This window comes from Onthophagus taurus, chromosome 1, assembly GCF_036711975.1.
Source record: "Onthophagus taurus isolate NC chromosome 1, IU_Otau_3.0, whole genome shotgun sequence".
Lineage (NCBI taxonomy): Eukaryota > Metazoa > Arthropoda > Insecta > Coleoptera > Scarabaeidae > Onthophagus > Onthophagus taurus.
Genome location: NC_091966.1, coordinates 32,826,760 through 32,970,938, shown reverse-complemented (window position 1 = coordinate 32,970,938; position 144,179 = coordinate 32,826,760). Strand labels below are relative to the sequence as shown.

The following is a 144,179-nucleotide window of genomic DNA, read 5'->3' as shown; positions in this document are numbered from 1 at the left end:
ATGGTGACAGAGGGAGGAGCGGGTAGATTCCAGAATCCTTGAGGATACACGGAGGAAGCGAACGTTGCGGTGTCGTCTAAAACCGAAACGTCTCTATCTATCTGTTGCCTGCGGCTCGCTTTATAATATAATATATGGCGTGTGCTAGACGGGTTTATTATACAGCAATTTACGTTAGGTTACGTCCAACTCAAAGTACTTAGATCTCCCCCCCTCAGCCCTTTGAAGGGCCATCCTTCGACTATTTGCTCTATGTTAAGGGTGTTTATGATGTTATTTTGCATTTACTAATGGCTCTGCAAGAGGGTATTTAACATTATAACGTAATTGAAATATAAGAGAAATATCAAAAAGAATTTGATTTCGTAAAAAGAATTAGAAGTAATGTGTGTGCAGTAGGGTGTGATGGGACCAGTAACATTTTCCATTTCCACGCTGTAGCTGTCGCCCCCCGGCATTATCGGTCGTTGGTGGTAGTGTCGGGCGTCGTTTCCAGCACCAACCCAATTCATTTGCATCGGAAATCCGAAGTGGCACGGAATCTGCGAACAACGGCGGCTTATTAGACGGCCGCTGGCGGAAAGATGGCGCTACAATCCAAGGACACCGCAAAATTAGTTTTTCCCGACCGTCTACCGAGAAAATGAGCTTAGATAATCTATTTAGCGGCGAAAGGCCGCGCACGCAAAAAGCGTTATTAAATTACGGAAGTTGTATTAAACGTGGTGTCGGTTCTTCCGTCGCTGGACGCGACGGACTGGCCCCCAGCTTTTTGTTGGTCTCGCAATGTCGTCGTCTTATTAAAGTCTCTCCCTTCAACAGTATTAGTTGGATACGTCTTCCGATGATGGCAAAAACTTTACTTTCCAGACATTTCTTTTGTTAATTTTCGGTTGTTTTGATTCTGATCAGTAAATGTTGAAATTTTTGTTTGGTATGTGGTGGTGTCGCAGACAATAGAGGGACGATTGTTTTATTTATTAACTAGAAACAATGAGCGGCTGCGATATTCGCGATCGGCGCCCGCCGCTCATTGTCTAACGTTCAAAAAGTAAACAAAAGCTACCCCGTGGGTATTGTTTTCGTTAACGGACTGCTTGCAGCAACCCTTTCGGTCACCTCATGATTTCAACGATTTCGACCGGACAGCTTCCGCCCTCTGTTCTCGCTTTCTCTCTTTATACTATATTTTGTACACCCGCTGAGAAGGTCAATTAATTAAAATTGACGTCTCCTTTTCAACTTCCGAATCGATTAGATCTGATTAATTCTCGGATAACTTACGTTGTCAATTATTAGAACAAGTTGGGTAAAAAATGTAATGGGTGGTTATAGGAGCGTAACAAAGGGCTTTGTTTTCTTCGTGGTTGAGGCTTTTGTGCTGAGTAATGTTGTAAAATATTTGGCGAGACTCGGTGGTGTATAATAAAGTTTGACGTCAAAGTGTGTTTTGTGACGGGGAACAATTACGATCGCATTATAAGAGAATAATTAAAAAGTGGCGTTTCATGTTGTAAAGAAAGAAAGAAAAATCTTCTTTTTCTGCTATTGTATTAAAATTCCTTTGGAAATTTAAATTTATCTTAACGTTTTCATTGTTTAAAGTTTTTGGCGGAGGTGCCGGTATCTAAAGAGATCTATTTGTATTATAATGAAGTACTAGAAGTTAATCTTAGTAGTTTCCATTTGAGATCGGGTTGACTTTTTGGAAGAAAGGGTGGGTTTGAGTTCGAACCGCACGTTGGACTTCGATTAAGTTTCGTGCAACAACTTTAGTGTCGGAAGTTTGGTTGTACTGTGGGGTCCAACCTTCGACATCCGCCCAATGCCGGACATGGTTTGGGGTGCAGATCCGGATTGCGAGGTTTTGCAGACAATAGTGTCCGCACCAAGACACTGGCGACCGAGTCGTATTCCCCAAAAAAACAGGTCTGAATAAATCAATGCGATCCTCGGCGAAGTTTCAATTTAACGGCTACTGCACTCTGGGTTTCCAAATCCTTCTTTTCTCAATACCCCAGAATGCTATCGATGTGGATCTCGGTGTGAAATACTCAAAGGAAACTGTACAAAAAAAAACCTAGAACAAAATGAAGATGAAGAAGTTATTTAGAAGGGACGAGAAAAAGGAGTCAAAAAAATGAGGTGTAAGTAAGCAGAAGGTTCTTTCATTAGACGCCGTCTCCATGCAGCCGGCGCCTCTGAGAAAAGAAGTTATTTTCCTAATGGGCGAAATTTTTAATGATAGTAAGTAGACTTTTCCATGACTTAGGGCCATTAGGGCGGCGCACTGAAACCACTGTAACGGCGCATAAAATTCCAATAATTACAGGGAGGTCGAATGAGGGCCGTTTACATGCGTGGTTACGTCACGGTCGCCATTATGTAAATAGTTCGTCGCTATGTGTAAGCGGTATTTAACGGTTGCACGGACGCTGAAGATCCGCCAGCTCCGGTGCATCGATCGTAGGATTACACCTACGCCAGCGCCTCGAATTTATTGGGTATTAACTTGCATTACATGCACCATTAGTCCGACATACTATCGGCTTGGAAAAATTACCACTAAAACGATATCCTATTTCATACTTATACAGGGTGTTAGGTAAATGTTTATGCAAACTTTAATTGTGTGTCTAGTTTAGAATAAAAAGTTCTTTATCATTTTGGGATTAGACACAAATCTATTTTGATACAATCCGAACGAAAGTTTGGACATGCTCCCAAAGTTTTAGGACTGTTGATTAAATTAACTTAATTCGATTAAATTCGATTTGCAATTTACTCTGTAGTGCTCAAGCATTAGAGTAATTTAAACTGATTCTTATTGTAATTGAAAACGATTACATTGTTATATTTTGTATGAATATGTGTTTAACGTTTGACCTAAAACATAATTTCTTTGTTAGATTATATCGTGTAATGTAGTGTCATTTAATATGAAAGCATGATTTAATAAATGTTACGTGACTATCAACTTTTTCCATTACTTCCAGAGTATTATAATTAGCCCATCCCAGGCTTTTCCAGCTCTATTTATAACATTTCTAAATAGAATACGCACTTAACTTATTTAGAAAAGCTTACTGTGCTGAAAAGATACCTTCAAGATTGCACAAAATCTTCCTTATTAATTCTCTATCAAGTCTTGAAGATTTGATGTAAACTTTAACTACGCCAAATCTTCATTATGTCTCTAATTTCATAAATGTATTATATAGTTTGGCTACTATCAAGTTTAAATCCAGACAATTCCTTGTAAAATTGGATCAAATCATCACTGTGTTTTTACCAAGGAATGTTCGTAAAGAGTTGTTTATTGGGTCTGCATCTAAAATAGTTTTAAGACTCTTTCGCGTTTCCATAAAATTTCCATACATCCTTATCGAAACTGCACCATGTCTTTGAAGTCTCCATCAAATCTCCGCCATGTCAACTTTAAATCTCACTATTCCTGCATTAAGCTTATATCAAGTCTACATTGAAAGAATAGTATAAAGAATAATATAAAGATTCCATCAAGGTTACAGAAATCTCCCTATATCCATATTAAATCTGTATCTAGTTTAGAAGTTTACACTAAATTTAGATGCCTCTGACTTGATAGATACATTAAGTCTTGATCAACCTTAACATTTTTTTCACCTCATATCTAAAGGCACAGGTTTCTATCAAGTCAAAACTTCATCAAGACTGCAGCCACGAGAGAATTAAGACTCTTTCATGTCTACATAAAACCATATACCTTTATTATTAATTCTGCACCATATTCACCATTATGCCTAATGACTTGGTAAATATGATAAGCCTGCATCATAAATACTTTAAAACTCTATTATATCTGCGTTAAGTCGCGCATAAGTCTGCATAAAATTTTCCTGCAATCGCAAGAAACTCCATATAAAGTACATTATCTCTGTGATACATCTCTAACTTGATTGACATGTTATATATAGGATATGCAACAATGCCGCATCTAATGGACGTCTTTTTTAAGATTGTATAATATTCCATTACACTTTTTAGTAAAACTGCATCAAATCTTTGATGTCTGCATCAAATTTCCATTATATATGCTGATAAATGTAGTAAGCTTCCATCAAATTTACTCTAAATGCCTGTGTCAAGTCTGGATTTAGACAAATTTCTATAAATTGTCGAAGAAGTCTGCATTGGGCCAACTGCATAGAGTACATGATGCAGGTGTTCCTGGTTGCACATTGATGTTTTGGTTTCCACCGTACAATAGTAGGCGTTGTAGATTTTGTAGACCTTTAAGTTGAGTAATTTTTTTCTGATATTTTTTCTATTTGAAGCTGAGCCTTCAGCTTCAAATAGAAAATTATGACCAACTGTTTCCAAAAAGGAAATTAGATTTCATAGAATCTGTAAATAAACAACATCCTATGAATTTATTTTGTAATAAAAAGTATCCAATGAGGCAATAAAGCCATATCGATTGAAAGAACTTTCTGCATAACATCCAATTGATAAGAACACGCCCATTGAATATGGTCAGGATACATTGATAAGCTATTAATTGCCGCTTATCACATTTCCCAATTAATTTCACCATTAACCAAATGGTGGTGAAAGGTATATACATAGTTATTGGAGTAACATAATAATTATCTTGTAATTAATACAATTGAAGCTTTTTTGTATCAAGTCAAGTTTCTTTCTGCAGAGCTAAGTCTTCAAGATCTCATCAAGACTGGATTGAGACTGCGTTATAGCTTCCTATGGTCCGCATCAGTACCCCGTCTAGAAAAGAATTATGACTCTTTCAAAGTTACATAACATTTTGACGAGTTGCAGCGATTTTTTCTGGAATCGTTCATAATGTTCATTATAGATGCTGATAAATGTAGTAAGCTTCCATCAAATTTACTCTAAATGTCTGTGTCAAGTCTGGATTTAGACAAATTTCTATAAATTGTCGAAGAAGTCTGCATTGGGCCAACTGCATAGAGTACATGATGCAGATGTTCCTGGTTGCACATTGATGTTCTAGTTTCTACCGTACAATAGTAGGCGTTGCAGATTTTGTAGTGTGGTAGGAACTATGTTTAATACTATTACACTTTTCTTTTCATAAACAAAAAAGCTTGCAAAAGAATTTGTGATAATATCAATTGCCACAATAATAAAATTAGGGCATCTTAACTAATGTATATATTGAAGGTTTGATGTGTAATACAATAGAGCAGTTAGAAATACATTTCCGTATGAATTGTTTCTTTCAAGTGCACCATAGAGTAAGGTGTTTACGAAGTGAAGGATGTTCTGACGAAGTCAAGAGTTGAAATTTTTATTGAAACTAATACTTGGGGTAAACTGAACAGTAATATATCGGTCGGGGCTGGTTGCTTTGAAATTTTGAGAACGTTGATTGTATTAGTATTGGAAAATCTAAATCAGCGAAGCGTTGTAAGTCAGCAGCCGCAACAGGATCGATGCCTATTACGCGTGCGGACCTGAACAGACTATAGAAGAGTGATTACAAATTGAGCATGTGTCAAATATTAATTCCAATTATCTTTAGATTGATGGTTATCCGTATGTAATAGAGATTTCAGTCGAGAAACGTTGCAGAGTATATTAATTAAAAAAAGAGGATGATGAGTTTAAGAATATTACGATGATAATGAATATTTATTTCACACAATTTGAGAATTTTTTAACGTTACAAGTGATGTTTCATTACCTGATAGGTTACTTTTTGTAACACGTTCCAAAGATTCACAACATTTCGATGTATTGGATGGACTGCCTTGTGCGACATCCTTAATTACCTTCGAAGTAGGTAACGAAATTTACTTCGACGTTATATTCTTCTAGAATCTTTGTGCTCGTTCGGTTTGTTCGATCGCTCAAATCATTCCAACTTGACGAAGGAACCTTTTGTTATATGCCTTATTGTGCTATTCAGGGAGGTATTTCTAGGCTTACTTTAAATTGTGATGGTACGTTAAGCCATACGAATTTACCAAGAGCAAATGTCTAAGAATATTCATTTTATCTTACTTTTTTCCTTTTCTAAACTTAAATAGTAATGAAATTTTATATATTTGCGATAAAATGGATAAATGTTACGATTTTTTAGCAATTTTATAGCGTTAACTTTTTTAGAGCAATTAAACATAATCGTAGCTCCATCTTTAATTGATCACAATAGGAGAATATATTTTTAGTATTTATTAGTAGAAAGCAACTGAAAAATTCTTTTTCTTTCCAGTTGATGCAAGATACTTTGTCTTCATAAATTACCCAATTTAAATCCCCTCGATTAATTTCCTTGGCACCATTGCACATTTACCTAATTCTGTCACGTACAGATTTCAAAAGTTACTCTTACATATTACTCTTTGTCGACCCCTTCCCACTACTTTGACCCTTTCAATTCAACCCTTGAATTGCACAGTGCTTTCATCAACTGACACTTCTTTTGATGGATGATAACATTGCTTTTCTTCAGTATTTCGATATATGGTGTCATTGTATCTCTAGATATAGAAAAAGTCGAATAGTTTCATCAAACATCACCCTAGAAAAAATCGATTAAGTTTGTGATATCAAGTGGTTTTTTTGATCTCTGTAAAGTAAGTTGAAAATTCCTAACCTTCAGAGTAATCTCGTTTTCTCAAGTTTCTAGAGCAGTAATTTGTCTTCTGCATTGCGTGAATTGATCTCGAACTATAAATCATTGTCACATAAAATACACCAATTTGTTTTGGAGGTTCCATAACTTTAATGGTTTTCTTCAATTATTTTTTCCTTGATTTCTGATTTTCCATCAGAAGGAATTATACCATAGAACTAATATTTTTGTTCTAAATAAAGACTAAAGAAACGAATTTGTTCTAAATCAGGTGAAAAGGGCACGATATTATTTATAGATAATTTGCAATGCAAATTGAAATTCAGTTAATGCAGTATTTGCAAATGTCAGATGAATACATGGCACGAGTGTTAATAATAGAATAAGCGTTTTAAGTTAATATTTTCTTTCTATGGTACTATCATGCTTTAAAAGGTTAATGAGCAGCATGGATTGCTAACTTCAACAACACTCTAACTAAAACACGGTTCTATTCGTTAGGGAATACGCCATCCCTTATGGTAATACTAAATATATATCTTTCCTAAGATAGAATGCCAGGGCTTGACAGTTAAATTGAATTACTCTAATTGAACAGAATCCTACTTTCTCGAACTTCTGCATAAGCTTAATAGTGTCCGTCAAAGAAGGGAATGGTGTCTATTAAATCTGCAAAGCCTAATAGGAATGTAACTGTTGAATAATCACCGATAATAAATGTTAGTCAAAGAAGTCAACTCTATAATTAATGTGATTATAATAAAACGTATTAAAGAGTTGTACTTGTTGCAAATCACAATAAAAATTATAGTAAAATTTTAAAAAATAGATCGTTTTAGTTCTTAATTATGAGGACTTAATATTGCAGTAGGTCAATTATAACCATGAACGCTGACTATGTCAACAAGCTTATATTAATGCTGTTTAGATGATCCGGATAAAATTAATACACATTTAGTGAGTTGGTAGTTGAATTCGGAAATTATTTCAATAATTAACAGTCCAGAGAGTAACCTTTGATGTTAACGGAGTTTGATGATATTCAACCAAATTGAACCGAATCGTCTTATCAGAATGGATATGAACCGAATCAACTGAATTGATTTTCAGGTATAAAGTTTTGATCTAATGTGTAACGGGATGTGGAGATTGCTTACCACCCTTGCGGTCCCGGAAAGATTTAATACAGGAAAGCTTATGGCATTTTCAACTTACTGTTATTTATAATAAATGCGATCCGTTAGCAATTACGTGATTGCTTCGAACAACTTGGGCAAGAGCAGATCACACCAAGAACTAAATAGAATTACCTTATAATCTTTCTGTCAAGCTAACAAGCGGATTGTTACCATGGTCACAAGTGGTTAACAGTTCGATTTATCTGGTTGATAAATTTAACAAGAGTAGAAGTAAACATTAGAAGTATTTATAAATGAAACAGTTTATCATTTTTTTTTCACGTGCAACATAAAAAATAAAACTGTAATTGCATCAATAAAATATATCGTTGGGTTAGCGGTAAAATTGATCGAAACTAACTTTTCTAATTTTCGGTAAACACATGTTTAAAGTTTCTTGCAATAAATCAGCCAATAACGGAAATCTGCTACAAAATACGAGCAGTATTTCTCAAACTGATTGTTTATTACCCTATCAGTTTAATTTAATAATAGGAAAAATCAATTTCTTTCATTAATCCTTAATGATTATAAAATTCATCACTTTGCCGCTCTACAGAAGAACGAATGAGTAATGAAAAGATAAATAGAATTAAATCTACTACATCTTATTAACTAAATCTTATCATATAACAAAATTATTTTAGTAACGTATTTTTAATTTTATGAAATTAATCTTTATTATAATTGAGCAATTTGAGTAATTTGTTGATAATTGTGTCAAATTCTATTCACTATCTCATGTATGACAAAAATTCCCTTTTCACCATTTCTATTTTTTTAATTTTTTGAAACAACCAGTGTTTCGTACAAATAATGATGGTATTCTTCGGAAATTACTTTTTAATATTAACTTGTTTTTCAATAGGAACGGCCTTCCTCAACCACTTACTCTAAATTGTCTATATTTATTGCTTTTCAGTTACGAGAAAAGTATTGTTCCTCTTTTTGTATCGCTTACTTTAACTTGAATTAGCTTGTCTTACAATTCAAGAATTGAATATGTCTCAAATCCTTAAAATTAGAATATCTCATTTCCTATGATATGCATTTATTGTTTATCTCATTTCCATTTTGTTAAATCTGAACATATTATTATCCATATTATTACCTTAACACGAAATTTTTCAATGATGTATATGTCTATTTCTGTTCTGATACCGTCTAATAGTGCGCATAGCACTTCAATTCAGGCAAACTAAGAATCTTTTCTTAGTAATGTAAAAACTCGTTTTTAATTTTTTTTTCATAGTTTTAATTAATTTTTCCCTGTTTTCTTAACAGAGCCTCGATTGGGATACTAAACTCCCGCTTTCATACCACCTCTTCGGGGGACGTCCAGTAGATCTGGCCCCATTTGGTTTTCCTTCTCTGGCGATATTCATTAATCTGTATTCTGGCATTCTCCCGACATGGTCTCTCCATTTTTTTCTGTCTGCCCAGTGCCCATCTGAGTATGTTCTGCACCCCACATTTTGATGTCTTCGCTTCTTATGCGCTCTAGCAAAGAGTAGCCAGCAATGCTCCAAACTTGAAGGGCTTTTATCTTTGTGGTTCCAAGAAGCCTTTTTGTTTTCGTGCTTTCACCTCACTTACTACCCCCGTTCCTATAGTTATAGTTTGTGTTCAGACTTCTTTTTTTACAATTCCTACATACTCTATGCTTTCTCTAATACAGTTCAAAATTCTTATATACTTTGATTTTTATATTGTCCATCAGGAAAGAATGAGTTCGGATTACAATTAATCTAAAATGAGATTCATATAATTTTAATAATTAGAAAATGTTCATAATATGCATCATATTGGTTCAAAGTGAATGTTATAAAATCTAAATCGAAAGCCAAGCAACGCTTAATCGGATGTTAATTGAGTTATAGTTGCTGAATTAACGTCGCGATAAATCAGAAAAGATTTTTTTATACAACTTTAATTGATCGTTCTTTTACACCCAGTGTCACTTTAACTAAGGCTCAGTTTTATTAGCGTCACATTAACTTCAAGCGAACGCTAATCAATCGCAGTCGTCTAAAGTAGTTTAACGGCAAACTTAAACGATCACTCAACGGTTACAAAATTAACGTCGAGTTTAGAAATCGATTTTATCAAATCATGACGATATGTTAATCGATATTAAGCATGTTGTTAATGTAAATAATAAGCTTGTTAAATTATGGCTTAATCTAGCTTTTTTATGTTAAGTCAAAAATGGATTTAACCTTTTCGTGTTTTGTTAGGGGAAAAAACCAGAGAGACAGAAAAGTATCTTTAAAGAATGAGCTTTACAACTCATATTTTTTTATGTTTATATTCCATGGTGTTAAAAAGTTCTTATAAAAAATTCAAAGTGGTTGTGAATTTCATTACTTCTTAGAGGGCGCTAGGGAAACTTAAAGTTAAGGTGTTAACCAGTAGTAAATACATACAAATTTTCAAATTCTACGGTTTACTTATAGCCCAGATAAAAAATAAAATGTAAATTTTTGGCTTAACTTTGATCGCTCATTTGTCGAAAACAAAACAGTTGCGAGCCTATGTTTATATATTTACTCTAACGGAAGCAATACATTGAAAATTACCTGCTGTGTACTAATATAGTGTCTGTTATACAGATGTGTCTGTTCGCAGTGTATTTAAAATACTTAACGAATACACAAATATGTATAAACCTCAACCACCGAAAAGGTACCACCGCCAAAGTGTAATTTTGGATAATTCATTCTTTTTTTGAGAAAAAGGAACTACTTACGTTGAATAAAATTTTAGCACTGATACATGAACATGATGATACCTGATTTTAAGCGGACTCGTTTGTGGAAATTGATGAAAGAAATGATACGCTGGTGATACTGTCGATAAGGTATTTAAGGACACGTCAATCATAACGCCGAGTCAGGCTTTCATTGAAGGCTTAACGACAAGATTAAAAGATCCTTCAGGGAAAGATGGTCGTCTGATAGTTCTCCACATAGGATCAGAGCACAGTTTTGTAAAAAATCGTTCGCTTTGTTTTGAGTCAGAAAAGACTGGAAATTATCATGAAGACATGAATGCTGAAGTCTTTGAAAGATGGTTTGCCTAAATTCTAGGATATTTAGACAAGAATGCCGTGATCATAATGGATAAGACTTCTTATCATAGCCGAAAAACAAAGAAAGTACCCAATAAGTGCCACTAAGAAAGCCGATTCAAGCTTGGCTGACGAGTAATTTAATTGCTTACAAAGCTGATATGCTGAAATGTGAACTGCTGGATCTTGTGAAACGGGCAGCTGTTACATCAAGGTATGTGGTCAATGAAATGGTAAGACAACAGAATCGAACGGTATTGCGATTGCCCCCATATCATTGTTAATTAAACCCCATTGAACTAATATGGGAGCAAATAAAAGGAGAAGTTGCAAGAAATAATACAACATTTAAAATGAAAGATCTGCACCCATTATTTCAACAAGCTGTAAGGAATGTTTCTGCAGATAATTGGAGGAATGCTATTCGTCATGTCAAAGGCAAGGAAGAAAAATTGTGGCAGGTCGACAATTTAATTGAGGTCAGAATGGAGCAGCTAATAATTAACGTGAGGAATGATTCTTCCTCGGAAGACGAAACTTCCTCCGAAACTGATTCAAACTGAGTCAGATCACTCCAATTTACAAAATTTCTACTTTATACAACGAGGTGATCACAATATTATTTTGTGATACGATGCATAAAACAGCGTAAAATATTATTTAACAGTAAAGCTATACGTATAAGTTAGTGCGAATAATTCTACAATCTTCTATCTATTGTTAAAATTGTATACATAAATAAAAACTTGTTTGCATTATATTTTTCTATGTTTTTATATAACAAGTCCGAAATCATTTTGTATATTAAAACCATAAATAACTTTGACCGTTCACGCTTTTAATAGTTTCTTCACTTTTTATCGACCACTTATATTTCAATATGTAATTAAAAAAGGATAAGCAAAAAGAAGTTAATTTTTAGATTGTTTATTTTGTAGTTATAGCGTTTATTGCATGTATAATATAGTATACATAATCATATTAGCTTAATCCCAAAGAACATTAAGCTAATATAAAAACGTAAAATTATATTTTTCTATCGATCCCTGGGATTATTGACGACTGTTGATTTACATTATTAAATTCCCAAATAAACGTTGAAATGCATTTTTGACGCCTAATCTAACTGCTGGTAACCATTATTTTTATAAAAATATTCACACAAATAAGTAAATTTGAAATTACACATAGCCTGTGTCACTGAAATCATCCTGCATGCTTATATACCCTATTTTCTTTCTTTGTGTGTATGTATTTTTTTTTTGTATGCGCTCAGGTTCGATCAGGTTCACTGCATCTGTTCCGTGAACAGCGTATAGTAAAGTTTCTCGATTAAAATCTGAACAATCCTATTGTGAATAAAGTTAATGTTTTCTCATCAGTTTTAATAAATTGTTCTGCAGCTTGTGTAGGATTTGATAGAATCTATTTCTATCAATGTTTGCAAAGTTTATAAGAAATTTTCGTTTTTTTAGGTTCTTTGTCGATCTTGTGATACATGTTTATTATGAGCCTGATATCATTTGGATCATCAAGTGGATACCCTTAAGTTCGCGAGGTTGCGACAACCACAAACAATATGACCTACCGTCTCGTCTTCCATTTCACACCCTCTACAGAGGGATGTATTCCCAGCTTCATGTAGGCCATGTACTTACATAACATGCAGTGTCCAGTCAGGAAGTGGGTGAAGAGCTTCAAGTCACTTTTTGATATTCCTAGGAACTGAGTAAATCTCTTCTGGTCAGGGTAGAGCAAAGTTTTCTTTGCAAAGGCACCTACTACTGTCTCATCCCATCTATCGCAAGAAGCTCGATGGAGGATGGATTTGATCACCTTTTATGCTGTATTAAAAGCTAGCGGTACAAACGGTTCAGGGGAGACCGGTGACTTGTTAGCCGCTCGTCTCGCCAACCTGTCCGCATGATCGTGTCCCTTAATTCCGATACATATGTCCTTTTCGCCACTTTATCGTGACGTTGTTATATAGGTACGTTTGTCTCCTCAAGTGATTTTCCGGCAGGACTTCACTAACGATGATGTAGTTCGATGCGATTTGGAGGCTATGATCACTTGGCTGCTATGTTTATAGCAGTTATTTCGGCTTGAGCAGTCGTGCAGTGCGAACTGAGGTTGGTTTTCAGAGTCTTCAAGGTTGTTCAAGTTTCCAAGTTTACAAGGCCCACCAGCTTGGAGGAGAACATCGGAACTGGATAGGACAGGAAAAGGTTAAAAGGATGCAGCCTCTTTTAATAGTCTCTGTTATATTTTCAGATTATTGAACTTTAGAAGGTTTCTGCTTACAATATTGTTTCCTTTTAATGCGCAGAAGACTTGAGCCTGTATCATTAAAGTTTGTTGTAGTTATTAAAAATCTAGACAAAAAATGTCTAAAATCTTAAAACGGCTAAGGAAAGATTTTGTTTTTCTCATATCTTGCAATATAGTCACCAAGTAATAGTCAATACCAAGTTTTATTTGGTGTGTGCTTTCTTGGTGGGCATAACATTATCCCGACAATTGTGTAGGATTCGTTACCAACGTCTCTTTCAAAAACCATCTATCTGAACTCAAGAGCATGCTCTCTATGTAGCAAATTTTAGAACATCATTTTCATAGTATGTGTCTCATTGTTAAGAAAATGTACCAAATCTGAGTTAATAAACGGTTAAAACTACATGTTGTAGTTCAATATAGGGCTTAATTTATGTAAGCAGAATGAAAATCGGACAACGCTTCTTGTTGTTCTAGATTTGAGTTACATGTATACAGACCGTATTTACACACTGGATATAAACATAAACTTGTTTGTTGAATCTATGCTAATTTTGCTTTTCGTATTTTCTTTTTGGATTTGCCTTCGCATTTAATAACTTGAATAGAATTAATTATGTTATTCCAAAATTTGAATTAAACTTATGGTTAAACTCAAAATCATAAATATATACCTTAATTTTCTCGTTCATATTCCTCGTTTATAATAAATCTCTTTCAAAACTTTGATCTAAAAACTATATTTTTTAATAAAATGTCACTTCAATTTCTAACCCTAAATTGAGTCGGTATAATCAAGGAAATTTAATTTTCACGGTAAAAGTTGTACTAAAGCTAAACCAGAAATTGATTTTCATTCCCTCTTTTTTTGCTTCGATTTCTTTTGCCGACCTGAAAAAGGCCGTCATATATCACGTTTTAATGGAAAATGCGGCCTTTTAATCAACGGCGATGCTGAAATATGCACACGCGAGCCTGCATTAACTAATATATAATCCGATTACGTACCGCTGACAGCGCCAGTCAACGCACGTGCCTATCTCTGCCACTTCCTGCAGGCCATCGGTCTCCCCAAAAAAAAATCGTTATCTTTTTCCTGTTCACCAACCGTAAATAGTAATGAAACCGGCTATATTACATTTTGGATGCTGACGGAACGTCATAAACGATTATATACGTATGAGACCTTCGTTTTATTTAGGTTTTTTTAAATGGAAACAGTTTGGTACGATCTGATGGTGGATGAAACGCTATCGAAACTCGTTTGTGGTCGATTTAAATTCACGAGGGGTGGGCACTGCAGTCATCGCATCCGTGTCACCCTTTCAACGAGACTAATCCAATAACCTCGGATTACCGAATCCGTCAATGGGGCACAACTCTCGAAACGCACCTATCATATATTCGAGTAATTAGTCTATAATTTAAATGATATTATAAACAATTTACATATCGATTATTTTATTGTACGGTATGGTGCAGTTAAGACCGCTGTTTTTTCACGGCAACATACAAATGTCCACACGCAAATACCGTATTTAAACGCTACATTAAGCCGAATTGTTTTCTTAAACGACCTGCAATAAATGTAAGATATTAAAGGATTTTTTCACCGGTTTTTTTTTTAATCCGATTTATAAACGAGTTCGCATTTGATGGTGGTTGCGAAAATGGCAACTCTGTTAACGCGTATATTTTCCGTTATCGCATTATTGGCCAAACAAAGTTTGACGTCGATATTGCAATTGGCGCGCTGTCTTTCCACGGCACAATCGTGTTATTTACACCACGCGTGCCAATTACGCGCCATCGGGGTACGGCATGCACCGGAGACTGCGCCCCCCACGACCCATTATGTGGGACCCGTTAATTCGCTGTTTGTTGCCAACGGTAATGTGGCTTGCGATAAATGGAAAATTAATTGGATGTTGTTTCCGAGAAGTGACAGCTTAGTGTTAAAATATAAACACAGTAAAACTGCTAGAACGGACCAAATATTTTTAAGTCATACTATTAATATTATCTATTTAACACATCAATATCTTTAAATATAAATGTTAACGTTCATAGATAAAATTCAACTCGGGTTATATTCCCAAAGATCCTCTATTCTATGTTCATAGATAATCTCGTGGTATTCTCCGAGTTGTCTATACGATGTATAAATCAAGGATGGAAGTTCTAGTTTTAATTGTTGTTTAGCACTAGATTGTTATATATTGTTATTGAACTAAAAGTGGAACTAACACTAGATCTAGAACTAGAAACATTCGGGTTTAGCCGTACGTCTCTTAAGACGGCTAAATCCGAATGTTTCTAGTTCTAGTTTTAGTTGTTATTCAGCGTTAGATCGTTGTATATTTTTCATTGCACTAAAAGTAGAACTAACACTAGACCTAGAACTAGAAACATTCGGATTTAGCCCTTCGTCTCAGACGGCTAAACCCAAATATTTCTAGTTCTAGGTCTAATGAGAACCATTCGGGTTTAGCTGTCTTATGAGACGCACGGTCAGCGTTGTGAACCTATGCCGACCAAATGTCAGTAGAATCAATAGTAAAAAGATCGATAGGTATCTCAATAAGTTGATAGGTTTAAATATAAAGTCAGAAAGGGGCAGACGTTTCGTTAAGATCTCACCTGGCATCTTCAGTGCGTTGTAGTAGTCGCCTGTCGACAGACAGAGGTACAGCGGTGTTTGGGGCTCCTTTTATAATAGTCCGTCTAGGTCTAAAAAAAATCAAGCAGGTGTCTGAAATTCTATGGTCTGCCTAAAATCGACCAGCCGGATGTCCCACTACGTCTCATTATCAGCGCCTTCAACTTACCGCTACAAAGACTTGAAAAGTATTTAGTCAAGATCATGCAACCCATAACAGAACAAGCCAACTCCTACGTACGAAACTCTGATCATTTCAGGTAAATCTTGGACAACGTTCAACTTGGAAAGAGCGACATCATGGCGAGCTTCGACGTCAAATGTCTCTATCTCAGTATCATCCCTATCGAAGAGGCCCTCAAACAGATCAGAAAGAACGAAGATTTACCCAGCCACATCGTAGACCTTGCCAAACACTGCCTCAATAATGCTTATTTGCTATTCGACGACCAGATCTACAAGCAAGTACAAGGAGCAACCATTTGTTCCTCACTATCCCCAGTCATCGCCAACCTGTTCATGATCTAATTCGGTAGAAAAGCGTCATTTGGCCTTTTGGAAAAGAAAAACCCAACGACCCAACGTCGTACTACCCTACATTAGAGGTACGATTGGCCGCATAGGAGAAGACTTCTACATAAACATGACATCTCCACCACCTACAATCCTAACAAGACCATAGGAGCTTCTCTTAGGAATCTAAAGGACAAACTGAAACTGGAAAACCTAGGAATTTATTCCATCTCCTGCGGCTCGTTCATTTTTTTTTGTTAATAAAAATTATTTTGTGTAAAAATCGTTTATCACTTTTAGTTTTTCTAGAAAATGGGTCAAATTTGTATTTTTAAATGGAACATCCTATTTACAGGATGTTAATGGTAACACTCAGGATTCAAAGCATACAACAAAAAAAATGTTAGAGTAAAAGTTGTAGCAAATTTTATTCATAACAATATTGCTTCCTTGTACTTTAGCTCTCAGATGTATAGATATCGAGAAAAATACAAAAACATGAAAATTTGATGAATTTCGTTATTGTAATAGTTGTTAATATATTACTATAGTAACGCACGTGAAACGGAGCACCATGTATAAAACATGTTGATGTTCGTTTTATACATGATGATTTATTATGTTATTTATAGGAAAAAGTATATTTTTCTCAAGACGAAATGGAGATTGCAGTAAGCGGGTTGGTATATTAAATTCACTATTTAATTTTAAGTAAATCCGCCAAATTTCGGCTTTTCACTTTTATTAATAAATGAAATAAAAATTATTAAAGTTAAGCTTCTAATAACATGTCAACACAAATCTCTTTTTTTTGTTATCTTTTGCAATTTACTACATTAGTTCACCGTTTGCCACAGTACTCTTTTATTTGTTCTCTGGTACATCGTTGCTGACAACATTCATCATATAAACCTCTTCGTTGACGGTAATGAACCATAGAATTATATTTATTTGCTGAATGGTCACTATTCATGGCCTCTTCCACATTTTTTTTGTATCCTAAAATAGAAATAGTACACATTGTCAGACTTAGTAGGTGAATATTTTCAAAATAATATTGTACTTACTGTTATCATCAATAATTCTAACATTTTTATTCGGGACAACAGTGTTAGCCTCACTACAAACTGAGTTCAGTACTTCAGACAAACGTGGTCCACTACAAAGTTGATACGACTCCTGTGAGATCCCAACGGTAAATACAATAGAAAGTATTAAAAATAATTTTAATTCCATTATTATTTTATTTTTAATGTTAAATTATTGAATTAATATCTTCTCGGCAAACTAAATAGAATATGCTGACAAGTAGTAACAACATTTCCTTTTATACTGTACACAGAATAAAGTCAAAAGATAACCTCTACTGATATCAAAGTTGTGATCTATTTTAAGATGTAATTGTAATAACAAAGTATTTCACAAACAAGTTCGTTTACAGCATTCATCAAAACCTGGTATTCAAGTAATTTTTCTTTAATTTGAATCGCTAGTCAACCATTTTATCAATATGTTCCAAATAACAATTTTTAAAGGAAAATTTTGCATCTTATAAAGAACCTAAAATATTCTAATCATTTTGCGATTATTGACAAGAACTTAATATACAATATACAGCAATACCTCGACATTCCAAGAAAACGTAAAACTTTAACACTTGAGCCAAAACACAGTATTGTGAAGGATTTTGAAGAAGGCATGAAAACATGTGAATTGGCACACAAATTCAACCTTGCTTACACTACTGTTCATACAATAGTAAAAGATTAAACTAAAATTCTTGATGCTGTTAAAAATGCTCAGTCATGGTATGATAGCTGAAATGGAAATCTTGCTTAAAGTATGGTGTAAAAACCAAATGAATATCAAAAATTTTCCAGTACCCAGAATACCATATGTAATCAAGCCAGGCAGATTTTTGAAAAGTTAAAAGAACAAGCTGCAGATGATGCAAAAGATGAAACTTTTGTAACCAGCAATGGTTGATTTTGTCGTTTTAAAAAAAGTGTGAAAGCAGCAAATACCGATAAAGTCGCCGCATCTGTTTTTCCTGTCGCACACAGACCATATTTAATGTAGGCGAGACAAGCCTCATAGAACGTTCATTGCACGTCAAGAAAAAATATTTCCAGAATTCAAAGCATCGAAAGATCGATTAACAGTTATGCTTGGTAGACACTCGGCAGCTTACTTGTCCGTTAAAGATTTTTGGAATAACTTTAATGTTCGCGATGCTGTTAGAATCATAGGGGAATCGTGAAACGAAGGTTCTTCAAAAACAATGAAGGGAGTTTGGAAAAAGCTTTGTGCGGACTTCTTTACTGATTCACCTGAAACAGTACCAGAAAAGGATCCTATACTCGAAATAGTAGCAAATATTGTTACTTTAAGAAAGCAAGTCGATTTAGAGCATGATAGCAAAGATGTCATTGCGCTCTTAGAGTCACATGATGAAGCCCTTGACGAGCTGATTGAAATCTAGCAACAAAGTGAAAATGAAGAAAATAATGTTGAATAATGTTCCCGGTTGTGCTAGAACCGGGAAAAGTTCTAACCATTGCGAAATTTACAGAAACACTTAATTTCATACAGAATGGCATAGAAATTTTAGAGGAAATAGTTTAGAATGAATCGATTGAAGGTTGTCAAGAAATCCTAAGGCAGAAGAAAAAGAATTTATGTCGCCAAACTACCATTTCCGATTTATTAAAACCAACAAATTTAAATGACTAATTGATTTATTGTTTCATAGAGTTTAATGAATTCGTTTGAATAGATGTATTTTTTGTGTTAATATTAATTTTCGTTCAAGCCTTTAGATACTCGACTTACGTAATTTTTAATTTACGAAATATGCACCGGTTCCACCTATTACGTATCTTCGGGGTATTACTGTCTAGTTCTAAATAAATCTTTATTATCTGGTGTCTTCGCATTTACTAATCAGTAAAATGGAAATATTTGAATTTCTGCTGATATGTCAACTGAAATCGGGTATTTTGAGTTTTCTTTTGGAATTTATTTCTCAAAAATGAACGCAGACAGCAAGAAATAAATTGATGCATTAAATAAACCATACATTTTTGAATAAGTCTATATTATTTGGTATCTTTACGTTTATTGATTAATAATATAGATATTCTTCATATTAAGCTATGTCATATATTTATTTGTTGAACAGTTTGAACAGTCATTTGTAATACTATTGTCTGAGGGATATACGTTTTTCACATTTTCCATGTATTTTAAAATAAAATCCTACATATTTTCAGAATCAATTATCATCAATACTTCCCTTCTGTAAATGAATTCAATCAGTCTCCACAACCTTGAAACCGCCGTTCTGAGCTCCAAACGCTAATAACAATAGATTAATTATAAAAGTTTTAATCAAATTATTTGTATTTTTAACTTTATTGAATTAATATCTTTATCAGCAAACTAGTAAATTTTCTTAGTCAAAACACACAAATATTGAATTTAAAAGATAACCTCTGTTGACATAAAAGCATTAATCTATTAATTTCCATTTAATGATTATTTGTGTTTATGATTTTATAATCTAATTATAAACTAAGAAACGTACATCAATTAGGACGAAATTTTAATCAAAATGCAACAAAATAATAATTAATAACATTTCCTTAAATCCGTCAAAAATCGCAAGATAATAACAAAATAGTTTACAACATGCTATTTGCTTGTCAAATATTTAGTAATTAATTTGAATTGATTTTTAATGTTTTTGTCAATATCTTCTAAATAATCATTTTTAGAGGTAAATTTTGTTAAGTTGTCTTGTAAAGAATCTAAAATATTCAAATCATTTAGTGATTTAAGTACGAAAGCTTTCACGGTTGATGTTAATCAAAGCGATCTAACACCAGCATCATCACTAGAGATAGAAACTTTCAGCTTAAGCTGAACATCGCTTTTGAAAATGCATTAGACGAATTCGGATGCCATATTGTATTATATTTCTTAATTATAATTAAGAAAATTATATATGTATATAGAATAATACTAATACTTTGTTCGATAGCCTTTTTGCTTAAGAACAGCACTTAGATGTCTCGGCATCACTTTCACTAGTTTAGTGGCTAATTGAGTTGGTATTTTAGCACATTCTGTCTTCAACGCTACTTTTCAAGTCGACATAATATCGGAATGTGTCAATTTCTTCTTGAATATTGACCATAAATGCTCAATAGGATTGAAATAACGCGATCCTTTGTTCTTAGATGCATAGATATCGAGGAAAACACGAAAATATGTAAATTTTATGAATTTCGTTGTTTTACAAACTGTTAATAATAGCACTCGTGAATCGGACAAAAATACTTTTGGAATAAAAGTTGTAGCAAATTTTATTCTGAACAATCCTGCATTGTCGCCCCTTTGTTCTTAGATGCATAGATATCGAGGAAAATACGAAAATATGAACATTTTATGAATATCGTTGTTTTACAAGCTGTTAATGGTACCACTCGAGAATCGGTGTAAGTTACAAAAAAACTATGTAATTATTGCTCTGAGATGCATCAATATCGAGAAAAATAAGCAAATATGTAAATTTGATGAATTTGTTACTTTTTCAAGTTACTAATTTTATTGTAAAACTCAAGAATTAGAGCATTTTACAAATAAACTTTTAGAACAATAGGTGCAGCAAATTCTATTTTTAATATAATAATTTAAATATTACTTTGTTCCACCTTTGCTCTCAGATCCGTCAATATCAAAAAAGAATACGAAAATATGATAATTTGATGAATTTGTTGCTTTTTCAACTTTGTAATGGTAACACTTGGGAAACGGAGCATGTTATGAAAAAACTTTTGAAACAATATTTATTGCAAATTTTATTCTTAACAATATTGCTCTATTGCAATTTTACTTTTAGATGCGTCCATATCGAGAAAAATACGAAAATATTGAAATTGGGTAAATTTGTTGGTTTTTCAAGTTCTTCTATTGTAACACTCGGAAAGCGGAGCATGTTATAAAAAAACTTCTGAAATAATAATTATTGCAAATATTATTCTTAACAATATTGCTCTCTTGGGCTTTTGCTTTTACATGCGTCAATATCGAGAAAAATATGAAAATTGGATGAATTTGTTGTTTTTCAAGTTGTTAATGGTACCTAACACTCGGAAAACGGAGCATGTTATAAAAAACTTTTATCTACGACTGCTTGGATAAGTCATCATTACTGCACTCATTTGAAGTGATTTGAGTTACGTAATGAAGTTCATTTCCGCACTGGTTTCATTACGTAACGCATTTTTAGCTTAATCAAAACAGACTTAATTTATTGAAACGAGCAACAATACAAAAGAAAAAGTGCTATCTACTTACAGAGAAACAACACTATTTATTATAAACATTAATTGTTATGTTTTTACATTTCGAAACACTTATTCCAGATGAGTAAACATGTTGTTGAAACTGACAATTCAAAATTGTCAACAATCATTTCAAAATATTTTTATAAATGTCAAATAGGCTTTTTTAAAGAAATTGATTTTTTAGTAATTTTTAGCAGTCGTAGATAAAATGCTGTATATCACACGTGGGCAACTCGTGTGATTACACGATTCGGTCTACGACCTCGTCGTGCAATTCGCCACACTCGTACAGTAATTATGTTTCTAGCCCACTTGTAATATAAATAACTATTATTCTTAACAATATTAAAATTTTACACGTGTAATAAATTATTAAAAAAATTTCTTGTCTATTATTGAATGTAAAGATCTCCGTATTGTAAAGTTGAATTCAAATCGTTTGTAAGAGATACGATTCGACTAACTGGATTCGACAATGGACCATTTTCTGTTGGTATTTTGCATCACAAAGGAAAACTTGTACGGGGCAATACAAGTTCAAAAAGGTGAATCGAAGACTTATAGAACTATCTTGTATTTCGTGTTTTCGTATTGGGATAGTTGTTGTGTTTTTGTCGGACAACACTTCCATTGAACTTCCGGTGTTATTATCCGTGTAATTTCAAAACTTTATTCGAATCCATTGTGAGCTGCTAATTGGAAATGAGCAGTCGTTTCAATTATAATTCTATTCGCTGGAGAATAATCGAGTTCCGGATATATATCTGAGTTTGAATTCTGTAGTAATTATAATTAAACAAACAAATTCAAACGAAACATATTATTATAAAGTTTACGGTGTGATTGCAGAAATTCCAACTTATACAACTCGTAGTCCAAAATTTACATGAACGTCTCGTCGCCGAAGGAATATTCATGTGCCACTTAACATCCTCTAGTTGGCCATCAACACGCATTCATTCATTAAAGGACCCATGTTGTCTCCACGTTAGTTAATGCATATGGATGGATTGTTTTATTCCCTTATCCAAATGTTCGACATCATACAAACATAATTAATTCCTGAGGTTTACCATGAAATAATTGATTGTTTCTTTGATTGTTTCAGAGTAATTGTACTTCACGGGAACGAATGGAAGAAATTATAACAACGTAGTTTGAGAAGAGATCGTTTACCGAAACGAATTGTAATTTTTGGTGCAGAGGTAAGACTATTAAATTTTTCCATAACCGAAGTGGTCGAAATTTAAGGCTGGAATTATGCATTCATGAGCCCCGTTATGCACAGAAATACACCGGTCGGTGTAATCTCGGTAATTTCACGAAGATTGCATTACAATTGGTCGCGCCGCCTGCAAAGGTTAGAGTTCGTCCTCCTTAACGCAAAATCGATCTTTATTTCTAGGGAAGGGTGCGGTGATAGTTTCAAGTACGCTTGAAAATTTTAAAAGGTTTGAAATCTATATCTGAAATTATCTAAATTCTTGAATAACAACACACATTGAAATATTCAATTTAAAATTCCTTAACAGATAAAAATCCAATCTTAGTCTCACTTTCAGTACTATACTCGAGACGTCTCGGGGTGCAACCCCATTGTTGTATTTCGTCACGCCCTTTATATGCACAGATAGCGTCGATCAATCACCTTGTATCAGATAACGGGGCGTTGTTGCTTCACCACTCCACTTAACAAACATCTCGAAAACATCTGTAGCTACTATATTTGTGGGGAGGTGTTAGAAGGGAGGAACTTTTTCAGTTTAAAATGTTTTTTTTTTTTAAATCTTTTCACATCGTTTCTAGTTGACGTAGAAGGCGACTACGAGGCGCCACGATCGTGGGCACGTTCTGCGACAATGTTGTCGTTGCTTGGGGCCGCATAGGGAACTGTTTACTTATCTGGATCACGAAGACGTGTGACAGTGGGGGGAATAATATTATCGCCCGTGAATCTTCCTGGTAAACAGATGAAGATGCCTGCAATCCATACGTTCTGCTTTACTCTAAAATATGAAATTATACTTTTAAAAAAACTCTCGTTTGTTAACAGCTTAAACATCCGTTTGCAATAACCCATTATCATGTCAAATAATCGTAAATAAAGAGAAGCGATAATAAATAACGTTTTGCCGGCCTCGGCGTATCTCGCCCCCATTATATCACTCCATAAATACATTATGTCCAATTGTAAACAGCGACTACTACGATGCACCCCCATGCATACCGGGCAGAGGGGACGAGGGTGTACCACCTGTGTCGGGCAATCAATATTTAATCGGGGCACCGCCCCGATCCTGAAACTGAAACGTGCAAAATTTATCAACGGGGGCTCGATTGACGCTACTGGCTGGTCGGTACACGTCTCACGGGCTAATTGGCAGAAATGTTTTGACAAACGCGCCCCTGTTGATAATTGACAGGTACACGAGGTCGTCCGTGTTCGACCCTATACTTTGACATCGACGGAGAACCCATCTCGATTCGGCACAGTAATTAGTTTATCCACCCAGACATCTATTCTATAAAACAAAACCTATGATTGTTACATCGCAAACAATTTTGATCAATGTTACATAGCAACGAAGGCAGATATGCTTTTAATAATTTTACATAAAAGTGGATTTGTTAATAAAATATGTAACAAATAAATAAAAAGGTATAAGAATAAATATGAAATTAACCAAGTAGAAGATATTGCAAACTGTTATCACTCTTGTAGACTACATATTAATAATCTTTTCTTCTTAACTGACATTATATCACTTTCATCACTAGATACTTCTACTTGATACGATTGAATGTTGGATTTACTTAAAACAATGTCAGCTTGATCACTTCTACTTCCAAAATTAAATAGTGTATCTCAAATTTTATATGGTATGAAATATGATTATCTTCAACTATATCTGATGACATGATAAACATTGATGGTTATAAATCTTTCAGGAGGGATAGAGTTGGACGTGGAGGTGGCATGGCTATGTATATACGCCAGCATTGCAAAGTGATATCATTAATTGGGTATGGGTGTCTGTCAGGAACAAATTGGACATAAAGCGATTGGTTGTGTTTACAATCCCCCTGGTTCAAATCATGTTCTTATGACTATGTGTTGTGCCTTGGTGATCTAAACATAGATTTATTGAATTTGCATAGTGCGGACACCACTGCAAATTCGATCATGTTTTCGAATCACTGGACTTAGTACAATTGATTCAGAGTCCGACAAGGATCACTTCTACACCTTCTACGTTGCTGGATATAGTGGCTGTGTCTACTGCGCTCGTTGTTCTAGATCTAGATCATGGTGTTCTGGACAATGAAGCATCTAACCATGAAATTGTATATTGTCACATTGGGTGCACTCATCCACCGGTTAAGCCATTTTGTTATACATATAGAGATTATTCTTCTTTTTTCCCACCAAATTTTACAAATGATTTAAATAACGCTCCGATAGACTGTATTTTTAATATGGATGTTGAACATAAAGTAAGCTTTCTTAACCAAACACTCTTAGATTTGTTTAATTGACATGCACCGTTCAAGACGGCACTGATTACTAGGCCGAGGATTCCGTGGTTGACAGATAATATCAGATTGTAACAGAATTTGAGAAATAAACTGTAACTGATTCTAAAATTTTTCATAAAACTTCAAACCCTGAGATGTAAGATAATCCAGCACGAAATGCATCCCGTTAAACTGTCTACAAAACGAAACTGGCATTGCCATAATCCTCGACGTCAAATTACATATTAATGATAAGCATTTTTTGGCTCGCGGAAAGAGTTGCCTTCTTTTCAGCTGAAAAAGTTGATAGTAACTGATTCTCAAATTTTTCATAAAAGTTCAAAGCCTTATTTGTAAGTGCATTGTAATCCTCTTTTGAGTTGTGTCTTCTAAACATATTGTTATTTGGATTGAAATAACGTTGAAATAACCGCTACTATTACCAATCAAAAGGAATTAAAAAAAGGCTACAGATTCCTTTTTTTCTTTTATTTTCAAATGTAAACCATGTAAAAGTGAAATCGATGATCATCCACGTATTTTTGATCCTTCCATTTTTTTTTTGATTTTTGATGTATTCCAGTAACTTTTCATAATACTATGCGAACTTATTGGTATGGACAGAAACACTCTCTTAAGAAGTATTGACAAAGATTAAATGTTGTTCTTTTCTACCTTTTCCGTATCTTTTATATATTTTGCCAAGTTATTGATTTGGTACATCAATTAATTTCATACAGAGTGAAACAAAGGTCTGGAAATGTCATATATTTCCCTAAATAAGTAATTAGAATGCAACACCCTTTATAATGTTTTGTTATTAGAATTTACCATTCAATATCGATTCAATCATATATAACACTTAATGTTTGATGCAGTCAGAAAGGTCGTAAATAAAATAAGAGAATTAAATTTATTGATTGAAATTAACTTTAAATTTTTAATGCGATTCAACAAAATTATAACGTACTAATTTAAATAACTAAATTTTTAAAATATTCTAATCGATGGTCTATTACATTCCTCCATCATTCTCCGGAAATTAATCATGATTTATCGATAATTCATTACCTTAATTCTGCAAGACTTTCAGGTTTAGTTCTATAAACTCGACTTTACAAGTGTCCCAATAAAAATAGCCTTTACGATTGAGATTTGATGTACAAGGAGGCCATTCTATGCTGCCTTGTCTAGCAATTATTGCACAGGAAACACCTCATCTAGATAACGCCGAACATTTACGACAAAATGAACTGGATCTGCGTCTTGTTGAACCATATCTGATTCAAATTGACTTCAAATAGGTTTCTCGGTGGAGGTACAATTTCATTTCTAAGTAGCATTTCATAATTATTAGTTGTTACATTTCTTTCGATAAAGAAAGGTCCAATTTACTGAATACCAACTATACCCGATCATACATTTAATTTTTGTAATCTTTGTGTGTTTAATTTACATCATTCTAATTTCTTAAGGAGAATCTACACGATCGTTCAGATTGTCATTTCTGAGAATCACAGTTTTTACTTTAATCTCCATCACTAAAAATCATCAGTATTTTCGACAATCTTGTAGTGTTTAACCTGTACAAATCATCAGGTAAGTCTATCAGTAATGACAGTAAGAATGGAAACAAGTTTTCAAGTTGCGAGAAATGCTTTAAATATCTTGGAGTAACGTTAAATTGTAACATATATTAACTGCTGATAATTATTCATCTTGTAGATCTTCATAACTTAATCTTACAAAATTACTATTTATATTTACTGCACTATATTTGACCAAGTAATTGACTTTGGTCAACGAACGGCACCGGCGGTCAGTTGACTATCAATTGACCGATTGCGTAACCACATATTGACCAGTTTAGAGACCAAACGTAATCTTGTAGCGTTGCCCTCTCATTACCATTATTACAGAGCAGGAGATTCGGTTCCATTAAAAACAACCTAAAAATGGTTGTTTCAGGATAGGATTGGGTATAAAACATCATTAATTTTATTTACCAATATTTCAATAATGAAGAAATTATTGAGAAAATACTCATAACAATCAGACGTTCAAAAATTACATCAAAAGGTACCTCAATGATAACAGTGCTGAAGTTAATGGTGATATGATAATTGTCTTTCTTATCTAAAACTTTAGTTTCACAATGTTTTTAACAAATATGAAAGAGGTCGAGCATCGTTTTCCTGTCCTGTGCACCAAAAGTCTGTCGCTAGGGGGCAATTATGAAGTTGTGGAAACTTGTCGATGTTGCCATTATCGCTATTTTCTCATTTTCAACAGTACTCTTTGTTTTAACAACGTCTAATATTTTCTCGTTATAAGTTTTATTCTTTACCAATGGCCTTTTTAAAAGTAAGTTTTTACAATCTGACGATTTATTTTATCATACTTCTTGACGAATAACTCTGATTTTATCAACACAATATAAGTAATAGATCTTAATCATGATAAGGATTCATACGGCATATATCCAGCAGATACATGAGTTCTAAGGGACATAATTTCATCGCAGCACTTATTATGGTTAGTAGAAATTTTGCTAATTATATTCCCCAAATAAAGTATTAAATTAGTATACATATATGGGTTTTTCGTAATATCTGCATTTTTGATTGTCTGTGTTCTACGGAAAATTTTCTACAAATTTAGTAAGAGGAAATAGTTTAAACGTCTTTACGTCTTTTTTGGATTCCCTAAGGTAATATTTTTAATTCACATTATACCTTGAACGTGTATACTTAGGTATAGTATACAATAATGTTCTTGAATCACCAATTATATTTACAAGGTTGTATGAGATCCAGAATGAATTGCCTCTCAAATTCATTGTAGTCTTATTCACATGGCAAATACGGTAAGAAATATGATTCTTACTATCTTGGTCTTATTTTTGGAACCGTGACATGTGAGATACTCCAGCACGAAATGCATCAAACTCTTTGCAAAACGAAACTAGCATTGCCATAACTCTCAACGTCAAAATATGATATGGATGTGGACGAGGCCAAATACTGCTGCTCTTAAAACGTAGGCCAAATATTTGCGAATAAACTGCAAATATTGAATGTTCTCAAAGTAAACGTACACAGAGTGGATCTTCGCAGATGATTTTAAATTTAAAGTAATTATTAGCCAAATAATTAATCCTTTTTCTCATTAATTCTTTTAAACCTTGGATGTGGACTATAACCCATTTTGATTACCACACGTAAACAAAAAAGAAACAAAGGTGATGTGTGGTAGATGCCAAATACTACAATTTAATCAAAATCGCGTGGGATAATAGAAGTTGATATTGGTCCAGGTAATATTTCAGCATGCAATTTTAATAGTCACCTAAAAAGTATTATCGAAATATCATATATTGTGCTATGAGTGTTATCAGGAAGCAGGTTCAGTTCTTCTATTTTCTAAGCTATTTATCCAAAGACGTCTTCACTAAACTAGGTAGGATTAGTGCAGTTTATGAATGCATTTTACCATTCAGTGTGTTGTTAATGTCTTCATGTTAGCCACTAATAATCTGCTCTTGGTTTTGTTTGTTTCTACTCTCACTTCTATTCATTATGTCATTATCGGCCTTATGCAGGTCTTATATATTCGAAGTTCGCTCTCTGTTCGCATATACAGATTCAACCAAATAGTAGCTGTTAAGAACCTTGATACTGCGGAAGCTTTGTTAATTTGTCGTGTCTTTCAATGGATCATAGTTGCTAGATATATGTACGCCTTAATAGTTAAATTGCTTACCAGATCTTTTGCATTAATCATAGATTTGGTTTTATCATGGGAAATAGCAATGTTAAGTTTCCGGCTTACTTGAAAGATGTGGTACAGTTGTCGTTGTAGGTCGACTTCTGTTCCTGCGATTCCACCATGCTAACTCTATTGGTGCCCATCACGTACCCAATATTTAAAGATGTTACTCTATGATTTTATACATTAAGAGATTAAACAGAAACGGGCTAAGATTGTCTCCCTGTCTAATTCTTGCTGGGGTGGCGACATTATCTGTTTTTTGCTTCCCCACTCTTACTTTAGTTGTGTTATTCGTATTCAACTCATGTATTATCTTTATTATGTTAGCAGGCACGTTAATTTCTTTTAAGATATTTATGATGTCCGTCAGATATGGACCTTGTCAAAAACTTTCGTAAGGTTTACAAACCAGATGAATGCAGGTTTGTCAAACTCAATGGATTTTTCTTTTATCAGTTTGATTATATGAATACACAGCGTTTGTTGCTGATCGAACTTTTCTGAAACCTTGTTGTACTCCACCATTAGTTATTTGATTTCCTAGTTATTCTTTGTGAATATTTCTAAATAATTTCATGGAATTGTTTAGAAGTAAGATCCCTCTATTATTCTCTTGGCGCGTATTGTGTCCTTTCTTAAATATTGGAATGGTCAATTTCTTTACCAACGTGTGCCCTCCGTACTTTAACAACTCGTTGTTTATGTTATCAGTTCCATAATTCTTTCTGTTCTTTAATTTTGTAAGTTTGGCATCAAAATCTTCTTCAGAGCTAGTTCTTCGGCTCAGTAGAGTTCTTTAAAATACTTTTGCCATGTTTCTATGGGTCAAAAATCAACATAAATAATGAAAATGATCAATAAACAAGTTGATACTTAATTTTGATTCATTTTGCCGGAAATTATATGAGAAACTATCCCAAAAAACATGGTTGAAACTCGAGTCTATTGAAGCAAATCTGATGTAATTCAATTGTAATTTCTCGAAAAATATCGCCTCGTTAAACATTTCATTTTTGATTTGTAATTCATATCTCTGATACACCATGAAATTGGATTTCATTCATATAACGTTGATTCTTTTGATGTATAGTGATGGTCATTCGGGTGGCAAAAAGAGAGATGACATGTCAACTTTCTCAGTTCCCTTTTTTTACGAAAGGGTAATGAATGGCAACAGGGTTCGCGTTGGTGCGATTCGTACCGTCTAGTTTACATGTGCTCGTCGTCCACACAGGGTTGGTAGCAAAAACGACACCGAAGCGACGCTGCTGGACTAATTTGCATAGTCGACGCTTTGTCCACGTTCGAATACAAACATTCGGCAGCAAACGAAAACTGCCGTACCGGTGTCATAGTTGACGATTGTTGCATAATCAAAGGAAATGGAGACGACAAAGTGGACGCAAACAAAAAAGAAAAATAATAATGGTGGAATTGAGATGAAAATTTCTTGTTTTTGTTGGTGTTATGACAACTTAATAATTGAAATCAATTTAACTAATACGTGTTTAATTAATTTAGGGAAGTTTAATGTTTAAATTTATAGGAAGTGTACAGAAAGCGCAACTTCCCTATCTCAAATTGAATCACTCAATTAATTAATTAATATTACTTCGAAAATAATCTTCAAATAGACGAGGGTTTTGTTTGTTCAAACTTGAAGTTAGACGCCGAGTAAAGAATTCCGAAGGAAAACTAAACTTGCTGTCCCCTCTTCTTTCTTCTTGCTTGTTCCCATTTTATCTCTGTCTATATCTTTACCGGGGTGCCATTGGCACGGTTTCCTCTTTGATTCACGACCTGTCCGCCTCTTTTAAATTTCTCCGTCGCCAAAACGGACTTGGGATTATCTCTGACGGTACTAATTCACCGTTTCCGCGGAACTGGAGTTTCGTAATTTATTCGGCGTTTTCGGGGGTGGAAATCCCTTTGGTTTGGTTTTCGGCTATATCCCTGCCGATGACAGAATACATCAATACCATTCGGTCGCTGCGTATGTATGCTGTGCTGCGTTAACCACGTCACGTTGTTCCGTCGGCGGAGTTTAATGCATATGTGATCACTAAATTGTGTACACTTTAGAACAAAATGTTTGGTCAGTTTGTGTTCGAATTGTATAACAACAATTCCTCCGGGGGTTGCGCAAACATGCACCTAACTAGAAACACAAAAGATAAATTAAAATGATGCAACAATAAAAGAAAAAAATTTAAATGTGATTTATAGAGGGATTCTTCGTTAATGTATATAAATATTGCAAGTACAGTAAAATCTCGATATAACGGGTTAATACGGGAAGGGAGTGTCAGTTATAGCAAAAAAAATTGTAATTTGCACTCTGAAGACGAACGGCTAAACCCGAGACTTTCTAGTTCTAACGCTGAATAGTAGCTAAAATTAGAACTAAGGTTAGTATTAGAACTAACACTAGGTCTAGAACTAGAAACATTCATTTAGAGACGTCATTCATTTAGTCTTAAGAGACGCAAGGCTAAACCATAAAAAATGCACAACTATTTAGCACTGTATAACAAATAAAACTAGAACTAACACTAGACCTAGAACTAGGAAGTTTCGGGTTTAGCCGTGCATCTTTAGACGTGGAGTCTAGTGTTCTAGTTTTAGTTCATTGATTGTATTATTCACGTACGGAAGGATGATCCCTCAAGAGCTTCCGTAATAAAATCTAAAGTTGACCTTCTGAAACTTTAATAATCCTTACTTAGCTGATTCATTTCTAATTTTCTTCCTCGTTAACAATGGCCCTATCCATATTTTATCAGAACGTACGTGGTTTACGAATGAAAACTGCAAAGTCTTACCATAACTCGATTAACTTTGCATATGACTTGATTTGTGTTACGAAAACATTCCTGAATCTTTGACGGGGAGATTCTTTGCGACGGCTATGTTATCTACCGAAGGGATAGAAATACTTCTGACTCCCTTAAGTCTGATGGAGGTGGAGTTCTTGTGGCTACTAGCAGAAATATTCACGTTACACCCTTACCGGATTATACTACAGGGCTGAAGACTTGTGGTTGAGTGTACACTGTGATGTGTCTATCTATCCGGTGACCTTCTGCCCTTTTCAGTGTTTCTTTTTTGTTTTCTTCAACTGCATTTGTTTTCTTCAACAAATGCAGTTCGTACGTGACCAAAATCCAGACGATGATCTTTTAATCATTAGTGATTTCAACTTACCTAATATTGTATGGACTTCGTCACCCGGAGGTCGTTTGGTTCCTTCTGGCGGCTCCGACCCACGTTCAAACGATTTTCTTATAGCTTTCTCGTACTGTTATTTCATGCAATTTTATACCATAGTTAACTGTAATAGTAAAACTTTAGATTTGATTTTGTGTAATTCAGCCAATTTTTATGCCAGTCTAACCGCTCGCACTTTTTACGTAATGGTCCTTCGTTTACTTTAGTTTTTAGTCATGCTGATTATAATGGAATAAAAGATACTCTTCTTAGTGTGGACTGGAATGATTTATTTAATGGTATCGAAGTAAATCTATGCGTAGATAAATTTTACAGTCAGTTAAACCGAATTATTAATGATTTTGTCCCGTCTAACTTTTAGTAAACACCGTTACCCTAGTTGGTATTCCAATTCTACAATTAAAGTAATTAAGGAAAAATTAAAATTTCATAAGAAATGGAAACGATCTAGGCAGAAGGCAGTAGAATATCTAAGGCATTGATCTCGAGTGATTATAAATCCTATGCAAAACATAAAAAACGTTGTAGCAATAGTTTTCCGGCTCTTATATATGGAAAACGATTACAATTTGGCAGTCGGTGGTCACCAAATATCCGAACTATTCGCCTCTTTCTTTAGTTCGGTTTTCATTGAGGGTGGACTTAAGCAACAACCACGTTCTACTGTAACCTGCAGTTTCCAACCTTGGTTCTCAATCGAAGATATGGCGCAGACCCTCACTCGAATTGATAATAAGATGAGTTCGGATCCTGACGGGTTGCCAGGTATTTTCTTCGCAACATGCGCCTCCGAACTTGCTAAACCGCTCTTCATTATCTTTAGTCACTCATTGGCTCAATCAGTATTTCTATTAGAGTGGAAGAAAGCGTATGTACTTCCCATCTATAAGAGTGGAGGAAGAAATTGAGTTCCAAATTACCGCCCTATTTCTATTCTTCATGTTTTATCTAAGGCTTTCGAAAAAATTGTTTATAATAAAATATGCCGTTCAATACAACCTTTTATTATGCAGCAGCAACATGGTTTTCTTCGTGGCCTTTCTGTAGAATCCAATCTCGTGTCTTATATAAATTACATTCAAACTTGTCTGAATGAAAATCACCAGGTCGACGCTGTGTACACTGATTTCAGTAAAGCCTTTGACAAACTACATCATGGGGTACTCGTGACCAAATTACAAAAATTTGACTTGACTGATGGATTATTAATGTGGTGGCGTCTTATATCTCTGATAGATGCCAGGCTGTAAAAATTAATAATTACATATCTAACTTTATTCCGGTCACTTCAGGATTGCCTCAGGGTAGTCACTTGGGTCCGGTTCTGTTTGTGGCTTATATAAACGATATTTATGAGTGCTTTCACCATAGTAATTTTTTGCTATATGCCGATGATTGCAAAATATTTTCCAAGATTGAATCTTCTTCTGATTGCGAAAAACTTCAAATGGATCTTAATCGTTTGCAAACCTACTGTACAAATAACGTTCACCAGAAAAGTACTGTAAATCATAACTATAAGCTTGGACCCGGACCCTTAAGTATATTGGCTAAGGTAAAGGATCTTGGCTTAGTGCTCCATTTGAAACTGTTATTTTTATATCATGTAGAGGAACTTATCAGTAAGGCGAATAGGAGCTAAGGTTTCAGTATTAGAATATCAAATTCATTTACCAATCTACAGTGCATCAAATCTTTGATCTACAGTGCCTTATTGCTCCTATGAGCAGAGATGCTCTGTATTTGGTTTGCGTACACTACACGGGCGTCGAGCTGCTACGGATTTGGTATTTTTGTTTAAACTAATGAACGGTTTTGTCGAATCGCCAGAACTTGTGAGATACATTCCTTTCTTAATTCCTAGCTATCGAGACGAGTTGAGATCAATGTATTTTCCGGTTGCCCGCTTCTACTACTAATTGTTATTATAACTCGCCTTTACCGCAATTGATGCATTGCTCGATGTTTGACATTTTTTATTCTTCGTTGGCGTATTTCCGCAAGAGTATATTGAGTTTGAATATCTGGGTAATTCAAGTTCAATCTGGCAATATCTGGGGTTTTTTTTGTTATATCTAGAATTTGTTATTTATTTTGTTATGATACTAGGTTTTTATTATGTATTGATTTGTTATTAATTATTTGATTTTGTTACATTTTGATTTCTATTTTTGTTGTTGTATGAATTCTTTAGTGGATACTATTGTGGGGGAAACCCCGTTCGTATCCGAATAAAATAAATAAAACAAAATAAAAAAATATACAACAACGCTGAAGTTCTACTACTAGTGTTAGTTCTTGTTTTAGTTGTTATTCGGCGTCCAATTAATTATCGAGATTTTATACAACAAAATTATGGAAATTGGAAAAAATGATCGGAATATTTCCTGATATTTGTTTAAAGATAAATAATTTATGTAAATGGTGTAAAAAAGAACATGTCAAGGTTATTCTGCATGTCTGAATAGATGGAAATCCTGCTGTCGGCGTAGTACAAGCTGTGCGTAAACTATTGACGCCACAAGAGCATCATTAATCAACAACAAGCGAATGGGACGAGCTGCGTTTGAATTATATGGACCTATGTTGGAAGCATACCTCAAAGGCAATGACCCCTATTTGAAACGGCCTTGTTACTTTGAAGAGGTCAAAAATATATTAAAGCCTAAATAAGCATAACGAGGCCAAGGTATATATAACGGTTTAACAGATGCATTTTTTATACGATTACAATCTTAATATTAATTACGAAGAAATCACCTTGAATAAAAAAATCGTTTATGATGTTACACAGCAATACTTTCGATAATGTAAAAGTGAAGTTTCTGCGGTTGCCGCAACGATGCCACATCTCTAGCATTTCAAGTGAACCATTTCAGTATGACAGAGAACACCGTTCCATTCGAAACGAGTATTTACACACAAATTATTCCGTTTAGTTGTGATCACGTGGTTGTTCGCTTTGTTTGTTTTAGACGGTGATAACTTAGTTTCGTGTCGTTTTAATCATTGTTGTAATCTATATGATCATATTGACGTGGAGAGAAGCCTTCTGTTTAAAGGTATGTTTCAAAATGTCGAGGTAACAAAAATTTCATCTACATGAATTACTACATGTTATAACTAACGAAAAATAAATAAACAGTAATTATAAATCAGTTAAAATTTAAATTGTTGGTATTTTATTGTTTTAAGGAATTTTAGTGAAAGTTTTTGTACTTAATTTGTTATCTAAGTTTTAAAATGTAACGCTGACAAGACAATTTTTTGCAGATTAAATTGTTCGTATAATTAATGTTCGTGACTGTAACAGTAATAATTTTCAGTACACGTTGACCTCTTGGTTTATTGTGCTATCATTATCTGTCGGAGTAATTTGAAATACTATCCAGTAATTTCGTCGAATTTATCGCGAGTCAGATTTTAATGCGGCGAATGGGTCAGCTTTTAAAATTTTCGATATCGAACTTCACGTCCGCGGCAATTTAAATTCGGCAATAAAATTCGATATTTGAGGTAATGACGTTAAATCTATTTGTTTTGTCTTTCGAGGATGACAGTTTCGATATAAAATAGTTTATGGATTCACTCAATTTTTAAAAAAAGGCTCGTATATGGTCGAATTTAAAATTTCTCGTTTTGTACAATTCGTTTCGTAATATCATCTGTGTTTGTTGTTGTTTTATTTCTTTCATATCTTTGATCATGGTTTTTTAATAACGTTTTAAAAATAGATACAAATTCTTCTACATGTACATTATTATTTATTTATTTCATCATTTCTAAGATGTTAAAATATTAAATGGGTTTTTAAAGAAATGTATTATGTATGTACAAAAATTAAATTTTTATTCTTTTTTTTTTAATAGCTGAAAATTTTAATTTATAGATTGTAATAAAATAACGAATATACAATGTAAGTATATTTAAAATACAAGGATGTATTTTCGTAGATACGAAGCATGTAAAGACAAACTATTATAATGGTGTAAGAATTCTACATCGAGGTTTTATGTTAGAACTCTGACTCCATTTCAACTACTTTTACCATTTGTCGATGTCTAGATGCAATTCCGGTCTTTTGACATAGACAGGGATATGTAAGGGCCTTTATATACCTGCTTTGAGTCGACCGGATAGAACCAAGGAATGCGGACAAAAAATTCTTAGTTATTGGTATTAATACCTCTAAGTTGTAAATGCACTTTACGATGCATTAATGAATGGTGGCTTACATTTTGAACCCCCTGAATTCGTTTTGACTAGTTTTAACTTATGTCTATGTGTGTAATCACAATAACTTTAAAACACAATTTGCTGATCACTTTATAAAACGTTGGGAATTTGTGAAACGTGAGTTTATTTCTTCATATAAACGAATTTTGCTTTTATTTTTTTGAAGGAATTCTGGAATCTACCCATCAAACAATAAACGTTTGTTCTGATAACGGAACCTTACAAGTCATCTAGAGTCTCACTTTAGTGGTCTCAACATGATTTCGTTTAAATTAACTATTATAGATCTTATACAAATTTAGTCTCTGGATTTATATTTCTCCATTTATTTTTGAATTATATTTAAATTATGTTGGAGAATTCTAGAGGCAGAAATTGCGTTAGTGTGAGATTTCAATAGTGCGGGGTCATCAGCAAATCTGACGTATACAATAGATACATTACTGGGTCGAGAACGCTACCTTAAGGCACTCCTGATAGTACCCCATGCTAAATTGGAATGTTCACACCTACCTACCTTATTTAACAAATGATAGTGTGGATGGCGTACATATACCTCATAGTGTGTAATTTCGTTGATTTGATGATGAACTTCTCTATTCTTTCGTGTTCGTCGTGGTAATGCTTTTTGAAGACCTAGGAGAGCATAAGTAGCAAGTTTGTGGGTGGTCTCTTCTGGCTTTTTTTCTGGCTTATGAATCATAATAATGTTGAGATGCCAGATTGTTTCGGTTAATGGTTTTTTTTTTCTAATCCTTTGTCAGTTCCTTCTGGTGTTCCACAGGGTAGCCATCTGGACCCTTTACTGTTTAATATTTATGTTAACGACATATTTTTTTTGACGTCGTTAATTATGCCCAATGTTTAATGTATGCTGACGATTTAAAACTCTTTCTCCGTGTCTCCTCACCTCTTGATTGTTCTAGACTACAATCTGACTTAAACAATTTACATGCTTTTTGCTTAAATAATCGCCTTTCATTAAACTTATCAAAGTGTAATATTATTTCCTTTTCTAGGTGGGTGAACACAATCCACTACAATTATAGCGCCGATGGTGAGAGGTTGCAACGTGTCGCATTTATTAGAGATTTGGTACGGTAGCCTTTTCTAACATTGATGTAATTGGAAATCTCTATTTTGCCTATGTCTACAGCAGAGTTAACTTTTTCAGCGTCTTCAATCTAAATTCCTCAAATACATTTGTTTTAAATTTTCCGTTCAATACATTGATTACGAATCAACTTGCACTTCTTTTCGTATGTTAACCCTCAACCGGCGTCGCTTTTGTGGGGATATGTTATATTTTTACAAACTTTTGAACAACAAGTGTGATTCTCCAATGCTTGTTGGTTCTATATGTGTTCATGTTCCTCCGGGATTACTTCGCTTTGACTTTCTATTTATGACACCTACTCCTACAACTAAAGCCTGTCAAAACTCTCCTTTATTGAGAATGGCAAGATCAGCAAATCGTGTTAACATAGATTTGTTTCAGCATTCTTTCTATGCATTTAAAAATCTGCTCTTTGCTGCAGTTGGTGTGTTGCCTCGAGCGTTCATTTGATATTTGATATATGATATATTTATACCACCTACACTTAATTTTAGTTTTTTCCTTTTGGTTCACTTTTGTACCATTAATATTAATTCATTATTATTATTGTGAACTGTAATTTTATTTGTATACAATTGGTTGTTTGTGGTACAGTGTTATGGGGTTCGACCTGTTTCTGTACCCACATGAGATAAATAAAATAAAAATAAAATAATGATTTGAGTAATTTTCCAGGTCTTATGGAAATAGTTTGTTCTAAGAACTGCATTCAATATGATAGTTATGAGTTTGTAACATTTTTCGGATGGTTCCTGTAGAATTCTTCCAGTAATAAGGTCAAATTCTAGAGTTTTTTTTTATATTAGATTGTTTCATTATGATTTGTTTTATTTCATTAGTTGTGAACTTGCAGTGAGACAGTTCCATAGAAAATGATATATCTAAGGAGCTAGTTAGGGCGGTTTCATCCTCCGAAAGTAGCTCAGACGGAAAAGGTTTAAATACGTTCCCCAAATGTTTTGAGAAGGCCTCGGCATTTTCTTGTATTTTCAAGATTCTCTGGGAATTTTTGAATACTTTGGTTCTATTCTTTCTGTACTAAGTTGTTCAATTATTTAGTTACTTGATTTAGTTTTTTCTGTTTTCGCCCGTTTTAGCTTGCTGTCATCTCTTACGCAATTGCCTTCTTTCGGCAATTTTTTCTTTGACTGATGAAGAAAATATATCTTATCTTAGTGGCGTTTCACAGTCCAAGGTTGCCGGCCAGACTGCTTCTTGTATATGCTTGGCCAGGTTAACCAGGTCTATGTGCAATTCTAATTTTAATGGTTAAGCCAGAGACGAGCTTATCTAATTTATCTTTCAATACATCTCAATTGGTTTGTTTATTACGTAAGGATGATTGTTTTCCCTTATTTGGGATATGGGATAGTCTGAAGACAAGTCAAAGCAAGTTTCAGCTTTATCCTTATATCGATTTCTTTAATAGTGCTGTAGATGTCAATAACATTAGGGATTTTTATTCAATCAGTCGCACAGTATGTTGGTTGGCCAGTAGATATTTGCTGTACGTTGTTTGCTATCAATATTTTAACTAATTCTCCACCTTTTGGTGTTGTCCTGCAAAAAACATAATGAAAATGAAAAAAAATAATAGGATGGCAAAGGTAAAGGGATTCATTTACTATCCGGTTTATCGCGGTTTATCTATTTGCGTCCATTTAACTAATATCATTTATATTCACTGTTTCGGTTAAAAGTAGAACTGAAAAATGATGCCAATAGGGTGAGAGCATGGCTGTAATATAGGAACTATCCTAGGGTAGTCTAATAATGATAATAATGATGAGATCTGTTATCGCTAAGAATTTTGTACAGAGCAAGTGGTATGGTTTAGTTTGGATTTAAGCTGAATATTTAAATACTGCTTTTAGTTATCAAGGCGGTTCATCCAGAAAAGATGGCATGGAGTTTTCGTTTATATTTCGTTGTTGGGAGATTAAGTATCCTTAAAACTATACCTACAATTGTGTTAGAAGCAAGGATCGCAAAACCTCTTTTGAAATTAACTAAGTATCCGAAAAAGGTTTAAAAATTTTGTAAAGATTTAACTTGGTGATTAAATTTTTGTGTCCGTAACTATCATGTAAGAAACAACTTGTTTCTTCGTTCTTGTTCTCTATAATCTGGTTTTCAATTTATCTATATACAAGAACCCATTAGAGAATGTCACCTAGTCGATTTCAAATTTACTAATTTGCCACATAACGTTTCGTCTTGGAACCGTTCCCATTGCCTCATGACCCAACCCTTTAGAAGATCTCGATTTTGGTGAACTTACTGGAATTGTAATTCTAAACTTCTTGTATGGGGTTGTGGTTTGGCGAACGAATGAAGCAATTATATTGCACAAATTTTATTACTTATGTGCTGTGTTTTTATTAACACAGCACGTTGGTGTTAAAACCTCGTCTAAAATTTCAATATACCTTGAAGTCGGAAACGTGGGAATTGAAACAAGGGCTCCTGGTAGAACGTGTGAAATCCAACCCTGTACGCTTAACAGTTTAAAATCAATTGTTGAAGATTATAAAATAGGTACTAGCCCGCATATTTAATTTATAACCCTTCATTACTCACAAAAAGATTTAGTTAAAGCCTCTCTATACTCAAATGACTTTGAAATCTTAAAAGAAATCTGATGTTTAAAATTTGCGTGTATTTAAATTACTTCAAGTCGCTTTTTTATGTGGTCGAACGTAGCAACCCACATACATTTTATGCGCTTTTAAGCTTTTAATGTTTTGAAATTAAAACAGTTTGATTGCTTAAAGGGGAATTTTGATCCTTGACACCTTTCTACTTTTCATTCGAAATAAAAACTTTGTTACATAATACTACAAGGGTAGTGGTGGAACGGATATCTGGCAACTATCCGGTATCCGGCCTATCCGGCCATTTTTTTAAATCCGGCCGGATAGTACTCCACCATTCACAGGAATTAGTATCTCTTTTAGGTTCTGGACACTGCAGATAATAATCAAGTTCAACCCCAATACGACTTTTTCATTGAATACAACTTTATTTATATTAGGTTTATTTTTTTATTAGCAACCTCATTGTAACAATCCCAATACGATATATACAATTTCTTATTGCAGTTTCGTCTAGTTTTCTTCTCTTCGCTTGTAATTCATTATCACCACATTCATTACTAACAGAACTGTCGCTGTTATCACTTTCGATTAATTAAAGTATCCTCTTTTTAATGTAAAAAGCCGTTTTGAAAAATCACTTTTAGTTCTTGAGAAATAACTTTTTGAAATGATCGACAATTTTTTCGAATTTTGCAATTTTCGCCGATTAAGTTTTAAAAATTCGTATAGAATCCATTTCTTGGAATATGAGTATGAAAATGTCCCAAAGTGTTAATAAAAGTTTCCTCTTTTCAATGAACCAACAAGTTTTGAAAAATTACTTGTAGTTTTTGAGAAAACAATATTTGAAGTTTTGATATAATTTTCGATGTTGCAATTTTCATCGATAACTTTCAAATTTCGCTATAAAATTCATTTCTTGAAGGATCTTTGTGGACGTATCACCAATTATTAATTAAAGTATCTTCTTTTTAATGCAACAAGCCGTTTTGAAAAATCGCTTTTAGTTTTTGAGAAAAAAATGTTTGAAATGATTGTCTATTTTTACGAATTTTTCAATTTTCGCCGATTAAGTTTTAAAAATTCGTATAAAATCCATTTCTTGGAATGTGAGTATGAAAATGTCCCAAAATTGTTAATAAAAGTGTCCTCTTTCCAATGAACCAACACGTTTTGAAAAATTACTTGTAGTTTTTGAGAAAACAATATTTGAAGTTTTGATAAAATTTTCGATGTTACAATTTTCATCGATAACTTTCAAATTTCGCTATAAAATTCATTTCTTGAAGGATCTTTGTGGACATATCACCAATTATTAATTAAAGTATCTTCTTTTTAATGCAATAAGTCGTTTTGAAAAATCGCCTTTAGTTTTTGAGAAAAAAATTTTTGAAATGAGTGACTATTTTTACGAATTTTTCAATTTTCGCCGATTAAGTTAAAAATTCGTATAAAATCCATTTCTTGGAATATGAGTACGAAAATTTCCCAAAATGTTAATAAAAGTGAGCTCTTTCCAATGAACCAACACGTTTTGAAAAATAACTTTTAGTTTTTGAGAAAACAATATTTGAAGTTTTGATAAAATTTTCGATGTTGCAATTTTCATCGATAACTTTTAAATTTCGGTATAAAATTCATTTCTTGAAGGATCCTTGTGGAAATATCGCCAATTATTAATTATCAGCATCAAAAATGTTCATTTTGTATCTTGGATCAAATAAGTTGACATATCAGCTTTCTTATTAAATTCATTTTTATTCAAATATCGCAATAATGTGGCAATGTAGGGTATCACTTCAGAAATGCACCAGAAATTATAACAACCATAATGGCCGTATAGATATGCCGGATAGCCGGATATCCGGCCGAAGGGGATGCCGAATATCCTTTATCCGGCTTTTCGCAAAATCACTATCCATTCCATCATTACTACAAGATTTCCGATGGCGTTCCTGGACTTGCTGTGGTTGTGGTTGAGATGGTTTCCTTTATATGTATTCCTAATCAGGACTAACAAACATCCGCCCTTATATCACTTCAGTTCTTTGCTTCATTCTTATTGTTTGATCTACCAAAAAATACATAGAAATTCATAATTTTAAATAACAAACCACTCCAGGTTACGTCACTTGTAAAATGATTAATGTTTATTAAAAATTGAATTTCTTTAAAATGTTTAAAAGTTATCAATCAAAATTGGTTACGAAAAATATAAAACAAGGAAAATGAGATATTGAGGAAAATATGGTTTGGTGCTGTCTTCGACACCGCATTAAATTACTATACAAGCGATTCGTGAAACTGTTCAATTTTGGCATGGAAACGATGAAGGAGGAGGTTGTAGAGAGACGAGGGGAGGAAGGATAATTTAAAATTTAAATTTAAGTAAATATTAATACTCGCTCCGTTTGTTGCAGGACCAGATTCGGCCCGGATTTATGGGTAGATAGGAACGCGGAGCCTGGGAAACGGGACCAACAGCGAAAACTGGAGCGAAAATGAAAAGCTGCAAGATACAGGTAAATTTCTCTCGCGAATTTCCACCTATTTCCTGCTCGATAGAATATGCATGATTACATTACAACATCCGATTGCATTCAATATATTTATTATTAGCCTATAGTGACGTTGAAACGTTTTTTTTTTAGTGCATAAACGTATTTATTCACTTGTACATAATTTGCTTTTAAGATTACAGCATCCCACTTTATTTTACAAATTTTAATCTTACTGAATAAATAGTTTTAAGTTGTAACTTTAAGCGGTTAGTTTTAATGCTGCCTTCGGAGTAAATTTGGTGTTAGTCCTACCCCCTTATCTTTCCGACGTAAGTGAATTTTAATTAATCGGTCAATTTAGGTGGCTCCCACACTGTACACCAGATAGTGTGGGGTAACGATCGATTATTACAGCGAAATTATCTGGTAGTGGCTGAGTATATTACCCAAAGGTCGAAGGGTACATCACAAATGATCTATTAAATTAACGTAATTCCGAATAGGTGGACAGTTACTAGATTAGGGTGCGAATTCTACGAATGACCTCTCGGACCATAGTTAAGCGAGATTACATGTTTTAATCACCACCATTTATTTTTTTAATATTAACATTAAAATCTCTATTTGTTTTTTAAGATGTTTATTACTAAAATAAAAGAATATTCTAATTTATTTTGTCAAATCATTTCTTTTGTCTACAACATCGACGAATAAAGGACTCATATCTCGTTGTGAATCGAAATGGACTACTTTCGTTATCGTACAAACCCATCAGTCGTTTATGCAAATAACCAACGCGGGGTAAAAGCCCCAACGGCAACGATTGACAGTAACCCCGACGAAAGAGAGCAAATTTACGGAAATGTCGCGGTCGCTAGCTCGTTTATCACTCGTCTTGCTCTGTCGCGCTGCCAACCTAACGCGCATTCACCGATCCGCATTTTTCATTAATAATTACCGTCCCCGCTTTTATTCATTAATCTCCCTTATTTACGCGTCGTGTCCAGCGAAAAAATACGTTGAAAACGGAAAAGAAAACGTCTCACTGGCAAAAAGGTACTCTGCCAGATGTCGACATTTGTATGTAACGTTATGTAAGAAAAAAAAGGAGAGAAAGGTGATTAATCCTAGTGTTGAATAGTAACCAAAAAAATAACGCGGAAAAAATATGGACGTCGTAAATAGCTTGTGAAAAATTGAACTGAATTAAAAAGAAATCTTATAAAGACCTCAAAGTATAATGTTTATTTTAAACTCATCTTTCACATCTTCACAAAATTACCATCAAATTATTAAATTTCACGGCAGATTATGAAATTCGAGCGTGCGTTTACGGTTTCCGAAGTTTAACGTAGTTTGAAATTTAAACGAAAATGGGAAAACTTCAAAGTTACCCTTAGCAACTCCGGATGCAATATTATGTTTGAAAGAAACCCCCTCCGTTTTCGTAGATACTTCAAGTGTTATCAACTTTACTGTATAATGAGTGATACGAAATAAAAAGACCTTAGATGTGTATTATGCAAGATGCTTCTAAATTTTAAGTTTAAAGTTTTTAAAATATTGATAAGTTTAGGCTCTTAGAACATCATTATCGAATTTTTTTAATGATGAACCTTTCTATGCGAAAGAAAAATATGTGATTAAATGTATCTATAATTCAGTTATCTTGTATAAGCTGTTACATGAATGTGAGACATCGCGTTTGATGTTATTTTCGTCACATTGGGAATACCCGTAACGGAAAACTAATATGGTTTTTACTAAAGGCGCTCCATTTCAAAAAAAATTCCCATTGCGATATTCCTGACGACTTGAAGAAAGTTGAGGACTTAAACGAGTTTTTTCTTACAAGCATTTCTGATATTCCATGCTTTTTGATCCCTCGATTTTAGATGTTTATTCAAATTTATCTAGTAATGGCAGGGTATTCAGATTTTGTAGTGTGCAGCCCAGTTTAGTGTTGAAGATGGAATTAGTGCTGATATGATTAAGCTTTCCTTCCTGTCATTTTACCTTACTTAACTCATATCCTTAACTATTGCATTGCGGAGGGTCGGTTTCCGGAAGTTTGAAAAGATGCTTTAATTAAATCGATTCCAAAGACTCAAAATCCGTCAAGTTTTAAACATCATGACCAATCAGTTTATTAGTGATAAATAAAAGCTCCTTGGGAACGATGAAAAATTATTTTTTCTTAATATAAGATCAGTGCAACATGTTTTGAGATTCAAAATCTCTTCATCAGGCACGACTAAAAAACATAAAATTGAAGTAAGAAATTGTTATACATATTTTTTTAATTTTGTTTAGTTACCGTCAATTACTTATGAAGCACAAAATTGAACATCTGACAAACGTGGTGAAATTTTGTAGGTGACAAAAAGCTAATAACAAACTTTTAAATGACACAACAGAACTTAATATTACCCGCCAATTTTTAAAATTCATTTAAAATTAACCTCTCCCCTCCACAGCCTTTTTGCTTTTCCGGCGCAAGACTTTTTCCCCAAATTTTATGTCCTTCAGTCCACCTCAAGTTTCTTCAAGTCGCGGATGGACTCCTAAGAATAAAACTTTAATTTTTACGATAATTTTTATAAATTTTTTTTGTAAGTTATGCAACTCTTAACTTAATTAATTTTTTCAAATTTACTAAATAAACTTTCCCCTTTCAGATTTCAAACAATTCAATTAATTTCAATTTCTTAAAAACCAGTTTTTTTAACGATGAAGAGTAAGTGGCCATTTTTCTCGATTCCTTTAACATAACACGTCTCTCTATCTTGTTTTAGAATATTTTTAACCAACTAACTTGCCCTTAAGGCCTTTAAAAAATTTGTTAACGCCTTTTGTCTCTTCCAATCACCTACAAAATTTCACCACGTTTGTCAGATGTTCAATTTTGTGCTCCATAAGTAATTGACGGTAACTAAACAAAATTAAAAAAATATGTATAACAATTTCTTACTTCAAATTTATGTTTTTTAGTCGTGCCTGATGAAGAGATTTTGAATCTCGAAACATGTTGCACTGACCTTATATTAAGAATAAATAATTTTTCATCGTTCCCAAGGAGCTTTTATTTATCACTTACAACCCACGATGAACATTGAGTCAACTATCACCAAAAATCAGTTTATTGCCTGCGTTTTCGAAAATCTTTGAAAAGGTTTTGAAGCATCAGCTCTTGATAAATTTGAATTGCTTCCTTCATTTCAGTCGGGTTTTCATAAAAAATTTAGTACTACTACTACAATGATGACACTCACGGATGGTATTATTTCTTCGGTCGATCAGGGTAATGTTGCGCTACTTACTCTGTTAGATTTCAGTCGAGCTTTCGATACCATAAGCCACAGCAACCTTTTATCTATCTTATCTTCTTTGGGATTTGATATGATTGCTCTGAACTTAATTACTGACTATTTAAGTGGGAGATCTCAGTCGGTTGTCTCAGCGTCGTTTCGTTTCTTGTGGGGTGCCGCAGGGTTCTATTTTGGGGCCAATTTTATGTTCTATATATAGCAGTCACCTTTTTGACCATGTACAGCATTTCTTGCTTTTATCTTTTCATCCTTCCGATTGGCGAGTGGCTGTTGGTTTTATTAATAATGATCTTAATAGCGTTTATGGGGCTGCCTCTAAACATTGTTTGAGGATTAACCCTGCGAAGTCTGCTGTCATGTTCTTTGGGATCATTTCGGAGCTTGCTAAATCCGCTGTTATACTTATCAATAATTCAAGTCTTCCAGTGGTTGATAAATATACCAGTCTTGGGCTGGCAATTGACACCTCTCTCAGATTTTCAGATCAGATATCTAAATATATTAAAAATGCATATTTCGCTTTGAGATTGTTATTTCCTCATAGAGGTTGTTTGCCAATGGATGTTAATAGAAATTTGTGCGATGCTCTCGTTTTGTCTCAGTTTAATTATATGGAGCCAGTTTACCATCCAGCTTTAACTGCTTTTGTTTCAAATAAAATTAAAAAAATTTCATTTATGGCAACCGAAAATTTGATAGAATTTCTCATAGGTTAGTTGAAGTTGGGTGGTTGTCTATGAAAAACAGAAGAGAGCTCCAAACGTTGGTTTCTTACCATAAATTAATGTTATGGAGGATTTCTAATTACTTGTTTAAGAGGGTTACATTTGGAAGGAATGTCCATGATCGCTCGACAAGGTGTTGTTTTCTTATCGTGCCACCGGCCCATAGAACATCTTTATTTGAAAGATGCTCTTACCACATTTATAAATCCTACAATCTTGTTTTTCTTTATATTTTTCGAGGTTTCTGGTGGAAGAACAGGGGTTAATCTTTAACTTCCTGAACCGGCACTTCGTGATTTGCTTTACGAATTTTTATTTTATTATATTATTTTTCTATTTTATATTTACTTTTATTTGCTGGGCAATAAAGTTATTATTATTATGTTTTACAAAACACAAGTCACTCAAACTATCACTTCTTATGGTTCTAGAAGAATCTATCAGTTCTAGCAGAACATTAAATGGATACCAATTCAACAATTTTTAGGAATAACTGAAATTTTATTTAATAGTTGCTTAGAATTCTAGAATATATTACTTTGAAAGTGTCTTGATTACAGTTTTCGAGAAAAATAGTGAAAAAGGTTTTATATTGAAAAAATGAGGGAAAAGTGTTGTCATAATTTTTGCAAGTGACATCAAATATCATTGTATTTTGACATTTATGTTGTAGATAGATAGAGAATTAGTTGAAAACAAGTAATGGATACACCTGAAGAAAGTTATTGTTTATTTCATCAATTTCATATTTGTTGTTTTAACGCATCGTTAATTTCGTCTTTGTTTTCTTCTCATCTTGCACCATAATTAAACATTTGACTGAGCATTTGGTGCAAACTGGTCCCACTAGAAATGCCACAAGAAGTAGCTTACTGCGTAATGCTCGTTCGGTTGTGAATATCACTCCTGTGGCAGAGTATTTTCGAGAAAGCCCACAAACATCGACCAGATAACGATGTACACAATTCGGCATAAGCAGACGTTCGTTATGCCGAACTTTGGTGAAACATTTGAAAATAGCAGCTTTCCGACCTTCCAGTGAGATTAACATACTTCCATGCTTTGTTAAACTTGTTGCAAAATTTCGTATTCAAAATCATAATAAGCAACGAAGGTTATTTCCACTTAAGTATAGATATGTGAATAAACAAAATTTGCGTTCCTGTGGCCGGAGAATCAACATAAATTGCATGAAGAGCCATTGTAGTCTTTTGAAGTACTGACTCTTTGGCGCGGCATTTCCAGTGGAAAAGTGATTAACCCTTATTTTTTTAAGAACGACAACAGCATCACTTTAACCGTAATTATCGAGCACTATAGATAGATGTTAAATGAGATTTTTTGCCACAAGTTCCTGAATTCCGTAACAAGCATTGTTGGTTCCAATAATGAATTCCAGAATGATTTATTTTGGCTGGCCAGATCGCTAAATTTGACTACGCCAGACTTGTAAACTATAAACCTTGTAAGTAGTGAAAAATAAATTCCCATTTTGGAGCATTTGTTTTGAACACTAACAGTTCAAAACAAGCAACTCAGGAGGGTGTCATTTGACCGGTATATTTTTTTCAAATTAATTGTAATCAATTTTAAACTTTCAAATAAACTTTTCGTGGAATCAGAGCTCTATTTTTTTGTTTGTAACAAAATTCGCATTATGCCATTACTTTTGCCCCACCTAGTATACGCAAAGGTGAATGATTAAGAATGATGTAGGGTACACACGAAACACTTCATGTAGACTATCAGACACATTTTTACAAATATAATATTTCCTCTGTCTTAAAATAGGTGCCCGATTTCTATATTTCTTGAAGCTTAGCGTTACTTCGAAATTTAATTGCAATCTTATATTCCATCAAGTCACTTGCAATAAAACTAATATTTTTATGTTGTCGAAATGTTTGAACAGGTCATTTCAAGTTTTAGTACTTATTTAATAATCATACGTATTATCATTTTTAAAAATGAATTAGATGAAGAATGGAATAGTTTCTGCCTGTACTTGAATACAAATTAGTAAAAGATGCAGGCGGTCGGTATTCTGTATTCACTACTAAACTGCAGCTTCAAATATCAATGGACTCCGTCGATATTAATTCTGTCCGAAACTTTTAATGATCTGAGTCGTGATATACTGAACAAGGTCATTCAATCACATCAGCCGCGGATAATAGAAATTAAAGTAGATGGCGGCTACAGTTATAAGTTGTTCCATTTAGACAAAATTAGATTGCTTCGACTCCCTAAGCCGAGTTCGAATCCACCTAAAACTGGTTAACACATACTGCAGCGCTTCCGCCACGAGCTACCTCGATTAGATTCAGTACAGAGATGATTTCCCGACTAAGTCGAAATTATTTGCGACCAATCAATTTACCTCGGTCGCAAACGATCTCTCCTAAACTTAAGGTGGAGAATGTTTGATTTCGCCTGATTTGGCCGAGATCGCTTGCGGCTAAGGAACTGTAATTAAACTATATCCATCCACAACTGGTTAACATATCCTATAGCGGGTGTGTGTGGAACTGTTTGAATAGATCTTAGAGTTAATTTAGTTTAGTTAGACAGTGTAAAGCTTTTATTGACTTAAACTTTGTTATACATTGGTTAAAATGGTAACTTTACCTCCAATAGTTTACAAACTTCTTGTGTTAAACTTTAAACTTCTTTGGTGCTTTGAGGATATTTAACGTGAAATTTTGGCATATTTCGTTTAATCATATTTAGTATTGAATCATAAGAGTTGAAATTTAAATTTAAATATTTTTAGTTGATTGTACCTTACAGTGAGATAATGCCACGGATTGTATTGGATACCAAATTCTAGAACATTGTATATTTTCTGCACGCTAAAATTAATGGGCCTCAAGTAATTTTCTGTCTTACACTGCGGCGGTGAATCGTATAAGTTTGGGAGTTACTGACTTAGATTAACTTCTATATTTTCAACAGGTGCACATAATACATAATAAAAAATTAAATCATAGTTATCACAATCCCTGATTGACATATCAATGTGATTAAATGTAAGAATGTTAGTCTTACACTAATAGCAAGATCAGCCTCAACGAGGAATATGTTATGGTACTAGGTCAACGTCTTGAATAATTACAATCTATATTTAGAAGTTATCAGTCATCCACTTAAAAATTCTACAATAAACTGCTATGCAAGATATCACACAACCCAATGATTAACATTGTTAATAGCGTCGCAATAGTCCACCAAGACTAAAATTATGACTAAGCTATCAAAATTTCAAGTTCATTACATCTTTTCGATGTCATCAAATTAGCAAAAGACAGAACAGCTTGTTAAGTAATGATCAGAAAATTTTCATAATTTCCAAGCTCAGACCCAATCTTAACTTTAACAAAATCCATGTATTCGGAAGATGTGTGGAAATGTAAGATAATACAGAAAGATATAAGATTTTAGTAAAAATTAAGGATGTTTAAAACCATTTGTATTCATATAGAACTTCAGGCACTTAATATCTTTCAGTTTGTATGTAAATTATTTTTTCTAGGTTTGGTGATAATTTATAAGTTGTCCAACTCTAATTAATCTGAATTAAACTATAATTGCTATGTATCGAGTTTTGATATCGTTCACTCTTTTGGTAATATCGGTCGGAACATTGGCAATTTCTTCATTGGTTTGTTGGCATAAATCAACAACATAGCGTAATCCCATACAAAAAATCTAACGACGCGGCATACCATCTCTTAAATAGATAAATTGTTTGACCAACGGGGAGGCATGTGGCACCATCTTGTCAGAACCACATATCACTGATGTAAAGCTCATCCAACTCTGGCCAAACATGGTAATCATTTTTATCAACGAAAAAATATGGTCCAATTACACCTACGGCATAAAACCCACATCATACGCTCACTTTTGTTGGTTGTGATGGAGTCTGAAGTGTATGTCGATTTGTTGCTTTATTGACAAAGCCATTAAGCCAAGAATGAGGTTCATTGTTGAACTTATCAGAGCCCAATCTGATAAGTTTCGGCATTTCAAATGATCAAAAGGCTTCATTCAGTTCTTGAGTTAATTTGATCTTGTAAGGGTATAAGCCAAGATCATTCCGCAAAATTCGCCACAATGTGTTTTGAAGGATTTGTGAACGACGATTGACAGATTGACTCATTATGAACTGAAGAAGTAAGCCGTAACCTGCGATATTACCACAGCACTTACGGTACTTCGACCTGTGCATTGTCCCACTGATATAGCAACATTCACTGGTGAATTGATCCACTTTAGCACGCACAGTCTCTCTGATGGTACGATTATTACTACCGAAAATTGGAGTAAGCGCTTTTAAAGTTGCAACTTTCCATACGTTGGTCGTTCATAAACTTCACAATAATTATAAAAATGACAACTTTCACCGACGTTTTCTATTCTATTGTATTTGGCGAATATTTGCAGCTGTTCCTCATTTTTTCCTAGGCCTACCTCTTTTGTTTCTTTCTGCTGGCACCCAGTTTCAAACCTTAAGTGCGATTCTCTCTTTACTCATTTGGCGTACATGTCATTTTAGTTGCTTTTCATTTATAGTGTCTATTACTGAGTTTCGTATCATTCTTCTTCTTATTCCTCATTTTCAACTCGGTCCATGGCATGGTTATAACGCAGTATCTTCTCCAAAACATCATCTCTTCTGCTAGCAGTCTTCGACTTGTGTCTTTGTCTCTCACCCACACTTCTGACCCATACGTCATTACTGATTCTGTAATGGTCCTAAGAATACTTTTCTTTGTTTGTATCATTAGGTTGTTATTCCACAGAATTGAATACATTGCCTTTATCGCTTCTTTTCCTCTGCCAAGCTTCCTCATTATATTTTTATTATCCTTTCCGTCTTCGTTTATAATCTACCCCAAGACGTTTTCAGATCATGAAAAACATTCAAATGTGCGTTCCTATTAAAATACATACTTATGCTTACTACTAAGACATTTGACGGTTTTTGGGCATTCGTATAGTTTCAAAATAAGTTATCTAACCATTTATTTACAATGACTAAGGTTGATATCAATTTCCGTTATCAATTATGAGATGTGATAGAGAAATGAGATTCGGTACTCTCAAAAAAACGAGATCCTCATGACCGAAATTTATATAATATGTAAAATATAAAATCCATCGCATTAGTAGATTTTTCGTAAAACCCTTCATATATATTTTAATTCAAGCTTTATTTTAAGCCTTTGTCCAAAACCCCATTAAATCTGGGATGGACGTGTTTTATGATCGGCTTTAGTGTTATGCGTTTAGGAAATTATAAAAAAAAAATGATTGAACGTCGCGTATCAAAAGAAATTGAATCAATCGTGTGCATGTGGTGTGTCTCTGTGCAGAGGCGGCGTGAGGCTCGTGGGGCTCTTGTCGTTGCAGGGGAGGCTCGGGGGGAACGGGGGCCACTAAGGGCGCACCCATGAGACGCGCCTCGACGCCTCAGCCGCACCGCTTGGCTACAAGCGAGTCGTCGGTCGACACCCTTACCACAGCAACCACCACAGCCGGCTCACAGCACACAGGTAAAACTCCCCCTCCCCCCAAACAAATATTTAATTCCGATCCATCACCCAACAAAAAATTAAAAACATATTGATCAATTGATTAATACACCACATAATAAAGAGTATTAAGAAAGAATATGGTTTTTTTTTTCGTTTGAAATTAAATGAGTTAATTGACCAGTATGTTATATTGACGTCCCCGAAGTCCAAGCGGACCAGGCGGGGAGCCCCCTTATTAAATATGGACCTTCGGCTGCGTTGTTTATTGTTTCGGCCCTTTATTGCTTTTGTTTTTAATTGCTTTCGGGCGGTTAAGCGGGTAATGAACGGGCGCGCATGTGAATGAGATTGGGGGCGGCTTTGGATTGGTGGGGCCTCCGGGTTTATGTCCGCTGGGTTCTTGTTTGCGGAATAATGCGTTTGCGCTTGATAAATTATTATAAGAGAAAGGGCTAATCGAGGGAATACAACGATTATTGTAAATACCAAAAGCATTATTTTTAATTGCCTTCACTTTCCACTTTCTTTCTTTTTTTTTCTTAATTTTAATCAAATTTCTTTATATTTTCCGCTTTGTTCCTTATATTCCTCAGCATGAATTAGATCTTTGTCGTGCAAATTTAAACCTTATCGAATTCCTAAGATATATTATACATTGATGTGCTCTGTAGATTGCAGTGTGGAATTTAGGGAATTGAATAAGGGTTTGTTGTATGTAGAAAGGGGTTGTGGTTGTGTGGTTACAGTAAACGCGGACGCAGTCGAGGTGGAGGAATATGAGCTGGGCTCGGATGTCGAGCCGGAACAGTACTCGGCGGCTACGCTCAAGCTGACCTCTCGCGGCCGACACCAGCACCAACAGCAGCATCAGCAGCAGGGGGCCACAGGATCGGGCCGAACGCGAAGATCGCGTGATGAAACGAAGAAAGAAATACAAGAAGATGATGAAGCCACACTTAGAGAGCTGCTTATTAGGTACCAAAAAATGTACTACAAATAACATAAAACAATACAGAAATCAAACAAAACAAAATACACTCAAAAAATACTTTAAAACTTATTATTAATTCCATGCTCAAGTTATAATTAATATTCACCTGCAGTAATTAATTTGTAAAGATAATAACTAACGTAATAATTGCTTTTTGGATAAATATATTATTAGAAACTGGGTCGACTTGGTCGACTTTTATATCGACGTTGCCATTTGTATTGAAATCAAATCGAATTATTATCGTTTCGAAAATCCTTTCTATTCATTTTCGAACACGCGTCATACGCGGAGCGGATTGGGGTGCGGTCGACGAATTAATTAACCCAAATGTTTATAAAATGCGTAATTTACAAACTAGATTAAAATCGGGGCTTTGAAGTATTCCCGTGCGATTGCGGGAAAACCAGGATATTTAATTGCATTGTTGGTGTATTTATCTGCTCGTCCGAATTGTGTTATTAAATTAACGCTCACGAAAATCAATTTTTGTTTTAAATCGATATTGTAAAATAAAAACAGTTAAAAATTATAAACACAATTCATTCAAAAGCTCCAATCAATATTTTCTATGAGTGTTGACAAAAATTGCTTACTTCGCCTAACTAAAATAATTAAAAAACTTTTCTTACTAAAACTGGGTCTACATTGACACAATGTATACATATTTTTGATTATATTTCCTATATTAATAACACCACAAAAGAAAATAACGGATATATTCTTATAAATAAAAAAAATATTACTTTTCGTAGTTTTTTCTAGGATTTGTTGGGATGGTTTTGCTTGCTTTGAAGTTGGAATAGAGTTTGTTAGGAATTATTTTAACTATTATTCTTATAATATTTTTTAAGATGGCTCCTCATTCTCATCTTTTGTGTAGTAGATGCAAGCTATTATACATATATTTATTATCAGATTCACGACATATACCACAACGTCCTATTTTATTATCTTGACTATCGGTGTCATTCTTATTTTTCTTCTAGTACTTTCTTGGTCTTCTAGTACTATCTTTCAATTTGTAAGTTAGTAAGTTTCATTTCCAAAATCACGAAGAAACATTTTTACCATTGTGCCATTCCGGATTTTTTATTGTCCACAAAACAAACGCATCATAACATGCTAAGTCAATCAAATTAAGAAATAGTTTAGTATACTTTGTTTTAGTTGTATGCCAGAATAATACTAGGATTCAATTTTTCATTTTCATCAGCAATGCCATCATGTTCGTGATTTCTAGAGGAAAGTGAAATCACATTTTTTTTTAGTGACATAAGACAATGTTAAGTCTAATAAAGAGAAAATCAGATGAATATCCTGCACGTGATTTTATATCCAAAAGACTCTATATTAAAACATTCCTATTTTTCGCATATTAATGTTAGTATTTATAAAAAATGCCAAAAAAGTTTCAGGGAATAAACTGAAACTTTTAGCCATTTATCACTAGTTGGATCTTTTCGTACTCACGCTGGGTTTTTTCGACAATGATTTTCCTTTTGGTTACAGTTATGCACATTTCCTCATATTTAGCATCTTTAACAAGTTGTATGGGTAAAATTATATAGAGTTTTAACTATAGCCTTTGTATAGCTTCTTCTCCTTTTTACTCGGTCTTCTTTTCTCTCTCTATAATGTTGGATCTGTTGTTACTGATGAGATCTACCTCTGAAATATCTCTAGAGAAGTTGACTACCAGTTGTCTCTCCATCTCTTTGATTGTCTAGTTCCTTGTGGATTATTTGTAAGCACAATTTTTGGCAGTCTGTTATAAAGCATTCTACTTACGTGGTTGTGCCAAAATATCTTGCGCTGATGTCGGAATTTTCAATTTGTGGGACAGAATTAAGATCTGGTATCTGCTAAGATTGTACCTCCTTGTGTTAACATGTTCATTACGTCCCAAATCGCACTCTGTTAAATGGTTTGGACAAATTCCTCAAAAACTCATTATCAGTGGATTTTTCGTTTAGTTATTTCATAACGAATGCAGCGTCCGTTATTGAGCGATCTTTTCTAAAGTATTGTTGTTGTCCGGCATTTGTAATATGATTTTCCAGCTTATTTTTTATTACACTTGTAAATAACTTTATTGATGTGTTCATATTCTTGGTAAATTTACTCCAATATGCTTTCTTTATAACTTCTATTCTGGAATTTACTTCGTTTCGTACACGACCATGTTCAACTATGGTTTAGGATGCAAATGTGCTTTTGTAAGATAAATAGCTTGTTTTTTATGTTCTGGCAGTTTCTCTGCAAGATTTCTCTGCAAAACCAGGACTTGGTGTTTTCGTACTATTTTCGAACACATTAACGGTCTCTATTACTTACCTGCTGCTCGTGTATTGTTCCATATACAGTTAACCTACACTATAAACTTAATAAGGTAATTTCCAACTATCTCCAGCGATTCTATAAAAGTGTTTGGAACACCCAGTTGCTTTAAGGATTTTAAAGATTTCAATTAGTACTCAAAAACAAGGGGTCTGAAGTACAAATTATTTATTTTAAGAGACGTTTTTCAATGCCCAAGAAAAGTTTTATAACAATTCTTCTTTATTTAGATCAGTTTTTGTTATATCTTCTGGCAGATGAGAAGCCAGTTTCGAAATGTTTTTAAGCGGGTTTTGAGAGTTCTTATGTTGGATAGCATAAGTCAAAGTTTTTGTCGGCTCCATTTGGAAATCAAAGTACTACATCAAAGATTTCCGCTTGACTTTAGCGTCTTAGCGATACTCTATCCAAGCTGGGAACTTCTAAGGGTCAAAAATTGCTCTCATAGTTAACTTCTCGTCTTTCTTTGATTTACTATTCTTTTTTAAAGTTCTTTCCTTCTTGATCACCTTGTTTTTCATTAAAATGCACGTCGCGTTATGTTGTCTTTGCCTTATGAAATCCAAAAGTGAGGTAAAATAACGATCCATGCAAATTGAAATGCCCATTGTAGGGTATCTTGCAAGTTCAGTACCATTCCTCAACCTACATGTAACTTCTCAGAATTCCACTCAAGACCATTTACTTTCATACAGATATAAATCCAGTGGTAATCTGCCAGGATTTAATTTACAACTAGTAATCTTCATTTAGATCGGTTTTTGTTATATCTTGTGGCAGATGACATGCCAATTTTGATATGTTTTTAAGCGGGTTTTGAGAGTTCTTATTTTGGATAGCGTAAGTCAAAGTTTTTGTCGGCTCCATTTTGAAATCAAAGTACTAAATCAAAGATTTCCGCTTGACTTTAGCGTTTCAGCGATACACTATCCAAGCTAGGAACTCCTAAGGGTGAAAAATTGCTCTCACTGTTAACATTTCGTCTTTCTTTGATTTACTATTCTTTTTTATAGTTCGTTCCTACTTGATCACCTTGTTTTTCATTAAAATGCACGTCCCGTTATGTTCTCTTTGCCTTATGAAATCCAAAAGTGAGGTATAATAACGATCCATGCAAATTGAAATGCTCATTGTAGGGTATCTTGCAAGTTCAGTATCATTCCTCAACCTACATGTAACTTTTCAGAATTTTACTTAACACCAATTACTTCCACACAAATATAAATCCAATGGTAATCCGCCAGGATTTGCTTCGACAAAAATTTAAAAAAATTATGTTCTTTCATTTTCTGAAATATTGGACGTATTTTCCAGAAGCTATTGTTAGATTGTGTAGGTTCTCGAATATCAGTGGAATGTCTCAGTGTAACGATTTCTAGTCATTGTAGATACTATTAATTGTAAGTCACATTTTGATTCTTAAGCCCAGTATTGTTTATTCTTTGCATAGCCAACAGTTAACAGTACCATGTTTGCAAAGAATCCAGCATTCAAATACCACTCAAAATATTATATTGGCTTTTTGAAATCTAATTCGGGTTTTCCTTTGAGATGTTTATTGCACCTGGTGTTGATGCGATAGATACGATTCTAAAATCGGTTGAATGCTTCCAAATTCTTAGTGTATCTGCAGAAGCATTCCTCATCAACCTCTCTTCTAATGTGGTTTTTATATTCAGCTACGTATATAAATATATAACAAAACATATAATCTAGGTACTTCATAATAAATTCAAATAATTTTATGCTGAGATAATTGTTATTTCGATCGAGAGCACAGTTAAGTCCAAACACTCAATTTGTGGTTGTAACCACACCATTTGTACCATCTAAAGAAGCTTTACATGTTCATACACATTCCTTAATTTTCCCATAATCACCCTTAAGGAATAATAGCATTTCTTATCTGCTTACTCACGAATAATAATAATAATAGAATTAAACTAATTATATTCTAAATATAAATAATTAAGAAAAAAAATCTAAATAAACTTAAATCTAGAAAATTCGGAAAAACGTCGGGAGCACTCCAAACGATTTTTCTTTTTCTTCCTATCTTTTTTTTGACTAAATTTCCTAGTTCACTTTTTGTGAATTTTTTTATCGTGACCTCCCCTTTTCTTTCTCGTCGTTGTTTGTTCGACCGCGTGTGCTTTGTGTGCTCGTCCGTCGACGTGACAGAAGCACCCAGAGAGAGCAATGAGAGCCAATTTTTCTCGAGAAATTGGCGTCGCAGTCGTCGGACGTCGTCGTCCTCGTCGTCGTCGTCGGGGGTTTTTGGGCGTCAACGGCGGTCGTCTTTGTGATGCGAATTTTCAATTTTCAAGATGGATATTATGATTTAATGCGTCGCGGCGGCCGAATCCTTTTCCCCGCTTGTTAACTTCGTGCCGAGCTTTCAAAGTTCTCTTCTTCTTCCCTTGGTTTGCCCCAAAAAGTCAGCGAAGTGGCAACGTCGAGTTTTATTTTCAACTTAAAAAAAGGGATAAAGAAAAAAGGAGATGTTCATAAATCACTATGAAAACTAAATATTTGTGGATTTAAATTTATTTATGACCGTTGGTGATTATCTTTTAATAATTTATTATTTTAATATTTGGAAGTTTTAATTATTTACGATACACAAATACACACACACGTTTTATATTTCACATCCCACGAATACATCATTTTTAATATTGAACACAAAATACTATTGTTTGATGTTTTAAAGTAAAACAAAGGGCCTTCACTTTTATTACGTGTTTGGCTACATATTCAAAAGGGATACTCATTTGTAATTTAATCTTTTTAATCTAATTATAAGACAATAGACGAAAAAATATTGATTATAAATGAGTAATCCTAGTTTTTATTTTTTAATTTTTTTGATTTTGTTGATCGACTCAGCTTAGCATAGAGGATTTGACTTCATGTTTTTCATCATCATTCTTTCCGCTTTCTGCCAACTTATTCAAAACGGCGTATTTGTTCATTATAATGCTTAAAGCGCTCTATGCACTATCGAATTTGTTTTTTAATGCTTTTGGTGCTTCTTCGAACGAAGACCGCGTCGGCAATTCGGAGACTTTGGAAACGCTGTATCCTCTATGTTAGGCTGCGTTACGATCACGTCAACAACTCATAATCATCAAATTAATAAGAAATTAGAAGAAAAAGAAAGAAAAAATTAAAAAATAAAAATGGATATGAAATTTTTTTTGAAAGACTCTCTTTTTCTGACTCTCATTTCGCACGCACCCTGACTTTGGGCTGTGTTTCCAAACTATAGGTGGAGTAAGGGTCAGTTTCGAGTCGTCCTTGAAGCCGATGCGCGGTCAGCGCTTTGTCTTGTAGAGTCATCTGCGAGTGAATTTCGGAATTTTCATTGGAGAGTGCGAGCAAACCTGGGAACGTGTCCACTGTAGTTTGGAACACAGCCATGGTTTCCTTACCTCCCAGGTATTGAAGCTTTGTAGTAGGCGATCCAATTCGCTCCAAGTGTATGCATGCCTTTTATTAGCAAAATCATATTCTTTTTAATCACTCAACAAAAAATAACCATTAATAATGCAGATTTCTAATTCTCTCTTTATATGCATGAATTCCAGTAGTTGTCGTCGTTGCATTCTTTTTGTAGAACTAGTTCTTGCATGTTATGAAACTATGTAGTACTTGCCGATTAAAGGGAGATTAAGAATAAGTAATGCATGGATTCGATAATTCTCCCGCTAAATCGCGAATGAATTACTGTTGCGCGTGTATATATACTTGTACTTCTTTTTTCCCTACAGAAAGTTTGTAAATGTTTAATGTCGTTTATTCACACTAATGAATAGATCATCCTTGTTCATATTTTATTATATTTCATATAAATTATTTTATCGTTCGGGAAAGCGTAAATAACCGGGTATTAAAGTTAAAAGCGTAAAAATAAACGGAATTTTATTCAGTGGACAATAAACGTTTCATAATATTTTATTTGATGTCAAAAAAATATACGTTCGCCATGTATTAGGTAATGGAAGATCTATGCTTTATATTTCAATATTTTTGTACACGTTGTTTTTAAACATTTATTGGGCGCTTCCGCGCGGGTGCGTTGCAAAAATTATGTGTGAACGATAAAAAATGCTCAAACAAATACTACCATTCTAAACTAATAAAACAATATTTAAATATCAGTGACGGGAAAAACGCCAAAACTCCATGCGAAATTTTAAATTGTTTCGTGTTGAGCAGTTTTATGGATGAACTAATTAATTTAAATTCTGACATCAACTTAGAATTTTAGAAGTTGATGATATATTTTTGTGAAGAGGGTGTTGTTCCAGCTGAGAGGTATTTTAGATGTTTCTTAGACATCAACGAATTTATGTTTTGCCTGAGTGATATAGGTGATCTACAACATAACTATTGCTCGGATAAAATTTGTTTTTTTTAGTGTGGTCATAAATTAAAAAATTGTGAGAGAAAGCACAGGTGTTTCGCTATTGGTTATGGCTTAATGTAAATGTAATATAGAGTTTATGAAAGAGAAAAATGTTTAATGTCGTTTAATGGATTGTCTATTGATGGCGCACATGTGGTGAGGGTGATGGAGGAGGATGATTCTGTGGTTGTTTAAGTGTTTTAGTGTTGAAGTAAGATTCGCGACCTATATGTGCATGCTAAATCAACGGGGTTGTTCCATAATATCGGATAAGATCCAATATTTAATGAAAAAAGGAGCTGATGAATGAAGGATTGAAGATGAAAAATAATTTATGTTTGATTGATATTACTTATATCTTATGGCAAAGATTCATCAAGATGAAAGTAAACATCTTGATATTGATAATTATGTCTACACTCATCAGTGTCAATGATTCCATTTTAACGAAACTTTCTAATTTCGTATTGGAAGTAAAAATTCAGTTTTGGATTTGTCTTAAGTTTTAGTGGATCTATTAACATTCTTTTGTTGTGTGTTTCCCTGATTTTCATATCAACACAAATATAATTGATGATCATCTTCCTTGTCTTTTTTCTCATGTTTATTATAGCATTCTTCCAACACAAACATTCTTTTTATACAACGTCTGTTTTGCTTATGATAGTCGAAGAACGGTGTGGTCGGGAAAATACTTATACATTTCGGAACAAGCATCTTGATTCAGGCAGCTGCCTCTGCAACTAACCTCGCAGGTTTTCTACAGTTCTTTCGTTAAATTCTACTGAACATAGTTTAACTATGGTAACTGGTGTCGGTGCCTGAAGGCAAAACATAGTCACAGAATAACCAGAAAGGACAAAGAGACCTTCCCGCCGAAACTCATTTTTATGGCCGCCATATTGTTGGCGTTTATTTACATCTTTGTCAATCTGTGTTACCACGTGCGTTTGTTGAGATTGTTTTGATAGCGAAAGTTTTTCTTTGAGTTGTAGTTGTTTAATTAATAGTTATTTAGTGTATTATTCTATTTTTTCTTATATTTTAAAGTAGTATTAGTTTATCTTATCTTTTAGCATAGTTTAGTTTTTGTATTTTTTAATAATAGTTTCTTAGTAGTTATTATTTTAATTAGTTTTTATTAATATAAAATGAGTGTGAAAGGTGGCTGTTATTGTATGGTACGTGGTTGTAATACCAGTACTGTTGGCACGAAGATAAGTATGTTTTGCATACCAAAAGATCTAGAAAGGTAAAGAAAATTTAGTAGTAATATTTACAATTTAAATTATATTTATGTAATTGTTTTAGATCAAAGCAGTCTATTCGACTATACTACACAAAAGAGGAGTGGGTAGTCAATTTTTACAAAATTTAAAAACAATAGAGCACCATTTTGATTGTTCAAATTTTCCTACAAAGTTTTTATTAAGCTTGTTTATTAGATTAAGATTATTTTATACCTTAAAGTATCACAATCGGAATATGAAAAAAACACCTGTAAATGGACCAAGTGCAAAATTTAAAATTGTTAATAATTTATAAAATAAATATTTTTAAATGATCTACATATTTTTTTTAATTAACGATATACTGTATTAAATGAATTTTATATATTGTATTAAATTTTCATAAAAATAACCGTAATTATATCTTCAATACAAATTTAGTAAAATTAAATTTCAAAATCATTTTAGTGGACACTCTCCTAAAACAGAGTACTTTACTTTTCAAATTGGCGCCTAAACGCCAACAATATGGCCGAAGGTCAAATAAAATAGCTGGTGAAACTTCAAAGGCACCGCCGGTTTTGTCCTTTCTGGTTATTCTGTGACATAGTGGTCTTACTCTTAAAATGTCTATTATGGACACAGTGGAAATTCATTGCAGCACATCTTTAATATACAAATAAGAAAGTCTTCCATACCAATCCTAGTCCTCCTGGTATGGAGGAGCATTGTAAAATTATTTCAATTTATTATGATCTCCATGATTATTATGACGTTTTATTTCATCTTGACAATTATGATCTCCACTTATCAGTTGTGTTAATTATTCCATTTCAGTGAAAATTTTTCTATTTTACAAATTGAGTTATGTTTTTTCTTAAGTTACTGTCAAGACTTAAGGCTGTCAAAAGAATACACCTAAAATTTTATTGTGTGTTCCGTTGCCTTTAAAACGGCTATGTTTTTGTTTAAACTTTAAAACCGTCCTAATACTAGCAGTTTTTCAATTTCTATTTTAAGTCTAAATTATGATTCTTCTATATTCAAAATATTCTATATGCGAAAATCTTTCCCTCGGCTTTCATGATCCTTATCTAAGGAAATAAGTGAACAGTATTTTTTATGTCAAGGAGTACTATTACCCATAACTCTTGATAGGTGTAAGTTTTAGCTTTCATACTTTATATTCTAGAGATAGCATTCAAGGTGGAACGTCAAAACTGTAGCTATCCTGTATTATTACCTGCAAGAGCTTAATTGTTCATGCTTTCGATATAAGTTTCGTTTATGGTGCCTAAAAGTTTCTTCACAAATAAAGATGCCACCGCGACCTTTTACTATCTGTCTCACATTAAATGATCCACACATCGTCGTCCAGATTGTCACAAAATTCTTTGAAATTGGCTTGTTTACTGGCTATAGGAGCTTTAACTTTTTTGTAATGATGCTTAATTCTTTACAACGTGTGTTGCATGACTTTTCGTCTGAAGATTTCGTCGTATCTAATTGTAACGTTTCGAATTAAAGAGGTGAGTTAGTGCGATATTTTTGTATTATAAGCTTGATGTAAATGCAGCTAATTCATTTTAACGGGGTTGAGCATTTAAACCTGATCTATAATTATCCTTCAGGTTGTGTCTCTCTAAGGCTACATGTTTTGTACCAAGTGGAAAATTTTCATCAACAGGTTTCGTTGGATCCCTTAAAAGTGAGAGTACTTTCTGCTTTTATAGTCAACAGACTAAGAGAAGCTAATGATTAGTTTTGTACTTTCCTTGATTAGGCCGAATACCAACACCATCTTCTTCTTTTTAAATCTATCTACCCATGTCACCAATCAGATTTTTAATCTCCATGATGTCGCCGATTGCAGAAAAAGTAACACGAAAATAATAAAGTATTTTCAACACCTACATAGGCAAACGTTTATTTACGTAAATAAGAGTATCACAGTTAGAACATTGATCGATGGTATCCTTTATTAGACACACATCCTAATAGTTCGTTTTTTCTTGTCTTTATCAATAGCAACTGGACGTCAAGAGTTCTATTGGAAATAAGTATTTGTAAATCTACATATCATCGTGGTTTTTTTTTCTTACTGCTACCAACGCTTCCTTAAAGTAGCCATTTCGTGCTAGTAGAGAACTTATCAGATCTTCTACCCTTTATGGGGAGAGTATATTCCCAACATTTAAACCATTTTGACACTTTTATCTTTTTTTATCTAAAAAATATTCTGGTATTGGAGAAACTTCCACAACGATTCTCGCGATGTTTTACTTTGGCTTGGTAAACTCGATAAATTTACATTTTCGAAAATTTTCCTTCACGTCAAAATTCACTAAGTTCTTTTATGGAGATGTTGCAGGACGTCTCATCTTGATTTCTTTATAACAGACATACTTCTACCTATAAGATAACACTTAAAATAACCTCTTAAAAACGCATCGTATTTTTGCAAAGGTTTTGGCAAACATTATGCCAAACGGTGACAAACTCATATCAGCCACGTCATGTTCCTTGCTCTTGATATATTTAATATCGTCATTTTATATTTACCAAAACAAAATAACAATATTTTGAATAGAAATATTCCAAAAATTTGCCAAGTCATTGATCAATCCCAATCAATAGGCCATCGTTTGTTTCTTACTGCTATGTGAACTCACATGTCTTTAGTTTAACCAACGACTTGCCCATGTTGGCGAATCCATTGATAAAAGATCTATAATATGTGTGCAGGTCTAGGAACCTTCGAATTTAATGAACAGTACTAGTTTTGATTCTGTTCCGGAAAATGACACACTTCGTATTGGATTCTAAATTGTTGCATAAGCGGGACTTCTAAATACTCTGACTATGCTTACCAGGTTTGGTGTGCCAGAACGGTTTTCCACGACAACCCTTTTAGGATTCTTTCCATTAACAGCTCAAAGGAGACTGGAATGTTTCTAAACTATGGGTACCATATCTGTTTGCCAATATCGTCACCGACGGTCACTTTTTTAAGCTGTCAAAAATAAATAATAGAACTGCTTCCATGTTGCATGGCATGAAACTCAACATTGTTTGTTCATATTGAAATTTGATTGTCTTTCTGCTAAATTGATATTAATTCCTCAGAGTCAATTTTATATCTCACGACACTGATATGGTGGAAAACCGTGAATTTCAGTTTTTTTGCCAATAATGCCATTGACAAAAGTTTGTCTTTTCAATATTTGTTTATTACATACATTTTTTCAAACACTTATTATGGGGACAAGATCGTTTCTATAAATTTTTGAATTAACATTAGAAATAAATAATAACTTTTAAGCCATAATAACTAGAATAGCAACTTAGCTGACTGTTTAATACTTTTATTTTAATGACTATTAAACTTCAGGATATAAATTATATTTAACACAGTTTGGGAAACGCTCAAAAATATTTCGTTTAAAAATGTTAATTTATTTAATTTTAACTAAAACCTATTATCACAAAACTGATTCGTTTTAGGACGAATTAAATTATTCGGCTCCTCCACCGTTTTTGTTTTTTCCCCTTTATATTTTGTTATAAATTTAGCATAAATGACTTTAAAAAAATTGATAAAAATAGGATTTTAAAAGTTTCCTGACACGAATTTTTTAATGAAACTTGCATAATTAATGAAGTTTAAGAGCAATTACCATCAAGACAGTCAAGATATCAACCGGAAACAGGCACACCTTACGTGCTAATAACTCATTTAACGATTACCCTGTCCACCCCGTAACACGTGCAACCCCTCACTGTTGTGTGCCAATTTTCCCCGTTTTAATGAGAGTTTAAACTTAACCGAACAGGGCGCGTTAAACTGCAATTCATAATTCTATCTCGGTTTATTATACGTTTAATTGAATGGGACGAGGTCGATGCCGGATTATGAATTCAAATTTATGGTGATTTTTAAAATGAATTTTCCCCCAGTGTCCTTTTGGCATTAATTGACTTGATAAAATTTTGTACCGCTTCAACAGAGAATATCGTAATAAAAAAAATGAATATGAAAACAAAACTTGTTTGATTTTTGTTTATCCACCTCGTCAATCAGACTTCACATATGCAATTTTTTGTACCCGCTCAATATTGCATTTATAGTCGCGGGCTGGTGCATTAAACAAATTTCATCAGCACACAATTTCCAATAAAACCAAAAAAGGGAAACGCGGGGTGCCGTTGCGATTGAGCAGTTTCACAGATTGATTGGCGTTGTTTTTACATTTCACGTTACGTTTTTGAATTAGGATTTTAAATGAATTACGAAAATACATATTTGTTTGAGTTTCCATTCGACGATTTAAAAGATAATAAATCAAATTACAAACGTTACGTCTTTTCATTGTTATTACAGCGTAGAATAATAAAAAATTTTTTACCTGTTAGGAAATTGTGATGTAATCTTGATTAGGTATTAATCGAAGTCGATCAATCAAAACGAAACTAGCCATTGGACGCACAGGGCCGCCTCTACGGTGATAATGGGATTTACAGAATAATGCGGAGCTGCAACCCATTGGCGGTGTCCGGCGGCGATTTCATATTCAATTTGCGATAAATTCCGTTAATAAATACGTTGTGAGATTAGATTATGCTATGGTACGATACGGTCAAGCGGAGGGCGACACCGTCCACCCCGAAACTCCAATTAATACCACGGCAATGCACCATTCGCGCTTGAAATTTCAATCTATACGCGATACTACACGAATTCTAATCGAGATTTTCAACCAATCCTCTATACGTGACTCAATTATCTTATTAAAAAGTAACTAAAGAAATCGAGTAACAGTAATTCTTAAATTTTGTGATTATTTATTGTGTATGCATGTATTTATTTCATCTTTACATTAATATCTCATTCGAGAATTTGTTAGTACTCTAATTATGAAATACAAATGTTTTTTTTTTCGTTTGCTTGTGCTGCTTCTTTATGACCGGAATAGTCTGCAGAAGCAGGTGAGCGTGATGAGTATGAACTTGAGCGCCAAATTGGATGAGCTGCAACGCGGCGACCGGCACCTGGAGACTACGGTGGCCCTATGCGAAATCAGAAGCCAACTGCAGGAGCTGACCAAATCAGTGGAGTCCTGTCAGTCGGAAGTTTCTGAAGTGAAAAGAGACATGGTGGCTATAAAGCATGAGCTGGACACCGTTCAGCAGGTCAAGGAGGAAATCGAGGAACTGCGTGAGTACGTCGATCGTCTTGAAGAGCATACGCACAGAAGGAAGTTGCGTCTGCTTGAACAGGTTCGTCAAAATAATAAAAAGAAACGAACACAAAATTGGGCAAATTAAATATATTTTTTTTATTCAATGGCTTTATACGACCATTGAACTGTAAACTAGGTAGAGTGTAAACGTGGTTTTAGAGTACATACCGTGAAACGGAGCGGTTTAACGTTAATTTCAATTCCAGCGGCTGAAATCCGCGTTAAATTCAAAGGGCCCTGAGAATTTCGCTGAGCGAGGAGCCCCAATTTGCGGTAATTAGCGGTGTCTTTAATGCGCAGTCACAGTCCGGCTAAATCCGCTGGATACGCCTTTTCAGGAAAGTCCCTCAGCCGAACTCGGGCTGAGTTTGGGCCGCTAGAACATAACGATGAAGTGGGGCCATAAAATTATAGTCGACTCTTCAATCGACCAACAAAAAAATGGCGATTTTTTTTTACTATGTGGAATATTTATTTCAGGGTTTGACCTTTTTTCTCACGTACGCGATCCTGGCCGCGGTATTGGGGATGTTGCAATTCGGCTACAACACCGGAGTGATTAACGCGCCTCAAGGGAACATCGAGTACTTCATCAAGGACGTATATAGGTCGAGGTATGGACAGGACATTCCGGACGATGCTGTCGAAGGACTCTATTCTCTAGCCGTGTCCATCTTCGCCATTGGGGGGATGGTGGGTGGTTTCTGCGGGGGAATGGTTGCCAACAGATTTGGAAGGTTTAAAATAACATGCTTTGAATTAAGCTTCGTCTCTAAATTTATTTTGATTTATAGAAAAGGTGGTCTTCTTCTAAACAACGTTTTAGGAATCGGCGGAGCCTGTTTGATGTGGTTCACCAAAATGGCTAATGCCTATGAAATGCTCTTTGTCGGTAGATTTATAATTGGTGTCAATTGCGGTGAGTTATTAATTATTAAAGAAATCAAATTTCAAAAAAAAGAAATCGATTTAGGTTTGAACACTTCTTTGGTGCCGATGTACATATCGGAGATAGCTCCGTTAAATCTCAGGGGCGGATTGGGGACGGTGAATCAATTGGCTGTTACGGTTGGTCTTCTTCTTTCCCAAGTGTTGGGCATCAAGCAAATATTGGGTACAAACGATGGATGGCCTTTATTACTTGGTTTGGCTGTATGCCCGTCGATGCTACAATTGGTTCTTTTACCCATTTGTCCGGAAAGTCCCCGGTATTTACTTATTACGAAGCAATGGGAAGAAGAAGCGAGAAAAGCATTGAGGAGGCTGAGAGCTAGCAATCAAGTTGAGGAAGATATTGAGGAGATGCGAGCGGAAGAAAGAGCGCAACAATCGGAATCGTCCATCAGTATGATGCAACTTATCTGCTCGAGAACTCTCAGGGCCCCACTCATCATCGGAATAGTTATGCAATTATCACAGCAACTTTCCGGTATCAACGCGGTAAATATACATAAATAAATTTATTTGGGTTATTATTGACTTTTTTATTAACTTATTTAGGTATTTTATTATTCAACGAGCCTCTTCACCAGTTCCGGCCTATCGGACGAAAGTGCCAAGTTTGCGACGATCGGCATCGGTGCCATCATGGTAGGGATGACGCTGGTGTCCATTCCGTTAATGGATAGGACAGGGAGGAGAACGCTGCTCCTCTACGGCCTTGGGGGAATGTTTATATTCTCCATTTTTATAACAATTTCGTTCCTGATAAAGGTTGGTAAACAGGTTTCAAATCGGCTTCAGGATTTTAAAATAAGCCGGCTATTAAATATGCTAATAATAAATCGAATTTTCGATTTGCTATGTAAATATGCTGAATGAACAATGATATGGGATAAAATCAATTGGGTTGCGGCAGTTTCAAGTTAATTAATAAAATTATCTATCGGGTTCAATTTGATTCAATTAGGTTTAAAAAATAATTAATTATTTTCTGTGATTACAAGCTAATTAATTATCAGGTATAAAATCGATATTTCCAAATACGACAGGGTATTTATTATAATTTTATTCGATATTATAATAAATGCTAAACCAGCAGGATAATAGAAAATAAAATAAAGATTAAATGGGATAGCCAGTAATTCATTTAAAAGCTTACGAATTAATTAATTATAAATCATCTAAAAGCTTTTAAACGAAGTGTCTTTTTTTTTTCTTTTGAATGTGGTTTTGGATGTATTTTAAACAATAAAAAATCTAATTTACCAAAACAAATAAAAAATAGGAGTACATCTAAACACTGGTGTGAAGTTATCCATAAATCCCAGCAATAAACTTAAAACATTAATAATTCCGTAACCAATACGATTTGGGTAACCAAATTTCACACACAGGTCACTCTTACCCTCAAGAACAGCTAACCACCCCCATAAAAAATTTTTCAACCCTCACCCCCGAAAAAGGGATGTTTTCGCCCTGATGGGCACCTTCGAATTAAACGAAATTCTACCACATAATAGAACACACTTCTAAGTATTTTTATCAATTTTCAAAACACCGTAAGCCCTAACGGTTTTCGAGAAAAAAAATCAGTATTATAAACCGCGGATGGGACTTTAGGGGTGAATTTGACCCCGTTGGGCACCTCCAAAATTGACGAAATTTTAGGATGATTTAGAGGATGCCTTTAGCGATTGAAATCAACCATCCAAACACCGTAATGTATTACGGTTTCGGAGAAAAAAAATCTGTTATTAGACACTATAGGTACACAGCGCGGCGCGGACTTTGGGGGTGAATTTGACCCCGTTGGGCACCTCCAAAATTGACGAAATTTTAGGATGATTTAGAGGATGCCTTTAGCGATTGAAATCAACCATCCAAACACCGTAATGTATTACGGTTTCCGAGAAAAAAAATCTGTTATTAGACACTATAGGTACACAGCGCGGCGCGGACTTTGGGGGTGAATTTGACCCCGTTGGGCACCTCCAAAATTGACGAAATTTTAGGATGATTTAGAGGATGCCTTTAGCGATTGAAATCAACCATCCAAACACCGTAATGTATTACGGTTTCCGAGAAAAAAAATCTGTTATTAGACACTATAGGTACACAGCGCGGCGCGGACTTTGGGGGTGAATTTGACCCCGTTGGGCACCTCCAAAATTGACGAAATTTTAGGATGATTTAGAGGATGCCTTTAGCGATTGAAATCAACCATCCAAACACCGTAATGTATTACGGTTTCCGAGAAAAAAAATCCGTTTTTAGACACTATCGGTATACAGCGCGGCGCGGACTTTGGGGGTGAATTTGACCCCGTTGGGCACCTCCAAAATTGACGAAATTTTAGGATGATTTAGAGGATGCCTTTAGCGATTGAAATCAACCATCCAAACACCGTAATGTATTACGGTTTCGGAGAAAAAAAATCTGTTATTAGACACTATAGGTATACAGCGCGGCGCGGACTTTGGGGGTGAATTTGACCCCGTTGGGCACCTCCAAAATTGACGAAATTTTAGGATGATTTAGAGGATGCCTTTAGCGATTTAAAACGACCATCCAAACACCGTAAGGTATAACGGTTTCCGAGAAAAAAAATTTGTTATTAGACACTATAGGTACACAGCGCGGCGCGGACTTTGGGGGTGAATTTGACCCCGTTGGGCACCTCCAAAATTGATGAAATTTTAGGATGATTTAGAGGATGCCTTTAGCGATTTAAATCGACCGTCAAGACACCGTAACCCTTAACGGCTTCAGAGAAAAAAATTTGTTATTAAATTGTACACGTATGTAGACCAGATAGCAGGTGCCTTTAGCGATTTTAATAGATTATGAAAACTGCGAAACTCTTAATATTTCATGGAAAAAATAAATTTTGTTAAGAAAGGCATTTTGTAGTTTTATGAGCTTTTAGTCGTTACTGACAAAGGGTAAGAACTCCGCCACGTGCAGTTACAAAAGGCGCAGGTATTAAGGAAAAAATATGTCCATATTTTTTGCATTATAAGTGCATTCCGGGAAAATAGTTGCCGACTTATTCGGCGTTGTTTTAGAGCGCCTTTGTTTTTTTTTAGATTTTGCCAGAAGGGTGAGGAGTAAACTTATAAATGTGCTTAAACTATTCTATTGGGGACGGAGATCACTAGTTGATATATTTTGCTGTAGTTCGCGCTTTATGGATATTTTATCGGTTCTTTTTAGAATCAATCTGCTTCGATATTTTCGTTAATATTTTTGTGTATATAATATATTGTGTATAAATAAGTTATTATATTTATATATAATATAAATTATAAATTACAAATATAGTTATATTTAATTAAATATATAATATATATATATTAATATTTGGCGAGGTAACGACGTCTTCATTTAGAAGCGCGAAGTTAATAAAGAAATAGTGATATTCAGAAACTTATTTTTGATGTTAATAAATGTACAGGGAATTCCTTTTTAACTTCTTTTCAGTAAAAAGGTCACTTAAGCAGGTACGTGGCTTACGAGTTAGTGCATTGTAAGTACACTTACACCGGCTTTGACCAATCATAGCCATCGATATTACTGTAACACAGGTAAGAACTTAATAATATATAAAGGTTCCTCAGCTATTGCAGAGATCAGTTGTTCTGCTTATCTCTTGTTAAAACCAGTGACCAGCGAAGATGCCGACGAAATTACTGTTTTTGGGCGATAGTAATTTTTGCCGAATGCTACGTACTATACAAAGTAAGTATTTGTTTTAACAGATATGAAGTTAATTCCTACTAATGGTATATATTTTTAGGACGACAATCAAAACGGACAAGCAACGGAAAATATTTCCTCGACTTAGCAGTAGGCGGTCAAACAATACTAAAACTTTTGCGGCGCGCAAAGTGTATTCCAAAAACATGTTCCCCTTGGTTTTGTGGAGATATTGTTGAACGACATATCGTTATAATGATAGGAACTAACGATATACTCCACAAAACATCACCATCCCAACTAAAGTCCCAATATTCTCACCTCTTCCGCTTCCTTCTTTCCTTAAATCCTAAAGGAATACAAATTTGCACAATTCCTCCCTGCAAAAACTTCGAGTCTGTGAACGTAAGATATTATAATTTCTATGTCATGCTATAAATAAATACTCTCTATGCCTTTATAGGAAATCAATCATTACATTCGACGGTTTTGTGCTGAAAAGCAAATCAATTGTATCGACATTGAAGCAATTGTTAACAGAAACATGATGGAAGGGTAACACAACGTGAAAATTTTTCTTTTCTTATGTGTTTAATACAAATTTCTACACAGGGATGGCATTCACTTAAATGAACAAGGATTGGAAGCGGTTTGGAACGCGGTAGCAACTAATTATAATAATATTCTCAATCCATTACACAATTTAATTATAAGTAAAACAGACCATTAATATAATAAATTTCATTCTTTATCAAAAGTTTTTTTTTCTATCAAAAATCCACTCTCCAAATCATCCTAAAATTTCAGACAATCTCGGAAACCGTAATACATTACGGTGTTTGGATGGTTGATTTCTATCGCTAAAGGCATCCTCTAAATCATCCTAAAATTTCGTCAATTTTGGAGGTGCCCAACGGGGTCAAATTCACCCCCAAAGTCCGCGCCGCGCTGTATACCGATAGTGTCTAATAACAGATTTTTTTTCTCCGAAACCGTAATACATTACGGTGTTTGGATGGTTGATTTCAATCGCTAAAGGCATCCTCTAAATCATCCTAAAATTTCGTCAATTTTGGAGGTGCCCAACGGGGTCAAATTCACCCCCAAAGTCCGCGCCGCGCTGTATACCTATAGTGTCTAATAACAGATTTTTTTTCTCCGAAACCGTAATACATTACGGTGTTTGGATGGTTGATTTCAATCGCTAAAGGCATCCTCTAAATCATCCTAAAATTTCGTCAATTTTGGAGGTGCCCAACGGGGTCAAATTCACCCCCAAAGTCCGCGCCGCGCTGTGTACCTATAGTGTCTAATAACAGATTTTTTTTCTCGGAAACCGTAATACATTACGGTGTTTGGATGGTTGATTTCAATCGCTAAAGGCATCCTCTAAATCATCCTAAAATTTCGTCAATTTTGGAGGTGCCCAACGGGGTCAAATTCACCCCTAAAGTCCCATCCGCGGTTTATAATACTGATTTTTTTTCTCGAAAACCGTTAGGGCTTACGGTGTTTTGAAAATTGATAAAAATACTTAGAAGTGTGTTCTATTATGTGGTAGAATTTCGTTTAATTCGAAGGTGCCCATCAGGGCGAAAACATCCCTTTTTCGGGGGTGAGGGTTGAAAAATTTTTTTTTTACCAAATGGGGGTGGTTAGCTGTTCTTGAGGGTAAGAGTGACCTGTGTGTGAAATTTGGTTACCCAAATCGTATTGGTTACGGAATTATTAATGTTTTAAGTTTATTGCTGGGATTTATGGATAACTTCACACCAGTCATCTAAACCCACAATTAAAATGTCTAGTACCCACCCAATTCTCTCCGCCTTGCATGTTATTTTGATTATTTTCGCCAGCAAACTCAGCTTGGAAACTCATTTCAACGTGAGCAACCCCCCTAACTCGACAAACGACACTAAAGCTTTCGTAGCAGTAAAGCTCCCCGAAAGTCGTCCATTTGCGATCGCACACATCACCGCCAGATCACGTACTATTCTCGATTCCGATGGTGCTACCTCGGATTCGGCATTGTTTTGCGTTCGTCACGTTCTTTAACGTTGCTACGAACGATGCTTTTTTATAACCCCTTTTTATTTTTATTCCCTTTGCCACCTTTTGCGACTTTTCTGACAGTGGAGGAGAGACGAATACCGCTGCAATTTGTCTAATGCTCGACCATCGACGTTTTGTTGTCTTGTATAAACGCTGTGTATCCACACGAATGAGATTTCAACACCTTTTGCACTATATAAAAAAAATTATATAAAAATATAAGCATGATAATTTGAGGTAAGAAGAAAAGTTGATTTTTTTTATTAATTATTTTTTTGAGATTTTTTATTATTCAAGTATGAAGCGAGTGTTTACACGCAAAAATCGAATTCATTACATAACACGTCATAACAACACGCCTCTAAAATTTCATTTACATGGTACACAAGAAAACAAATCAATAAATAATTATAAACCGAATGATGATTAAATTTTCTTCTTATCTTAATTTTAAAAAGTCGTAACTTTAAATTTGAGCTATAATTTTAGTTGTAGCATGATTATGTTTTTTTGTAAAAATTTTTGCAAACGTCACTCCTCCCGCGTCGGAAAAGAACAGTATTACTACTGTGTGATAGGAGTTTTTTGGCTACGTACAGGAGATGATAGACTGGATGTCGTACCTATCCGTGGTGTCGACGTTGAGTTTTGTGGTATTCTTCGCCGTGGGTCCCGGTTCCATACCCTGGATGATCACTGCCGAACTGTTCTCGCAGGGTCCCCGACCTGCAGCTATGTCCATTGCTGTGCTGGTTAATTGGATGGCAAACTTCCTCGTTGGCATTGGCTTCCCACACATGAAGGTAAGTCTTTTTGTATTAATAAAATTTTCAATTTTGATTAACGAAAACGAATAGAAATGGGCTTATTTTGTGTTGAATCGTTGCTTCGACGATCGATTACGATGTCACCATTCACGGAACGTTTGAATGGGGCGCAGTTGCATAAGCACTAGAGAGCCAGTTACCGGTATCCTAATCGGATTCGTGTTTACCAAAGCAATCGGAATCGAAGGTTTCGCTCGAAACGACATTTTACCTTCCGTTGAGTTCGTTTTCTGCAATATTTAACTCCGATTTTCCACCATGTTTATATCACAATTCAAACGAAAAAGTATTTTGAGCATTTTTCTTACATAAACGTCTTATGGATATACATATATTTGATTTGGGTACAAAAAAAAGTGATTGGTAGAGATTTTCCAGAGTCAAAGTACAACAAAGTTAAGCAAAGTTAAGCCTCACCCCGATCGTTAGGCAATTTGCCGGGGTCGGAGTTGCAAAATGAATATCTCGAGTGGCTCGCGGACTACTACAGAAAGGGGCCGGCTTTAGCGAACATTGTGTCAAGAGAAACGGGTCGCGAGGTCAGTGTTGTCGTAGTGGAAAACGCGAGCAGTGCAGTAATTGCATCCTAGCGTCACCGCTGCATAAATTTATCATATGTAACTAAACTACATTATAACTTCAATAAATTAATTTATTGAAATTTGTATTCATATTATTTAATAATAATAAAATGGTAAATAATTGCTATTTCATGTAGAATGTAATAACAATTTCAAATTCACCTTCATATTTTGCTTTATATCGAGAGGTACAATTTTGTGATCAATACATATTTCATATGTTTAAAAAGTAATCAAACGATGAAAAATCTTACGCAGATACAAATCTTTAAGGATACGTCCATAAAAATTAATTTCCTTTAATTACCCAATACATTTTTCTACTAATTTGAAAAAGTAGGAATTGTAAAGATAATTACTTAAAAATTAGGATGAATTGGAAAGATAATGGTGAAATAACGAAACTAGCATTATCTCGAAAAACACATGTAAACATGACTTTTGCAAATTTCTTAGAGTTATGTCAAGCAGATAGTTTTGAAATATTTGGAGATTATGTGGCTGAGCTCCAGAGTTGCTATCCTGGGTGAAGAGGGAAATACAGCGAGTTATCATAAAAATGAACAACTATGAGCTCAAATTACAGGAAAATACAATTCCATTACTACAGCAAAGGGTAACAGCTAGCCATTCAGCTGCTGGATTTACATCTCCAAACAAAGAGGAAGCCTCTCTTTGTAAAGTATGGGTTTTTCTTATTAACAACATATTGGTATCATATTTGTATGCTCTAAAGTACTAGGACGGTTCCAAGCACTGCTGGATGGGTGAACATTTTTTGAAATCTTCGGTGATATCAACCTTGGGATAAGTCCATAAAAATTAATTTGCTTTAATCACCCAATACATTTTTACACTAATTTGAAAAAAAAAAAGTAGGAATTGCAACGATAATTACTTAAAAATTAGGATGAATTGGAAAGATAATAAAGAAATAACGAAAATTAATTAGCATTATCTCGAAAAACACATGTAAACATGACTTTTGCGAATTTCAACAAGCTATTAATGTGGACAACACTTCAAGCACATCACGTTCTAACACACCGCTTACGTCATGTGATGTCACACCAAGTTCATCCAGAACTTCATCGGTAAAACTAACATTAAATAAGACGAAAGAGCAAGAGAAACAAGCTGCACTTGACCAATGTCTTAGGGTTGTGTCAAAGTCAGCAGACACTTTTGAAATATTTGGAGATTATGTGGCTGACGAACTGCGCAATATGAGCTTCAGAGTTGCTATCCTGGGCGAAGAGGGAAATACAGCGGGTTATCTTAAAAATGAACGACAACTATGAGCTCAAATTACAGGAGAATACAATTCCATTACTACAGCAACCCATAAGCAAAGAGCAAACCATGCATGAGTCCACCTTGCAGATCCCGGTAATTAATAATGACCCAGAAGTTCTAGATGAGGGCAGTTCTGAAGGAGCTCTTGCACTATGTTAAGAAACATTTGGGCCTACTTACTTCAAAATGTAAAATAATAGTTTAATATAAAGATGTTTCGTATACTTACTTGTAAATATTCTTCTCTTAGAACACTGTAAATTGCAGAACAAATAAGACAGTATTATGCGAAACAAATACATTAGGGAATGATAGCTGTTTCCTAAAAAAATGGTTCCTCCAAACTGGATACTAAAGAATTTGAATGTACCTACCGGTAGCCAAACAAGAAATAGCTAGCCGTTCAGCTTCTGGAATTACATCTCGCATATGTGTGTTTTGTTGTAAACTTTATTTTATCCAGCAAATAACGAAATTAAGTGGCGGACATTCGAAGAAAGTTCTTATAACATTCCTTATCTTCTTGTTCTAGTTCTTCTAATAATGTGTCCATTATATTCCTGTTTTCCGTCCTTTTAATCCAATTTCTCACCCAGTATCTGTGAAACTTTTTCATTTCTGATGTAACTAGGTAATAGTAACAAGCTGCATTCCTCTTTTAGCCTTTTTTGTTGACATGTTTCTATAAAATCACTCCACAACACAAATTGTTGTTTCTTTCTAGTTACAAAACATTGACAACTGTGGAAACAGCGTATTCAGAGACACCTTATATCATGAGGGAAATTTTTCTGAACTTGGGTGTTTCACAGAAAAATTTATGTTCTGTGAAAACATATCTAAGATAAATTGCCGATGAAACAAAAATCTCATGAGATCTCTCTTTAGATGTCTCCTTGTGGACAATTAGCTTATCACTGCTGAAACAACATTGTTCTATCGTGGATCACCTGATACGTTACAAGTGACCATATAACAATATTATGTTGCGCCAATATGCTTTTGATAAAACAGCAAAACCTCTATGTTACGGAATTTCTTGAAGCATTTTGCCCGTAGAATACTACTTAAACAAAAATATGTTTTTAACAATTGGTTAATGAATTGGAACCGAAATCTAATAATATATAAATATAATAATAATACGTAAAAAGTAAAAATGTTACGTAATGTGTAACAAATGAAAATATTTAGGTTGAGTTACCATACAAAATTTAAATTGTTCATAAAATGTTCTGCAAGATTTAGCAGCACGAACACAATTTTACAGAATATTTCTTGACATACTCAACCTTAATATTTGTCAAAAGTCGCACGGTTTGTCACACCGGAGCTGTTCGGAATAACTGCAAAAATTAACGCATGTTAGGAAAGGGTGCGTAAAACTTGATTGAAATTTGTTTGAAAAGATATACCTTAAAAAACTTGACGCGCCAGAGTTTTAATTAGTTAGTTAGCAGCGCGGAGTAGCTCCAAAACGTAAAACGAATACTGTAAATGTGTAATGAGACACTGCCGACCAACCAAAACAAATTCACGTTTTTTTTGGTGCGGTGTGGCTGCATGCGGAAAACTAGGTTCGCACTTTTTCGAAGAAACGTCGCTAACAACTTAATTGCAATGACTAGGCGTAGAAAATGACGACTTGTAGTTCAACGAACATGTTTACTCAACAACTTATATCCCGACATGACAATTTTAAGTAATCTCCAAGGTTACCGTATTTAACCAGTCGTGATTTCTTCTTATGGGGATACTTGAAAGCTACCTTTTCGAAAATAGATCTCACTATGAAATTTAAAAGGCAACATTACTCAAAAAGTCATTGCAATAAACCAGGTGATACTGCTACGACTTAAAAAAAATACATTTCGTCTTAGTTAAAAAAAAATCCTTTTGTGGCGTACGGATTAGTTTCTGTTACGATATGTACGAGATTTAAAAAAATTACCAATTTACCGTAGTTTTACGCAAAATCCTTCTTTATGAATAATGTAATGGGTCTATCAGTGGTCTATAAGTGGTTTCCTTCTAATAAGTGCCTGCAATCTTCAATGGCATCCAGCTCCATAGCTAGTTGAAGATGGAGTGAACTCCGTCTACACAGACACCAACGCATATAGGACAAAATAAATTATTTTCAAATATGAATGGATCAAAAATTGCGAACAAGTCCTGATGCTTCTTTCCTGTAGCGATATTTTTACCAATCAGAAGATATTTTTTGATATTGTTACGGTCAATAAACCATACATATTATATCAAATCAATATTCTTGTTGTTATCCTTATCCTCATCTACAATCCAAATTTGAATCCTTTAATTTTTCAATAATTGTTCGGCGATATGCTGGAGCATATGTTGTATACTCCGACTAATTGTGTTATTCGACAAAGCTACTTTCCGCTTCTATCAACAAACTCATCAACCATGATATTTATTATATCTAGCAACTAATAGAATACCTTTTGCGATGGTATAGGTCTTTACACATTTCCGAATTTTGTAAGCCTCCTTGTAAAATGCTAGTAAAGCGTTGTTTGGTATTGATAAAAATGTATTTTTTGTTGTGTCAGTTTGTCAGTTGTTTGTTGTTGTGTCACTTTAACTTCGTGGTAAAAAATCACTAGGTTTGCTAATCATGCTGTGATGATTAGTTTCTAAATGTCGCTTCGGTTTACTTAAAAGCATATACTCCGTTACCAAAACTTTCATGCACAATACACATTGTGGCCTCTTTACACTATTGCGTTTATTATTGTTCAAAAATTGCTTCATTGTAGGTGAATCATGAATCGCTGTATTTAACATCACCAAGCTTAAATTATAAGTCAACTGACTGAATCGAACCGACCACAGTTGCTTACATAGTTTTCGTAAGATCTTCTTGAACATGCTAAATCTGTCGCGAAGACATGACCATTCTTTGTAATAAAACTCCAATAACAGCTTTCACTTTTGACTCTAGTAAAATCATGGACTAAAGATAAGCACTTTGACGTATCAAGTGCAATCAAATGGCCCAATCAAGAAGACGCTGCGGTGACCACACATAAATCTAGATATTTTTAGCTTCTTTACTTTGTTTTTTGTTTAGACACAGATAGGCCAAATATCTTGGAATTATAAAGCTACCCAGGACTAAATTGCGTCCGTTCTAATTATACTCTTAATATAAGAAACTATTCGAGATATTGGCATATTTAGAAGACCAACCACTTTCACAAGGTCACACGCAAGCCCAGTGTCTTCACTATATAACTCTGATATCTAAGTATTTATTAAGTTTGGCTGTTTGGTAACAACAAGAGTGTCATCCAAATATACAAATATTGAGTGTCAATAAGAACTTTACAAAATTGATAACGAACGCATGCCAAACAAGTAAGTGCAGTGATTTCCCTAGAACACTTTTTTCGTCTAAACCTAACAAAGAGGAGGCCTCTCCTTGTAAGGTACGTGTTTTTCTTAGTAACATTGGTATTATATTTTTATGCTCTAAAGCAGTAGCACGGCTCCAAGCACTGCTAGATGAGTGAACAATTTTTTTAAATATCGGTTAATTTTCTTCTTAAGTGCTGTAGAAAAAATATTTTATGAAAACAACATTATCAGGTTTTAAATTTTATGATCATGCAAAGTGATATGGCTAATATCTGGTCCAAATTTAACAAAAGCTTTCCAATTAGAGTCACTCCAAACCTGTTTTGTAATCCATCTAGGTAGATTTTGAGTTGAAATCTTCGGTGATATCAACCTTAGGAAGATCTGTCATGGAATTACCAAACCTCTTTGAGCTCGATCGGTTATGTCTTAGTTGACATCGCAGTACATCTTGGATGTACTGCGATGTCAACTTAGTGTAGGACTTCTATATTTATTAAGAGGTTGATCACAACATATAAGTCTCTACTTTTTTGCTGATGATAAGCAGTTAGCAATTCATTAATGAGTTTATTAATGTTTACCAAAGCAAAAAACATCAATAGGAGCTGTGCAATAATGACGTAGAGTTTTGCACTTACATAACGACATTGAACAATTTGTACCTAAGTATGAAAGAGAATACCCTTTGTGGTTTTCATCATCTACCGTAAAAATAATCAATGAGAAGAGGAGGGCGCATAGGAGATGGAAATGTTATCGTCATCATGTTGATTACCTTACCTTTTCCATGCTGAGGGGTCGGGCAAAGTTTCTAATCGATCGCGATTACAAGCGTTATGTTCAGCGTTCTGAATTTCCTATTTCTTCCAACCCTAGGTGTTTTTGGTCATTTGTTAAGCAGAGGAAACGTGGTTTCGATGTTCCCGCCTCTGTTTCGTATAACAGCACGGTTTCCTCCAGTGCTCATGGTGTATGTTCACTGTTTGCAAGTTACTTCAACTCAGTTGTCAATACTAGTATAGCCTGGACCTGGTGCTCTGTCATTTTCTAATTTTCTAATTATTAAGAACTGTTCTATCTCATTATCACTTCCGCTAATGCTGCTCTATAATAAATCACTTCAGTCTGGAGTTTTTCCCCGTGTCTGGAAGTAGCCACATGTTCTTCCAATATTTAAGTCTGGCGATCGTAGCAAAGTTATTAACTATAGACCTATGTCATTATTATCGAAGTTTAGCAAATTACTTGAAAGCAAAGTAGAGCAAAGTTGCAACATAAAAATTTTGAACACTAAATCATATAAAATCATTTAATGACCAACATCATCAGCTACGCTCTGCATCCAGACAATAATACTCATGGACTTGAAAACCTTATTCAAACAAATAAAATAATTTCATAAATACAACAACTTCTTTTATTACAATATTAATATAAAAATTATACAATAAGATAAAGTTGGAAAAAGGTGAATGTGATTTGAACACACTGCTGGAGTATCAAGAACTATTTTTTTTAATTCTGTACACAACTTTTCATAAAAATTCTTAAATAAAACAGAAAAGTAAAAAATAAATAATTAAACAAATACAATGGATTATTTTTATACTAAATTACAGTAAAATTTTTTAGTATCCACCTTTAACGGTTTTAACAACTGCATTAAACCCATTGTGATTATCGGCGGTGTATTGTACAACTCTTTTAGATCCGTCAGCTTCCAGCAGCGTATACTCGCCCTTCACTTTATCACCATCCCTCGTCTCCCACTGGCTTTTTATATCATGGGTGTGGAGATCGTGAACCGCGTAGTCGTAATGGTATTGCGGATGGGCCTGTAAAAAAATAGAAAAAAAAATTGTCGAGTTAATAACAATGTCAGCAGGGAATCTCGTTGTGTAATCAACAATGTAAGGTCGTTCTTTACCTCCCAACCCTTCCTCCCCGGTTATGTTTCGTACGCGCATATTTGTTTCGTAGGAAACAGGTAGAAACACGTAATCCGCTCGAGCGCGTGACAATTTAATACCAGAGGATACGTAATGAATTACGTGTGTGTGAATGTATGTGTTGTGGTTTGCTCCAGTTGCTTTAGCTATTTGCGTTCGAGGTACTACGCAATTTCGACCCGGACGAGTTCCGTGAGTGGGAAACGACCGTTTCCGGTGACGTATACGTGCAGAAACTTAATGAAATTTTAACGTTTTAAAATTAGTTGTCTTAATTTTTTTCTTTTTATTTTTAACGACTGTTAAATAAACTTTTTAGGGGAAACGAAAATAAAATTAACTCAATCTTTTTACATTGTGTGTTCAAGCTTTGTTCCAAAAAGTGATTACCGCGATTGGGTCTAATCAACCCTCCTGAGTTGATTTCCCAACTTACCTCCATGATTTTCGTACAATCTCGAAATCTATTACTTCTTAACACGCAGAGTTAGCAACTACAGGTAAAAGGGCAGCAAAAGTTAATGACTCGTTGTGTAAGTTTTATTTAAATTTTCTGTTACACGTTTTCCCAAACGATTTTGATACGGATCAAAATTTTTCGACAAAATTTATATTAAATACCACACGTGATTAGTACTTTATTAGTTATAGTAGTTATAGTACAATAAATATATCTTTCATCGCTTCGTGTATAAAATTGTGCAAACTTAAACAATTAGTGGTCTTTTTCTTGTTATATTTATAATATTAGAACAGAAAAGACGATTGTTGTTACGGTTCATTTATCGCACGTCGCAATGTTAGACGACGACATTGAGAAGACAAAAAGTGAGAAAAGAAGGGGTTCGGAAAAGTTGGAAAAGACCGAGAAGACGTTACCGTGGTTCACGGTTCGTCGGGTTTGTGATCGTTTTACTGCGGAGAAAACGGTGACGTTTTGGAGAATATCCGAAGCTCTCTTCACTTTATTTAGAATCTCGCGTTGGAAATTTATCGATACGCCTCCGTTAGGAAAACGTTTACTGTGAGGTCGGAGGGGTTTTTGTAATATTATTCTGGTCGGTGAAGTGTACCCGGAAAAAGAAATAGAAAAATGGGGAAAGATTGGTGGAAGCTAAACGAAATAAAATAAAACACAAAAAGAGTTTTAGTACGAAAACTTGTACAATTGTGGTTTTGATCATAAAAGAGGTTAATTGAATTACATTAAAATGACATAAATTTAATAAAAACGGTTAATTCCTGGATACGAGAATGAAAAAGTGTTTATATTTGATGCTAATTACAAATCTTTATTTCTTTTTTATTAGCTCAAATTTTCGAGATTAGTGAAAAAATGCTCTAAAAAATATAGATAAACTATTGTTCAGACTAAGAAGCTTTAACATTCTGTACACTATGATTCTTCTTTTTCGCTTTTTTAACAGTAATGTTCGTAATGCACAAAGCTAAGCCTATAAGCTAGCCTTATTTAAATGTTTTGTTGAATGTAAAAACAGAATTAAGAAGGAAATCAACATAACTTTGATCCTAATTACGCAGTCATTAAAGGATTCAATTTAGAGTGGGTTCAACTTGCTGGAAACAACCAGTTATGGAAATGCATGGCTACATTGATGAAAAGTAAAATTCCAACCCAACGACATTTTCAATTTATTTTGCAAATAAAGACATTATATATGGGTATTTATGTATAGGCAAAGTCCTGGGAGATCTGATGTTTGTCAAAAGTCAAAAACATGTACAATAACCATAGTTAAATAATGAAATATCTTTTGCGTTGTACCTCTCGAACTACCACGTATCGAAAAGTAGTATGTATATGTAAACTGTAAACAACCAAGAGAAGAAAGTTGAAAATACTGGAAAAAATAATACAAAAAGGAGATGTCAAGAAACTAAAACTGGATTGATTATATACAGAAAAATGAAACCAATGCAGTAAGTGTGTTGCATAATAGTACCTAAGTGTCTTGTATTGTGTAATCACAGGCTAAATTAAATAAAAGGAAAAATAAAGGAAATAATACAAAAGATACGTGAAGCGCATATGGTAATTGAGAGATGACTTGGATATCAGAATAGTGGAAGAGGAGGGTAAAAAAGGAATCGCGATGGAAGATTTTCAAAAAGAGTAGTCACTTTGGGTGTTCACTGGAATCAAAATGGAGAAAGTATATAACTACATTGGGATAGGAATGATATTCTATCTATGGTCAATCAAACGCCTTAAGCCTTTTTTGATTTGCAATGCATTCTAGAGTGTTCAGGACTTTTTAAATGTAGAATGTCATATAAATGCCAATAATAGATGTCATTCACTGTGTTTATGTTAATTGTACGGCACTCGAAAATATTTTATGATTATGATACTGTTTATTCTCAGTTTTCATTGTGTGTGGCGATTTTCGGTTGGTTGAATTTAATTGTCAATGTTAAGGTACGGATAAGCTTAGCAAAGAAGTTAAGTGTGTAATGTTAATTATTTTGTTTTTCTTTTATTCCTTTTATTTTTTGTAATGACTGACGAGTGCAAGAGAATTGTTCATTCTTAGAAACACAATAAAGTTATTATTATTATTATGGAATATTAGATTTGAACATCAATGGTATCAGATTTACAAATCGTTAGAAGTGAAGCTTATTGGAAATATGGGATGGAAAGAAGAAAAAGGGAAAGAATGAAACAAAGAAAATTGATTGTAACCGGATAGAGAGAGTACGACGGTAGTGCAAGAGATGTCATAACAAATTGAAATTGGAAATTGATATGAGGAAGGTAATTAAAAATTGGAGCAAGAGAAATTGTTAGAATGGCAAAATTAAGAGAATATTCCCATCTTGAGGCCTTAGAGATCAGTTATTGACTATGTCATAGTAGATCAGAAAACATGGAAGCATGTATTAAGTTTGGAATGAGAAAATTAGTGGAATTAGATAACCTAAATAAAATAGTAGTCGAATGAAAATAAAGGCGAACAGGAGAGGGAGGGATCTGATACGACATAAGAATAGTAAATAGATAAATTGATGGAAGTAATCTTGGAAGCAATGGCCAAAAGGGTGGTCAACAACTGTAGAGGAAAAGAAATGACAAGATATGATTATAACGGATTTTCTAATTTGGTGTGTGGGATTGAACTAAATCCTTTTTGCTGTACAAAAAAATTTTCGGCAAATTTGATACGTCTAGTAAATCTCTCTTACAAAAAGGAGCAATGACAGCATTATCATTGCTTCTGTTGTAAAGGAAGTTTGTGTGTGTTTCGCATTGTTTGAAAACTAGTGATACCTAACCGTAATCTAATAATAAATCAGCAAACTATTGGCGCTACGTTGTTTGTAATTGATCAAAATGATGGAAAATAGATTAATAGTGGTATTGAACACTCTGAATCGTTGTGGCTAACAGAAACTGTACACTACTTAATAAGTGCTTATGGTATTTCCTAAATAGTACTGGATATTTCAGGTGTTAAGGAATTTAAATTTTCCAAAGATGGTTGAAGTTTTTCCGTGACACGTCTAGACAATAATCCTGCATCAGATGTTGTCTTAGACTTTGATTTTGTTGCTGGATCAAATTCATAGCAGATTTGAGGTGTTCTAATGTTGGAGCTGTTAATGAGACGTTCGAACTCTTTCTGTCAGGCATAGTGCGCCGTTATCTTTATGCGTTGTCTTGCCAATAATAGATGACATTCACTGTGTTTATGTTAATTGTACGGCTCGAAAATATTTTATGATTATGATACTGTTTATTCTCAGTTTTCATTGTGTGTGGCAATTTTCGGTTGGTTAAAGTCCACCTGTAGTGCTTATTACTTTTAGTTTAGTTTGCACATATATATTATTTATTTTTGAATCTTATATTAGTAATTGCAAATTCGTGTTGGGCAATATTAAAGTTATGTTAGCATTGACAGGAGATAGACATTTGAAGTTGCTTCCTCTTAAAATCTATTTTCTATATGTGGTGGCATTCCAGCAATTTCCTAACGAACGAGCTCCGTCCGCCCTTTTAGAGATCGATGCGGTAGTTCAAAAATATCTGCGTTCTGCGAAAGGTATATGTTGAATTCCCTCATTTTGGGACATAAAAAGCCTTAAAACCTTAATCCTTTAAAAGTCTTACATCTACTTTGTTAAATTTATTTTTTCCATAAAATCTCCTATTTCCATGATTGAGTTATCTTCTTAGATTTCTAATCTCATAAAATATTAATGAGTAAAATAATTTATTTCATACTACTAACATATAAAACCATAACTTCAAACGTGTTGTGGTTAATACGTGTTGACTGCATTCTTGTTTAACTTTTTTAAATAAATATGCATTGAACTCTTTACCTCAAAGGAAGGTAAACATACACATTTCCTAGAATAAATTCACTTATCCCAAAGTGTTTATATTCGAAATACTATATTTTTACTGAATAAATTGCCTGATAAAAATATATCCATGTGCGTTTTCCTTGAACAGTAAGTATGTAAATTTGACCCACTTTTCACTCAACGATCCCCGCCCCTGAGTATGTGTGCGATGCACACGAGTTAACAGACAACGAAAAGATCAATTAAACCAGGAAATGTTGAGTACACATTTGTGAATCTAAAATTAGCAGTAAGTTAGAGAACTTTGACGGTTGGTGTTCTTAGAAATATAACTTCCAACTTGTTGAATTTGTAAAGAATCTACTAGATAGCAGAAAGGTATTTAACAAAAATAGCACGAATTAGTTTTCCATAATACTAAAATGTGATTAGTTAAATAACGTTTGTATTAAATTCAGTTTTCGATAAATAAAAAAATCTATTTGAACATCGACCCTAATATCCTTCCAAGTTTTATATAGGGTTTTTAAAACTATGAAATTTGCATAAAATTTACATCACGTCTAACATAAACGGGGGTTGGTTGGGTCTTTGATTTTTAGGAATTCGCATAATGGACATTTTACGTGCAATAGTTTGAATATTGCCGTTGTTAGCAATATTCAACAACACAAATAATAGGTTAATTTCGTTTATGACGTTTGCTGCATAACCAGGAAAAAATATAAAAAAAGGTATACTACGAGTCTGTTAATTGCAAGATACGGCTTTGTAAAGCTGTATAACTTACCATGCACTGCAAAACAGTTGCAAATCTCGTTTTCGCGGTTTTGTGTTTATCAAAATGTTCTTTTATCTTTCAGTTAAAAAGTTAAAAAAAATAATCTTATTATTTAATGCACAATAACTAAAACCATAAAGTACTTTGTATTCCTCTTAATTTACTTTTTCTAACGCGATATGTAAAAGTAATTTATTTGAAATAATGATAGTTAATTGATATAGACGTTAGAGGAAAAAATGATACATAATTAATATAGACGTTAGAGAAAAAGTTGATGACTGAAACGATTAGTGTCGGTCGAAAAAGCTAATAGTTAAAGAAAATATTACTCTTTAATTTCGATGTATAGAGCTAAATAATTTCCTTTTCGTCCCATATCAATCTCAATGTATAAAATGTGTAGAATGAAATGGTAGGTTATTCACACTGGACGAATTATGACAAAATCAGCAATCTAAATATAGGCAGTTATACCGTTACCTTTTCCTTGGCGTACTAGTGTTATTTATAGCGGAACTGTTATTCTCATAAAGAAGAAGTTGGTATGCGTATCGGTGAACTTGACCGAATTATGTGTGGGAATCGATATGGTTGCTAATGTACTACTATTACTTAGTTTTGCATTCTTTTTTGTTTGCTTTTATGGTATGTCGTCGATGAATTTCTCTAAAGTATGTATGTATGTATATAATAGGGGTTGTAAACTTGGTATTAATAAAACAAATTCATTGTTTCATCATAAAAATAATACAGCTTTATATGGAGTATAAGCTGCATTTTCTAAGGCAGGTATTACACTATCATAGTTCTATATCATAGATCTATCATTAAAGATATATGATGATAGATCTATGATAGTGTAATACCGGCCTAAGGCGTGTATACAGATGAACAAAGTGAGTTCTGCCAATGACTTACAAGATCATAATTTGAACAGAATTTCATATGGCAGACCGTGAGTTTAGAATTGCCTTGCGAAAAAAACAACTAGGTAATATGTTTGGTTGATTACAAAAGTAAAATTTCTGCTGTATAACTAAATTCTTTTGGTAACTCTTTCGTATTTTTACAAAATATCTTGCACTTGTAACTCTATTGTTTGTAGTAATATTTCTATCACATCCTTTTATTAGATCACAAAGTATAGAACGCTGTTACAATAAAAATATTGATGTCATACTTATGTAGTTTGCTTGGAATTTATTGTTTAAAAGTCCAGCATAACATTTGATGTAAATCAACGACATGTGTTTACAACACAATATCATCTGGAAAGTCAAGGTATTGGCTTATAGATGTAAAAATTAGTAGATTTAATTGAGTTCTTCATATCTGGAAATGTATCGTCTAACTATATAAGCTATAGAGGAAGCTTAAAATATGAACCCAAACCATTCACCCATCTTACTCACCCTCAGCGACACAATTATACAAAAAGAATTATCGTCTAGATTGGTAAATAAACTGACAGATTGAAAAATATAAATTTGTCAGTGCCTCTAAGAAATAAAGAACAGCTAGATAATGAAGTGGAATCATTTATTATAGCTATCCAACAATCAGCATGGGAACTAAATGGATTATTTTATTAATAGTAACAAGTAATAAGTACTCCAAATAAATTGGAGTCCTTATTTCTGATAAAAGAAGGCAGAGATGAATCTGGTATCAATCTAGATAACCAGCCAATAAAATTATACTCAATGTCACACAACAACTCAAGACAGAAATTCAAAAAATAAAAACAACTGGCAGAGGCAACAAATACGAAAAATTTTTTAGCTGAATCAGGGTGAAGATATTTTTGACTGGGAAAATCTTACCTAGAAAAAAGCTCTTGGGAAAACGCTCTTGGAAACTAGCAGAAATGATAATGATTCTTAATCCCGGAAAATCACTAAATATAGTTTCATCGTAATGGGCAATCTCTTTGCTCCTTTTAATTTCAAAACTGTATGAAATACTTTTTAAAAGATTAAATCCTAAACCATCTAATTGGCTTCAGAGAGAGAGTCAACTATTCATCAGATTCACAGATACAATTGAAAAGTTCCTGGGAGAAAAGAAAGTTTGTTCCACTGTATTCCTAGATGTACCTCAGGTGTTTGATAGATTGCGACACGAGGAACTTCATTACAAATTAAGCAAGCCAGTCTTCACAATTGCTGAAGTCTTATATCTCAGATCGAGCCTTCAGAAAAAACTTTCTTTTTTCAAAGGTAAAAAATTAAAAAACTAACATGAGATATTTGATTTCAAACTGTTTTAAAGAGAAAATCTCTATCGCCCTATGTTGCTATAACCATACTTTGCCAACAGCAAAATTTTCAAGAGCTGGCAGAAAAAATGCCAAATGTGGCCACAAAACCTCATATTTTGTATTTTGTACAATCTGAGATGTTGAAATGAGCTTCATCACAAAACCACACAACTGCATCTACAAGCAAATTCTCAAGGGACGTTTCGCATGCCGTGCGACTATCATTTTATATGGATGAAAGTGTAGATAATCATGAAGTTTTTGACGAGTTGAACGATCTGACAACCCGAGGGCAGGCACATGTTTTGAAGCAAAGCGCTTAGGAGATTGCCAAATTGAAGGTTGGATTGCATCGATGTTTGCAGCTGTTCTAACGGTTTGTGTTGCTCCTGGTTTTTTGCAGGACACGTTTCCAACTGTCCTAAAAGCTTAGACGAAACTTCACCCTGTCAATACATAGCAAACTATATTTATATAAACAAATTCTCAAGCTCGTATGGAGATTTACAATACAGCTGTGGGGTTGTGCTGGTAAGAGCAATTTAGAAGTATCCAACGATATCAAAGCAAAGTGTTCTGGAGCATTGTCGATATCCCTTAGTATTGTAAAAATGGAAATAGACACCGTTGGTTAGGCTATTAGTAAATTCTTCAAGAGTCATGAACAGTGACGTCTTCCAAATCCTCGACAATACGAGCCAGATCACAAGGAACACTGCAACATATATTCCTGATTTATTGTATTATAAGATGCTGGATAGATAAATTGAGAACTACTAGCAAGCTTTGAATCTTCCACAAAGCATACAAAAATTAGACTTTAAGTCCTAAACAACATTACAAACGGTTGAGACGTCAAGAAAAAGCTTTCAGTTTGTTGTACTAATGAGTTAATATCTAATTAATGTTTAGTATATATAGTATATAGTATATAGTATATATATATATATAGTATATAGTATATATATATATAGTATATAGTATATATAGTATAATTTTGTATTTACGACAAAAATCACCACCTTAGACAAAATTAAAATTCGTGTAACCTGTATTTCAAAAAATGATATTTATCAGAATTTTAGTTGAATCTGCTTGTAACACTTATCCAAGTTGTACTCTTACTGATGTAAAGTATTGCAACACCGTACAGGTCTCTAGCAATATTTAAAACAATTGCCATAAGCAGTATTAACTAATGTTAATGCAAATAAATCATGCAGCATTTTTTGATTATAAGGATTAAAGATATTTTGATTGTAGCTCACTATAAGTCTTGATCAGCAGTAGTTTTAAAGCTAATTCATCAATACAGTTAAGCAGCTTGCTCAGAATTTTATTTTTATTACTTACAGTAACTTCCGTTTTATTTCATAAGATATTATTTTTTAACGATATTTAAATTGACAACCTTCTATTCCTTCTAATTAAACCTTCTCTGTAAAATACATAATAACCGGCTTTATCTTTTGTATGTTTTTGTATAACATACATGCTACTGACATGAAATACATATCATTATCAACACTGCTTGCGATCACTTTTTGCTTGCGTTGATATTTCTTGTAGTTAACTAAAATAACTTGCATAACTTAAAAGTAAAAGCTCATTGAAAAAAATTCATTCCTTCATTTTGTTTTAATAGTAGTTTTTTTTCGCACTATTTTCAAAAATTTATAACATATTAATCTCGCGTAAAAACATTGAAAGATTCCAACGAATTTTATAATAACTTTCTACATCAAACAATTATTCTCCCAAGACCTCATCTCTTAACAGTATAAACTTGTGTAAATTTTTTATTTTATCCCTATTATCTAATAAATCATAGAAAGCTTCCTATTTAATCCAATTCTATTGTTCTTTTTTTCTAAACGATTGTTTCAAATCCCAGAAACAATCGTACACACTCAATTACACACTTCCTTTTTCACCTATATCCAAGTTAAAATTACTTACATGATAATCAACGATTTCATCGTGACTATGATCTTCTTGTGGTGCTTCCGCGTGAATTTCATTAGCTGAAGACGATTCATCTCCATAATGTCCAAGACCATAAGCAGGGTTTCCGTAGCCTTCTACATCGTAATGACCATAAATGCCTCCATGAACAATTTGAAAGATTGTTGCAAAGATTGCAAAGGTGTATACCTTTAACAATAAGAATTGTAGCTAATTTAGGGTTTAAAAAAAACTATTTTAAACGTACCGTGTAAAATTGCATTTCAATCAACGCGCACCGAAACCCAAAAACAAAGAAAACCCCGAAAAAGACTTGACAGTAAGTGTTTCGGTCTTGTACATCTGAAAGTCTTATATAGACGGGTTGCTGTGAAAGGATTATCCCCACATCCTTTATTCCCACCTTAACGCAGAAACTGTTCTACTTTGCATCCATCGTTGTTGATGTCTGAAAAAGCACGCGGTTCCAGTAGTGCGCTATTGGATGTCTGCTTTCCCTTCGTTTGGTCATAGCTCAACTTGATCTAAGTACTAGAACTTTCCCAACCATGTTTTGCATACAGTTTGTGTATCCAAATAGTTTAAATTCATTGTAAATAAAAAAAAATCAAAAAAAGATCATTGTTAATCCATCAACATTATTTATATTGAGAAGATATGAAATAAATTCTGATTCTGAACCCAGAAGGTGGATTTATGGTGCACTTTGTTATCTTTTCTCGAGTGGGTTAAATCGAAGGGAAAGTGACCTCTCATGGTCGCTGTGCATATGCTACAACATTTGGTCGAAACAGGTGACAGAATGTTCGGATTTCTTTTATCGACTTGAAACTGTGGTAGATTGTAGGGCAGTATAAGCTATTAAAAGAAACCCAAAGCGGAATCGTAAAGAACAAAAAAAAAGGAAGATGTGAAGAAATTTTAATTGTTTCTTTTTCTTTTCCTTTTTTTTATAGAACAATTGGATTTTAAAACAAATTTCTTTTTTCCTGGATTTCGTCATTAACGAACTAGAAATCTCCTCTTTTTACGTAACTAGCTTTTTTTGTCACGGTAGTTGATCCCTATGACAAGTTTAATGGTCATCAATGTCTTACTGTAAGTAGGTATATAACTTTTACGTTGATATTAACATATATAATAACGTAAAATTTATGAATATATACCATTGTTTAATATTCTTTTCTTAATGATATCTAAAGGCGTTTTTTATCTACAACCTTTCAAATTTTGGTTAAAAATTTCCCAGTATTGTCTTGGTTATAAATTTTTAAATAAAAATTGTTTCATTTTTTCGCAATATTTTTGTGGCTTTATTGAAATGTGATGCGTTTTCTGTGGAATTTCATAAAATTTCATAAGTAGATATTTTATCACGGTTTTCTCATAAAGTTTTAAACTTTCTTATCAATTTTTATATAAGTTTATGTAAATTTTCTGAGGTCAAAGTAAATACCACTTGATGTTTGAGGCCAGGTAATTTATGAGTAAAGATTTGGACGAGGATTGTGGTGCTTATATTGATATGGACAATAACTATACATGTTATATATATATATATAAAGAACGATGTAATATCTTTGCAAGTTTGCTGTTGTACAACGCAAGATAAACTGACAACAAGTTTTTCTCTATATCGATATATCGAATGAATGATATATCGAATACATGTTATATATATATAAAGAACGATTTAATATCTTTGCAAGTTTGCTGTTGTACAACGCAAGATAAACTGACAACAAGTTTTTCTCTATATCGAGATATCGAATGATCATCGTGTAATGTAATTGATATTTTCTTTCCAATGATGTATTCTTTGTTAACTTGTATAAAGAAAAGATCGCTCTCATATTCTGCATTCTTTCGTCATAGGAAGATAATGGAAGTACAGCTGAAGTGTTATTATTGCCAAGAAAACAACAGTATCCAAAACCAGGTTTGCTGTACCAAAAAAAGCATAAACAGAGCAAGATGGGTACCACTTAGCAAGGTACAATTTCTCAATTAGTTAATACGAATATGAACTCATAATTATGATATGGAACGCATAACTTGACTGGGATTTTTCGAAAATTCGTAAGTACTACATCCACAAAATATCTCGACCAACCATGTCCTAGTAAATGGTGACGACAAAAAGCAAAAAATGGTTCGGTAAATGTAGAACCCTACATTCACAAATAACCATACGAGACAGCTCATATTGAGAAAGGAGTGCAGAAATTCTTTATTAAATGTTCCCCGTGAAATTCACAATTGACTAGTATAGAAACACAAGCATGCAGATCTCTCTCTAAAATGTAAGGAATGTCAAGGATCTGATACTGTACTTCTCATCCATCTGAAAGGGTTGTAGAATACTTTGAAAATATATCTCAGCCTAATGAAAATCAAATACGATGTGTCCCAGAGTTTATGCTTTTACCATAATTATGTCCACATCTCTAGAGATTGGAAAACTTTCATTAATCTTGCACAATTATCTCCATTTAATCGGCTGTATCATTGCATTGATTGTGATAATTTGTCTGAAGCGTTGTTGAGAGATTTTACTAGGTACTACTAGTTATTACTTATTATCATCAACATTTTTTCCATAGTTTACTAGAAACATTCAATGTGGATTAAAGCTGAAGGAGAATTTTTAAAGCAAGTGGAACAGATCAAAATAATTGGGTCATTTATCCAAATGCTTAATAGAGCATTTGGATAAATGACGGATAAATGATGAGCCAGATTACATCGTTTATCCCGTAAATACCAAATATTCTACATTTATTGGTCCCAAATATTTCTGGAGTTAGATAAATTAAAAACATAATAATACTGACATTCCTATGTTAGTATACAACTAATACACATAACCTTTGTTGGGTCTAAGAGTAGCGATACCCAACGACTACTACAGGTTTTTCTGTTATTTTAATTCTGAATGTGCGACTATCTATCGGGAATAATAAACCAAATGGGCTCCATCCTTCCCTATTATTCACTTTTTTGTCGATGAAGTAGGACCCTATATTACGCGTTTAAAAATAATATTACCGTTAATAACGGTGTGCGTATTATTATTCGCTGTTATTCCCTACAGATTCCTCCTGGGATATAATAAAAAAGTTCGTATACCGCCTGTTTTCAACATGTAGTTAAGTTAAACTTTATTTCATGTTATCTATCTAGTAGGGTGTGCTATGTGATATATAATCGCTCTGATTTATAAAAACATTACTTTTTCTTTTAATTATTTTTCTATATAAATTATTTACAAGTATTTACACAGACTCCGATATATATAATTTTCCTCCATTCAATCGTCAACGATAACAGTTGCTTATTAGATTTAAGGTTTACCAATTTGAACTACGTAGTGATTGCAGATCCAGCGAATAGATGAATGTAGATTTGTCGGATCTTTATAGTGCCAATATAATGTATTTGATTTAGTTGTCCCTCAAACTATGAAGGGTACTTCAGGTTGTCGTTGGCTCTTGTAGTTCTCAAGGAAAGTAAAAGATTATGTTCGCATGTTAAAAACTATGCTATATATATGAATATATATTAGCTAATTAAGAATTACCATAACTAATAATTAACCATAAAAGCTAGTCTCGGAATAACTGTTTTCCAGGCTTTACGACAAGGAAGGTTCTATTCTATAGTCCTGTACAGATCAAGTTAATATTTGTGGAACCAGATCTCTTCGTTCAGGGTCCTCATTTTCTGGTAGATTATTTTGATGTGAGACGAAGTTTGGTTGCCGAAATTACAAATTTTTTATTAAAATTGTATTCTATACATCATTTTGTGCATCAATTCTAACCACATTCATTTGCTCTAACATTTCTACAACATTACTTCAATATGTTCTGTTCAAAAATGTTTTCTTCCAAATTTGAAAGTATATAACGCCAAGATGGCTTCTCAGCTGCCACAGATCTGTCATATTTCATACAATTTGTTTTATTTCTTCTCGTTGTAAAAAACTGTAAAGAAAACAGTGAACAAAAAAAAACTTTAGCATCATTTCGGATAATACTTAATACTGTCTCCTCAGATAACCATCAACATCATCGCGGACATTCCTCGGCGCTGTTTTTACCTACATTCGTCATCATCGCGGATGTTCTTTAAGATCGTCTGTGGTACCACTCAACATTGTTTCTGACAACTCTCAATATTGTTGCCAAATATTCCTGTCACTTCTTTACATTATTCTAAACATCACCTAATATTGTCTCTGGGAACCATCGAAATCGTTCCGCACATATTTCCTCCAATCATTTCTCTCACCTGTTAACATAGTCTCTTACAATCCTCAACATTTCTCTATATCGTCTATGGCACCCTTCAACATCATCCCGGACATGTTCAATATAATTCTTGGCAATCCTGAAAATGGTTGCTAAAATTCCTCAATATCTAGGCTAATATCCCTGAACATTATCTCCCTAACATCACTCAATATTGTTCTGTGACTCATTGCCATTTCTGCCACCCATCACACATAGCCTTGAATGATGGAGGAATTTTGTTTTTCCAGTATACTTGTCCGGCTCCAAGCGGAAGTTGATTTGCGCAAAGGTTTTGATAGACATTGTGGAAAAAATAAGAATTCTACTGGAGGATTTCGATTTTGAGTTAATTGAAATTCGACAACAATATAGAAAATTGTTACAGGATTATTGAATTAGTAGGGTGCAGAACGTACTTCTCATCATTTTTAATTAACACCGAGGTGAAATGCACAAACAAGACAAGTATGATCCAATTAAATTAGATTGAGAATTTAAACCCACCCAGGAAAGTGTACGATGACAGACACTCTACACAAGAACGCCAGAACTAGTAAAATCGCAAGTCTCTATAAACTTGAAGCTATTTATGACCTTCGATAATCAATTACATTGTTTATCACGAATGAAATTCTCTATAAAAAAAAGTTATCGAAAAATTTGTCCCTCGATCAACAAAGTATTTGTGCCTTAACCATTTTCCTAATCGATTACGACCCCTCAAGCTTTGAGAAGACTACATCAATGAATAATCATCCACCTTGTCTAAGCGAATATCGTTCATTCGCAGCACAGAATAGTTCAGAAACGGGATAACAGATAGACGTTTATGAAGACTTGAAGTATAAATTAATATTGCACAGAGTAAATAATGACGAGAATAAATTCTCTTTAATCCCTTTAATTTAAAAGAGTGTTTTGTAATTGCACAGATTTCATATAATTTCATGATGTAATTTGCTGTAATTTTCTAGATTATCCCGTAATTTTCTTTCTCTCTATTCTTCTAAAACAAATTGAACCGTAACGTTATTTATTCATATAGCGTTCTTCTACTAAATCTCTAGTCTTTGTTTTATCCGAATCTCAATCGACGCATACAAATCGTTAAACTGCACTTCAACGGACTACAAATTTGAATTAGTTTTTTTCTCTTGTAAACTTTCTCGATGCGTTCTTCTTTCACCGGTAATTTTCTTTGTTGTAATATGAATGGTCATCGTTAGTCTGATGAAATATTTCAAAATTCGTACAATTCTTTCGCACGACGTCGTTGCGTAGAAAATTTAAAAAAATGAATTAAAAAGACAGAGGAATGAGGTGGTTGCTCATTAAGTGGGTTTCTGTTTTCACGGTCGCTGCTATTGTTAAAGAAAATTTAATTAAACGCCTGCGAAAGACCCGCGTTTGCATTACAATCTGTCGGCGTCTCTGAAATTCGGATGGAATCGCTCTCGTGCTTCCACATCGTGAGTTTCTCACTGTCGGTTTTGTTGTTTTAAACGGATTTCAACAAATTTCATCAAATTTCGTCATCGGCTTTAATAGTAACGAATTCCATTGACAATCGACCAGCAATTACTTCTTGTTGCAATAAAATAACAGTATAAGTTTCGTAATATTTAAAGATTATCGAAATAACAAATTTTATGTGACCACATTTTGGGAGTGTTTTACTTTTACTTTTACTTTTTTATTACTAATTCTTGATGTATTTGTTACAGAATTCGTTAGAAAATTACACGTTTCTTCCCTTCAGCGTATTATTAGCAGCCTTTTGGATCTTCACGTATAAAAAAGTGCCCGAGACCAAGAATAAAACTTTCGAGGAAATTTTGGCCATCTTTCGACACGGAAACGGCAGGTAAAAAAATTAATCTAAGCTAAAAAAAAATAATTCTAATCATCTTTTTTAAAATAGAATTAAATTTAAGTTAGCTTAAATAGGTTAAAATTTAATACTTTAATCACCGCAACGTAATGAAAATTAAATTAATTATAATGACCATTTTATTGTATAATGTTAGGGCTAGTTTCCGGGATAGCCGTCTGTACGGGTGAGTTGTTCTGTGTGTTTTGGCCAGCAAAAATAAAATTAAGAATAAAAAATGCAGGAGCAGAAAAAAACCGCTGATGCATGACGCGGGCTGAGCGCTTTCGTGTGTGTAGAGAAAAAAAATTGTTCGAAAACATGCAGAATACGTCGACACCTCTCGACGATGTTGAGGATGTTCTTGTAGATTTTTTTTTAATTTTTATTGAGCTTCTGTGCCGTTCTCGTTTTGTTGCTGAGGTGCATGTTCTCCTCCATCGAGAGATCACCTCCTGTTCTTTCGATTTCAATTCACGTCATCTGCACAAAACTTTTATTTTTAGTCAGAGTTTTTTCAGAGTAAAATAATATATTAAATGTACTTCTGATGTTTTAAATTTTTTAGACTACCGGTTTCGGTTATATATTTCATTCTTAAGATCGCATCAAATTAATTAGAAACAAAGGAAGTGTAGGTGTCAATTTAATTGAAACACCGTTTCATTTTGGAATAATTACCTGTTTAGAAAAAATAAATTTGCATTTTTACCGGTTAGAAAGTCTTAAAATAAACTATTTTATAGTAGACTAATATATTTTGTTGTTATTGTTGTAAATCCATTTAAAATCTTAATAACGATGGAAATTAGTAGCAGAAAATGCTAAAAAAATGATAGCTTATCTTAATCTTATTTCATGAATAAAACTGGTCATCAAATTATAATGATTACAGACAACTTTGATATTTGGCGAAAATATAAAATACTTGTGGAGCAACCTTTGTAGAAGAACTAGATTTAATTCCTTTCTAATTAGACATCAATGTTCTTGGAGTACATTGACTAATTTGTTTCTTTATCACAAAAAAGTAGATTTTTATGCTTATTTTGCTGACTTTGTTGTTATGTACTGTCTCAACAAACATCTACTGTGTTAAGATACCAACTGGTCAAGTACATCATTTAGCACAAATATCCCTTTTGGAGCAAGTTTGTCACGTGATCTTAATTCCTTATTTTCATTATATAAATAAATTAATTGTCTAGGAAACGCTTCATTTCATACAATGTAGTTTATTTGCAAGTTATGTATAAGTCTTAGAATTTTCTTACCGATCTGCATTACTTCTACTTAGTAACTATAAAGTTCCCTTTGTCATCATGGTTATACTTATTTATTGTTGTATTCTTATATCATTTTTGGTTACGTATATTTGGCGTCAACAAATTTGAACATAATTCAACTCTGCTTTATAGATCATCCATAACTTCAATGTTGTCATTTTGATCTTAAGAAACACATTTAGACTACATATTCAATTCCTGTCAGACATAAAGAACGAGGATGATCTCTACATATTGCTGTACCAGTTCAATAAAACAGCAAAAAAAGTAACATGATAATATCAGCGGCAAAAACAAAATCTATGACGGCCTGCAAGATACACCGTTCAGATACAAGGTTATAATCGATGACCTTGCTAATAATGATCGATGATAAAACCATATACCAGGAAATGAAATCTAAATACCTGTGCATCACATGGATCAAACCGCAAATAAATGATTCAAACCAAAAATATGTCAGTCACAATATGTTGCTTCTATGATGACTGTGGTAAGTGATTGTAGAATTTTGTGCCCCAATATTCGGAGTCTTGTCGGATAATTGTGGATATCTGAATTTTCGTGAGGTTGGTCCATTTCTTCTTAGTTACTTTAATGCAGCTGACTATGTACACAGGCGGTATGGTGAGAATTTTGTGTATTGCAAAATGTTCTCTACAACTATCTCTACTCTTTAGATTGAGAAGTGCTCGAATTGGCCTCTTTTTTAATAGAAAAATTCGCTCTGCTGCTGAAGACATGCCCCAGAACAGAATGCCATACGCTAGAATGCCTACGCTGTGGAAACTGGCATAATATATGAGTTTAGCCGCTTCTATGGTACTGATAGCTCTCATTCTCCGTACACAGTAAATTGCGCCATTTAGCTTCTTGGTGGTATTATCTATATGGGTGTATCATTTGAAGTCCTCGTCTAGATACAGACCTAAAAAATGTAGGGATTTATTTTCGGTATTGCTATGTCCATTGTTGAAGGTACTGCATTGCGTCTTTTCTTCGTTTACCGTTAAACCACTATCAATAAACCATTCTTTTGCAGCGTGCATGGATTTGCTGAAGGTATTTTGAACATCTGTTATTCATTTGACCGTTGAAACGATGGTTGTGTTGTGTGCATAGAGACAAAGGTCTCCATGTGGCATAATGCTTGGCTTGTCATTTATGTATATAATAAATAACAGAGGACCCAATACCGAACCCTGAGGAACACTCACTGAGACCTCTGTAGCACTAGATCTTCCTCCGTTCATCACCACGAATAACACAACATAGCGAAATAATTCTATTCGAACTACAACATTGCAATTTTTAGTTAGTATAGGCCTCTACTAACTTATGCAGCAGAAACTCCACCCGAGACATCCAAAACAAAAATAGTACACTAAGAGACTACAGGATTGAAAATAGTGCGTGTACAGAGAAAGAAGTGGAAATGAGCACGTTGATCAGAACGAAGTAGCATCGGAAGACCTAGAAAAAGATGGAAGAACAACTTTCCAAACGACTAAATAGAAGCAAAGATGTGAAGAAAGGCAGGCAATTATGCCTAAATACAGAAGGAAAAAGTTTCAAAATATACTAGTCACGGATTTTCAAAGTTTTTCTTGTTTTAGATGTATTATTTAGATGTAGAAAGATGTATTAAGATCGTCATAGAAGCAGCTTCCGTATTCCAACACTGTCAAGCAAGTCAAAAAATATACCTGATATACAGGTTGTATGCTGATCATTTATGGACAATCTGATGTTGTAAACCATATCACAACACTTCTTCTTTTTCTTGTTTTCCATATGCCCATATATGCTCAACGGCGCTAGGTCTTCAATTGGTCTTCTGTAGTTGTTCGTAGATCTTGGCAATATCGTTATTTCCTGGATAGTTTTTCCTTATTATTCTACCAGTTCTTTGATGTTATATGTGATACGGAGTTTTTTCTTTTTCTTTGTTCTTCTGACCTAATTTCAAAATTTTTTTTGTTTTCAACATCTAATCTTTGTTGATTATCATTTCTAAGTATTCAATTATACATACTTTGACTTTATATTTTCTATTTGAATGTCGGTTTTTAATATACATTTTATTTTAATGTTGAATCTTCTGGATTTCTATCCCAAACAATTATATTATTTTGTAGATTACGTGCATTACTGGCTAATGTTGATTTCCATCCCTTTTTCTTCTACATTTCCTTTCCAAACATTTATATTAATTTGTTATCCGTCTATTTGTTCCTGAGTCATTAATTGCTTTAGGTTGTGATATTTTAGTCTTCTTCTTCTTCTAGTTCCTTTTTGAGACTTTTTTATCATGATGTTCACGTCTACTAGTAAAAGTGGTGTTAAGACTTTTATTTTCACTTTTTTTATCCATAGGAAACTTTACCGATTTACATCCATAGAACCTTAATACACCCACTCCCGTGTGGTTGTTGCTCTTTATTATCCGTAATAGCTAAGGGCTTGATTCTCTATCTTAAATTGCTTTCTATGTATATATGTTCTCGTGGAACTTGATCGAATTCTTCTTCAATAGGAAGACCAACAATATTTTCCCTTTTACGTTCCGTTCTGTTTCTGCTATAAAAACGTTCATCCCCCAATTTGTTTTCAATTTTTTGTTGTTCTTCATTTTGATTTCTTCTTTCTTGTACATCGCACAATGATATTTTTCTGCTAATTTATTCGGTTTGTTTTCCTGAGCATTTCTATAAACTCTTCCGTTATGTATTGATTTTAGGATTTGCTTTATTTTAGCAGTTTTCTTCAGCTTCTTAGTGTCTTTTTTCCTCTTTGCTTCTCCACCTTGGTCTTTCTCCTTTTGAAACTTAGTGTTGTGGTAATTTTGCCAATATGTCACCTTGTCACCTACAATTATTATGTTTCTAACTCCCATTCCCTCTCTTCTTATTATCTGCTGCTCCCAACACACTCCTAATTCGTTATGCAGTAGGTATACGTTCTTCAAATCAAGCCATAATAAAGCGAAATGAAGTAAAACTAAACAAAGTAAAAAAAGGGTAATGATCATGAATGAAACCGTGTGTAGTTAAAACTAATTTTGATTTATTATTATAGAAACGTGTAAGCGAAATCCTAAAGAATTTAAACAGAAAATTTAAAGCATCACTAGTATATTTTTAACTACTTATTATTGTAATGATATTGAATCAAAGACTATTTTGATGTTGAATTGAGATCGAAATCTGCAGGGCCGGGCCTGGACGCATACTTGAGGGCCCTGGGTTGTAGTAGCATGTTCGAGCCAGTTCGAGACTCTTTCCGAAGGGGGAATCAATATTACGTTTTGGCTAGAGCACGGGGTACCAATATACCAGGCAACATTTTTTGTTACTTTATAACCAATGGGTTTACCACAAAAAAAAATCACTCGATACAAAAAAAATAAAAATCCGATATTTATCATTTTCATTTTTTTAAACAAATCAAAAGAAATTTTGTGACCTTAGCTGTTGATAAAAACCGATCAGTGTTACTCAACCTTGGGTCCGCAAGAGTTAGAAGAAACACACACACGATCTATTATATAATAGCTGTTGTTGTCTCCTTTGACCGACCATCCGACGATAAAAGCGCTCTTTCACTTGTATCAGTGTGCAAAACCGTGTTATGGTAATATACCATAAATACTGTATGTAGTTGGTTTCTTTTTTTGTTGATTTATTTTTTTGAGTTTCCGCGTCCTCAAGAGGTTGAGAAGTGCTGATCCATTAGGACGGGAAATGAAAAAAAAAACTGTTTTCGCGAACTGTACAGGACCAGTGATTTTATACCTTTTAAATCGTGTGACGTGATAAATTAATTTCTTTTGTATATCTTTATATGATAATTACATTTTTATGGAAATTTACTTTTGAGACGATGACTTTAGTGATAAAATAGTTTCGGACGTTACCGGAAGTGAATCTCTCGAGAGAATCAGAACCCTTTTTATTTAAAAAAAAGTATCGTTTTGACGATGTTGCCTTGTATTTTGCGTTCGTGCCGTTCGCTGACCGTTGCTCCAAGACAGTCTTCGGGCCAGCCGTTAAGGGTAGCAGGCTATCAGGGTGCTTATAATGGCCGCAATCGCAGAGGCCGTGACGATGGAGGGGTTGAAAGGGCTCCAGTCCCGGCCCACCCCCTTAACGCCGTCTCGTGGACATGGCCGGACTCGCAGCGTTGACCACGGTGGGTCTCTCATCACTATCTCTCTCTCTTTATCTCACTATCTTCTCTACTTTATTATATTTGGTTTTTATTTTTGTCTGTATTTCTATATCTCTTTCTATTTTTACACTGTTGTATATTATCACTTTTTGTATTTTTATACATTTTTTTATACAACTTTTACATCTTTTACTTACAAATTAATTTTTTATGTAACCGGATGATATATGATAACAAAAAAACTTTCGCGTCTTAGCACACGACATTTGAGTTTGTGCATACTTTAGCCGCGTTTTTCTTTTGTAGTTTAAAGAAATTTAGTCAGTGATAAAGTCTAAGAAAGGGAAACCTTGAAATGAAATTTTGGGTAAATTTTTTTTTGGTTCAAAAGATTGGCTTAAAAGTTTTACATAATCACGTGTCTGGAAGCTCAAATACTCAAGATTACTTTTTTTTATTGTAAATATCTCGTTTTCCATGCATCATATCAAATTAGGGATTACTAAAATCATAATTTTTTTCCACAAATTTCATTTTATGCTTTCTTTTATGTCATCAATTTTATTGCTTATCTATTAGATATTCAGAATCACACATCTTGATGATACATAGATATATTACTATTTATGTCTTTTTTTACGGTGACAATTTTTGCGAATAAAGGCATAATTTAATAATGATGTTTGACGTGAGGCTTACTTTATACTAATGGTTCGAATCATATTATACCCATTTGGGTAAAACTTTTTATAATTGTGTGATGTAACTCTTTCCAATTATCCAGTGATAAGTTGTTCATTATGTAGGTACGTAGCAAATCAATACCTGCAAAAGTAGCAATAGAGAAGAAAATTTTCTGTAAAAAGCGCAATGAGTTCATATAATCATGATCCTTTTAAATTTCATTACCACCTAGAAAATAACATAGCAAGTTATTGGAAATGCTTTCAATCATGCGTTGTCTTTCGTAAACAATTTCCACTAATTGTACTCATTAAACCTTTCAACTATATTTAGTGATCAAATGCTTGCTGACAAATCACAAACAATTTTGACATAGCAAATTTTGAGGTTGAGAACACTAAATACATGCTTTATACATCTGGATCAGTTTCTGACAATCTAGTTTTCCCTTTATGCATAATAAACAAAAAGCGTGTCGATTAAAGTCAGTCTTGCATGGAGTCTGTTTATTAAAGACTAACTACCTATTTTTTTTTCTGGTCACCCAAAACCAATTTATTATCATTACCCTCATCCTTGCTGTCTGTTATAATCTACAAATATCTCTACAAATTTTTGTGGTTGATGTTTGAGTGTGATTATGTCAGATTGAGAAATGGAGTGAGAAAAGATTTTAAATCAAAGTTTAGCCAACGTAATGGTGAGTTACAACAACTCATAAACAAGGTTGAGACTGATTTTGGAGTTACTTGTTTTCCCTTTTTTTAAATTTGGCATGTGACTCAAAAAGAATGCAAGAATTGCCAAATTCCTATAACTACTAGTCGTAATTTTGATCATTTCTTATTATGCAGAATGAATAAACATAATAATCACTTAATATAAAAATGTGCAAATTGTTCTAAAACTAATGTTACTTTATGTTTCGTACCCGCGGTACTGGCATATTTAGGCTTTTATGTCTACATGTCGTCTTGAAATGGAATTAACTAGCAAATAGTCACCAACATATGGCAGTAAACTTTAGTCAGTGGTTGCACTATCACTTATTCTTTTTAGTTTACTTTTGCCAATAATAAGCCATGATATATGATCGCCAAAGATTTATAGAAAAATTCCAGAAAATTCCAGGATTCTAAAAATAAATAATTTACAATATATATCACCTGCATGTATACCATATGTTTTAGGGAGTAACGTTTTTAGTAAATACATACAATTCTCATGTGATGCTGATTTATAGCTTACACAATACATTTCTCTACTCATTTTGCACGATATATCTCTTGAAAAATTGATCGCAATAAATACATATGATCAATTTTATGTTTCACAAGTTTTATAACGACTTTTGATGAGATATGAACAGAAAATCAGATATTTGCAGAAATATGCAACGAAACACATTAACTGCACGTTATTGTGATCTTGAAAATTTTTATCACGTGATTGTATGAAATTGTTAGTCAGTCTTTAAAACTTTTACAAAAACTAAAATTCTTTCATTTCGCGATTGAATCCTTATTTAGCCGGATAAATTACAGCCAAGGTCGTACGCGGCCAAGATGCTACAACGGAGAAAAAACCTCTTATTGAGCCTAATACACAAATTAATTTAATTTTTGTTTGTTTAATTTGATTTATAGTGTCCGATCGAATACAATTTTGTGTTTGTTATAATTATACTATACTTACATAACATTCAAGTATTTTAGGAGATCAAAAAAGAATGAATTCATGTATAGATGAATTCTTTTTTTTTTAAGTTTTGGTTTTGGTGAACTATCAGTATCAGTTGCAAAATTCTTCTTAGGGTTCTTTATCATCCTTCAACGCAATAAAATCTGGCGAGCTTTTCTTATGTCAATCACGATTACTGTTTTTCTATTGATTTATTATGATCGGCTTTCTTGATATCTCCTTCAATAGCTTGTCTAATAGATTTCTCTCATATTTTTATTTCAGGTTTAGTCTGGGCATGTATTTCTTTTGGTGATTTTGAGTATGGTTGGTTTTCTTAGGATGAATTTGATCTTGAATGTTTTTTTTTTGGGTAATATTGGTGTTGGTCGTATTACTTTTTGCGACTTTTACCTTGCTGGGATTTTTCTTTGGTTACTTTAACCTTCCTTCTTTGCGAACATTTCTTCACCACCTATCATCTGTAGCTATTACTTTCGTTCCATAACATTTATGGCTGCAACTATAATTCTTTACACTTTTACCAGTTTTAGGAGATAATTTCTCAATTTGTCTTTCAGAACCAATCGTCTTTAAGGTTTTTATAGTGTTATACTTCACCACTTCATGATTTTATGCCTGTCTCCAGTTATTGACCTTCATTCTCACTGGAAACATCCTTTGTTTTTAATTTTTATTTAGTCTTTTTATATGTCCTTATTACATCTCGCTGATGTCTTGATCGTCTTTACTTCCGGTTGCTTAACTTACCAAGCACGTTATGATACACGGGATTTTTCTCATCCTAGACTTCATCAACTTTTTTCAATAACCTTTTTTGATTTTGGTACAATTTCGGGCTTTGGCTCCTTTTCATTCTTAACTTTGCTCTCTTTATCGTAATCGGCTAGCGCTCGGTGCTTTCTTTTCCATTCATTTTAGGTATCTTTGAGGTATTTTTTTGCGAATCAAACTTTTTTTTTTATTTCCAGATCTCTTTTCTTGTTTCTAGATATTTATGATACAAATCGATATCTCGTTTTTAGCTTTTTATAAAAACACAACCACGTAGTGCAGGTTTAGTTTCTTTCTCCTGAATCTCATCAGGTGCTGCTCTTCTTGAACCTGGTTTTGAAATTTCGTTAACAGTTTTCTTCTTCCTCTTTTTTTGTTGTTTCACCATCACATAGTGGCTCGCTTTCTGTCTTCTTTTAGATCTCTTAAAATCTGGTTCTCTTGGGTACCCCGATCTCACTTTCAGGTATCTAAGACAATATCTAAGGCGGTATGGGCATGAACTTTGAGATATTGGAGTTATTGGTATTTTTTGGACTATTGGCAAATGAATATATAAATATGTTGAAAAGTAAGCTATTATGAAAAGATATATCATCAAATGATAACCTAAGCAGTACCCAGCCTTTAAGATTTATAACTTCAAATTGGTATGAACGTTTATGTTAAGAAATTGCATGAACTTAAGTGTTGATTCGTCTTCCTTGACCAAAGATTCTCTATTTGAAAAGACCATGAAAGATACTTTTTTTTAATATGCAGTGTGACAAGTAAGAATTAAAAAAATTAGAACAGACGAAGAGGGTCACCTTGAAGTATCGAGATCAATTCCCAATTTTGTTAAAATGAAAGTGGCGAAGAATTGTAAAGTTTATGACACTGACATTAAAATATTATATGAGCAGAGGTATTCCAAATTTCTCAGTCCTCAATATTTCTTAGATTTCTTCCTCAGTAGCTTTGCTGCATTTCGCCATTTTAATGGTGTTCTGTTAAGTTGATCGCAAAAGTTATTACTTCATACGCTTCTATAAAGAAAAATATGTTTTCCAGTTGCTATTTAACAGGAGTCATCACATTTATTTCAAAACAGTAAAAAGTTCTGAAGATGGCATGTTTTGGCATAAATGTGGGAGTATTAAGTATCAGTACGCGTCTTTTCTGACTTCAATTTTTATCTTCGCCTCAATTGGGTTCGCTGTTTCGATGAATGCCTTCTCTTTATGATAAGCTTTCTCAGGTCTTTTAAATTCTGGATGTTTACGATACCACCAATCTACTCTTGATAACTACTGCTTATGTGTGCTGGAAGTCCTATGCGAACATACCCAAGGCTTACCATTAAGTTCAAAACGAGATGAATAAGCTTAATTTTTCTAAAAAATAATACAAGCATAAGATATGTATTCGGGCCTAACAAAGGCCAAAAAATTGTTCCAATCAAAGTTCATTATCCACTAATGTTGCAGCCATAGTGCCAAAAAGTGTTAAGACGTTAAGACATTATCACTGGTGATCTTCTTAAACATTAGAATATTTTGCAAAATTCTATTTAAAAATAAATCTATTCGATCGGACATTTATTATGTTGTAAAATTTTTATTATTTTAATTTGGTTTATTTACATTTTTATTTTTTTTTTAATTCCAGCGAAGAAACGGATTCGATAGGCGCCAATAACAGTCAAAATCAAAATGTATTGCAACTTCCTCCAAAAACCCCAAATATGTCTTAATTTGTTCATTTAACAATTTTATTTTTTTTGTTATTATTAAAATACTCAATAAAAAAAATACTAATTATATCCTTAATTTACTTTAAAACATTTTTTTTAGATTCTCGTTTCGATTCTATTTTTCACCTTGAAGTCTTGCACGCAACATATTTTATAACGAGTTTTTCTCGTCACTAGCAAAAAATATGCTGTATACAACAACACTCGCCTCTCACAACTTCACCGTATATTTTTGTTTTGTTATAAAAAAAACTCTCAACTCGAGATTCGAACAAACACAACATCAAAAACACCAAACGCACTCGAATTGAATTTAAAAAAAAATCCGAACTGAGTACGTATTATGTTCCAGGAGTATGTTGAACTGCGTTAACGCTTTGGAGCAACACCTACCCGTTACGGAACAAGCGGGATTGGTCGTCGCTGAAGAAAAAACACAACAAGATTCGTGTAAGAAATTGAAAAATAAAATTGAAATTAAATTACAAATTTTTTCGTAGAACATAAACGAAAAAAAAAAAGGAAATCTGCATGAATTAGGCACATTTCTGTGTAATTTTTGTATTGGTATGAATGATGAAAGAGATATTTGTCGTTTAAAATTCTTTTTTGATTGAAATTTTTTTTGATCGAAATTATTTTTATTTGAACTTTTTTTTGGTCGACTTTTTGTGTCGAAATATTTAGAGCATAAAAGCGTATGTGAATGATCGTTGTACGTGTTTGAAATTTTTTTTAAAGTGATCGTTTTGTCGTAACTATTTAGTTCCCAATCCGTTCGAGAGGCACTCTTACAAAGCCGTTTACAACTATCGGAGGCATTCTGCGTATGCCAGCGTTTCAGGTACTGCTGACAAAGTGCAATGTAAAAAATCCTGCACTATTTTCCAACAATTCGGATATTTCGTCACCAACGAAGTAAATACACCAATGAAAATTTACACATTTTATTTTTGCACCTCAAAATGTTTTCTCAACAAATAAAACTTTAACTCAAACCAATCTTTTATCTCTAGACGTAAACTAAAGGTTTTCTTGAAAATTACTACTTTAAAGAGTAGTTTTACCAATTTGGAAAACCCCGCAGAGAAAACATTTCGTATTCGAGTCGACACGCCACCACCACACCCCCTCTCTCGCACGAGAGACACGCGCGGCCCCAAAATTTGCGTTTGGGGGCGAATTCCGTTCCGCGAAAAGAAGTGCTCCCAGTCATTTGCAGCGATTTTAGCAGCAGCATGCATTTTCACACTGCTTCGGTTTCTGTTTGCATGTCCCATTGGTCACGAACGCCACTGGTACGTACGTTCGCATGTCAACCAGAAAAGGCTGCAGAATTTTAATTTACCTCTGTTTCTCTTCTTCCTTTCCCTTCTTCATTTTAAAATATCGAGGTTTTGTATTATTTGATACCAACATTGTAATTTAATTAAAATTAATTTATAAATTTATTAAAAACAAGATTATGGACGGTATATTTTTGATTAAAAAAACAACATTCATCTTTCAGATGTAAATTCTTGTATTGATTATCACCAAAGTTTTCGATTTCCATATTGGACAGATTAGGGACGGTATATTTTTGATTAAAAAAAACAAAATTCATCTCTCAGATGTAAATTCTTGTATTGATTATCACCAAAGTTTTCGATTAACAATATTGGACAGAATAAACAATAAAATAAATAACCGAAATTTAAAGATAATATCTCGACAGCACGATATTATTCAAATTTCTGTATAAAACCATTCTTATTATTATTCTACTGGTATTCCTGATACTAACGATGTCGATTATCATTATCTTGCTGTCGATAACCAACAGTCACGTATTGTGTCGTCAATAATGCAGAATGATTTAAAATTAACTAAATGTTCCCCTCTCAGTCTGACGATGAATTGAGTGGCCTGAAGTGCCGAAAAGGCAGAAGGGGAAGTTCGTAAAGAATAAATGCTCATTTTCTTTCGTCAATTCGTCGAACTCAAATTCTTTTTTTATCAATATATCACTCAAAAAAGGTGCTACTGAAACATAATAAAGCATATTGATTTCAATAAGACTATCATTAGAACAAAAATGTGGGGATTTTTCGAATTACAATGTGTCACACTAAGCACTAAGCTAATTCTTTTGGTTGATACACTTTAGATTAAAGGAAGAGTAACTTCCTAAAGTGCAAACCAATATTCAAGATTAAAAAAGATAATGTTGTATTTCGAATTGGTGAAGAAAATAAGATACAGATAATTGCTCAAGATATCTTCGAAGAATCTAGTTCTGTATTTATCTAGGACTCGAAGAGAGTAATAAAACTGCTTTTGTATTGATAATTACAAACTATGCTAAAATTAATGTTAAATTCAATGTGGTAATTTTATTATCTATAATTACAAATGGATTCCTTTGTCTACATTATTGAAACCTACAACAACCATAGTAAATTGTTGCTCTGTAAACCGGATATTTCTAGACAAACTCTAGCCCAAGTTATTAAAATTATTAAATCCGATGATTGAGAAGATCTATTATTATACATTATTATATATTTATTATTATTATAGATCATTTTATTAGATTGACACTAAATTAACTAGCAGCTCAGTAATTCCCATAATCAAAAGTCAACCACCTCGTTTATGAGAAACTTGATTGATGACGTGATATTTCGATTCTGTCGAATATGAAACATTATTAAGTAATCAAGAGCATTACGGTCTACCAACTAACGATGCAATGAAGTGCAATGTGTTCAATGACGAGGTAGAATTTCAGAAGTTTAATGTTTTTTATTATTTATATCAATGACTATGCTAAAATATCGATTAAAGGCAACACTGAAGACGGAAATAATTATATAAGTAGCTATGGAATAGTTTGGAGCTAATAACTTGAATCTGAATGTTGGTAAGATATAAAACTTCTATTTAACTTGGCAAATAACACCGTTATTATTTTGAAATTTAATAAATATTCTCTTCATTACTTTTGAAGAACAACTTATTAACTTAATATCTTCTAAAAATCTTCTGATGTTCAAATTGCCTCCGAATCGAGGAAAATGTACGTTCAAATTACTTAAGTTACTTAGTTATTACATAATTAGTCTTGATGACTTAAAACCAAACACAACATAAATGTAAATGCCATTATCACTAAGATACCAAAATAGAAGAATCTCTTAAGAAGGTCTTAACATCTCTTCAAAACAATTCCTTGGTTTCGTAAAATCAGCATTGAGTGTGTTGGTGTTATGAAAACTTTTCATGAAACTAACAAAGAAGAATTGGAAATCTACACTGAATGGAGTTTTTGACAAATTATAGACCTTATCGGCAGTGATGGATGCAGCATTATACATACAGCGATTGCAAAAATTAGTTTCAGAAGAACTAAGTTAATAGAATATGAAAGTGTCAAATGCAGAAGAAAGTTACAATATTACAGAAAACCCAGTATACAGAATTGCACGTATAAACGTCAGTCCACGTCAGTTAATATTTGGTCCATGATCAAATTGGAGAGTACAGGGCTTAGAAGGCCTTCCTGTCTTATATCGGCTTGTGTAGGTACTCTACGTGTCACGCCTTCCACTGTTCTTATTCTTGTCCAGTTTTTGGTGTTCATCTCCACCACAACATTTAAGAGTCCCACAACATCTGGAAATCTTACTCAAATAAATAAGTACTTTATTTTGTTGTATTCAATGGCTTTCTCGGCAATCTGTCTTATTACAAATATAGCGTCTATCGTTGACCTACTTTTTCTAAAGCATTGCTACTGCTCACAGATGCCGGAAGCGGAAATTTCTTCTTCGAGAATCTTTGTAAATATTCTTATTCCACGATAGTTCTCAAGACATTTCTTGCATCCCTTTTTGAATGGTGGTATTGTTATGCTTTCTTTCTTATGATTGAATTTGTTTTCCATGAATTGGATACATAGAAAAATCCATCGAGTAATCAAAAATTTTGATATAAACATACATTAATTTAAGGTTGCCTAATAATCTGAATAAGAAGGTAATTCTGCGATAGACTCCATATGCTTTTAATTCTATGAATGAAATTTATGGCAGTCGATTTTCCCATGTTACAGTTTTTTTACATTTCAATATATTACTAAAATCACAACAAAGTATTAAGAATAAGACTACCTGCAAGAACAAACCAAATTGGCAAAATAAATCAATGACCGTCAGTGTGAAATACAGCAAAATAATTCCGAGCGGTGCAGATTATGTTTGCAAGACTCATACAGAATTGTAAATGAAGACGATGACACCTGTCTTGTGAATGAAAGTATGAAAAATGTACAATTCTCGAGCGAAGAAAACCTAAACTTAGGCACTGCTTTTTAGAAATATTTTTCCAGTATAACATTGGGTCTAGAAGTTTTATGTCTTTCCAAAGTATCTACAATTTTCGATTAACATCAAAACTAAATGCCGAGACAATGAATTCTTCCATATCAATTGAGAAGTTCAAATGAGATAGTTGAACTAAAATTACAACTAAAACTAGAACTAACACTAGAAACTTTCAGGTTTTGTGGTTAAGTGACTTCGAACCAGTTTCTGAAGAAGGTTGCAACATGGCATCCGAAACGTCAAACCTTTTCTTAAAAGATGCACGGCAAAACCCGACAGTTTCTAATGTTACTTCTAGTTTTAGTTACTTCTGTATTGGCGTTTTAATAAGAAAATAGAACGTGTACAATGATTAACATGGTTCAGTACTGGCTACAACTTTGGTCTCCTTTCTTTGAGTATTTGCCAAATAGAAAAGCAAATTTATAATACTTGTACATTCAATAACATACATCAATATTATTTTTAGTATTTGATAGGCTATGTGAGATACAAAATGTGGGGAAGACTCCAGAATCTTGGCATTGTCATTTGCAACCTTCCAAGCGAATAACCTTTCAATACTGCAAAAATGGCACTTCTGTCGCTAAGACCATCTACAAGAAAGGACAAAAAATGAATTAACAAATTAAATTAAAATTGATGAGTAGAAGCGTGAGAAGCTGAGTCATCATTTACAGCAGGTTATTCTGCACACTTTGAAATTAGTACGTTGTAGGTTCAATAGTTACCATTTCATTGATATTTTTTATATGAAACAACGACGGAAACCTTAACTTTATACTATATGGGCGAAATGAAATGCTTATGTAAGCATTTCAAAGCGAAAAAGATGATCGGATGTAATAATGGACCTAATGAAGTAAAGCTTCCCAATGGTCACGTAAAGATTCACATACAAAAATTTTTTGAGCTAAATTATTCAGCAAAAGTAGAGAATCAAAACTTTGCAGTTCCCCTCCAAAATTACGCATTTTAGACGAAAACTGACAAAAACTTCTGATCTATTAGCTTTTCAATGACATATCGAAGAATGTTAACCCAGCAGTTTTAACACCATCTCCAAAGTATATATGAAGATTGTGTTTATTTTAAATAAATTGCACTGTAATTTCTCTTTAATATACGCAAAAATATTCGCACAATACTTTGTGCATGGAATAATAGAGTACGACCTCACTTAATTGCCTTAATCAGTGGCAATTAAGTGAAACAAGAATGCTGTGTTATGGTAGTGTTGATCATGGAAAGTGGATGTAATTCAACATCATGAAAGCTAATATACGCTTTCATGATAGCTTTGAAGAAGGGATGCGTAAACACATTATTCGGAGACAGAACGGAGACAAAATTCAATCTTGTTAAGCCAACAAGAGTTTATTACTGTGGTAACCGCTATTTGAAGCAATCTGGTTTAGGAATTGATTAACAGCCAGATTTAATTTTCCGACTCATTTTACAAGTAGAAAGAGATTTGATACAAAACCAGATATATCTCTGTCCAATATTTTTTAAAACGGTAATTATATCAACAGTACCAAGTACCATATCACAATATCGATAACAAAGTCTAAAGCATTATCCATATCGAAAGAGTCGACAAGATGCAATCTGGCTATATACATATAATAAACCGGTGGAGCAAATCATGAGTTTTAGTAGAAATATAATATGGTGAAACAAACACATACAAAGTAAAATCCGCATATACAAGACCTGCGTAAGACTTGTTATGACTTATCCTGTAGAAACAAGAGCTGAGAACTCTACAACAAAAAGAATCATTCGAACAGCAGAGATGAGGACCCTACGATCCATAGCAGGCTACACCCTGAGGAACCATAAGAGAAGCGAACACATCAGAGAACTCTGCGGTGTCCAAGATATAGTCCGAAGGTCCCGAACCTGACGTCGTGCATGAAGGAACCATGTTGAGCGGATGGATGACAATAGATTGCAGAAAATTGCAAGGGATGCTATCCCAAGATCAAACAGACTTTCTAGACGCCCGCTTACAAGGTGGTATGAAAGCTGAAATTCATCATCAAGCAAAGGTCTTAAAAAGAGGAAGAAGAAGAATTATATCAACATTTTGTTTGTTTATTGATTTCAATTAAGTTGTGATATATTTTAAAAATTGTGAAAAATTGATTTCTTGGAAAATTATTATGGAACTTCCACAAAATCTAAAGAATAAAGTCAAAGTAGGGAACAAATCAAACCAAAACTAACCACGACAAGTTATTGTGGTCAGAATAAATTATTTATTAGTAGATACTATTAACTCTACTTAATATTTCTAGATATAAAACCTCGGTATTTAAATACATGCTTAAAACAAAACTAATAAATTTGCATGAAAAATGCATGAATTAAATTGAAGTTTTATAAATTGCACAAAAAACATTTTTTTTTTTGAATTCTACATTTTGTGTATTGATCGTAAAAGTTTGGATTTTGCGTTCATGACACGAATGGTGGAAGCAGTAACGTGAGGATTATCCTGTCTAAAAACTACATTATTTATTTGTTAGCCGTGAAAAGATAAATTTTTATAACTGAACTCGCTTTAGCTAAGGATTAAATTAAATTTTTTAATTCCCAAAATTAAAATTTTTGTTTGCGTTTAATTAAAAATATATTTATAGCTGGTTCGGAACATTCTTCAAGAGGTGGAGACAGCGGTAGCCGACCACCTCCGCCTCTACCACCACCAAGATTTCCAAACAGCGCCGTTTGACAATGGGAAGGATTCAGCGCCGTAGCAACCTTAAATCTTCTGCCGCTTCCAGGACCACTACTTGCTCTCGAGGACCATCTTTTCGAGTTAATCTCGCAGAGGAGTAAAGCGTGTGCCACCTTCCTTCGGCACAGTTTCAAGCGGCCATACCGCAACTGACACTGCCCCCCCAAAAAATATAAGAATAAAAAGATTCACGAAATTCTACGGACACTGTTATTATCATCGTTGTCGTTCTCCAAAAGATGGACGCTATTATTCTCTTTCACGCCAACAATTTGACTGTTTTTACAAAGAAAAAGACATTAAAAATTTCGCCTTGTTTCAAAAAAATAAATAATAAGAACTTTACCAACTCAAGAAAAAAGAAAGAAATAAATTAAATAATAAGTATTTATAATCGAACTCATTCTTCTTCCACGTTTGACTGTAGGAAAAAATCGGCCTTAGAAATCGAAAATCAAGTGTATGTTTAAATCATTTTTATTTAGTTTTTCGTTATTAGTGAAAAAATGCGGGGTTAGACATTTTTGATGCAATCCACAGAAGAAGACATTCAAAACGATACTCGAAATCGGTATAACGTAAAATAATCGTAGTTACTATTAATTTTCTTTTATTTTAACATTTTTTCCATATGGCATGAGTATGAATCTTCTTATTTATAGTAAGTTTTGATGCACATTTAAGCAAAAAATTATTAAAAAAAAAAATAATAAGAAAAAATGGATTTTTTTTGAGTTAAAAATAAATTGTTAGTTTATAAGGAGTGAATGGATGTTACAAAAGATATCTCGACTAAAAAAACGCATGTTTTGTACAGGACGAGATAAATTCTGACGAGTTCACTGCCATTTTTTGTGTTTCATACGAACAGTTGAATAAGAAAAATGTTGAAATGTTTAGTTGATAAGAAATTGAACGGAAAAGGGAGCATTTTATTTATTGAAAATGAAACTCGTGGAGCAAACTCTCCAACAACAAGTAGCGTTTTCAACTTATTTTTCTCACCAGTGTCTTTATTATTTATAAAGATCAAAATATTGGTTTTGTCCTTCCAACATATTGATATTAATAAGTTAAAGTTATAAAAAGTTATGACAAATATATAAATAAAATAAGAATTAATATGGGATAGCTAAAAGTATTTTCAAACCAACCTAATTTTTTTCTATTGCAAGATTGTAAAAAGAGGGTTGTATTGAATAACATTAAAAGTTGATGTGACGTAAAAGATGATAATTTCAAGATCATAATATTCTAATTTGATTTAAATTGAGGTTACATGTATTATTTTAGTTTGTCAGAAAGGATATTGAAACGTTTTAATTAATTCACCTCTTCTGACAGGTTATTAACAATTTCAGTGGTGTACCCGTATTTCTCGTTATCGGTTGGATATGAAACACTTTGTTCATCCTTGCATTGTGTATATGTCAGAGATTCGAAGAAGTTTCTCTTGAATGTTATGTTTATTTTATATATGAGCTTCACACTATCAAGTTTGATTATCACTCCAATATTACACATGTAAGCTGCCTAAAGTTGTTCTGTCTGACATAGTTTATAATGATATGTCATTATTTTCAGGAATTTATTTATGCACAAACAATATTATCGTAGAAATATCGTATTTTAACAAATTCCACATTTTCACAATAACAGTGATAATGGAACCCACCTGTCCCATCTCGCTCTGAAGTTATATGTTATCATATCAAGTTGGTACACATCTGCTAGCTATGTGATCTTATATGAGATTATACTAAATAGGTTTATATGTCGCAGTTTGTTTTGATATTCTCTTGGGGGCACCATAGTCTTTTATTCTCTGGACGTGTCCCAACCAGCGCAAGCGAGTGGCCTTGATAAAGGTAACAACATCAAACAATCTGTATGTTGGGTAAGAGCCGGGTAGAGGACGACATTAAAAACTTTGGCATTGAAGAAGGATGTCTTGAACACATCGGAATGGTGTAAGATTTTGGAACAGGCCAAGACCCACAAAGTCCATTTGTCATATTTCCACTTCCTTTAATGTATGTGGTTAAAAATTACATATTTATTATTATATTCTGCTTCTTCATATACACACACATCAATCAACCAATCATTATAATCTAATCTCCTTTCATAAACACTCCTAAGTAATTCAACCCTCCTACAAGTACTCGTCATCTTGAGAAATTTTGAATATTGTACCACCAAAGCATACAGATGTGGTTTGGCAGAACATCCCATTTGGCAAGCATACTGATGATACATAGACGAACACACTGTAATGACATCACTTTCTAAAACCATGAAGAGCACCAAATCCCACTACCACTGTTACACCCTTACAAAACCTCTTCTAAGGTTTTGAGCAGAATTACTATCAGACTGATATGACGGAAAGGGTGTTGGTATTTCCATCCAGCATTTAGCCCATAATTAATCTTTATGCGTTGCTCATCATCAAGTTTACTGGACCCCTAGTCTATAGAGCAGATCTAACGAGACTATAACATCTTAGTCAGGAAGTTTATTGATCCTAGAGGCGAGAAGCTGTTGAAAATAAACCAAAAGCAACTTTTAAAATGATTCAAGTTATTTACAAATTTAAGTTAAATTTAATTATTACTTTTGTGTAATGAAATTGTAACTATTCCATTTTTCTGCTCTATTATGGGTCATCACCGAGGTAGAGTTAGGTACGATTGATTGAAAACTTCTTCAAAATCAGATAAGAATTTCAGTGTCATTTACCCTCCAGCACCATGATCGCCCATGAGTCTACTCTCACAGTTTTTGAAAAAAAAGTGTAACCTCTGGTTTCTCTGAATATTAAACAAGTTGTTTATTGATATACAACTTGTTTATTATTTCGTCAGGATTAATATTTGATAAGGAACAGTGAGTCATTTCGCTGTTTCTAACTCAACAACATTGCCATCTGAGGTTTATTCTCTTTCGTTTCGTTATAACATTAAATAAGAACAACTAATACAAAAACTGATTATATCAGAATAAATAAATCTTAACTTTTCTTTAGGTTCGGTGATCAAAATATATCAATATAAGAATTCTTGAGATAACACCAGCATCATTAACACAACCAATCTTTGAACCACCAAGTATTGTACAAGCCTTTGTACCATCAAAATAGGAAATTTATTTGTAAAACCTGCTTTTTTACACTGTCGGTGTGGAATGTCGTTTCTTCATTTAATACCTTTTCTTATCAACCTATAAGCCGGTCCAGCCTTAATGGAACAAGAAATGTATGTTGTGAAAGTTCGATTGGGCGGACTCACGTTCGTAAATTATTTCTGATGATAACAAAAGTGGAATTTCTTGCTGTTATGTTGTAAAATGTTTCTAAGGCATATAGCATAAAGAAAATTAATTTATAAAACAGCCCATGTGTCGAGTCATATTATGTTACTATTAGAAAATGCCCACAAACATGGTAGAACATGTTTTTAATTCCTTTGTCTCGTTCTCCTTCCTCTTGTTTTGGTCATTACAATTTCTATTACTGATTCTAGAAATATACTTTAGGCCTTCGGGAACCCCTAAAGATGTTCAAACAGTAGTTAAGTAGTACCAAACAGCAGTACTTTGTAATAATCATAGTGTCGACGTCGTTATTTTTCCAATTATATGTGAATGATTAAATGTGATTACTCATCGTATTCCAAATGGTACGCATACTATACAAATGTTTAATTTGCTTGAATAATCGACTGAACAAGAAAAATAATCCATTAGTCGTTAAATGAAATACTGTATGTTTTTTTTTTGTATCTGCCTATGTCAAGAAACAAATTTAATAATAAAAAAGGAGTTCTTATTCTAACAATAATGGACAAGCTAAACTATTGGATATGTTCAATAATGATCTTTTGCAATGAGGATGTTATTTGTGACAAAAATTACCTTGTACGATGGAAATAAGTGTTAGTAAATAAAGATACGAATCAGAATGCAGAAAGTAGATGGCTTAAGAGCTTGTTGCAGGGGTTTAAGGTAGTTCTAGGAGATGTGTGCATAAATTTCTTAAGTGTTTGCCAAAGTTGGAATTAGATTTAATTTTGTGTCCAAAAGAACCTATTACTTCAGCTTAGAAGTGCTCTCAGTTTCTTCTGTCTAGATAGCCTCTCTATTATTTTATGTCCATTATTTATGTATAAAAAGTTTAATTCAACATTTTCGAACGAGCATCTTGCTTTGTTTTGTTTAAAATTACTAATGGATGTTTCTCTTGGTGAATCATAGATTCTTGGGTTGACACGAATCTCCATTTTACGATTGATGTCATTGCTTGCATGAAGAAAGCTTATAAAGCTTTATGGTACTAACATCTACGCCGAATATAGTTGATACTGATATATAGTATAATATAGCTTTTAAAAGCGTCTGTATCAAACAAAGTTCATCACCAGACATCAGCAACGTATTGGAGGAAATGCAAAATAATTGAGTCCTGATTTTGACTTTGATTTTTTAGTTTTTTCTTTAGAAGGTTATTGTTGATTTATTACCTATTATAACAATAAGTTAAACAGAGTGGTACTTCTGAACCCTTGCTGATGGTGAAGAATATCTACAAAGCTTTATGTTCGCGCTTTTATTACGTTGCACAATTGATTATAAATTAGAGGAAAAGCGATAAAAAAGGAAAGTTCGGCTACCATCGATCTCACTCATGATGGGTTTGTCCAATTTCATTAGTAGTTCATTAGTTCCATGCCCAATCTGCACATGAATGCAAAAGCAATTAGTTACCTTACTTTTAAATTTTGACTATTGCCTTATTTCGCTTGCATCGACAATTTCGTATATATCATTTTCTGCTCCTCAGATTTGTTAAGGCAACCTCACCTATGCAACAAATTGTGTACATATAATATATATAATATACATATACGGTAACACATATTCCACACTTTACTTTAAATCTTTTTTCTGTTCTCAGATTATAATTTAAGAATTTAAAAGATTCGGTTTCATCGCACGTTACCAAGACATATATCCCCTTTTTTAGAAGCATTAAATGATTGTGCAGTAGTTATCGATGTATGTTGTTAATTTTGCATTGCAGAAATACAATGTTTGCTGAGGCTGCAAGACCAGGTTCATTGTATAATTTAGTTTCGCTAGCTACTTGCTCAGTTTGTTAGGAATCAATTTCAAAACTAGTAAGCAAAACCTGGGATACCTGCTATGCCTTAATTTGTTTAACAAATTTATCCATTTACTGACATCTTTATGTCAAATACTAGAAAACTCTGTATTCCGTTGCTGAATCAATCAAGTGTCGCACTTTATATAATCGGCCATGGTTTGATGATCCTTTGAAATGCAAAACTCCAGTATACCGTAAGAGGTTGTGTGTTGTGCTATACAGCATTTGTAAAGCCATGAATTTGGAAAAAGATTCAGTAATATCATTTCACTCAGTATTTTTTTTTGGTTCTCTATTAGATGCTCAATTTCTTCAACTGCTTTTACTTGCATCAACTGATGCTTCAATTTCATCTTCACATTCTAACCAATTATTAACAATATCTTCCAGTTCACTTTATCATTAAGTGTTTTTCAAACAAAAAGAAGGTCTCAATGCAAAATTTTGCGCATATTGTTTAGTAGTAAGATTTTAGGAATAGTGTACACCTGAAAAGGGTGCGAAATGTTGACGGAAAATACTTTTTCTAATTTTTTTAATATTATTGTCATAATATTGGTGAGTAAAATATGTAAATAAAATTTGTTGGGGTTGGTTTGTTATCACACGGGTTAAAATAAAATGATTCTTGTTGATGGGACGCTGATAAACATCTTTTTTATATATTAGCGCCATTAGATGCTCAATTTTCTAATAAACATTCCATATAAGAAAAACGAAATCCCCTTTTAAAACTTAAAAAGAAACTTTACGCGAATCTCACAAAAATTCAATGACTTACTTTTATGAATTAATCTGAATATATCAACACACGATGGAATTGAAAAAGTAATTTAAGAACAGCGTTTATAATATTCGACAATAATTATCAAAAAATAATATGAGCAATTTTTAATTTTACTTTAAAATTGAAAAAAAAATCTTTATGAAATACTCTCGCGTAAACTTTTTTTGTAAAACTGAATAAAAGGGGAACAGAAAATGATTGCTGTGGATAATTAAATGAAATTTTTTGTAGCAACAAGTCAAGTCCGAATGGGACAGATGTGAGAGGAACTTGGCGTTTTGCACGTGACAGTCCCGTTTTTAGACGGAATCCAGCCGTATGACGGCTGAAGAAGAAAATTATCGCTACAATTAAAGGCGTCGAATCCTTGTTACTAACGTTTTTATTATTATTATTATAAGAACGAAAGAATTACACAAAATACATAATACACACAAAGAAAAAAAACTTTTTATTAACAAAAAGAAAAAATTAAAGCATAACGAAAAGTGTTACTTTCTTATTATTAATAAATAATATTGTAGATAGGTAGGAGAAGACGAAGTGAAATATTAAAGTTATTGTTAAATCCTTGAAAGTAAAAATAATCCAAAAGCGTTTTAATGAAATTCCATTTAAATAAATTCACTGCCAAAAGTGTAAAAAATTCAAATATTCCTTTTTAAATTTAACCTTCATTTCTAAGAATAAAAAAATAACAATAACTTTGCTATTTCTCTGAGCCAAATGATTCTAAAGTACGTGGGTACAATATAATAGTATCGAAAGAGCAAAAAATAAGTATATTATATATACAATTAATGAAACCAAAAAAAAATAAATAAATACATGAGGATTCGTTCGTATTTTGTGATCTAAGTAGAACCGCTCAGTTTTTATTAGCAAAAAAAAATAAAAATGGTAAGGAAAAATTAAAAAAAATCGTACGTATTGTATAATTAAAAACTAATTAACTATAATGGCGTAAAAAGAATAAAGAATTAAGGTCGAAGTCTTAAACGCAGCGCATGTAAACGAATCTACTCACGCGTATTTTGTAAAATTTAAATGAAAAAAAAAACCAAACAATAACGATGACGATTATTTTGTACATAGTTCCCCACACGAAAAAAAATTATTGCTTAAACGATAAGCGAATTTATTAGTTAAAAAACTTTTTTGTTAAATTAATTTGGAATTTAAAAATAATTTAATTTTGTTTTATCTTAACTGTACAGATATTAAACATTAAAAAATAATAACGATGTACTTTTAGCGGAACATTTTTCTCAAACAAGCACCAAAGTATATTAAAAAAATGTTATATCGAACACGATCTTATTTATTCTGTGATATACATAAATATTTTTTTTCGTTGTTAATGTTATCGTTAAAACAGAAAATTAATTACGATTAGAAGTAATTTTAATAAATTGTTTCAGTCAAAATTAGAATTGAGTGAAATGAAGTAGATGAATTCTTAAAAATTAAAGTGAAATGATATTTTTTTCGAGATTTAATGATTTATTTTGGCCATCTTGAAGAGAAACTGGGATGTTAATTATGATATTAATAGTGTATTGCTTTGATGTGTATATAAAGACGAAAATATTATGTCAAAATTCACCAAACGCTATTTATTAGAGTCTACTGATCGATGGTGCTTTATCAATAGAAACGATTTTTGTCAATCTCGCAGATATGTTCTTAAATATCTTGAGAATTAATACTGGCATCGTTGATACTGGTATGTGGTATAAAGCAGCAACGATTGATACATATTCCCCAGAAAAACAGCTTTTATGACATACCAACTTAAAATTTTTTGTGTTTTGCAAAAGATTGTATCAATCAGGTTAATATAAAAACAGCAATTTTATTAGCAGTTCGTGCAAATTGTTTTAGAGATATTGTTCCATTCCATGCTGGATCTTCATATGAATGCAAAAGCAGTTAGCTCGCTTGCATCGAAAATATATAATTTTCTACCGCTCAGATTTAAAAAGGCAACACCATCTATGAGGCAAATACATTGTGTTCATAATATCTAATTGTTTTATGTTTGAAATTGCGATTATTTACAGCTTAGGTAGAAAAAAGTATATATGGTTACTTTAAATATTTTTCTGTTTTCAGATTATAATTTAAGAATTTTACAGATTCGGTTTCGTCGCAAGTTACCAAGACAATATATAGTAGTATCTTTTATTAGAAGCATTAAATGATTGTGTAATAGTTATCGATGTATGTTGTTAATTTTGCATTGCTGAAATTACTCTATATAGGCGAACTACAATGTTTGCTGAGGCTGCAAGATCAACTTCATTGTATAATTTGATTTCACAAGTAACTTGCTCCGCTTGTCAGGCATAAATTTCAAAACGAGTAAGCAAACCCTGCTATGCCTTAATCTGGTTAAACATATTGGTCCATTTACTAACGGGTCATATTCATGTGGAACTATGTATTTTTGATTTTGAATTGTTCTTGAAATGTAAAACTCCAGTATACAGTAAGAGGTTGTGTAGCTATACAGTATTTGTAAAGCCATGTGTTTGGACGAAGATTGAGTATTGATTGCTGAATATCATTTCATTCAGTATGGTTCTTTATTAGATGCTCAATTTATGAAATTGAAAATCACTCAGCATCATCCTCTTCAACACCAATTTTTGATTGGTGCTTTCTCATTTTTGAATAGGATTTTTGACTCAACTTCATCTTTACTTTCTAACCAATTATTAACAATATCTTCCAGCACACTTTATCGCAAAATGTTTTTCAAACAAAAAGAAAGTATCCATGTAAAATCTTGATCATATTGTTTAGTAGTTGGATTTTAGGAACATTATACAACTCAAAAGGATGCGAAATGTTGACGGAAAATACCTTTCTAATTTTTTTATATTATAATTACCAAATTATTTTGTTATTCCTCTAATAACAAAAAAGTTGTGAGGATGAATAGGAATACCAGGTATCTGAGAGCAATCTCGCTGAATTACACGATGATTTAAATTTTATTTTATCTTTCATTTCTTTTAAAATTTTAATATCTTTATAGAATTCCACACTTCTATGGAAAAATTAATACTTTTTTTTGATTAGACAGAGAGCATTAGTTGGACATTATTATTTTATCAATAATATCAAATTTATCAAATAAAATTGTCGTCAATAAAAGTCACAAATCTGAAGGAGAATTTAATTTAATTCGTCTAAGTCGATCGCTTCTTGAGTTATTTCCATTTAAATGCATTAAAGTAATTTTATTGCTATATAGTCTTATTTCAAAGTCATTTCTTGGTGGTATCTTATAGATACTATGTTATTTCATTCAAAAACATTGAGTTTTAAGTCAATTACATGCGTTTTAGATATTTGTTCACGTGGGATGACAAACAAATCAAAGAGTAAAATATATAAATAAAAGGCATACTTAAACGAATTCAGTAATTGTTAAGAAGAGTTATTTTTTAATGTAGCTCTTCTAGTATTATTTAACGATAACCATTCATGATATGCTAATTTTGAATTCCTACCTCAACAAATGGGTGTAGAGTGGGGCTGAAATTAATTGAAAATATTAAAAGCGTCTTTAACTTAATCTACTTTTGTTGCAGCATTTTTACAATGAATCACCAGAATTTGAAACTGAACAGAACAGAACCGAAATTAGTTTAGATTTAACTTAATTAGCACAGTTTAAAGTATTTGTCAACATTGAAAAAGAAGAACTAAGTTGTAGGAAATTCGTCGTTCCTAGATTGAACCTCATCATAAACGAATTTTTGAAAGTATAACTTACAGGAAATAGAATTTTTATTATTACCAAAATATTACCAATGCATTTATGTCTTACTTCATACGATACATATCTAACTTCTCATCAATTACGTTTTCTCATACTTCATATAATCCTTGTAAGCAATTCAGAGTCAATTTAAATCGGTTTTTATTCAACATCAGTCTAAATTATACTACGCCATTCTCCGAAACTCACAAATCTTCCAAATTGCTAGCCACAAATAAAAGGTTTCTAATAACATTACATTGTTTTGCTCAAATCAGTTACTCAATTTAGCATGAATTTGAAGAAATGGCTATCTTACTAAAATGGTAGAACCTCAAATATACAGTGCGCAGCAATATTATGAAACAGACGTTAACAAAAACTATTTTGCAAAATAGGCACGACGATATTGTACGAATAACAATATAAACATTATTTTGGAGAAAAAGTTTTTGAATGTACAACTTTTAATTTTTTTGTTGCTAAAGATGAAATTAGACATAAAATTATTTCGGTTTTAATACGTTTTGTAAAAACGCATTAAGTATTTTTGACTTTTTGGACAAAGATTAAAACAATTAAACAATGCATTTATCTTTGGTTGCAAAAAATTTAAATCTAAACCTTTAAATACGTTTTTCTCGAATTATACGTAAAAAAAATACTCTTTCTGATTCAGCGAACAAATTCAATGATACCATATAAAGATATTGATGGCGTCAACTCATAGAGATATAACATAGAGAAAATGGCATAATGTGAGTTATGATTAATCAAAATTAACAGGTCATGGCTTTTTTAACTATACCCTTTGTTGTCACTTTTTTTTGAACATATTCCATAATTTTTCCGAGTTCTGTATATGTTTAATAAAGCTTAAATTGAATGCTGGGAGCGCAAAAATTGTCGTTCTGAAGTTTGCCACTGCAACAAGATCAAAACAAAATGTGATACAGATGCTATCTACTGACAACTGGACGTAGATAATTGTGTTACGTTCCAATAAAATATACCAAGCGCATTTATTCTCAGTGACTAAATTGTTTTCAATATTTTTGCGACGTCCCTACAGATGTCTTGACCTTTTGCTACTGGCATCTTTTGAACTTCACACTTAATTTCTTGTTTTGACACCTTCATTTTTCTTTTGGCGTTTGAGCAACTATGAAGTTTAATCCTTTATCGTTACTGGTTTCTGGTCTCTTCTGGAATTCTAATTCTGCATGCGTGTGGAATTCAAAATATGTAAATGATGATGTTCATAATGTATCACATCATCTTATTATAATTATCTGGATACTTTTGAGCAGGGTTCGTTTTACATTAACTTGATGAATCATTCATGGCAAAATTTGTTATGCTTTTTATCACGGTGCAGATGGTGTTATTACATTTGCTTGTGATGACGTCCAAGATCGTTGTTGGTGTTTTCTATTGTCTCACTTCAAATTGATAAAACGATTGATAATCTTGATTTAAATCGAATTGCTACTCAAACTATGCCCCTAATATTAAAATTACGAGTATACCAACCGACATTTTGGCTAAATGGTGCCATAAGAGATTTATGAGGTTTTCGACCCCTTAACATGTATATTTATTTGGGTATTTATTAAAAAAAAACTTTTTTGAAGCATGTGTAATAATTTACGCCAATCGTATGTATAAATTTAACGACATGGAATGTTGTTAAGGTAATTTACTATTACACCTCGATATGGAATGCACTATACAAGAAATTTAAATAGTGCAGTCTTAAATGAGTTAATTTTAATTTAAATGAAGAATATTTTAAATTTGAAACGATTTTTTATCTTTCCACTTTTACAAAAATCTCTAAATTAATCTTCAAATAAAGAATTATTTATTTAACAGTTAATCATAAATAAAACATCTTGAAATCACATCATTATAGTTTTAACTGAAACATTTTACAAAATTTAATTCTAACAAAATAAAATAATTCTTATATCGATTAAGTTTCTGTATTAAAGATAACATTATTTTTTTAATTATTTATCGGAATGAAACTTTAAAATTTTTTATTTAAACCTCTTCAATATATAAAAAAAAATCGTTAATTATCATATAAATTTATACATCATGAGCAGTTAGCATAACTTAAATAAGTTTGAATAAAATTTGAATTTACGTTATCAATCAGGCAATACGTTTTTAATCGACGTATTAACTTAAACTTGTGAATAAACATTACGAGTGTGTCATTCTGTAATCTGCAAATAACGAAAACCCAGTGACGACAACAAAAAAAACAGAGTAAAAATAATAAAAGTGGAGTTTCCGTTACAGGAAAAAACTAATTACTCGGTAGCGATTACAACAATTTCTGAAAACAACATAAAAACCACAAACCAAACGAAATTTTTAAAAGATTATAATTTTTGGATATTGGATATTGGATCATTAAAGTTTATTAACGTACATTAACGATCAATTAACTTAAATGAAGCCATTTCAATAAAAATTTTTAAAGTTTCAAAACATTAATTTAACATTTTCTTTAATTTTTAATTAAAAAACGCAATGCTTTGTCAGCGATATATAACCCGTACCATAGTGATTAGGCGAAAAACTCAATAGATAATGAAAAAGTGCGTAGTTAGGAACAAAAAAAATATTGAATAAGTTGAATTATACGAGGATATTTATTACAACAAGAAAAAATAAAAAAAAAATATTAAAGATCTTACATAATAAAAATTGTTTCTTTATTTTTTGATAATATTACATCAAATTATTTTTTAAAATTTATTTAATTTAAAATTATTTTTTATCTCAACAATGCATCAACCGTCGTCTGAATATTTTAGTCAATTAAATTTTTCGAAAATTTGGACGGACGTAAACGCATAAGGGCCTAAAAACCTTCTCTATTAGAAAAATTAGAATTTATTTCGATGTAATTTTATCAAAATTTAAAAAAGAATTAGTAAGATAATTATGGAAAGAAAAAAGGAACACTTATAAAGGGGAACTAAGGAGCAAGACGATTATTCTAAATGTATATATTGTTACATATAAATAAAAATAATCATATATTTAAAAAATAAAAAATGTAATCTCAAATGTACTATTTGTTTTTCAACACCTTTTCTAAACTTTATTTTAAATTTTTTGATTATAGTTTTTGTATTTGATTCTAAAATATAGAAACGAAAACAACAGTACATTTGAAATAAAACAAGAATGAATGTTAACGAGCGAATGAAAAAAATACGTTAAAAATTTAAACGAAAAAAAGTGTTATTTTGACGACCACGTTTAAAAAGAAAAAATTAATAATTTATTAATTATTGAATTTTTGATAGGGGATATCAAAATTTTAACCACCGTGAGTACGGATTATGTTCCTCTTGAACAAGTAAAATTATACGTATTTATAGTTTTTTATACTTAATGCGCAACAGATTAAATTTAAAAAAATGATAAGAAAAATTATGTGAACGAACATTTTCTTTATGGATTTGGAAACGTTTTAAAAGATTTGTAATTATTATTAAAAAGAATTATTATCATTGAAAAAAAAAAATGTAAATGAATCGAGATGAAAGGAAAGAAAAAAATAAAAAAAAAAACATTTAAAAAGGTACTTTGAGTACGTACTTTTTAGGTGAAGAAAGGATGATTGAAGATCGAATGGAGTCAGATGCTAGTTTTAGACTTATGTTATAAAAATTATGGAAATTACGAAACATGTAAAGTTTCCTCAACGCAATAAATTCTATCTCTATGACTAAAAACGTATTTTTATTTCTTATTGATTGTTTCCTTCTTGAAGTACTTTATTATTTATTAAGTATTTTATTACTGTAATCATATAAACATACTTACCAATTTAATAGGAGTTCTCATATTTATGATAGTTTTGAAAGAGTTCTGTATTTGCTTCAACCACTTTTCAATAAAACTTATTTTAAATTAAACTTCGTTTTTTGCACTTTAATGGATTTTTAATTTTTACTCAACCGGTTTCACTGTGTTTACACAGCATCTTCAGGAGATATCCTACATAAATACAAATTTTCTTAAATAAATAAAACTTACGTCAATTCCTTACAAAATATACATTAGATTCATTCATTCAGTGAGGAATTGCCAAATGAATGAATCTAATGTATATTTTGTAAGGAATTCATTCAGTGAGGAATTGCCAAATGAATGAATCTAATGTATATTTTGTAAGGAATTGACGTAAGTTTTATTATTGTATTAATTTAAGAATTCACTTAATTTAGCACGTTAATCCGAGATTTATTTAAGAAAATTTGTATTTATGTAGGATATCTCCTGAAGATGCTGTGTAAACACAGTGAAACCGGTTGAGTAAAAATTAAAAATAAAAATCCATTAAAGTGCAAAAAACGAAGTTTAATTTATACACATAAAATGGAAAGAAAATCACCACGAAATAAAACTTATTTTATTTATCGGAACAAGCAACAATTGCTCTGTGAAGATGACATCATTACTAACATACTAACATATTTACTTTGGTTTCTTCAGATATGACATCGCAACCAAAATTACTGATAAGATTATTAATTTTTAATGAGCAGTAAAAATCTAAAACTAGAATCTTTAGGGTTACACCACACTTTTATTAAAATACTGTTAGACGTTTCGGATACTATCTTGTAACCTTCTTAAGCAAACAAGTTCACAAATACTTTTCTATACATAATAATTAACGAAGGAATAGGACAAGGAGATTTCATCAATTCTTTTGATAATGGATCGAATTATGAAAGAGACCAAAAGCAGCATACCGAATGATCAGACTTAACATTAACATTATATATTACGCGGGCGACGTAAGCGATAGCGCGAACAAGAGGATGATTTCCAACGATTAGTCCATCCTGCCAAACGATATAATATGCAGATATCAAAACTGAAAACTTAATGTATGGTGATAAGTCAAGAAGCAATTCGATGTAAGATACAAATAGACGATGTAATAATAGAACAGGTGATCTGCTTCAAATACTTGAGGGTTGAGAAAACGAGTAACCAAAATATCATCGCAGCAACATGAAGCCCAACTGTGAGAGCAAGATAAATGGTAGGGTCCCGAGAAATAAGTATACGAGAATACAAGCCAAGTTGAAAATATATAAAGCTATGATAAAACCAGCATTATTAGAATAAAGAAAATAAGGACAACTGAAATAAAGGTGCTCAGAATCATATTGGGCGTGATACTGAGAGATAGACAGACCAGCAAATCATTCAGATGTGGAAAATCATTCGCCATGTGGTCCAAGACGACGAAAAAGAAATGGAAGGGGAATGTGGAGAGAATGGACGAGGATCGGTTGGCTCGTATATGCATAACGAAGAAACCAATAGGAAGAGTACCACCAGGACGATCAACCAAGGGATGAGCCTAGAATTGGTTAACCTCGTGTACATAATGAAACATCCAACACAAACAGGAGCTACCCCTAGTCGAACGAAGAAAAAAACAGTGTTTTAATAGTTGCTCAACATAGTACGTAATACATAATACATAATGTAGTTATTTCTAACAACGCCGATCGTGAAAGCCTACCGTCAATCTGTTATAGAACATGATAAAGATTCTCGCTTCCTTATAGAAATCATCAAGGTCACAGTATTCTTCCCAAAGATTTCCTTCGACAGTATAGCAAAGACTTTCACTTTATCTGTATTTTGGCCATCGCTCCAAATATGTTGTTAACATAACCGAATCTTCCAACCTAATCAGCTTATAATTTTGTTCTAAGTTGTTGCAGATTGCTCATGTGTCGCCAATGCTTGAATTTGTTCTTTTTTCAAATCCTTCAATCTCTGACTGTTCGTCATTATTAATTAATTCATCCGTGGTAACTTTTTCATTTTCGTAAACAAAATCCCTAGTTTTTGAAGCAAACGGTGTCTCCTTGGATTTCCTAGCTTCTTCCGTGTTTGTGGCTTCATCAGCTGTCAATTTGGATCGTTGTAACATAAACATATAATAGAAATTTTCTAAAGTTATATGATCTGTTTAAAAATATAAAATATAATGACGTCTAGCTTAAGACATTTATAGATAATGGTTTTGTCGTTTGTACTAGATAATAAATACTCATCTAATATGTTTGAGACGAGCTGAAAGATTTTGCACCGCCAATAACTTGGTTTGGTTGATTATGATTTTGAATTTACAATCATATAAATAGAGTCTAAAGTGTTGCACTGGCTAAACAATACTAAGGAATTCGCAATTTATTGTTGAATAATTGCAATGATATGCTGAGTGACATCGTTAGTCAAAACAACACAGTTTTGTGTTCAATCATACAATCACATCACGACAGAAATCAGAGTATTGTAATAAATTAATACAACCATGTATTAATTTTGAAGCAGATCAAAAATCAAAGCTGAGATTTTTCTTGAGTAATTTATATAGAGGCTGAGCTAAATCACAGAATCATTAGTATATCAACAGTAATAGGATGCCAATCCTAGCAATGTCCGGGAATGATTGAAATTTAACTTAGGAACGTTGGACAACCTCAACATTACCTACTCGATCATCACGTAACATTGATGTAGTCAAGCGCTCAGTTGACTCTGGTCGCAGTTGTCGACAAATTCTTCATCAAAATCTTCTTTTCTTTGTGTAAGATGGTTTTTGTTCATAAATTGAGAGATAAGTTAGAATCTGAATTAATCAGAATTCTCAGTAATGAAGCATGTTTCAATCTTTATGGCTGTGTTAACAAGCACAATTTGCGCTATTGAAGTGAAAATAACTCAAGAAGTATCATTGGTCATTGATGTTTTTGCTCCAACCTTTGAAGAATTTCATTTGGAAAATGTCTAATTTGAACAGGATGGAGCGACGAGGGACACACAACACTGCAGGGACATATTTCATGATTCTTTCAATTGGGTTACCTCAAAACCGAGGTTTATATATAAATTTCCTAATAACTTAACAAAGCCTAACGGAATCAATCAGCACTGATATTCGCCGTATTTCACATGAAATGCTACAAAGTATTATTCCAAAGTTCAAATTTTGCTAGCTGCAGGGTCTGGACAAGGATGAACATCACATGATTTTCAAAACTAAGGAGAGGAAACTTTATTTCTAACACTCCGTGTATCTCTCAGATAAATTGCTTTAATTATGTCTTTAGTTTTTTTTTGTGTAACTAGTTTCGGCACTCGGCCATCATAAGAGGCAATGTCAAATGGTAAAAGGTTAAGATATCAAACATTATTTCTTGAAACTTTTACACAGGTATAAATAATGTTATAACTTATAGACCAGTTTAAGTGTATTCATAGTCTATGCAATTGTAATTAATTTTCTTCAAAAACATTTTAAATGATCCCAAGGGTTTCACATAAGATGAGGAAGCTAAACCCAAAGTTTACAATTTTTTTGTTAGAACCGTTTCTAATTGGCTCTCATAATATCTCTGTTATAATATACTCTCATATCGAATTAGATTTGTAATTTTTGTAACATTTTGTGTTGTCAATATAAACTATACAAAGTACGAGCTTAAATAGAAACCAGTCTAAAATTATGATTACAATTAAAATTTCTTACTTTTTACCAAAAATAAACTAAAAGATTATTTTTAAACTCGTTTTTTATTATTTCTTTAAAGAAATTCCGTCCATTTAAGTTACAGTGCCTTTTTGACCTTGAATATTATTAACATTCAATTTAAAGTTACGTAGGAACAAAAATAAAAGCAAGAAAATTCTTAAAAAAAAAAATTTATTTAAAAAATTAAAGTCATAATTAATAAAAATAAATATTAATACATAAAATTTTAGATCTTAATGACATGTTTAGACACTTCTCACTTCAAATAGAACAATTATAATATCTCTCGGCATATTGTCTACCATAAGCACTCCTAAACAAATCCAATTCACATCCATAACCACCATTAAAGTTAATCATTGCATAATCGGTACAATCAGTAACACCATCTTTATTACAATCCTTTGCAAATCTTGCTACGTAGTATTTAACAATTTTTTTCGCACAAGTGTAATCTAATGCACATTTCTCAAATGCTGAAAAAAATGTCATAAATATTAATAATATAAAATTAAAGAAAAACCTCTATGATGATTATTTTTCTCAAGATTTGAATTGATGAAACATAAAGGAATCTTTTTATAATTAGGTAGACGATATTTATTGATGAAGGAGTACAATTTATTGTTTCACGGTTAACAATAATTTGTATTTACGTTACATAAATTTACCTTTTTTTGTCGGATCCATATCTCGACCTTTAGTGGCATCATCATAATATGGTTTACTAAGTAAATAAGGTCCACAAAAACCATCTGTACATGGAAAATTAATATCACAATTTGAGGATGCGACACATAAACATCGAAGGCATTTATCGTCTAAATTACTTACGAAGATATCTAAAAAAAAACATGTATAAGAAGAAAAGGATAAGCAAAAAAATTATCATTAATCTTTGTTAATATTCTTTTTTGTGTATGGACCATGATATCATATCCTGTATCTAAACTGGAATTACCAGGCCAAAGGCAATAAAGAATCAAGTATAATAACAAAAAACCTTATTGTTCCAAAGAAACCGAAAAGGAAATCCGGGCAGTTTTAAAACCGCCCACGACAACCATATAAAAATTATACTTTAAAATTAATACAAGTCGAAATCCACTGCGACAAAATATTAGAAACAACAATAGCTTAAAAATGTCTTGTCCGTGAAATTAGACCATTTACTTACCTTGTAAAAATACTTCCTGGTAAAAATTCAAAAGCACAACAAAAAGAAATAAATTTTTAACACTCATTGTTCTTTAAAGTACAAGATTTGAAAACACCAAACTCAAGATAAAAACTTAAGAGAAATTAGAAATGAAAGCGGCACCGTCTCCACGTGAGTATCTCTTAAAAATTCGCGGTCATCATAACTGGATTTCAAACCGGACTACTTTAATAGAGTAAATGAGAACTGATCTTTCTGTTTTTATACAACCAGAATCCCCACTTTAACAGGTTTTACCTTATCTCCTATTCCCGTCTACTAAAACCACATCCGTTCATCCTACTTTAAAAATATTTATAACTTTCTGTATTATTTATAAACTATTCATTAAAACAATTCAATATTCAGAATTAAATTTAATAATAAATTAAGATTTCATTTTCAAAATTGAATTATAAATCTTTTATAATGTTGCCAACAGATGTCGCCACATCAAATTAACCTCCTTAAAACAAAACTCAATAAATTAAGTTGAAATAATGGATGTTATTAATTTCTACTTGCGGTTTTGCGTCGTTTAAGAAATAATTTTGCTTAATTTTAACGAAATTAAGGTTAATTATCAAAATCACATATAAACTTTGCTTTATCTAGAGCAACTAAGAGATACAGAATTATTTATTGGCCAGTACTGTTTATTGATTCAATAGATATTGGCACAGTCCAAATATATTGTCTTCTGTTCTATATATATATATATAGAAGTGCGATAAGCACAACGCCAACTCTATTAATGAATTTTCTGATTGGTCTATCTCCTTTGCATTTGCACATAGAGGTGGCTAGAACTGCCCTTTACAGGTTTAAGCAATATGCTCAAAACTGCTCCGACATGTATTACCAATGGGCTGCGAAAGACACTATAAGCACTGATATTGTCAAATCTGACGACATTGATATGCTATCAGCATACCAGATTGTACTGCCTGAACGGTAGTCCTGGATTGAAAACGTAAATTCTTTGGTTCAGGCAGATATTTGCTTATTCACAGATGGATCAAAAATGCTGGAAGGGGTCACACTGAGTTGTGATAACAGAGTTTCTCTGATTTGGGCGCCAGGTCACTAGTGGTGCCTACGAGAGTCTCGTTTTCAAGAGTCTCGTCTCGTTTTCGAGACAATACTCGGACAAGACAAGACGAGACTTTCATTGGTCTCGTACGAGAGTCTCGCAGGTAAGTATTTCTGCAAATAATATCTGCAATATTTCTGTAAATATATTCGTATCTTCACGCTGGAATTCCAGTAATGATATGTTGAAAGTACCTCTTGACGGTAGACATGAACTTGGTGCATTGTGTCAAAATGTTGTTGATTTAAAACCATATGCTCTTGAGAACGAAAAATGGATACTGCTAGAAGAAGTGCATAAATTACTAGTCAATTTTCAAATACTTTCCAAGAAACTCGGAGGAGGGCAGTACGTCAAATTACCTATGGTGGTTATATGTATCAATATACTAATAGATACTAATAGAATATAACACCAGAAACAACAACGCAATTGTACCAAAGTTTCATAGAATCAACAAGTGCAGAACGGCAAAAAGTTATTATGGTCTAAAATTATTTAACGAATTACCAGAACTCATAAGCGAGCTCCCACTGGGGACTTTCATAAGACGGGTCACTGCTATTCTAATGGGTCGCGCATTCTACAGTGTACAGGAATTTCTACACAGTAAAACGTAACCGTCAGATTGCCATCGCGTGTCATTCCTTTATCTAAAGTTTGAAATTTTTTAGTATAAGTAGTTTGTCTGTGTCTTATGTACTCCGCCAATATTTCGAATTGGCTTTTGTGTTTATTTGTAAGTGACTTGTGACAAATCGAACGACATGTAACCAAATGACGAGTGGAAAAGAATGTAAATTCTTATTTACACAAATAAAGTATTAGTTATAAAACTTGCTCAACCTCTCTTCGTCCTTCGCACATAGTCGGCTAGATCCAACAAGTTGAGGTGTGTCTTTAATCGGCAGTGCCCAGTAAAGAACCCCATTAGAACTTTAATATTGCTACGAGCAAGTCCTAAAATATTCCCGGATTTGACAGTGGCGATGTTAAAACAACTTAGCGTGTCCCATTCCAGGAGAACTGGTTCACAGTAGGCGAAGTCTCTCTTCAGCCCAGAGTCCTATGTTTGGCCATCGCAAATGATATACCAACTGCTGGCTCTGGCCCCACAAACGGTTTAGTGCAGCCTTCTCGTGTTGCTCATCTGCCGCTTCATTGTCAGCAACCCCAGAGTGACCTGGGACCCAGATCAGCGAAACTCTGTTATCACGACTCAGTGTATTTAAAGTTCTTTTATAGTCATTAACCAGAGGGCGGCTTGACTGTCTGAGAAAAATAGTCATATTCTTCACTCCTCTCTCAAGAAGGAATTTAGCACCGATATCTATAGGCTATATGTATTATAGGCGGTAAGCTTGCTTAATCCCAAGTGTCTGGCAGTATACTCCTGTCCCGAACCCTTCCGGCGTTTTTCATCTATCTGTGAACATGCAAATATCTGCCTGAACCAGAGAATTTTCATTTTCGATCCAGGACTGCCGTTCAGGCAGTACAATCTAGTATCGAGAATTAAGCATAACTATTTTTAAGAGTAAACTTAGGTTTTATTTTCTCAAGAAGTAGAAACTGCAGTACCCTGGAACTACCTTAGATAATTCGAGTAGATCCTCTAGCACACTCTATGACTACTCGCATCTCCAGATTTGCCGCAGGGGCCGAAAAGGGAATTTTTAATACACATCGTTTTTAGCAATAAATTTAGAATATATATTCTCAAGAACCAGAACCTGCTTCAACTGGGAGTACTCTAAGATAACGAGAGTAGAACCTGTAGAAAGTCATATTATTACCTCTGGATGTGCAGTAGGAGCAAAAGAATGAAGCATAGGCACAATATTGGTCATGGTCACTATATTAATACAAAGTCGAAACATTCGATATCGAACTGTTTCAAAGGCAACATCAATAAAAGTGTTAGATAGAATTTAAAGGAGATGAACGTTAAAACCACCGATAGAAACTGAGGTAGAGAAGACAATAGCTTTGAGTTCAGGACTGTAAAACAACGTTTGTTGCATTATCCAAAAAGGAGCCTAATTTCATGTGGTTATCTTAGCTATAAAGTCAAAAATATGTTTTTTCTAGTGGTTCGCAACGACCAACGAGACGAGATTTTCATAAAGTCTTGTTTCTTGTACAAGAGTCTCATAAAAGTATTGAAATCTCGTCATACATGATTTTATTGTTTTAGTGCAATAAGGAATACTTAAATACTTGCTATAATGTAAGAGTCGGAAGAGAGAATTACAGCCCTCGGCCGTGTTGGTCGCAAATGATTTTGTTTTTCACCCAATCGTTTAGGAATAACAAACATCGTGCAGATTTATTATTAAGGCGATTTTGATGTTTTCTTATAGTTAATGCAGCACCTGAGAATAATCTTTCCGCCGGGACTGAAGTAGAAGGTATGCTTAAGAAATCTCGTGCCATTAAACTTAAAATAGAAAATTCAGAAGCATGAATTTTCCACCATTGTAATACACCGAGGCATAGAATAATATTTTTGAAGCTCCTGTATCCATTCTCTTTCGGAAGGCGTAGGATTCACTGCATACAAAACATTTTTTCACTCTAGAATTTTCTGGTTCCTCCAATGCCGTTACTTTCGAACGTTGGCCGTCTGATTGATGGAAATAGGCTTTGTATACATCTTCAAATTTCTGAATCGAAGTCTCTTTTAATTCTTTGCTCCATCTTGTCATTTCAAAAACTTCTATCTTATGCCGCGGATCGAGAACTAAAACTGCAGCATAAATCTAATTAGTTTTACGATAATACTTTAATATTTTGTATCTCGCAGCCTGAAAACTAACAATAAGTTGCTTTTCGACAGCGTTTCGATCTGCCTTTCGGTCCCATGCAAATATTTTGTTCTCAATATCACTTATTAGTATATTGGTCCCCTAGAACAGATTCAAAAAAAAAATTAAAACACAATAAATATACATCTCGAGTACTGAACAACTATCGATTGGGATGTCATATTTTGATCAGGAAACCAAGGAAATTCAAGAAGTATTAGTCGAATTCGTCAAGCTTGATGCTTTGGATGCGAAATGTATTGCAAAAGCAATAGATGAGTTTTTGGCAGAAGAAGATCTTGATCCGGACAAATGTGTCGGTTTAGAAGGTGGTGTGCAAGCAATCCTACGCAGAAAATATAAAAAAGCTTTAAAACTTACATAATAATAACATAAACTTAACATGGCTTAGAAGCACTATGGCAGAATGTCGTCTCAATGGTCTTCCCATGATGAGTGTGTATAGGAAGCATATTTTTGAGAACTTTGATACTTTATTAATAATCTGGTTGACCAATTTGGTGTTTTTTATTCAATTTTTTTGTCCTGCCCCCCCTAGCCCACTGACTGGCGACGCCCTTGTATGCGCTTCTTCTAGCAGTATCCATTCTTTGTCCTCAAGAGCATATGGTTTTAAATCAACAACATTTTGACACAATGTACCAAGTCCATGTTTACCTTCAAGAGATACTTTCAATATATCATTACTGGAATTTCTGCCTGTAGATACGAAAATATTTAGAGAAATGTTGGAGATATTATTTGCAGAAATACTTACCTGCGAGACTCTCGTACGAGACGCAAGACCTCATGCACGAGACTCCAGACGAGATCTGGTCTCGAAAACGAAACTCTCGTACGCACCACTAGTTTTTTCTACCACACAATAGAAAAACACCAAAAAAGCACAACCCTTGTTTAATGTTGACTTAGGCCAGCTCAACATTATTGTATTAAAATTAAAATGTATTAGATTTTGTAATTTGTGTTGCATAACTTGGATGTATATAATTTTGAATGTAAACTCTGCCATGTTGGCAACCAAAAGTGACGCAAAGTAACGATGTATTTTAGAACATAAAAGATTAAAACGTTTTAATTCAATTGAGTGTTAAACAATCTAAATAAAACACTGCAACTTAAACTACTTCGCAACTTGTGAGGATAAACTAACCTGGTACAATAAGCTTTTCGGCCTTGAATAAAACAAGCAAAGCAATGGATCGCGATTTAGAGCAATTATATGCAGCTTTAAATGCAATTAAAGTGCTTAGATCAAACGTTGGTTCGGTTTTCGAAACAGTAAGTAATGGTTTAAGAGCAGATCATGGTGAAGAAGGAAAAGATATTAAATTTATTTCGGAACTCCAAGTTTTATTGACAACTGTCAACAATAATCTTAGGTTAGGTTTTTCAAAATATTTAATAATTGATTTTTTTTTAATTTGTTTCTTATGAATTGATTTTAGAGATGTAGAAAATGCAGTTTCAAACTTAACGCCACCTCCGGGTCCATTTAATTTGGGGAATACAACTCATTTAAGTCAAGAGACTACTCAAGAACGACAAGCTTTGTATGGACAATTAGTTAATAGTTATAAATGGACTGATAAGATACGCGAATATAGTTCTGTTGCTGGTAATATTTTACCGGGGTATGCGATACAAAAAACTTACAAGACTTTTAGTACAACGAAAAGGAGAAAACCTCAAACGAGTACTCACAACGTCCAACCTGAGTAAATCTTATTTAAATGAAATAATTCATAAAAATTAATCCGTTTTCATTTATAGAGTTATCGAAAATCATATTTTAGCTATTGATAGATTATTTACTGATATGAATATAACATTTTCAAGGCCTTTTGCGATAAATCCCATGATTCAAGTGACTTTGGGGCGAGTTTTAAAAGCAATAATAGCTTTTAAAGGCCTTATGATTGAATGGATTATGGTTAAAGCTCAAACGGAATCAAACGATATTTGGACTGAATCTAGATACATAGTTTTTAGGAAAGTTACTGAGAATAGTCACGCCGCTATGTGCCATTTTTATGCCCCAAATATGCCGGAGTTAGCTATTAAATCATACATGGTAAAAAAAATTATTCTTTAAAGGTTTAATAAATTAATTACATGAAAATTTCAGCATTGGCTTCATAGTTACATAACCTTATTTAGCCATCCTTGCAAAAAATGTGGCAACCATTTGTATGGGTGCTTACCACCAACTTGGAGGGATTTAAGGACTTTGGAACCATGCCATGATGAATGCAAATAAAAAAGAAATTTGTAAAAATAATTTATATGTTTATCTCCGAAGTATTTGATATCTTATTAAAATATAAATCTAATAAAATTTGTACATTTTTATTTTTACATTTATCTAAGTCTAATGAGGCTATTAAATAGACGGATTTATTTAATTTTTTTATGCATGCATTGCCAGCGTCTAGAAATGAAGCACAAAGAAAAGCACTTTCTGTTGGATTATAATCATTATTTTCACAATCTAAATAATGATGAAAATCGATTATAATAATTAATTCAGGTATCCTAAACCAAGTTTGGATACTATTAAAATGCTTTAAAAGCTCTCTAGTGTCTTTAAAGTACCTAAAATTAAACAAAATTAATAAAAAAAATAAATAAATTAAACATAACCTACAAAAGAGTTAAAAATTTTAATACTTCTTTAGTTGAAGGTGTTACGTTTTTAGGGAGACTCGTAATTGGTTCTGGTGAAATGAACCATACGTATTTTCCACTTTCAACCAATTTAAGAGCAATCTATTGTAATAAAATAAATTAATTATTAAATCTGATTAATGACAACTTAACCTTAAATAATCCAACAATATCGTTATCACAAACTAAAATTGACTCTAATTTATTAGAATTCATATTAATTAAGAAAAGAAACGTTTTTTTTATTATAAATTTGTTTATAATTAAATATTTAATTTGATAATAATTAAAAGTGAGGTTAGTTTTGTTGATGTTTTGAAAAGCGACAAACGTGAAAAAGTGAGGTTAAGATTAATTTTTGAAAATGTACAACAATAAAATCGAAGAATTTCGAAATTATTTTCAATCTCATAATAAATCTAAAGAATATTCTGGACATACTTCTAAAGTACATTCGGTGGGGTGGAGTTGCGATGGAAAAAGACTCGCTTCCGGTTCTTTTGATAAATCCGTTTGTATTTACACTTTGGATAAAGACCGTTTGGTATGTATTATCATTAATTATAATTAATAAGATTTAATTTAATTTTTATTTAATTTTAAGAGTAAAGAAACGACTTTTAAAGGTCACGGTGGTTCAGTAGACCAATTATGTTGGCACCAATCTCATCCAGATCTTCTAAGTACAGCAAGTGGTGACAAATCTGTTCGAATATGGGACTCAAGAATCCAAAAATGTATTGCAACAATACCCACAAAGGGAGAAAATATTAATATAACCTGGGCTCCTAATGGAGATACCATAGCAGTTGGGAATAAGGAAGATTTAGTTACTTTCATTGATGCAAGAACGCACAAAATTAAATCTGAAGAACAATACAACTTTGAAGTTAATGAAATCTCTTGGAATAATACTAGTGATTTATTCTTTTTAACAAATGGACAGGGATGTATTCATATACTTAGTTATCCCGATTTGGAACTTCAGCATATTCTAAATGCTCACCCAGGGACTTGTATTTGCATTGAATTTGATCCAACTGGGAAATATTTTGCAACGGGAAGTGCAGATGCTTTGGTAACACTTTGGGACGTTGATGAGTTAGCTTGTAAAAAAGTTTTTACTAGGTAAAATTTTAATTTTTAGTAAATTTAATTCTTAAATAATTTTTAATGTTACAGAATGGATTGGCCAGTTCGAACAATATCTTTTAGCCATGATGGTCAACTTCTAGCCTCTGCTTCAGAAGATTTAATTATTGATATAGGATTCACTGAAACAGGCGATAAAATCGCTGATATTACAGTTGAAGCGGCAACTTTTACAGTAGCTTGGCATCCATCGCAGTATTTATTAGCTTATGCTTGTGATGATAAAGATACTTACGATAGAAAAAGAGATGCAGGAAGTTTAAAAGTTTGGGGATTTCCTTCCGATTAATTTTTTTAATCTTTTTTAAAAATCAATAAAAAGAACTAAAAAGGACTTAATTCATTTTAGCATTGATTTTCCTACCCAACTCTGTTGATAGCTTATTTTCCAGTTAAATAACTTGGTAAATTGCATTCTAATCATGTAAACTTGAGTAAATTTCAAATTGATTTTATTAAATAAATTAAATCATCGACGTGTTAATAACAATTGTTAACCAAATGCTTACATGGATTTAATTAAATCGTTTAGAAACGAATAGAAACCTGATCTGTAACTGAATGGGTTATAAAGAGGGCTATAAATCGTGAATTGATTGGATGTTTCCATTTGCAAATTTAATTCACTGGGTGAAATGATTTCAATTTAAATTGAACATGTTTCAAAGAATGTTGTGGGAACAAGTTTTTTAATATATTTGTAAAATTTGATACAAGTTTACAACTTTCATAAAAACAAAGTATGATATCAAATTTAGAAATGCGATTATTGTGATAGAACAACATTTTATGAATTTGTGATTCTTAGAATCAGGTAAGCAACTAATTTATGAATACGTTTTTTGTAGGAAATTGGATATTATATGATTAATTAATTAAAAAGCACTTTTATTATACGAGCACAAATTACAATGTAAAGCGTTAATGCAAGATCATATTTTCGAAAAAGTCTTATTCTGTAAGTGAAAAAGTAATTTCAAAGTTAGTTGGGTATATTTTTCAGAATTATTTGTAGATTAGAAATAACCACTAACCATAGCAAATTAGTTACTGTAACTATGAAAAGCAGGATTTGATAGTATCGAGAATTTTCTTTTCATTTTGCTTTTCAATGCATAAATATTCGAATTACATCAAAAATTTCCATGTATCTATATTGGCAGATGATGTCTTAGAATAAAACTACTGAAAATCTTAACAAAAAGTACTATTATAGGACAAATATATTTATTAAATTTTCAGTAAAAAGAACGTTATAAAAAATCTTGGGGGAGATGTATTTCATCAAAGAAAATAATTGTTCACACTTATAGCTACTTCCAAACATTGACACGATTTCACAAGCAAATTTTCTCATTTCTTGGTATTAAACAGGCAAGTACCAACTTATAAAATTGAAATGTACCAATAATATTAAATTTTGTTTTAAATGGGTCTTCCATCGGCTAGTGTGGGGGAGCTTTATCAATATCGATAGTGAAAAGACCAAAAAAGAAAAAAAAATGTGTTCTTGGGACTTAAAATCCTGAAAACGCTTTTCAAATTCTGCCAGAAGGCTTCCCATTTTTTTTTCATTTTGTATGATACTGGGACACTTGTACTTTCCTGATACGCCTTATAAGTCGGAAAATATGACAGATTGTATGTATGGATTCTGGAGTGCGTGCGAAACTGCACAGACCAGAGTCCCAGTACAGACTCCGGTCACATCAACCAGCCTAAGGGTGCGTTTACGTTGGAGCTGTGATAAACGATACTAGCAAAACAACGACATTGTTGTCATAGTTTTATATGCAAGTGCTTATATTGGAGCGACGCGTTGTTACACGTTTGACAGCCGACTAACGATAAGAGCAACGCTAATTGTATTCCCTGTTCTCTTTGCTATTATCAGGTGTGGTCGGCATGGATATCGACTGTTTAATTAGTGAAATTTTTGTTAGATCCCCCTTGTGGTACCAAAAAGATAAAAATCACCATAACAGATTTTTCTGACAAATCATTTTCAGTTCATTTTGCGCAGCTCTTATCGCTGCTCTCATTCCAGCTCTTATCGTTTATCGCAGCTCTCGTTCCAATATAAACACCTACATATAAAACTATGACAACAATTTCATTGTTTTGTTAGTATCGTTTATCGCAGCTCCAACGTAAACGCACCCTAAGGTATTGCCAAAGGCTAGGACAGCTCCTAGAGGTGCATTAGTGATATCATCTGTTTTTGGCCATTCCTCCCCGAAGGTCCTCATTCTGAGGTCAGTCAGAGAGATCATCACACAAGATGTGTTTAACCGTCTCATCATCCTGTTCACAGGCTCGACAGAAAAGGGAGCCAGCAAGCTTCATGTTTTGAAGGTGCTTATTTACCTTACAGTGTATCGTGAGGAGACCTATGACGGTTCGAACGGCACTTTTGCCAAGCCCATGTGACAGATTATCCACTACTAACTGGTTTTCCCACAGCATCATCTTACACTTGAAAGCTTTCACACGATCATGCATATCTGTTATGTTTTGTAATATCTGCCATAAATGAAAGTTCTTGTAAAAAAAGTACGTCGGATAATAAGCTGGCATCTTGTCCTTTCACTTTCATAAAAGAGCATATTTCTTCTTTAAGTTTCCAAAATCAATCGAGAACCATAGAACACGAAAGCCATCGCGCTTCTGCGTAATAAGATAAATCAGTGTACTCACTTTCTAAATCACGTAAAAACAGAAAACTGTCGCTGATTCAAGCCACATAACTTTATGAAGTTTAATAATTTTTCACAAATTTTGAAACGCTTTCCAACTTGATTACTTTTGAGCATAAAACTTCTTGGTGGTTTATACCAAGACATGATGAAAATCTGGTTTGTCACTGCCTGTTTCTCTGATCTTTGTAACATTTTAATGAAGCATTAGTACTCTCACTTTCTTTGCAGAAGTCCATCAACATCATTGAAAATATCCTTTCCAGTTGTTGTATCATGCAATGGTACAAATTCCAGTAATTCTTCATAAACGTTGATATCTTTATCAACAGCACGAGGAAAAACAGTGAGTTGCGTCACATCACACACATCAGTACTTTCGTCACAGGCAGTAAAAAATACAATGAAACAGTCTGATTTTGTTTTTATCTGATCGGCTTAGTAACTCCAATTACCGCCAATTAGTAACTCTTTCAGTATTCCGGGACTACAATATATTTTTCCGGGACTTACAATTTCTGCGGCCTTTACAAGGCACTCTTTTATAAATTCACCTTCAACAAATGCTTTGTAAGTGTTTGGTTATTGTTACACAATCAGAATATAAATACAAGGTGCACCATTTTGTTGTAAGCGATGTTTTTTTTTTGAATAACTTGAAAACAACTCAATATTTTGTTTGAATTCGATCATTTTATTGCAATTTGGACTTATACAACTTGTTTAGTTACTTTCTGAAAATGATGTGTAGTAAGTGGCTTCCCCAGCTGTCACCACAAAATCGTCCCGTTTTTCGACGTTTTTCAACACTTTTGCGAGTGTTTAGATCAGCGATTTCATGGCGTATGTTGGCCTTAAGTTGCTCGAGAGTGATTTGCTGACATGAACCTTGCTCTTAAATCCAATTTATTAATGAACCAATTTTTGGTATCAATCGTTTTGGAAACATGGTACTCAGCACATCTATTGTTAATCGAGCAGTATGGCATGTTGCACCATCTTGTTGGAACCAATAGTCCTCCATGTCATTTTCCTCGAATTCAGTTACCAAAAAATTGCGTAACAGGTCCGATATCGATCACTTTCCGAGCATACGTAGCACCAAATAG

General features: G+C 33.2%; 6 protein-coding genes and 2 long non-coding RNA genes across 15 annotated transcripts; 5 read left to right on the top strand and 3 right to left on the bottom strand.

The window, feature by feature from the left end:
* Positions 1-35,014: 35,014 nt before the first annotated feature.
* On the top strand, positions 35,015-127,604 carry LOC111428891 (Glucose transporter 1). Of its 7 annotated transcripts, XM_023064617.2 has the most exons (13): positions 53,092-53,181; positions 58,809-58,978; positions 66,151-66,454; positions 66,898-67,154; positions 67,212-67,336; positions 67,391-67,857; positions 67,918-68,130; positions 73,686-73,910; positions 96,511-96,650; positions 96,814-96,843; positions 107,359-107,456; positions 107,773-107,850; positions 114,022-114,756. In XM_023064617.2, exons 2-13 carry the CDS (start codon positions 58,959-58,961, stop codon positions 114,111-114,113), a joined length of 2,049 nt encoding a protein of 682 aa, XP_022920385.1. In that variant the 5' UTR covers positions 53,092-53,181; positions 58,809-58,958; the 3' UTR covers positions 114,114-114,756. The 7 variants fall into 7 exon arrangements, with proteins under 7 accessions (XP_022920452.1, XP_022920469.1, XP_071056110.1 ...); XM_023064684.2 differs by lacking the exons at positions 53,092-53,181; positions 58,809-58,978; positions 66,151-66,454 and adding exons at positions 35,015-35,223; positions 42,532-42,633 and having other exon boundaries at positions 114,022-114,751; XM_023064701.2 differs by lacking the exon at positions 58,809-58,978 and having other exon boundaries at positions 52,953-53,181.
* Positions 58,985-61,512, top strand: LOC111428962 (uncharacterized). Its single transcript, XR_002708134.2, has 2 exons — positions 58,985-61,200; positions 61,260-61,512. It is a non-coding gene; the product is annotated as an uncharacterized lncRNA (long non-coding RNA).
* Positions 70,016-71,812, top strand: LOC139431830 (uncharacterized). 2 transcript variants are annotated; one of them, XR_011641864.1, is made up of 4 exons: positions 70,026-71,097; positions 71,156-71,460; positions 71,519-71,610; positions 71,668-71,812. It is a non-coding gene; the product is annotated as an uncharacterized lncRNA (long non-coding RNA). The 2 variants fall into 2 exon arrangements; XR_011641861.1 differs by having other exon boundaries at positions 70,016-71,460.
* LOC111428959 (cuticle protein 7-like) lies at positions 80,590-90,834 on the bottom strand. Its single transcript, XM_023064711.2, has 3 exons — positions 90,739-90,834; positions 90,486-90,680; positions 80,590-81,033 (listed from the first exon to the last, which is right to left on the bottom strand). Exons 1-3 carry the CDS (start codon positions 90,751-90,753, stop codon positions 80,827-80,829), a joined length of 417 nt encoding a protein of 138 aa, XP_022920479.1. The 5' UTR covers positions 90,754-90,834; the 3' UTR covers positions 80,590-80,826.
* A 3,993-nt stretch (positions 127,605-131,597) lies between the features above and the next one.
* On the bottom strand, positions 131,598-132,822 carry LOC111428682 (lysozyme-like). The gene is made up of 3 exons (XM_023064332.2): positions 132,614-132,822; positions 132,108-132,278; positions 131,598-131,912 (listed from the first exon to the last, which is right to left on the bottom strand). The coding sequence occupies exons 1-3, from the start codon at positions 132,678-132,680 to the stop codon at positions 131,698-131,700; spliced, it is 453 nt and encodes a 150-aa protein (XP_022920100.2). The 5' UTR covers positions 132,681-132,822; the 3' UTR covers positions 131,598-131,697.
* A 4,732-nt stretch (positions 132,823-137,554) lies between these two features.
* Positions 137,555-138,897, top strand: LOC111428701 (mediator complex subunit 27). The gene is made up of 4 exons (XM_023064354.2): positions 137,555-137,937; positions 138,004-138,273; positions 138,329-138,629; positions 138,684-138,897. Exons 1-4 carry the CDS (start codon positions 137,753-137,755, stop codon positions 138,813-138,815), a joined length of 888 nt encoding a protein of 295 aa, XP_022920122.1. The 5' UTR covers positions 137,555-137,752; the 3' UTR covers positions 138,816-138,897.
* Positions 138,824-139,535, bottom strand: LOC111428711 (uncharacterized). Its single transcript, XM_023064365.2, has 3 exons — positions 139,376-139,535; positions 139,203-139,324; positions 138,824-139,150 (listed from the first exon to the last, which is right to left on the bottom strand). Exons 1-3 carry the CDS (start codon positions 139,436-139,438, stop codon positions 138,838-138,840), a joined length of 498 nt encoding a protein of 165 aa, XP_022920133.1. The 5' UTR covers positions 139,439-139,535; the 3' UTR covers positions 138,824-138,837.
* A 51-nt stretch (positions 139,536-139,586) lies between these two features.
* LOC111428690 (THO complex 3 homolog tex) lies at positions 139,587-140,708 on the top strand. The gene is made up of 3 exons (XM_023064343.2): positions 139,587-139,766; positions 139,827-140,350; positions 140,405-140,708. Exons 1-3 carry the CDS (start codon positions 139,587-139,589, stop codon positions 140,661-140,663), a joined length of 963 nt encoding a protein of 320 aa, XP_022920111.1. The 3' UTR covers positions 140,664-140,708.
* Positions 140,709-144,179: the final 3,471 nt, after the last annotated feature.

What these genes read in the sequence shown, in the direction of transcription:
- LOC111428891 (XM_023064617.2), top strand. Translation starts at nt 58,959, where the DNA reads ATGGTTTCCTTACCTCCCAG. An exon ending in AACTTTCCGGTATCAACGCG is followed by an intron (nt 67,858 to 67,917) that starts GTAAATATACAT and finishes TAACTTATTTAG; the next exon opens with GTATTTTATTATTCAACGAG. An exon ending in TTGGCTTCCCACACATGAAG is followed by an intron (nt 73,911 to 96,510) that starts GTAAGTCTTTTT and finishes TATTTGTTACAG; the next exon opens with AATTCGTTAGAAAATTACAC.
- LOC111428959 (XM_023064711.2), bottom strand. An exon ending in ATGAAATCGTTGATTATCAT is followed by an intron (nt 81,034 to 90,485) that starts GTAAGTAATTTT and finishes ATTTTTTTACAG; the next exon opens with GCCCATCCGCAATACCATTA.
- LOC111428682 (XM_023064332.2), bottom strand. Translation starts at nt 132,680, where the DNA reads ATGAGTGTTAAAAATTTATTTCTTTTTGTTGTGCTTTTGAATTTTTAC. An exon ending in CCAGGAAGTATTTTTACAAG is followed by an intron (nt 132,279 to 132,613) that starts GTAAGTAAATGG and finishes GTTTTTTTTTAG; the next exon opens with ATATCTTCGTAAGTAATTTA. An exon ending in TATGGATCCGACAAAAAAAG is followed by an intron (nt 131,913 to 132,107) that starts GTAAATTTATGT and finishes CATTTTTTTCAG; the next exon opens with CATTTGAGAAATGTGCATTA.
- LOC111428701 (XM_023064354.2), top strand. Translation starts at nt 137,753, where the DNA reads ATGGATCGCGATTTAGAGCAATTATATGCAGCTTTAAATGCAATTAAA. An exon ending in ACTCACAACGTCCAACCTGA is followed by an intron (nt 138,274 to 138,328) that starts GTAAATCTTATT and finishes TTTCATTTATAG; the next exon opens with AGTTATCGAAAATCATATTT. An exon ending in TAGCTATTAAATCATACATG is followed by an intron (nt 138,630 to 138,683) that starts GTAAAAAAAATT and finishes TGAAAATTTCAG; the next exon opens with CATTGGCTTCATAGTTACAT.
- LOC111428711 (XM_023064365.2), bottom strand. Translation starts at nt 139,438, where the DNA reads ATGAATTCTAATAAATTAGAGTCAATTTTAGTTTGTGATAACGATATT. An exon ending in ATATTGTTGGATTATTTAAG is followed by an intron (nt 139,325 to 139,375) that starts GTTAAGTTGTCA and finishes TTATTACAATAG; the next exon opens with ATTGCTCTTAAATTGGTTGA. An exon ending in TTAAAATTTTTAACTCTTTT is followed by an intron (nt 139,151 to 139,202) that starts GTAGGTTATGTT and finishes GTTTAATTTTAG; the next exon opens with GTACTTTAAAGACACTAGAG.
- LOC111428690 (XM_023064343.2), top strand. Translation starts at nt 139,587, where the DNA reads ATGTACAACAATAAAATCGAAGAATTTCGAAATTATTTTCAATCTCAT. An exon ending in CTTTGGATAAAGACCGTTTG is followed by an intron (nt 139,767 to 139,826) that starts GTATGTATTATC and finishes TTTAATTTTAAG; the next exon opens with AGTAAAGAAACGACTTTTAA. An exon ending in TGTAAAAAAGTTTTTACTAG is followed by an intron (nt 140,351 to 140,404) that starts GTAAAATTTTAA and finishes TTAATGTTACAG; the next exon opens with AATGGATTGGCCAGTTCGAA.